Source organism: Falco peregrinus, chromosome W (assembly GCF_023634155.1).
Source record: "Falco peregrinus isolate bFalPer1 chromosome W, bFalPer1.pri, whole genome shotgun sequence".
In the NCBI taxonomy this organism is placed as follows: domain Eukaryota; kingdom Metazoa; phylum Chordata; class Aves; order Falconiformes; family Falconidae; genus Falco; species Falco peregrinus.
The window spans coordinates 2,157,426-2,301,604 of record NC_073743.1 but is presented as its reverse complement, the minus strand read 5'-3'; the positions used below and the strand labels follow the sequence as shown (position 1 = coordinate 2,301,604).

The window sequence follows — 144,179 nt, the reverse complement described above, 5'->3', positions numbered from 1 at the left end:
GCATTGACCAAGGACACCAAAACCAGTAGCAGTGCTAAAAACTTTGGATCCCTCCTTTTCCCTGTAAAAGAATATAAAATCATGCGTTATTATCGCGGTTAAGGTCAGGTTTGATACATTTTTCAGGGACCCACCTAACTTCTGGTTCATCAGGATGAGATACAGCTGCGTATCCCCAACCAAAAACTACCAGTGACCACCCAGGCAACCATGTATCTGTTTCCGGAAAACGCACTAACACTTTTGCTTTTACATCAGTCATGGGAAGATTATAGTGTTTTCTCATGGATGTACAATCTGTGCCATGCCTATCAAATTGATTCCAGAGATACAGCGCTTTCATTAAGACGACATCCTGTTGATCTAAAGGGACATGTGTTTTCTTTTCTATAATGCGATTTAAAGATTCTTTCAATGTACGGTGAGCATGCTCTACAATCGCCTGACCTATTGTGTTATAGGGGATACCATGTGTGATAGTGATATTCCAGCGATCTGCCCATTCTTTTACAGATTGGGCCACAAAATTCGGTCCGTTGTCTGTTTTGATGTTATCTGGTTTTCCTAGCCACGTCATAGCTGTCTGCCAATGTGTTATCGTTTCTTTCGCACAGTCTCTCCTTTTAGCTGTAACAACTAAGACACCACTATAGGTATCAATAGTTACAAACAGATTAGAATTAGGTTTAAAAGGTTCATAGACTGTAACATCTGTTTGCCAAGCTGCTGATGGAGCCAATCCCCGCGGGTTGACTCCCATTTGCCAGAGCGGTGATGTTTGACAGTGTGGACACATTGCCACAATTTCTCAAGCTTTTGAAATTTATATCCCTGTAGTTTTTGCTAAGCTCTTTGAAGTCAACTAACTTGTCTGCAGACCTGCTGCAGACCCCAACAATTCCCCCTTCTTGCTCTTTGAACAGCCAGCACCAGGCCAGCCATGCTCTGCAGGGCCCCCGCAAACATGACGGCAACCAAGGCAACAGCAAACAAACACCACCACCAATTGAGTGAACCAACACCAAAAAGGCTGACATTTTCTCAGATTTTGGTAACATGTTGCTGCAATGGGGCGCCTAAAATCCATGCAGCACATACCATCAAAATCCCCACAGCCATGTTCCCGAGCCAACAACAAAAACCAATAGTTGTTCTGTTTTGTATATAATGGTGGCAAATTTGACTCACATTCTTAACTGCCTAAGAAACAAGGTGATTTAACTCTTCAATGCTTTCCCTGCTGTTACTCCGGATAAGAGAAGAACCACTGTAATACGTTCCCATCAGTTCCATAAACCAACTACATCATTACATGCTTCATCCAAAGCTATGTTGCATTTAAATGCATTATGCTTATCAGCATGTTCATGTGTTGACTTATGTGGGTGTCATGGTCCCATCATAGCTTTCCACTACATTAGCGTCTACATAAAGACAACCATCAACATTCAAAGTGCAAACAGTATCAACTTCTTTAGGGTTAACATTATACAGAGGTAATCAATTATCCCAAATACAAAGACTTTCAGTAAGATTCTTCATTCCCTGCATAGATTCACCTTTTTGCAACAATGTTTGCAAGTCAGTTTCAAGGAAGGGCACACCAAACAAGGACTGGTTCAGTAAGGAGGCCACACATTAGTTTTTGGGTTGACTGGCAGCAGCAGTGCTCCTACGATCCGGCATGCTAAGCTCAGGCCGCACACAGCGAGCAGGTATCCATCATGGACCTTCATCTGTAGAAACACAAGCATAACCTCTCCCCCAAGTTAACAATTCATGCGGTCCCGACCAATGTCCGGTACGAGGGTCTTTCATGTGTACTAAGAAACCTTCATGCTTTTGCTGCTTGTCACCAATTGACACAAAATGTCACACAATGGGAGGCACCGCATGGTTGGCAGAGATTTTCAGAAAGTTCAAAACATAACATGCTTTCTTTAATCGTGCCTCTGGGGTCATTCCCTTCATTCCTTTCCCCCCCCCCCCCCCCCCCCAAGTTAGTGCCACTTTATTAATAGACTCACACCAATTTATACCCCCAGCTAAAAATACACACGCTACGCAGGCTTTGTTATTTAAAAGGTGATAGGTTAAAACTACTCGTTCACACGCTTCTGTCTCCCCTATGATTGGTCCCGGTGTGTTTTGCTGTTGATAAATGCACTTATTGCAAAAATTGAGCTCAAGTTATAGTTCAGTGCTTTTGTTAACAATACTTCCCCAGGTAACATCTGACATAGAGGCACAAGTCTTACCAAAGAGGCATCCTGCTTGGGGAGGAGAGGGGTCTAGGCCCATTGACCTGTCCATAGTTGTAGTTCTCATCCTCAGAACAGAGGATTCTAAATGCCAGATTTATACTCATGGTGAGGTGGGACTAAGTCAATTATTGTGTGCTGATTGGCCCTTAGAAAGAATTGTCAATTCTGGAAGGCCAGTGGAGCCTGACAGTTCAGCATGAGGCAGATTTGGTACAGATGTATGGGGGTCTTTCTGGATTTACTGAAGCAACACTGGGCTGTGAGGCCCCTGCCTCACCTCAGGCATCACTCAGTTGATTTGAGTGTTAGACTGCACCCATTGCGTCTATTTTGTGAGATAAGCATGTTGCTCAAGTCAAACCCTGGTACTCCCTGCTGACTCACAGTGACTTCTGCATTTGGCACCAACAAGTCTGGTGTCCTACATAGGGTGATGGAGTACATGGGCCTCTCCACCTCTGAGCCTACCTGGTGCACATCATGCAGAGGGATTGCGTGGCAGCACATCTCGCTGATGGACATGCTGCAAGTGGTGCCCACGTGGGACTTTGCAGCAATGATGCCAACCCTGGGAACGAAAGAGGACATTTGTGGATAACTGGCTAGCTGAAAAGGGTCACATAGACATAGTCCAGCTGGCTGAACAAAAATGCACATCGCTCTCAGCCTATCTGAAGTAAAGCAAAATACACTGTCCTTGGCTGTTCTTGTTACACAATAACAGGAAGATTTCGGTGGGAAAAGAATGTTGCAGGTGGGAATAGATAACTACAGAAGAGAAACTAGGGGTGGGCTTGGTATTTAGGCAACTAACCAATAATGAGCTTAACTTTTGTAATATGTATGAGCTAATTATAAGAAGGCATAAAAGGTGACTGTAAGGTTCAATAAACGAAGTCTGCTGATCACTCATATTGAGCGACTGTGTCTTCCCTCCGTCGCAACAAATGGCGCCCGAACAGGGACCCTAGAGAGGGCTGAACCTGCGAGCCACGGTTCGACGGAGATTCGGGTACCGGTCCTGAAAGCAGCGCAGGAGGCGGAAGGGCACAGTCCCCGCGCCCGGGAGCACCTACAGAGGGTCCCGCCGGCCACGCGTCGCCGAAGTCTCGCAAAGGCTGCAACAGCGCTGACGACGGTACGGAGAGACAAGCGACGTACGATTCGCTCATATGCTTTTTAGAAAAGCGGAGCGTTCGGGACATAGACTGTAAAAAGGCATTACCCGGGTTATTAGCGTATGGGATAGCATCCGGGTCCCCCGCGGCAGCGGCGAGCGGCGGCGCGCGGCCCGGCAGGCCCCTTCCCGGCCGCGGTTTCTCTCCGAGGCGGCACCCCCCCCCCTCCGATCGGCGCCATGGCGATGCAAGCGGCCAAGCGAGCTGACATCCGGCTGCCCCCAGAGGTCAATCGGGTCCTTTATATTCGGAACCTGCCGTATAAAATCACAGCGGAGGAAATGTATGATATGTTTGGGAAATACGGACCTATTCGACAAATCAGAGTTGGAAACACTCCTGAAACAAGAGGAACAGCTTAAGCTTCTCAAGGAAAAATACGGACTTGATTACAAACCCACCAAAAAAAAAGTGCTTCAGATGTCCCCTACAAGAAATGGGTTTCTGCCTTGAACTAGCAAACATCTCTGTGCTTAAAGAGAAGCCTTTTTGCCTTGATGGAGATAATTTATTCTGTATTCTGTATTTATGCTGTATTCTGAATGTGGAAATTGGTTGGGACTAGGAGGCTGGCTTAAAGGCATTTTGCAAACGGGATTATTATTTTTGATCATTATTGTAATAATAGTTTTTTGATCAAAACCAGCCAAAATTATTTGTAAGCATTAGGCATATCTGAAGAGAATGCCTTTATTTGAATCAGCGGTTAAGGTGTAGTTTAGTCTGAGGCTGTGGTTTTATCTGCTTCTGGTGAATTTTTGAAGTGATGAAATCAGAGATACAAGGTATACTAAGAGTTATGAGGTAATAAGGTAATAATCTAAGTAAGGGTGCTGTCTTTTATATCTACAAGTGCAATATGCTTTTACGTAGCAGAGAGAAACTTTAACAATAATGTTGCTTGAGCGAGATGTGCATGTGACAACTTGGGAAAAGGGATATCACAACTGGAGTGCAACAGTGTTTCTATGTCTGGCAGAGTGAAATCTTTCAAGACCTGAGTTTAGACAGTCTAAAATAAATTGTTAGTATTCAGAAAACCCATCTTAAGCCTCTTTTGCTTACATAGTGTTATGGAAGTCAACTGCTATTGTAGAGAATTAATGATTTTTTAATACATATTAACAAATACTACTATTTTAACTTGAGGCAGTTGAGTGAGAAATACTCACGTGTAGCATTTGAGGGAATGTCAGCATAAATCACAGTAAGACTGCATTTTTAATTACTGTACTCGTTAAGATTCGATGATGCCATAAGGCTAAGGCCTTTTACCACAGATTGGTTCTGAACTAAAAGGTGTGTGCACATGTAGATATGCACATTTGTGTTATTTTCCTTAATTGGCTACAAAATAATATAATTAGGTTGGGGACTAGATCTTGGGAATTTGTCTATTATACATCTGTTTGTTAAGGAACGTGCATAACACACAGCACCCATGTAGGCTTGGCTTGTGGCACAGTTGTCAAATTTAGCATAGACATTCAGACAGATAAGCAACGTACTCTTCTTGTGTGTATCACCTACAAGCCATTATGGCTTAGTGTGTAAATCTGTACGCAACTATTGAAAAATCCACTTATGAATGTATATAGCTTAGAACTAATTTTTTCCCTTTGTTAATTCTTTGATATCAATGAGGTATTCTTCAGAAAATGTATGGACTTGGTTGGTTGCATAAGGGCAGTTGTTATTTGGACAGAAAATTGTTAATGGTCAGGGATTTTCCAATAAAATATTAGCAAATATTCCTAGTCAAACATCAGTTTGGTTTCTTTTTGGGTTTTGAGCTTGCATTAGTCCATGTTCAGAACTTTAAAATTACCTTTGAATTTTTTATACTTTTTATATTACTGGAACAGAAAGAGCATCTAAATTAAAGCTTCAAGCTAACTTTATTTTTCAAGTATTTCAGGGATTATACTTCTGAACTGAGATTTTATAAGTTGGCTGTGTATTTTCCTGTGTTAAAACGCTTTTATTGAAAATGGTCAACCAAGCCTATGTCGCCCAAAATAAAAACGGGGGAATTGTGGATAACTGGCTAGCTGAAAAGGGTCACATAGACAGTTGCAAACAGTAACCATTTTAATACAGAGACCACTTTAAAAAGGGTGTGAAACCAGGTGAAAGCAAATTCACGCTGCTCTACAATCAGGAGATTAGAAGATAACTAGCCAAGAAAATGTAGGAATATTTCACATTTGGCTTCTGGGCTGAGAATTTGCCAGATTTCAAACAATTTTACTGTAGCTACTAAAACAATATACCACTAAGCCACCAAAATAACATTTTTGGAGTGAAATGAACTTTCAGTAAAATTTGATACTTCCAAAGTACTGTCTGCAATCACTTGAGAGAGGTTTGGGGTATTTTTTGCCTTTTTTTAAAATCTTCTTGTGAAGTGAGAGGAATGTGTAAACCAGTATGGGCTAGTAAAGCATATGACACAAAGTTTGGCTCTATTGAAGTCATAACTGGATGAGACTATGATCCACCCAGAGAAATAACACAAATACTTTAACAAGAGACAAGAATAGTTAAAGCCAACATAGCAACAAACTTCCCCTGAAAACACACCTTATCTCAGGAAATGAAAACTATTCACTCCCTAAGTTTCAATTAACTTTGACACACTTTTCAGAACCACAGCAATTGCAAGCTTGATTCATTTTATGATGACAGATAATTGCTTTTACAGGTCTGGCTTGGTGGAACTGTGGAAAAAGGCTTGCCAGACTGGATTACATGAGTGAAAAACATTAAATAGACAGGTAACATCTTATCTCTTCCTCTACCTCTTCTCTTTTTTTCTGTCTTTTGTAACCTCCCATATAGGTTTATGTTTTTGCATCTGTGTGTGTGTTTCTGTCAGTAAAAGCTCAAACATTAGATCACAAATTCTTGTTTATATAAGCTTCAATTTATCCTTCAGGCAGAAACTTAGAGATTTCCAAGCACACAGATGCTTGCCACTATCCAAATAAAATTTTAAATGCTCTGCACACCTCCTTTAACTTAACTAACCTTGTATTGTTCAAATACTTCATAACATGTTTTGATTGCCAATCATTACTAATTTTGCTATTGTTAACAAAGGTAATTGAAACACAAATAAATGGGATGTTACCGAAATCTCTGAATGAAGAACTTATTGACACCAATGTGATGTAGATAAGCAGACACTTCTTTATTGACGGCCAGGTGCATGAGTGAGTCCTCTCACGATCAACGCACACCAAGTCTCAAAATCAGACACCATATATAGAACTTATTCATACATATTCATTAAATATTCATGCATAATCATAATATTTCCCATAAATCATTAACATATTCTCCTCCTATATCCGATTCTGCGCAGTAAAGCTTAGAAAGGTCTAGAAATGGGTCTGGGGTACGATTTGGGTAGGTGGTATATGAGTCGGTGGTCGCGATCTCCCCCTGCCGGAATTACCTTTTACTAAAGTTCACGGTTTCTTGGCAGGTAACCACCAGCTGTTCCAGTCAACTCTCCCTGGTTTCCATTCATCTCATATTCTGACATTTCAATCCACCTTCTACATACAGAAGACTGGTCAAATACAAAGAAACCTTTCAAACCCTAAAGTTATTACCTAAGTTTTAACAATGGTTCTAGCCCCTTCTTCTAGCCGTGGTACGGGATATACAGAGGATCTCATAGCAGCTTTTACTGTGCAACTATAAGTTTCATTAAAATATATTTCTTATCCTTCTATATTTCTATTCTATAAAATAATTTTATAAAATCAAATAATCAATCAAATAAAGTCAATCTTAACTAATTAGCAAATCTATAACAGGATTCCATACAATGTCAAATCTTCAAAAAAAAGGTATTAGTTTTATTAAACACATAAATCTGATTTTAGAAATGCTTATTATGCAAAGTTATCATAGCAAAGCCATCACAAAACAAAAAGGAAATGTTGCTACCTGGTATGATCTAGACCCTGAAAGAGACCTGTGAGTGACAAAGCACTGGAACAGGCTGCCCAGAGAGGTTGTGGAGTCTCCTTCTCTGGAGACATTCAAAACCCGCCTGGATGCAACTCTGTGCAACCTGCTCTAGGTGAACCTGCTTTAGCAGGGGGTTGGACTAGATGATCTTCAGAGATCCCTTCCCACCCTGATCATTCTGTGATTCTGTGACCCTACAGGAATCAGTACAAATGGGCCATCATCTGCCAAGAGTCTCAGGACTATAATGTATTCACACAGAGCAAAACCTAAAGAAGAGGCAGAAAACCCCAGCCACAGCTGCACCTTATCTACATCAGCCAACCCACCACCCCTGAAGCCAGCCCACAGCTGTATGTTATCAATATTAATTAACCCACCTTCATTCCTCTACACATATGATTTCCTTATGCAAAATCATATGCAACATGTATGCTTTCTATTGTCTTAACTGCCAAAATCATTGTCATATGTAATGCTTTAGTTGCCTGGAATAAGCATTAACTGCTGCTGGGCATATTGGTAATTTCCCCCCTGAAAAATCAGTATAAGAACTTTGCAAAGACATAGTATCCCACAAAGTTGGCTTTGACATATTTTCACCATTTCCAGGAAGTTGTGATTGCCTCATTAGAATATTCTGGCCACCAGAAGAACATTTTGTCAAGTTTCTTTATACCTCCCTGTCATGTGTGTAGGTAGGTTGGTATGTCACCTAATCTTACATCACAACCTACACACAGTTGGTGCAGTGCTCACAAGCAATGGAAACAGATTGCTCTAATCCTTTTGTGTTGTGAGATTACTGTCATCTATTTTCCAATGTTACTTGTTAATTGCTTTGCAAAAGTGGCTAGAGCTCCCATCTGTGATCAAGGCCCATTAGGTTAGGCTGTGCTTGAAATCTATTCTTCTGACACCCTGCTCAAGGCCAAAAGATCAGTATTTTTCTTTCTTTTCTGTCATCTGGGTTTCCTTCCTTCCTTCCCCTGGCATGTGTACTGAGATACTCTACTTGCCAGACATTTCTTATACACATAGCTAAATACACTAGTCTTTCAAGAATTTACAGTGAAATATATATGTCTATATAGGGAAGTTTAGCTATAAGGTTTTAAAGCATGTCACTTAAGTTTCTCAGCTCATTTTGGAAAGAAAAATTAGGAATATGGATTTCACTTATCGTTCTTTAAGTCATTGCCATAAAAATATTAAACATACCATAAAAGCCTTCCCACATGATTTTTGGAAGACCTCTTTTTTTCCAAATTGAAAGGATCCATTTTCCTTTTTGGTGATATTAAAAAAAACAAACAAACAAACAAAAAAAGCAACTCAAACAAAAAGCCCACAACTGTTTTTTAGAGCCTTTTGCTTACCTGCTCTCTCCCAGCAACATTTTGCTTCCAAAGAACCTGGCTAAAATAATCTCATCTTTATGGCCAGAGGTTTTATTATGTCTCCCAAAATCTTGATCAAGCATATGCTGTTTAAACTGACTGGGTCCAAAGCTGCAAAGAAGCAATGTGCTAAATGTTTCTCAACAAAGGTTTATCATCCAATGCTAACTCTATTGCTTTGTGAGTCTGTATTTTGTTTGGCAAAGAAGCTGTAATGAAGATCAGAATGATAAATAGAGAGTATTATTAACAATTTCTTAATTTTCCAACTGGGGTCAATGTCTTGGGAAGCACAAATTTGTTCTCGGAAATAACTGTAGGTTATACACTAGATAACTTCATTGATAGTCCAGAACAGATTCCACCTCTAGGCAGACCTCCAGGAACAGATACATCACAAAAAATGTAGGAATTCTTCTGCCTTCAAAGCACGCATTAATACTGTACTTATCTGTACTTTCTTCCAAGTAAAGATTAAAACTCATCCCACAGTCAGTTCTTCTGCCAAAACACTTTCAACACAATGGACTCAAAAGCTGCACAATGTACAATGTTGGAAATCCTTGTTTACCTTCATTAAGTGTGTCCTCCCAGGAGCACATTGGCAACAAGACAACAGATATATTTATTTTCTTTCTCTTTTCCAAGATTTTTCACTTTTCAAATCTAAGGCCTAATCTGTTTTCATTGTAAAGTTTGTCACATAGTCTTTGATGTAGATTATTTTTAAAAAACCTCATAAACTGTCAAAATAGAAACAGCCTACCTTCTTAGAAAGAAAGCAGAAACTGAGGTACACTCCTGTGTACCAGGATGTTATTTTAAGCGAGGAGGAAAATAAGGATATTAACCTGCAAAACTACCACCTTCCTTGTCCTTCTGATCCCTTTCTGTACTCCATGTGTCCCTGTGTTCTGATGAGAGATTACTGGTAAATAATGATAGATTCAAGAAGATGCCTCCCTGCCCTTTTCTTAATGATACTTAATTTTCCCTTACTCTACCTCATTACATGTATGTCTTGATTATGAGTGCCTTGGGGCCAGGTTTGTGTGTGGTTGTATGTTTAGAAAGGCCCAAGCCCACACCAAGTGATACCAGAATCCAACTGTTACAGTCATTTTTATTGTTTGTGATCAGCTTTGTAGGCTGGGAGTGATCAAGCCATTCTATATTTGGCAGGAAGTTCAGGAGGGAATAGGAATAGGTCCCCCAGCCTGACCTTCTCTGAGTCTAAGCCCTCAACCTGGCATCTGTGGGACCAGAACAGTTCTGCTTTGACTGCTGCACTGTTTGAGATACATAGAAAGCTTCTGCTTTAAGCCAAACTAGAGATGAGGGATGTTCAAAAACTGTCATGATATTTCACCTTGAAGTGTGGTATTTTTTTTTTACCCAGTTTTGCAGAACTGTCTTGAGCATTATTGCTGGTATTTTCATCAGTTTAGCTATGATCTTCATTTGCATCCTCCAGGAAAGTCTGGGAGCAGATGTCCTGACAGCCAAATACTCCCAGAAATTTTGCCTGGATATTCATTATTTGATTTTTTTTTTTTTTTGGTGTTTTAACTATTTGGTACTGTATTGCTACTGTACTCTTGAATAATTACCGACTTCTAGTTAAAACACAGATGCATGAAAAGCAATGACAAGTAGAAGAGAAAGCTTTTAGCGTGACCTACATTTCTGTGGGCTCTTGCTTCTTTTTTTTTTTTTTTTAGTACTCCACATGGTTTGGTTTAGTTTAGTGAAACTGACTTTTCAGGAAACAAGTTTTCTATATCCAAGCACAGAGAGCATTGTGAAATGCCATGTTTACCATGTTCAAGGGTACTGGGACTTTCCAGGCTTCAGAAAATATACATTGTAGTTAAAACCAAGGAAATTTATGAAGGCAGAAAAATAATTTCTGAAAGTGTAAGAAAGAAAGACAAGAGGCTGGGGCAGAGAGGACAGGATGAGTGAGGATGAAATGTGTTGTGTGTATGTACAATTCCAAAACCTTCTAAACTAACCATGTCTTGCTGTTTTCAATAACTTTTTGCTTTTTAACACTGCACTCTTTGCAGGTTTGCAATGTTGAAGAGGAAAAGGCAGAAGAAAAATAGTGCATCTACACAAGTTTTGAGAAACTTGCATCAGGCTTCAGTGATTATTTCATGTAATGTACTGGAGCCTTTAATTCTGAATTTATTTTACATCTTCACAGTGATCTTGGGCTCTGGTAAACTTGCTTGAAGTTGGACTATTGTCGTGGTTTAACCCCAGCTGGCAACCAAGCACCACGCAGCTGCTTTCTCACTCCCCCTCACCCAGAGGGATGGGAAGGAGAATCGGAAAGGAATGTAAAACTCAAGGGTTGAGATAAGAACAATTTAATAGGTAAAGTAATTGCCATGCACCCAAGCAAAGCAAAGCAAGGAATTCATTCACTGCTTCCCATGGGCAGGCAGGTGTTCAGCCATCCCCAGGAAAGCAGGGCTCCATAACACATAATGGTTACTCAGGAAGACAAACACCATAATGCCAGATGTCCCCCCCCTTAGTTCTTCTTCCCCCAGTTTATATACTCAGCATGACGTCATATGGTACGGAATACCTCTTTGGCTAGTTTGGGTCACCTGTCCTGGCTGTGTCCCCTCCCAATTTCCAGTGCCCCTCCAGCCCTCTGGCTGGCAAGGCCCAAGGAACTGAAAAGTCCTTGACTTAGTATAAACATCACCCAGCAACAACTAAAACCATCAGTGTGTTATCATCATTGTTCTCACACCAAATCCCAAACACAGCACTGCACCAGCTACTAAGGAGAAAATTAACTCTATCCCAGCTGAAACCAGGATCATATGCACCCCTTATTCCATACCATTTACGTCATGCTACACTTTCCAATACAACCTCATTAACCACCATCACCCTTCCCATCCTTTGATATAATACACAGATATAATTCCCCTTGTCTATGTACCACCCCTGTAAAAATGTCCATAAAATGTCCACACAATGTCCATTGAGTTCATTTAGTCCATGAACACGATCTCTTATGGTGGTCACTCAGGAGAAGAGAGGTTGTGTGTTATATGGGGTTATTGGGCATCAAAGCCAGCTCAGGTCGGGTCACTGCTGCACTTGCACTGCTTCTTGTAAGGCTTGTCCTCTAGTGGTTCAGGTGGTTGCTGCTGTAGTCATTCCTATAACATGAAACTCAAATCATGGGTTACAACAATTTAAAGGTATATCCATTACAATCTCCACCCCTGGTCCCTTTGAATCAGCCCGTAGGGTTTAACGTTGCAGTGAACTCCTCCCCTTGCCATTGCTCCGGCTTGGACTTACCCACAGACTGCAGTCCCTTAGGGTTCTACCTGCTCCAAGTGGAGCCTCAGCTATGAGCCACAGTCTCTCCAGGGGTATCCCTGCTTATCAGAATAATTTAGGTTTGGTTCCATAATAATGTTTACAGTCTCCACATCCTGACTGTGATATAGACCTACCCATAAGTCAAGAAAGATTTATTTTTGACTGCTTGCCTTCTCTCATAACTGAGGAGGACTTTGTGATATCTCTAATCTAACCAGTCTATCTATAATCTAAACAAGTTTCCCCCATCTACCTCAAACAATCTTTAAAAGGAATAAAGTAACATACATGTGAAGGGGAAACACCATCATAATTAAGATTTAGACCAGTGTTTGTTAATATTCAGAGTAGAGATGAAACTTTCTGCTTGTGCTTTAAAACATCCTCCCAAATTTTTCTCAGACCTATCATAACTCATGCTTGGCCTTGAAGCTGCTCAGATTGACAACATGGATCTACCTTTATCTATCTGTGTTCAGGTCTTACTGACCATCTCATACTACAATGGTACTATGGTACCACACCTAGAACATACCATACTACTGTAGCACAGAGCTACTAGGACATTTTCTGATGAAAAGCAAGTATTACGAACTTCATAAATGTTTTCTCCTTTTCTTCTACTATTTGGTACATGAGTAACTGAGTTGACCACTTCTGGTTCCAGATATGCTGAAGTTTTCAGCAAATGGCAGGTTCTTTGCTAATCTTTGCATGGCTTTGATTAATTGGTTTCTTCTTTCAAGTAAATATGGGGGTTTGGCAATAATATTATTCCAGAGCTGGTGCTTTATTGCTTATTGGTTTTTTTCTTGTTGTTACTTATTATACTTATTATAGTATTATTCAAAAATAACACATCAAGGCTAAGACTGAGTCACTGTAAGGAGATGCCCATGGTGGAGATCCCATGTCTAGGTTAGTAGGGAAGTCTCTTTAAAAGTGTTACATCAGTCAGGCAGTGACACTGTGCAGAATCTCCATTCACTTCTTTGAAGCAAGCTGAGTTTGGTTTTATTTTTTGTTAAACAGTGCACTCTAGGCAGGTCAGGCAGGTCTTAGGATAACCATTGCCATTTCTTTGACAGAGGGCTTGAATCAGAGGCCAGTATTCCATTTCTGGAGATTAAGACCCTGGCCTTTGCACAGGTCAGCTAGTGGGTGAGTCAGAAACTCTGTATGAGCACCTAAATCATGTATGGACCCTATTGGAAAGAGATTAGCAAGATTACCCCCTTGACATAGAACTGACTAATAAAGACTTAAGAATGCACTAAATGGGCAGAGTGTTTATAATGTGCACTGGGCACAGCCTACTCCTAAATTCTTTTTGAATTTAACAAATTCACTGAAATATAGCACTCTTCTAAACCAATATGCACTTTTCAATCATTAGTGTAAAAAAGAGATAAAAAAAAGTGCTAGCTTTTCCAGTCATCTTCTCAAACCATTATTAACTGATTTACTTCTTACTGGCACTATGGCAGAAGTTGTTACAGCAGGAGAAACTTAGAAGAACAGATAGTAGTGGCTCTATATATCATTTAGTAACACAAATTCCATTTCCATTTGGTCATATAAACTTTCTGTCAAGGTTTAAATGCCTTTATACTAGTAGTTCCCAAACTGTTTTCCATCATGGCCACAACCATATTAAACAGTAAAAACTATCAGATTAACAATTTTGTCTGGATGCGGCTTGGAAAAGTCAGAATCATTGGGTAAATTTAAGGAAGTCCTTTTTCAGTACTTCCACTAAAAAAAAGATTGTGCTTCACAAGAAATTCTGATTGTGAACCTTTGCCATTAGCCTAAAATATTTGGGAATCTCTGTCCTCTTCTAATGGACCACTAATACTGCTCCTTTTGAAATGCAATATCCATTTCTTTTGCTTTTTAAGGCTCAAATTCTGCAAATACATTAATATATATTGATGTATATTGTTTGTGTTTAATTTTATATATTTCATGTATGCATGTATATATTATATATACATTTTATGATAGTGTGTATATATGTACATATGTATATACAAATATATAGCTATGAATAGCTCCTTAGGAGTCAATAGAAGTCAATAGTCACAAAGTTAAAGACAGTCAAGAGCTAAAGTATTTTGATAAATCAGATCCTTGACCTGATCCAGATGATGAACTATGGGGGCCAGAATTATTTAGAGCTGAAATTTCAACTGGAGCAGAAAGTTTAAATTTTTCAATCCATTTATCTTATATGGGATTTTTTCTGGAGTTTGAACCTTCCAATGAAAGAATAATAATAATAAAGACATACATTTATTGATATTTATATTTCCTAGCAGATCATATGTTCCATATACACATTTCTATTTGCTTAGAAAAATACATGACTATCCGTATATGTGAAACAGAAAATGAGATGACACTGAAACTAAGTATGAGCATGTTTTACAGCAACTTGGATATTGAGTTATCTGGACACATTTTTATGGGAATCAATTTATGCTATCCTCCATCTTTTTTTATTATACTCTGTGTTACCAGAGTAGCAAGTTACCAGTCTTTTATAGTGTACTGAGATAAAATGAATTTATAAGGGTGTTCTGTAGTAAAGTGCCCATAAGCATTTCATAGTCAGTTTAGATGGTCATTCAGCTTCTCTTCACAGGTTATGCTGGAACTATAAACAGAAGGTAGTAGCAATAAATAAAACTGAAAAAAACAGAATGGTGAAAAGCCATGTGTAGGCCCTGTGTAAACAGAATATTATATGCACTTCTGCAGAATTAACAGCATTTAGAAACACTATTTAACAAATGCTGTACCACTACAAAAATACTCTGATCACCAGCCATTTTAGGTGATTCTTATAATGGTGGAGTTTTCAAATCATTGTGCCTGTGACTAGGGCACCTCTATTCACATTGCAACCCTCTTTCTCAAAACTCTTTCTCTCAGGCAGGTGCTTTTATCCATTCTCTGAAGGTACTAGTGATGGCAACCATATTTGCACAATACCTTAGCAGCTAGATCTAAACCACAGATCTCTTAAAGGAAATGGTTGTCTTTACAAAGCTGTTGTTGCTAAGCAGACTTGGAAAGGGTCTAAGACCAAGTCAGCCAAAGAGGCAGAGTACAAGAGAAAGCATGTTTCTGTAGCGCAGTGCCTGGGAGAAAGTCACAAATTTTGACCTCTGCTCCTAGGATTGTTTCTGTACTTGCCATTAAACAGTCATTAGGTTTGGTGCCGATGGGGAAAGAGTTAAGTGCTGAGTGAAAGCAGACGAAACTGACAAGGACAGAAATAGGAAGAACAAAACAAAGTAGGGTGTGCGTATGCATGTGCATGTATGTGTAAGGGGGGTTATTACCTGTGCTGGGACTGGTGTGGTGCTATTGGAAGCCTAATATTGGAAACCAGAGGCAGAATTGAGGGGCTTTGTATCTTTGAACAGGAACTGGGTAGGGAGAGTCAGTTGTGTAATGCAAATTAAACTAAAACATAGATTTATTTGTTTTTTTTCCTACTAATGACTTGGTAAGTTAGGTGGCCACCTAGTGAGGAAGTGGGGGAGAGGGAGGAGGGGTAATGCATGCATATACAGACCTAGAGATATGTCCTGTTGAGTGGAGCTTAATATTGCATATACCTCATACTCAAAATGTAAACTGCAGACCAGATTAGATCAGGGAATGTTAGCCACGTCCAGTGCAAAATATGTTTGGTTTGGTTTGGTTTCTTTTAAAGCAGAGAGGAGGAGCATAAGTTCAGGGAGGTAAGTAAAAGTTCAGTGAGATTTCTCCACATTCATGAAATCTGAGTTGATAGTCGAGTTATTGAGTCACATAAAAATGAGGATCTTGCCTATTCAGTTTAAAAAAAAAAAAAGCAAGCCCAAAAGTAAGTTCCCTGATGTTCAGTAGATGTGGTTGGGTGAAGAAAATCCAGACCAATACCAACAGCTGCATGGAATCTTTCCACAACTGAAAGGTGAATAATTAATTCTCTTATAACTGCAGCCCCTCAGGGGGAGGTGAGTCACTAGCCTGATTTAGAGTCATCTTGTTATCTTCTAATGAACAATAAGAGGGAAATCTATATGTGTTCTGACAGTTCTAGTGAGACATCGGTGATCTGCGCCCCAGAAGCCTCAGGAAGGGAGTTGATCAAAATGCACCTCTAAGAAAAGAACTTATTTTGTACATACAATTCATCAGTGGTTCAAGAAGATCATTTTTTTTCTAGGCACATGAAATTTCCTGAGGATGATTCTGAGGCTTAGACAAGAAGGAAAAGAATGTATCAGTTTTAACTGGCAACATTGTGCCAGTACCTAAAAACATCTATAATCAGGGTGGGAATTAACTTATTTTTCTGCATCCAGTCATGCTCATACTGTTGCCTGTGGACTTTTGGGGTGGAGGGAGAGGTCAATAAAAGGCAAATATGAAAAATGAATCTGCTGTTATGTGACTTAAAAACTTAGTAATCGATTTTTTTTCTAAAGGATTTGAATGTTCACTGGGAAATCTCCAGCAGTCTGCAAATTGGGAAAGCTTAAAGGCTGTTCTAAACTCAACAAACCTTTGCATATATTAACTGTGCCGACATGAGAAATGCAGTATAAATTACTCTTCCTCATATGGAGGGAAAGAAGACTGGAGCCCTTGGGTCCTGCTCCTGCACAAGGCAGTGCCCTCCCTGTTTGTCCTGGGGCTGCAGCCAGTTCGTTAAGATTTTTAGGGCTCTGCAGATGATTCAAGTTCAGAAAGTGGCTGGTAGATAATACCCATGGATCATTCTTTACTAAACCTTGCAAAAGACAAGTAGTTCTGTGCCCACTCCTTCCTCCACCTAAATGTTACCAGCTTGATAGACCTGATATGACTGTTCTCCTTTGTGGGTTTGTGACCATGTATTTTTTGTTTCAGTATAGGGATAGTTACCATCAAACAGTAGTTGTGCAACATTATATTGTTGATTAATAATTAATCAATAATTCCAAGAAGGAACTAAAACAAAAGATCTTCTTGCAAAGCCAGGTCTGAAACCAAACTTGCCAAAAGAAGTTGAACTGTGGACAAGACAAGTCCATATAGAGAAAGGTAACTGAGGTTCATTTCTCAGTCAACTGTAACTAGAGGGTTGACTATTGTTTGAGACCCCCAGAAGTTTTCTAAAATACCTGTAAGGAGCATGTGTGATGCTTAATTAATATAGTACCACCTATTGAATGAATATGTATGATTTTTCCTAGAAATGTAATGCATAAACATATGTATGATCTATATAACCTTGCCTGAATGCAACATACAGCATGCACATTAGTTGGAGCGATCCCCTGGGCATCCAGCGCTGCAATAAAGAATGCCTGCTTCTTAATGCTACATTGGTGTTAAGGAGTTTTCTTATTCCCAGTTTTGGTGACAGGTTCAGTACTAATAGCTCCACAGGATGACAGCCATAGAGAGAAATCAGCCTCATTTGTCATTTCAATATATCATGCAGTCATGTTCTGATGAAAGGAGCACCTTTTGGATTTTTTCTTTCCTCCAGCCAGTTTAGAAGTAGCATTGAGTGACTCAATAGGGTCATGTGTTTGTGTCTTCTCAGCAAGAAATGAAGCCAGCTCCCCATGCAAGGGAAATGAAGGGTCTCTTAGAGTTTTGGGAGGGAGTTAAGACTAAAAATTGCAAAGATTGGTTTAAACTGAAGCTTTTGCTGTTTTTTTTTTTTCTTTTGAGGAGCAGCAAAGGAAGAAAGGAAGGAAATGTGCTGGAAGATCACAGAGACCAGAAAAGCCAAGCCAAGTCCAACCATTGTATAAAATTAACCTCTCAGCCTTGGATATAGATTTGTTCTATTTGATGATAAACACGTAGTGAAAAGCAACACGTCTGAAGGACCTACACAGCAATGAAATAATTATTTCAGCTTGTTCACTCCAAAAATACCTATAAATGGGACAGCCAAGCAAGGTCTTTGTTAAGAATTGTCCCACTTACTTGTCCAAGCTGGAGCGTGACCCCCCAAGGAAGTCCAGCCATGCTGCTTGCAACATGCTCTTACTTTAACTGATATTTCAGTGACTTGTTCAGTCACTACTGTCTGCAGTTCAGACAGTATGTTTTTTTAGCCTTGACAGAATGGCTAGACTAGGTAATCCACACAAACAGCTGCTGCATGCAATGTGATCTTTTCCCCAAACCTTTTTAGCAAAGACTTCTGAACTGTTCCTTAGTTTTGGATATGTTGGAAATATCCAGAAGCTAAAATCTCTCAATATGAATGTAATTAACACGTCAACTGTCTGACCATACTGCTTTTAGCTTGAGAAGCGTCCCAGAATTAACAAGAGCTGCATGTTCACAAAACCACTCCCTACTCAGAAAGCATTTATCAGCAAAATAACTGTTTCAACCCGCTTTCACAGAGTATTTGATTCTTGAATATCAGTGTTCTTGTCTGTAGTGAGAAGAAAGATGCTACTGATTTTTGTAGTGTGCGCTTTGCAAACTTCATCAAAGATAACATAATTGGGATTTTCATTGTGATTAATTTTATAACTTGAAATTATTTTGTTCTTTGTCAGTCATAGGCATTTGTGTCTAACGGAACCCCTATATGAGACCAAGTAATATTAAAGTAAGTGTTGCAAATATTGAAGATATAAAATAACATTAATAGATCAAGGCAGATTTTAAAAAATAACAGAAGAAATTAAATAAAGGGTCAGCCTTTAAAAAGGCCTATGAATATAAGGGAAAACACATTCAGAGGAAGGGAGGAATCTGGGTAACAGTAATTTTAAAGAAATCAAGAGGTGAGAGTGGACAGAAATTTAGACATGCATTGGGAACAGGATATAACATCCAAAAGGGAATGTAGCTGTGAATTGCATAGGCAATGGTAACATTCTCAGTGGGAAGGATGGCAAAAGTCTTTTTCTGAACATTTTGGATATTATTCCATTCACAACACTCCCCTACATTTTAGGAACTTATGTTCTGAAAAAAAAAAGGTGTATTGGAGAGCAGTGAGAGAACAATAAATACAAGGGGTGAAGAGAATTGTTTTTAATAGGTAAGATCAAGTACTAAATCTGTCAAAATTGATTAAGTGGAAAAAAGAAAAGGCCAGATGGATAAATATTTACAAGGTGTCTAATAGGAAAGGAATTATTTTAGGACAACCAAAATGCTAAGAAAAGGAAAGAAGGATGAATGTGAGAATGAGGTTTGTCAGACTATGAAAACCCTGTGGGATGAGAGAAAGATCATTCTCCTAGTAAGAACTTTAAATGAGATTGAATATTATCTTAGTGACCAAAGGGGCAGTCAGGAATATCAACTATTTTTGAGATTTTGTAGGCAAAGATCCAAATAAAATAATTTTATGAAGGCCTTAGTTATTGCTAAGCCACACACCCTTTCTTTTTCTCAAGATCTGTTTGCTAGTGGAGTCTCTTTCAGTGCTCTGCTATTGCTGATCGCACTGTAAGTTAATTAGGAAGGAGGTATACGGCTGAACACTTTATCCCCTAAATCTGTGCCTGCCCAGCATCCCTAAATAAAAGTAATGAGAACTGCTGTTGCATGGCAATAACACTACTTTGCACTATGTATATCTATATCGTGTGCTCTCCCCAGCAGTCTGCCTACTGCAAATACAATCCCTTAAGGAAACTGGACAGTCAGAACCACCTAGATAATGCCAGTAAACTAAACTTTTAGGCATTTTGTTGCTTTGATCCAGAGAAATGCATGTGCTGTGCTGTTTGCACCCTCAGAACAAATGGCAGCCTTGGGAACTAGCATGGATATTTAGACATGGTATTTAAATAACATAGGAAATTCCCACTGCTTAAGAAAAGACCAACTAAAACAAGAGTTTTCTTTCCCAGAAAGCTTACACAGGTATAATGAAGATTAGCAGGCATAACTGATATCATTTCTGTATCCTAGGGGATCATGAGAGTCATCTTTCTAATCACATCCTCCCTGTTCTTAATACTGATGAGAGTGAAAACGTTGCTGTGAAGTGTAAAGAGGCAATATAAACATATAGTGTAATACAAGCAACTGATTACAAACAAATAACTTCATTAAGCCATGTCTATAATAATTCCTCACTTTTATACAGCACTTTTCATCTGCAGATCTCAAAGTGATGTACAGATAGAAAAACACAGCAGGTAAAGTGATTTGTGTGAGGTCATTCAGGTAGACAATGTCAGCTCTGGGAATAAACCATGTTGAAGTTCCTCACTTTGCATTATAAATGCCCCTCCTGTGTAGTTCTGGAAAGGATCAGGCAGCAAGTCTTTGGAGAGGGAGAGTGTGTAGCTGGAGCTGAAATAAGCCTGAGTCATTATCATAAAACTACTGTGAATTAGAAAGGCCAAATTCCACCCTAGCGTGCAATCTCTCTTGCTGGATCTTTATATTTAAGCATTTCCAAGGTTTTCCTTTCCATGATGTCTGAGTACCAGCAAAATTACATCACACTAAAACAATCTCTTAAAATGATTCCTTACTACTTCCTATTAGCCCCAAGAGGCACCACAGACTGTTTTATTTTTATCACTTTTTTTTAATTGCACATAAACACTGGCCCTAATTCACTAATCATGGTGGAAAATGGAGGAAAGGATTATTACTACCTAAAACTACAGTAGTGCAGTGATGCCTCAGGCCTGGTAAGTACAAAAGTCAGCAAGAAAATATTTCAGTCTTGACTATGCATATAATAAAAAAAGTTTGGAAAAAAAAATCTGCAGGCATCCAACATCCCCAGTTCATAATAAGAGAAGCCAGGCAGATAATATCCAAAAACACTTAGTGTGATTAAAAAATAAAGGACAGAATATGAGATGAATCAAAACACAATATATAATAAATTCCAAAATTATAAATCCCATTATGCCTGAAATTTGGGAGGTAGAATACATCCTACAGATTCCTGGAAGGGAAAAAAAGGTGCTGGTCCTGAAGCCACAAGCCTAGAGGTCCTTGCTGGCTCAGCTACAGGCTTCCTCTGTAATCTCGGATATATTGCTTTACTTGTGTTTCCTCTCCCACATTGTGGGTGTGACTACATTGCAGTCAAAATGTGATATTAAAGCTTGTCAGCCCAACTATCTTAAACCAAGTTAACTTATGTACTGTTAGCAATGAAACCATAGTATGGAGTTGGGTACGGACTAAATTCTTAAGGATGGATAATGAAATTTGGGAAGAACAGAATCTGAACACTATCAGAGGAATGCCATTAATCTAGATTTCACATTATTCTTTATTTTCTGAAAGGATACTTTTAAAAAAATATTTTATGATTAATAGTGGGGAGTTGAGTCAGGAAAAAAAAGATTATGGTTGATGTTTTCAGAGTCATTCAAGGGATTTAGCCACATTCTTCACATTAATGTGAGAGCACTGCGCTGGGATACAGATCTTAAGAATGGGAGACCTGTTCCTGAATTCCATTCAAATCTTTGCTTATTGCTTATTGCTTATTGCTTATTGTTATGTCAAAGTCTGGCCAGTTGGTAAATATAATTGTATTAGGCTGTAATAATATATATATTTTAAGAAAACATGAAAAATCTGATCTACTTTTTTTTTTTTTTTTAATGAAAACATAGGAACAATATAACTTAGAGCTATAGATCAGTGTTAAAAGCAGTAACACAATCTGGTATGGCACTTCCCACCCCACCCACCCAGATAAATCACTCTTATGTATTCTTAAAACAGTATGATACTTAAAATACAAATAATGAATATTAGATGGAAATTATAGTTGCAAAGTACAAACTCACATAAGAGAGTTGCTTTATAAAGTATAGTGAGAGACAGGGTAAGAAGAAAAATCTTTATTAATGTAAGAAAGATACAGTGAAATATTTGGCGGACACATGTTTGGGATAAGAGTTGGGATGAGGAGCCAGATGCTCAGGTGGTAAATGTTGATGCAGCTCTGTTTAAATCAGTGAGGTCATCTACAGATTTTGCAGCTGGCTTTGATATGCATACAAAATTTGAAAGTTATCCAGACCTACCTGCCATCTACTCTCTGGAAACAAGGCTGGAAGTCTGGTGGGATAAGGATTCTCAAGGATGTCTCTTGTGTTTCTGTGGGCTAGAAGCATGGTGAAGACAAGTATTATTGTGGTTGGGACAGTATTTCTACATTTTCCTAGCCAAATGGGAAATCAAAATGTACGCTAAAAGCGATTACCTAACTTTGTAAGCTTTCAAGAAGCATTCTTATATGATTCAAGCTGTATTTTATATGAATCAGTGTTCCTCTCCCTACTTAAATGTAGGCATGTTATTTCTGTGGTCTGGAGGCTGAGATCAAATTTCAGCCATAATGAATTCAGCTGCCACATAGCTCATCAAAATTGCAGTTATAAATACCAGTGTTTTTCTTTTTCTGGAATGTAGACTGCATCATAGAAGGTCCTGCCAAAAGATGCAAAATTAGCACTGCAATGTATATACTCGCACAGCCTCCAGGGAAGAACAATTAGGGAATGAGGAATAAGAGGAGAGAGGAAGTTGTCACTGCCCAAATGACCAAAAGTCTAAATCATCTTTATATCCATCTCCTGCACTGAGAGATTTTGATTCTGCTAAGCCTTTGCACAGAGAAACCATGCATCAACCTTAAAGAAGTGCTACCAGTTTACATGTAGCAAGTTTTGAGTTGATTAAAATTTGCCCTGTGATGTTTATTTGTGTAATGAACACAGTGAAAAAAAAGCCAGTTTGCTTCTCTTTTTCTTTCTTCCTTAAAAAGCATATTACTGCTGTGTCTCTACAGAGCTTCTGCACTGAATGGATCAGGCTAGAGTTAGGACAGCTATCCAAATTCACTTGAGGCTGTCAACAAGAAACAGTTGTAATGTTTCTCTCCTGTTTACATTCTACCTGTGCTGGCTTGTATTAGAATTAAATCTCCATTAAATCTATGACAGGTGTAGTAAACATACTGTAAATAATACCAGGCTCAGCACTCGCACTATAGATGGAGGAGAGATAGGGGAAGCATGAGTGGATCAGACAGACATACCTGGAAGTGCAGTGCTATTGATCCTGCCTCCAGCTTAGGACTGGTCCAGGGACGGCTCAGATCTTCATTCCATTCCGTATGGAAATCAAATATACATTTCCTATCTGTAATTTCTGAAGCAGTAGCTTTACTTTGATAGGGATTTGAACTGTCTCCCAATTTGCATGAAAAATTCTGCAGTGTGCTCTGTTTAATCATGCTCAGAGATTTTTGTGAAATAACTGATTAGTTCCAATATCATTAGGAATGGTAGGGCTATGCTTTTACATGTAGAATATATAACTTTTCCAGATGCATAGACTTTTATAAAATGACCATCTACAACATTGATAGGGAAGGCAAGAGAATAGGGAAAAATGTTTATAAAGATTTTAACCTCTAGAAAAATAAAGATGTCTGTGAGTCCTCAACTCGGCTACTCAGTTTCCAGTCCAGATGGGAGACAGACTTACAGGGGACAGTTCCAGAAAGTTAGCACTAGCTGAAAGGCTATGAGGACTTTGATTTACTCACACTGTAGCTAATGGAAATTAGAGGCATGGGACACAATTTGTTGCATTTTAGGAAGAACAAATCTAAACTACAATTTGTCTGAAGATTTCAGATTCTTACTAAAAGTATTTGTGTAATGTCTGACTAGCCAAGTAGTTTCAATGTTAATTGAATTCAGCAGCTCTTAATGCAATCAGAAGGTAAAATAGTACAGATGCAAGGGTTCAAATATATTGTATAATCTCAGTGAATCAGAGGACTCAAGTTATTGAATATGAAGTAAAGTTATGTTTATCTCTACAATTATATTCCTTGCTTTTTCATGACTGTACTGGCCAGACTATGGAAATCCAACAAGCAATTCCATTATCTGGATTTTATCTACACCACAGAGACTTTTGTTTGGTTTTTGTTTTAAATAACTGGATGTTATTAAACTGGTTGAAAAAAATTATAATTTGTCTATTAAAAGTCACTTAATATTTTTTCTCTCCAAATCAAAGTAATTATAGGAAAATGTGAACATTTTGTGTGTCTGCCTGCTTTCCTTTCATAAGCAGTTATTTAAAACATAGAAGCTCTATGTGGTAATCCTGGAAGACATTTGATATGCTGCTACATAAATTTGTGATTGAGAAAACAAATCAGTGTGGCCCACAGTTTAAATTGGTTGACTGATAAGCATTAAACTACAACTGTAATCAGAGAATCACTGCTCCTTCTGAAGTCATTCTACAGTCTGTTCTTTATTCTTCTCTCATTAGACATCTTCTATCATTAACCTGAAGTTAAACATAACATTTCTACTGTTAAAATTTATAGCCCATGCAAATATTGGAGCAGCGATAAATGACAAAAAGAGAAATCATCGATGCAAATAAATTCTAAATTATTTGGTGCTGCATGAACTAGCAAGCCATATGTATACAGCCAAATATAAAATCATGCATGTATGAGAAGAGAACATAAGCCATATTTAAAGGAGATGGGGAGTCCAGTTTGGTAAGCAACTACTTAAAAAAGATACTACATGATCTTGGAAGAAAATCAGCTGTTGGGATAGACAGCAGCATCCAAGTTATCTGCCTGGGTAGACTGCATAACTTTTGTGAATGACAGAAAATAACTGTCTGAGCAGCCTACAGTTTATCTGCCTTTAAAAAGACACACACTGTGTGTAAAGCCAGTAACAGACTTCCAGTCATACTGAGATGCTGAACTGTACTGAATAACATACTGGAAACAGAATATAGTCTGGTAGCTGGAGAACAGCTTATTATCTTCCCCTGTCTCTGTATCAGTGCCAATTCAAAGGCATCTGGGCAGGCTAATAATACATATAGATTGTGTTCAGCTTTATAAAAGGACATTTCTTTCAGAAAACAGCTAGCAGAAGCAGCTAGGTTAATGGTATGGAACTTAGGAAGGTGCACTATTTTCATGGCCTGCATCAAATGTTTTGTTAAATTGTGGGCAAATCCCTGAGATTCATTCACTTTTATCTCATCCAACTCATGGCACTTAACAGAGTCTTCCCTGGAGTCCAGCTGCCCTACACCCCTCAGAGGGGTAGAGAAACAGGCTGTCCTGGATGATGATAAAACCCAGGTACATCTCAAGCACCTTCTGGCAATGCCTGACTTCCCCTCCTGAGGCCATTCTCATAAGGACTGAATTTCTGATGTAAGTGTCATGGCGTAAAAAGAGGGTAAATCTGCCCTGAGTTGCTGGCTGATTTTATTGCTCAGCTGTACAATGGAAATAATTGAATCTGATAAGGCAAATGTGAAGATACAACAGAGAGTGTGCTCAAATGTTGTAATAGATGTTTTACATGACCTTAAAGTATGAAAAAAATCTGAAACAAATTATTTACATATCTTTCATTAGTCCATCACAGAACCATTTGGATTCCAACACAGCTGCAATTTTTTTCAGCTGTTCCCTCTCCTTTTTTTTTCTTTTTATCTTTTGTTTGTATTTAATGCATTTTCAGGGATAACTTTTAGCTAAAGATGTATTATTCAAGAGTAATAAATACAAATTGAATAACCTTTTTTTTCCAATGAACCCCAGGAACTGTTCAGGTTCTCTTGTCTCCATTTTAAAACCTCCACCCTAGGAGTATATGCAGCACATGCGAAGAACATCTGGATTATGGGTAATTCTGAGCCATGTATAAAGCTTCCAGATTTGCACATTTGGCAGCTGGGAGTAGGATTCCCTGTTTGTACTGTGTCCAGTCCTTCAGTTTTTCCTCCTCAGAGGCCTTGAATCTGTAGACACATTTAGCAAGCAGGTCCTTTTGTCTACATGAAGCTTTACTGATTTCAGAGAATCTCACCCAAGAAGCTAGGCAACCTGCTCATCACTGAAGGATAAGAAGCTTTTGCTACCTTCAATATTTCAGCTGCTAAAACACAAACAGATGCCTAAGTGCCTAATTCCTACTGAAACCAAGAGAGAGAGGTGCTTAGGAAAGTAGTTAGGTGCCCAAATGGTGGCAAGAACAAACCCTTTCAATTCCTGAGATGTGGCCCCCTGTACATTACTACACCCCATGAAGGCTGCCTTACACAAGGCTGTCACCTCTGTCTTACACATGCCATGGGGTGCTGACTGCTATGAAGTGTAGGACAAGGCCTCAAGGACAAGAGTCCAAATAATGTTAGCCTTATGAATAGAGACTTGTTAGAACTTGTAGGGCACAAGCCCTGGGAACAAAGGAGCAAGCTAACTGCAGACTCTTGAGCTGTTGCAGTTGAGATGGCAACCAGACGGACAAAGAGGAACAAGTAGCCAGATAAGAGAACGGATAGTGCCGATAAGGAACTTTATTAATCAAGAAAGTCACATAGGAAGAAACCCCCTAATCTTAGAATAGAAATTGTTGCTATGAGAAGGTAAACTAATCATTTCCTATTGTTTAAATGGTGTGTCTTAAATGTCAACCAATGTGGTTCAAGCTCAAGATTTAACCAATCAGTGTGCAATATGTAGAAGGTAGAAATGTATATAAATGTAAGAAAATCATTAATAAATGGACAACTTGCTTGCACCAAGCTGCATCCCATCTCTTCATTCGCTGCAAATTGGTGACCCCGACGTGATCCGGTGAAGGATCTGACGTGAAGGGGATCTCGAATCGCCTATCTGAGCGACATGCAGCGAATCCCACAGAACTTTGAATGATCTGCTGAAAGGAAGCGGGAGCCGGCCGGCCTGAAATCTCTCCGGAGTTGAGAGGTGAGCTGTGGGAAATCCGTAATGGGGAATCAGGCTTCGTCCCCAGAAAGAGACGTTTATGAGCTTATGAAAGGTCTCCTTAATAAACATAAGAAAAGTATTTCTGGACAAGACCTTAAAGCAATGCTCAAATGGGTGCAAGTAAATATGCCCGCAGTGACTGCATCTACAGTTTTTACGCGGGAACTTTGGGACGAAACAGGGGTGAAATTGTAGGATTCTGCGACAAAAGGCAATACTGAGTCCCACTGTCTGCTCTCTTCATGGAGAGTTATTTTTGAGACTATGAAAGCACAGGAAGAAAAGGCAGAGGAAGGAGAGGAGGAGGAATCGCAAGCTCCTATAGCTCTTTCTTTACCAGCCTCTAAGTCACAGTGCTCTAGACCCCTGGGTGTCAATGCAGTGGAGTATCCGCCAGAAGAAGATCCCTTTGACCCAGGACCGATAGACCCTGAACAAGAACCTGATTTATACCCTCCTGATCTACTGATGTGTGGGCAAAAATAAAGAAACAAGCCTTAAAGGAGGGGGTTTTAGAAATGGCTAAAACTATAGTTGCTCCGGTCTTGTATTCTCAGGGTCGGGCAGGGGGAGCACGATGGGAGGCTCTTTCTTTTTCGGTTGTTAAAGAACTGCGCCGCACAGTTACGGAACATGGTATTTCTTGTCCCTACTTTATAAGTCTGTTATCTTCTGTGTTTGATACTTATATCATGACTCCTCATGATTTGAAATCTTTAGCACGATTGTTACTAACCCCGACTCAGTACACGTTATGGGAATCGCATTGGAGAGGGGGACTGCAAGCACTCCTGCTCACGTACGTTAATCATAATGATGCTGCATTAGCTGCACTAACAACAGAACATCCTACAGGCACCGGTGCACATGCTGATCCTGTAGCGCAAGCGCAAAACTGCCCCCATGCGGCTCTCGAGGCAATTAGAGAAGAGGCGAAAAAGGCTTTTTTCCAGGTCCCTGACTTACAAAAACCACAAAAAGCTTTTACTACCATCACTCAGGAGCCTCGAGAACCTTATATGCAGTTTATTGATAGACTAAAACAGGCTTTGGAACGTCAAGTAGATAATGCGGAAGCGCGGGATATATTGCTAACAAAACTAGCTGTTGAAAATGCTAATGTTGATTGTAAAAGGCTACTGAAGTCTCTCCCTAACCCGAACCCCACTCTGGTGGAAATGGTGGAAGCATGTAACCGAACCGGTACAGTTGACCACAAGTTTGAGGCTATGGCTGCTGCTTTTGCAGCGATGCATGGTGTGGGAAATTGCTATGGTTGTGGTAAACCTGGTCATCTGAAGAGAAATTGTCTTGCTCGGGTTGTGGGGAATAAACAACAACCTCCTGGTCCTGGAGTTTGTCTGAAATGTCGGAAAGGGCGTCATTATGCTAATCAATGTCGATCTAAGTATGACTTCCAGGGACAACCGATACAGGGAAACCGACCGCGGAGTGCCGGGCAGCAGCGCGCGCAGACACAAGTGTCACAGCTGACATTTCAACAACCTCGGAGAGAAGTACCAACACCTCGAGTCTCTGTCCAGCAACCTCAGGCAGCACCGGATTGGACCTGGCAACCTCCCACACAGTAACGCTGCTCGATTCCTCGGTTCATTTATTATCAACAAATGTCAAAGGACCATTACCCCCCGATACACAAGCTCTATTAATTGGCAGATCTTCCACAACATTTTCTGGTCTCTTTGTTTTACCAGGTGTTGTTGACTCTGACAGTGTGGACGAAATCAAAATCATGGCATGGACTCCATTTCCGCCTTGTACGATACCTCAGGGTAGTCAAATAGCGCAATTGACTCTGATTCCGGCAAGGGTAAGCTCCCTTATCACTGATCATCCTCCACAGAGGAAAGGAGGTTTTGGATCCACAGGGTTGCCTCACATTTTGTGGGTACAATCCATTTCTCCACAGCGACCTATGTACCCTTATTTACAATGATCAACAAATAGTACTAAATGGAATCATTGACACTGGAGCTGATGTCACAGTAATTTCTCAAGCTAAATGGCCTCCACAATGGCCATTGACTAATGTCTCTCAGACACTGGCTGGGATAGGCGGGACCGGTAACAGTCGTCAGAGTTTGGAACTAATTCAAATTCGGGGACCAGAGGGACATGTGGCTTCTGTTAAACCTTTTGTGCTACCTGTCCCTATGGTTTTGTGGGGACGCGATGTATTGTCACAATGGGGAATGTCTATCCGAACCCATTTTTAGATGGGGCCATTGAAGTGCGCGACACCCTAAAAATAACCTGGAAATCTGATGTTCCTATTTGGGTGGATCAGTGGCCCCTTCCTCTGGAAAAACTTCACGCACTTCAAAATTTAGTCTCAGAACAACTGTCCAAAAGACACACTGTACCTTCTACTAGCCTCTGGAATTCACCTGGTTTTGTTATTAAAAAACAAACTGGCAAGTGGCGCTTGCTCCATGATCTCAGAAAAATTAATGATGCTATGGAAGGTATGGGAGCCCTCCAACCCGGGCTCCCGTCCCCCACTATGATCCCTCAACATTGGCATCTGACTGTCATTGATCTTAAAGATTGCTTTTTCAGTATCCCATTGCATCCAGATGATGCCCCAAAATTTGCTTTCTCAATTCCAAGCGTTGACATGCAAGCCCCGTTGCAGAGATACCAGTAGGTTGTACTGCCACAAGGTATGAAAAATAGTCCTACAATGTGTCAATGGTATGTTGCGAAAATACTTAGTCCTGTCCGAAACACTATGCCTAGTGTGTTGTTGTATCATTATATGGATGACCTTTTGGTGGCAGCACAACATCATGAGGTCATGGAGAAAGCTGTAGGCCTTGTCACAGATGCCGTCTCTGTATAGCACCAGAAAAGGTCCAAAAGTTTACCCCTTGGAAATATCTGGGATGGCGAATAAGGGCACAAACTATTGCTCCTCAACCCTTGCAGATCAATACCAATGTAAGAAACCTGCATGGTGCACAAAAATTACTGGGAACAATAAATTGGGTTCGACCTATTTGGGAATTTCTAATACATACCTGGGTTCTCTGTTTGAACTACTAAAAGGGGACACTAATCTTTGTTCTCCACGTAATCTTAACTCTGAAGTGGTTACACCTTTACAAAAGGTTGCCTCAGCTATTGCTTCTCGACAAGCCCATTGATGGGCTCCTGAACTACCTTTTTACTTGATTATTTTAAACCCTGCTCGACAGCCTCATGCCCTGATATTTCAATGGGACCTTCAGAACTCAGACCCCTTGTTAATTATTGAATGGATCTTTTTACCTAACCAGTCTACAAAAACTATTTTGACACAACATGAAATGTTTGCCTTTCTGATTGTTAAAGCTAGATCACGCCTGTTAACCTTATCAGGGAAGGATTTTGTCTGTATTTGTCTACCAGTAACAACAGAATACTTACAATGGCTTTATCAGCAATCAGACACCTTTGTTATGGCGCTTGCCGACTATACAGGTCAAATAACTACTCATCTGCCTTCACACAAACTGTTTAATATTGACTTTCATCTGATGTTGAAACCCAAAAGAAGCGAACAACCTTTACAGGCACTTACTGTGTTTACAGATGGATCAGACAAATCACATAAATCTGTTCTTTTATGGTGGGATGATCAATGGAGACGATGGGACTCGGACATAGAGACAGTCTCCGGTTCACCTCAGATAGTAGAACTGAATGCAGTTGTTCGCGTTTTCCGAAAATGGAATGTACCACTCAACCTTGTTACTGATTCAGCTTATGTTGCAGGTATTGTTACACGAGCTGAAGCTTCTGTGCTGCGGAGTGTTTCACATTCACAACTTTTTACCCTGTTACAGGAACTTATTTTCCTTTTGGACTCCCGATCTGTGCCTTATTTTGTTATGCATATTAGGTCTCACACCTCATTACCTGGTTTTCTTACAGAAGGTAATCAGCGAGCTGATCTGTTGACTTATCAGTTCAAGTATTGCCAGACCGAATTGCACAAGCTAAACTAAGTCACTCTTTTTTCCATCAAAATGCTGGAGCTCTTAAACGACAGTTTGACCTTACTTCTCAACAAGCGTCAAATATTATTGCTGTCTGTCCTGATTGTCAAAAACATTCTTTCCCATTGATTGCTGCAGGAGTTAATCCCAGAGGATTACAAAGCCTACGGCTAGGCAAACAGATGTTACACATTATTCAGAATTTGGTAACCTTAAATATATCCACTCCTCCACTGATACATTTTCAGGTGCCTTGTTTGCCTCTTGTCACACAGGAGAAAAGGCACGAGATGTTCGTAGACATTTAATGCGTGCTTTTGCTACTTTGGGTATTCCCTCAAAGATAAAGACAGATAATGGCCCAGCTTATGTTTCAACTACTATAAAAACCTTTTTGGCCCTATGGGGTATAACTCATGTTACTGGCATTCCTCATTCCCCCACCGGTCAATCTCTCATTGAACGGCCTCATCGGTCTCTAAAACGTCTATTACAACAACAAAAAGGGGGAATGGGAATGGCTATTCCGGAGGAACGCTTACAGAAAGCATTGTATGTTTTTAATTTTTTAAATTGTTCTTTAGTAGATAACAACCCACCAATAGTTCGACATTTTACTGCAAATACCTCCTTCGAGGCACGGGTTAAAGCCCCAGTATTGGTTCAAGATCCAGAAACAGGTAAAATTATGGGACCATATCCTCTTGTTACATGGGGAAAAGGTTATGCTTGTATCTCCACAGAAAAAGGACCCAGATGGATCCCAGCAAAGAATGTAAGACCTTTCCGTGAACCTTTACCGCAGACAACTGATACCGACACCGACCCTACAGAATGAAATAAAAACTGTGTGAGGATTTTTGTTTTGCATTAATGTCAGATACCCAAATTCAGGATATAGAATCTAGATTTCGCTTTTTACAGCGCTTAGAACGAACACTATCACCCTGGATCAAACCACTTAACAAAGGTGCACTGACGGCACCGCTAGCAGATATTATCTTCCCTTACATCGACTTTCAACGGCACTGCCATGCACCAGATTGGACAGCATCTCGATTTCTACAGTTATGTTGCTATGAACATGGACCATTCTGTCGACCGTGGATCAAGATTCATTGTGAACTCTGTGATCAGGATCGCTGGCGAGTTGTAAGACTAAGGGACAGATGGGGTCATTGGATGTGTTCTGGGTGTAACAATCAAATATTAAGGTTTAATCATATACAGTGGGCTGAACGTTTTATGGGAAAACCTCTTTTGGAAATAGAGGGAGTTATAGGATTAGGTTCTGAGATTTTGCCAAACTTAGTTTTTGCAAATTTTTTATCATTGATTGAAAGCCTAGAAGTACCGGCTATTGCATGGTTGTTGTTTCAATATATTATATTAGCAAGCAGAATTTATATTATTAACAAGAACATTATTGTAGGATTAGAGTGTGGACAATCAATTGCAGTGCCTCGGTTGTGGACAGTACGACCAGAAGAATGGCTGGTTGTAAAACATCGATGGAAAAAGAAAAGGAGAAACAAGCATTGTCATTAATATGGATAATGATGTTCACATCTGGACCTTGGCCTATTGAAGGTAGCTCTTATCCCCCTTTTCTACCAAAGGTAAATGTTTGGGTCACGTTGGCGAACTTGACCGGACAGGATACTCTGTGTCTTGCTATGGCCACTCCAGATCAGCCTTTTTCCACGTCTTGTGGGCTTACCATTAAATGAATGGCCTATACCTAGGGACCTTCAAAGTCTTTTTCCACCCAAAAACGTATCAAAAAATGTGACAGATAATTGGGATGTATGGACACCCCATCTCCCACTGGCCACTTTGGAACCACAGGAAATTGAACTCCTCGGTTCTGTAAAAATGGATTTTTGCATAAAATTTAACTACACGGGAAAGAATCAATCTAGGGCATGGGACGTTTCCCCTATTCATCCTGGTTTTAGAAATGCAAGTATCTGGTGTAATTGCACTCTTAACAACTTGTCTAAATCTAGCAATGCTCCGCTCTCACTACCTGCTGGAATATTTTTTATTTGTGGGGATCGAGCATGGCCTGTCATTCCTTCTCATATAAAAGGAGGTCCGTGTAGTTTAGGGTGACTTTCCGTCCTGACTCCTAACACATCTATGATTTTACAACATCGCTACTCTCGAAGGACAAAGCGTGGCACTCATGCATTTGCCCCCGATTGTGATGATAACATGCAATTTTGGTCCTTTGGCCAGCGCTTTACTGCATCTCTTTTGTTGCCTGGAGCTGCTGCAGGAAATGCTCTGGCAACATTAGATAAGCTTGGCTGTTGGCTTGCCAAACAAACTAATGCCACAAGCAGTGCCCTGTCTGGTCTTTTATTAGATGTTGATAGTGTTCGCCACGCGACATTACAAAATAGAGCTGCAACAGATTTTTTGCTTCTGGCACAAGGTCATGGTTGTGAAGAGTTTGAAGGGATGTGTTGCATGAACCTTTCAGATCATTCGGAATCAATTCATGCTAGCATCCAAAGACTGAAAGATGGAGTTTCTCATCTTCAACAAAGTGATACTTGGGATTGGTTAGATAAACTGTTTAGTGGTTGGGGCATTTCAGGAAGGTTAAGAAGTTTAGTGAAGACAATTATATATGCTTTAGTTGCTTTTTTGTTTGTTCTATTACTTATACCTTGTCTTTTACAATGCTTATGAAAATTAACAACTCGTTCAATTTCAAGAGTTCTTTTTGTGCAACAGGAAGGGGGAGATATAGGACAAGGCCTCAAGGACAAGAGTCCAAGTACTGTTAGCCTGATGAATAGAGACATGTTAGAACCTGTAGGGCACAAGCCCTGGGAACAAAGGAACAAGCTAACTGCAGACTCTTGAGCCATTGCCTTTTAATTTGGTAGATCTTTACTCAGGGAAAGGCAGCTCCACTGTCTTTCAGGGTCACTGTGTATTTGACCTTTGCAAATGGAAAGTTCATAACCTTACAGGTGTGGGCAGTTCTTGCTCCAGGAGAAAAGTTATGAGCTACTCATTGATGCTAAGAGCATATGATCTCCCTCATATGATGTTGTCTTGTTATCTGACAAGACCAATTCCCCCCATTCCCATCTATGTACTGCCTGATGACTCAGGATGCTCTTGCCTGCCACCTCAGCTCCCATGCCTGAAATGCAATGTGGGCAACAGAGCAGGGACCTGATGCTTTCAGTCTCTCCATGCAATGTGCCTAATTCCAACAGGACAGAGACTACAAAAATCCACATAACAAACCTAAAGGAAAACTGAAGCCAAGCAGTGACTGGCTGTTCCTTTGGTCTCCATTTCAATCAACAGTAGGGTAAAAGCATATATAGACTGTGAAAGAAGGATTACTCACTATTAATTTTAATACTATAATTGTACTCCTCTGCTGAAGTAAAATACTTGATTGTTCCTAAGTACTGTCAATCTGGGCAAAATAATCCAGTAAACAGATACACTTTGCCTGTGTTTTAGTTATTCCTTAACTATGTCCCTCTAGACTGAGAACTACAGCATCAATGCAAGGTCAAGTTATAGCTGAGTCAGTCTGTTAGTGTGACATGGCAGCCCACGTATCTGCTAAAGAAAGTAGTGTAATAGTTAAAGCTGAAAATCATTTGGTAAATATGTAGACCTTGCAACTAGTACTTCAACACTTGCAGATAACAGACTGACTAACAAGGACACTGTCTGCACGTGTATATACAGAATGCATAGCTAAGTTGTAAGCAAGAATTTTGTTGTCTGCAAAATATACTACCCGTGAAGAGAACCAGTACAATCTGGCTCTGCGGTTGCTGATATGGACTAAGCATTTTTGTGTCAGATGGAAAAGTACATCTTGAAGAAGACTGTGAGTCTTCCTCCCAGAGACCCTGGCCCACGACCACCACGTGTCAATGGGCCTGCACCAGAGGGAGATTTAGGATAATGAGTTCCTGGAACTAATTGTAATAACTCCACCTTTTCTTGGGAATCTAATTAATATGTATGCTTCTGTGTAATAAATATCTGCTTACTTAACCCCTCGGTGTGCAAATTAGGAGGAGCAATCCCCCTTGCACCCAGCACCGCAATAAACATACCTGCTTTACAACTCTCCGTGAGTTATAGAGTTTGATTCTGCACATCAGTAGCCAGGGAAAAAGGGCTCGGCCTTCATTCTTTACTATCTGCAGGCATTTAAAATATGGAGTACCTGTCTACATCAGGGAGAGCTGCATCATACAGGGTGGACACACGGGAATATTTTGCCTTAATTAAGATATTTTAAGATCCAAATCTGGAAGTTGGATTATCACATCTGGGTATTCTCCATAAGGGAGTTAATATTCTGGGGTGGATCAAAGGCAGCAGATAGTATGACAACATGACACATTGCATGCAGTACAGCACAGGGAAGGGCTCTTGCCATTAGACAACCAGTGGAGGTGTGCCCATCTCTCAGTCACCAACCTTACCTTCAAGAGAGAGGTTGGAAAAGCTGTCATTTGAAGCACATGTACTGTAGCTTTTAAGCTTGTCAGTTCATAAAATGGCACTGCTGAACTCAGCTGAGGGATTTCCACTTCTGTTTTCTTCATTAAGAAAATTAAGCAATAAATAATTAAATATTAATTTTGAAAATTATCATAAATCAGTACTAAAATGGAAAACACATTTTTGAAAGGTACCATTAAAATTTGCCATTTGTGACAGTGATAATGATGCAGTGTGTCACACTGAAATACCACAAAATGTTTGCTCCCAGATCTATTAACGTTAACGCTGGGTGGGATTCAATGAGAAATGCCTGGCTTAGGAATTGCCTGCATCTTAGTCAGTGACTCAGGAGGGGTGATCCTGTCCTTCTAAAATAATTGCCCACATTCCCATAAAATCAGTGGAGAAAGCTGGATTCTTGAAGACATCTTTTGAGATTCAGTCCAACTAAATTAGCTGTTTCTGTCTCCACTGATTATGTAGAGACTATAAGCATGTGGTTTTGTGGGAGCTGTTTCCAGAGAGAGGAAGGGCCATCAGGAAGGTCCTGGGTCCTTGTCTGAGTGGTTTAAGTCACAATTCCCATGGCTCAGGCAAGTCACTTACCTAACAGGTAAGTGCACTCTCCAACTTGCAAAAAATACAAAAGAGAGAGAGCCAAAAGAACAAATGGCTCTCCCCTCAGAAGGGACAGACTAGGGCCTGATCTTCTGGCCCCGTATATGCATTTTCAATTTTGACAGAAGAACATTGCACCCAAATTTCTATGTATTCAAATGGTTCGCATCTTGTCAGGATCAGGAGAGCATAAGAACAATTTCCTAAGCAAGAGGTCACTGTAGAGCAGGGGTCCTCAAACTTTTTAACCAGCATGGATGAAGTGGCAGGCAGTCATCTGCGGCTGCTTGGTTTGGGCGGGGTCTGTAAATACCATGGGGTAGAGTTTTTGGTTAATTTTAGGGTGAATTATTCTTAAATTCTTTTCTAATTTTGGATATTTTATTTACTTATCTTTATACAGATAAGATTTTCAGCATGAGCTGCTTAACTGGGACACACTGGAAGTTTATAATCTTTCATACTTCTTACTTTTTCTTGAATAAATAATTTTTTTCCTCCCCAATGGCATCTAATATTGTGTCCATATATCTTTCGAGTTCCATTAATTAGGTCTGTATTGTATTACAGCTTTCAATGCTCAGAGCTGATTCTTTTGCTATTACTCATGTTAGATGTCACTTTACTCCATGTTCAATAGGAGTGCTTTAGATACTAAATATGACAAATAACAAAATCTTGCCAAATAAAATTTAATTAACATGAAAACTAGACAGTTACCATGAAATGTACTGAGGACCATAAACAGTACAAAGGATAGATCAGACTATGAATATTCAAAGACCTTGACACTTCCTGGTATAACTTATAAACTATGTTTAAAATCATCCCACTAAATAAAGTTGTGCAGTTGTGATTTTCTTGTTAACATCATTGGATCTGTAAAATGTTCACAAAACCTCCAGGCAGCAGGGATATGCTTTTCTGAACTATAAACACAGAATTCAGAGAAGCTCTATGACAAAAAATCAGAAAGTATTTTAGATCAGTTCCCCTGATCACTGCTCTTGATTTTTACCTAGAAACTGTCTTAAAATGATTTGGTTGTATGTATTTTAAGGAATATTAATAAAATTATTTCATTTTGCATTTACTTCACACTAGGCTTTTGCTTTAACTCAGAACTTGTATAATACAAGTAAAAATTTTTAGATCAATCCTTCAAGAAACTGAGAAACTGACAGATTTATCACTGCTCTAACCACAACTCTTGATGAAAGAAGAAATAACAGCTTATTTGTGTCATCACTAAAGTGGCTCTCTAAATTATTGTCCTGGTTTCAGCTGGGATAGAGTTAATTTTCTTCTTAGTAGCTGGTGCAGTGCTGTGTTTGGGATTTGGTGTGAGAACAATGTTGATAACACACTGATATTCTTAGTTGTTGCTGGGTGATGTTTACACTAAATCAAGGACTTTTCAGTTTCTTGGGCCCTGCCAGCCAGAGGGCTGGAGGGGCACAAGAAATTGGGAGGGGACACAGCCAGGACAGGTGACCCAAACTAGACAAAGAGGTATTCCATACCATATGGTGTCATGCTGAGTGTATAAACGGGAGGAAGAAGAAGGAAGGAAAGGGTGGGGGGATATTTGGCATTATGGCATTTGTCTTCCCAAGTAACCATTTCGTGTGATGGAGCCCTGCTTCCCTGGAGATGGCTGAACACCTGCCTGCCCATGGGAAGTAGTAAATCAATTCCTCGTTTTCTTTTACTTGTGTGGGAGGCTTCTGCTTTACCTACTAAATTGTTCTTATCTCAACCCTTCAGTTTTACATTCCTTTCTGATTCTCCTCCCCAGTCCTCTGGATGAGGGGAGAGTGAGCGAGCAGATGCGTGGTGCTTGGTTGCTGGCTGGAATTAAATCACGACAGTCCTTTTTGGCACCCAACATGGGGTTCAGAGTGTTCAAGGTAACAGATTTGACTGAAATGTACTAGTTTGAATTTATAGCTGTTATAGCTGTTAAACTATTAAGGGGCAGGTTTCTGCGCTTGCCATGGGGCTTAGTTGCCTTACTGTGCATTAGAGTCTAGTGCTCGTTAGTGGCTGCTTCTTGCTTTCACTGCTTGCTGTACTGCTTATCATCTCACTGTGCTGTGCCTGGGAGCATTTTGATAACAGCAGTGGTGATGTGCCTGGGCTGGCAGGTGGCCAGGGCATGGCTGCTGTTTCTGTGCTGCTGTACTGGACAGGCTGGAACTCCAGTATGAGATTGAGTCAAAGGGACTGTGACCTGTGGATGAGTCCACGTGGGAGCAGGACACCCCAAAGCCCCCGTGGCCATGAATAAGCCCATGCCTGAGCAAGTGTATCTCAGAGTGTCTGTGACCATGGTTATGTCTGTGCTGCAGCAGGTATGCCTCTGAAGGGATTGTGGCCCAAGGACAGGTCCATGCTGGAGAAGGTACACCTCAAAGCATCTGTGTCTGTGGATAAGTCCATGCTGCAGTAGGTACACCTTGAAGCATCAGTGGCTGTGTGTGAGGTCATGCTGGAGCACCCCAAAGTGTGTGGCCATGGATAAGCCCATGACAGAGCAGGTACGCCCCTGGAGGGACTGCAGCCAGGGGTAAGGCCATGCTGGAGCTGATTCACTTCTGAAGGGACTGTGGCTGTGGGTAAGGCCATGCTGGAGCAGGTCTATGGTCACAGCCCCTGGATGGGGAGGTGAGTGAGCAGCTGCATGGTGCTTGGTTTCTGGCTGGGGTTAAACCACAACAGCAGGATTCAAAAGGCTTAGACTCTGTGACAGGTCAAAACTGCTGTAGTTACATAAGGCAGACAGATTTCCTTTTTTTAAGAGCAAAAGTATAGATGCACATTTCAGATACAGAGCTGACCACTAACTTATGACCACAATGAAGAATCTTCCCTGTGGTTACATTATTCCATGTTTGTCTACCCTGGGGTTTCTTGGACCTTTTCAGAGGCTTCTGGTGGAGTTGATCTCTGTCAAAAATACTCTACTGCACTGAGGCACCAGCCCACTCAGTATCATCATTTCTGTGTCTCAGATAAAGAACTGAAATTTATTTACTTTCCTTTACCCTTTATCTTTGTGTGTGAGAGAGAGAGGAACAAATAAAAGAGAGAAAAAAATCATTATCTTTTATGTTTTTACATTTCAAAACAGAACTGTTACAAGTGAAATATCTGTGATGGGAATCTTAATGGTGGCAGAGATCAAAAATAATCTTCCAGCGGTAGTATTTATGGTTCCAGTTTTAGTTTCAGTAGATAGGAAATTTGTTCCAGCATCATAAGCTTGCTTCCATTTATTGCCTGTTGCAAGCACTGGCACATACTTTTAGTGTGAATATTGTGGATACAGTCTGTGAATACATGTTGGTACTAGTTCCCTTGCAGCCACAGAAACACCTGCCTCCAAGTTAATTTATAATCTGCACCTATTTCCATGGACCACTTTAAAGTTTATTGAAAAAGGTCTTGACAAACCATATAGGAAAGATTCTGTTCATTCTCTTCCTCTTTCACACAACATAAGTTTTGCATTAATAAGTCACATTTTTATATCCAACTTTATAGATGGTTAATAATATGTAAAGATATTTAATATGCAAGATCATGGGTCAAATATTTCTCACTCTACTCATGTGAGTAGTCCCACAAACTTTATTTATACAACTAGTCTAAGGAAGAGAGTCATGCTTTACCTTCTCTAAAATTATTCTGCAGCATTATGAAGCAGCTCTCACCATTACTTATTCTCATTAACTCTGAAGCACAATGTATGTTCTGCTCTTGAGCTCTTCAGACTAAATCCTGTAAGATGGAGAGTTGTCCACATATAAAAAGAAATCTGATAATGCAATAGGATGCCCTGTTTTTTCTCATATGATTCAGTATAGTAAAATATCACATTCCCTTTATGTTTTCTGGGTTTAATGTATTCAATGTCATTCTACCTAGAAATTATTATGAAAATCCATTCAACCACTATTTCCTTAACAATGTTTTTTTTTCTTTTGTTTATAAATGACTGCAAGGAACAGGTCTGTAAATGAGTCATTTCTTTTGACACTAGTGTATCCAGATGGCATACTGTATCTTGGCCCTGAACTAGACCTAGGTAGTTTGCTTTTGTATAATTATCATGTAAGTAATCAGGAAGTGGAATCTCCTGGGATGTTTATAAATATCATGAAGAGTCATTATTAAAAGTACCAGGAGCAATCCTGTAAAAGATATGTCACATGGTCTGGAAAGCACAGAGGAGAAGTTCAGGTTGTACTAGTTTTTCTCCACTAACTTGCATAGGAAAAAAAGCATGCCATAAACTACAGAGCAACATAAACAACTCATTCTGATTCAAATCTGGATCCAAACTGGAAGTGCCTTGGATTTAGCATTTAGCATTGAGCCCATCTCAACACAGAACAGCAGAAAGTTTCCACAGCATTTGCCGTTTTATTGGAAAACAGCAGATGGTGCTTCCATAAGGCCCTTTACAAGTTCTGCTTAATGAAATATATAGGTGGCTAGATCATACTAAAATGTTAATTATCATGCCTGGCTATGTATTGCACCTGTAAGGTCTGCTCATTGACCAAATTTCTTGCATATTTTTAATTGATGACTTACCCATAAAATGGGTAACTGTCAGAAGCTTCACTGTTATGTCTCTACAGATGACAGTAGGTACACAGTCTGTCATTCTACATCCCCCAAAGCTTGAACCAGTGATAAGAACAAACCGTATAGCTACTTTGCAAGATTTCCTTGAAACCTAAAAATACTAACTTACTTAAGTATCCTGGTTTCAGCTGGGATAGAGTTAATTTTCTTCTTAGTAGCTGGTGCAGTGCTGTGTTTTGGATATGGTGTGAGAACAATGTTGATAGGACACTGATGGTTTTAGTTGTTGCTGGGTGATGTTTATACTAAGTGAAGGACTTTTCAGTTCCTTGGGCCCTGCCAGCCAGAGGTCGGGGGGGGGGGGGGGGGGGGGCACAGGAAACTGGGAGGGGACACAGCCAGGACAGGTGACCCAAACTAGCCAAAGAGGTATTCCATACCATATGACGTCATGCTGAGTATATAAACTGGGGGAAGAAGAAGGAGCGGAGTACATTTGGCATTATGGCATTTGTCTTCCCAAGTAACCGTTACATATGATGGAGCCCTGCTTTCCTGGGGATGGCTGAGCACCTGCCTGCCCATGGGAAGTGGTGAATGAATTCCTTGCTTTGCTTTGCTTGCAGCTTTTGCTTTACCTATTAAATTGTTCTTATCTGAACCCTTGAGTTCTACATTCCTTTCTGATTCTTCTCCCCATTCCTCTGGGTGAGGGGGAAGTGAGCGAGCAGCTTTGTGGTACTTAATTACCAGCTGGGGTTAAACCACAACATTAAGTTAGACTGCGGGACAAAGTCCTGTGCAATCCTGGAATAAGTATCCCACCTGAACAGGAAAAAGAGCTGTGGGAATCAAACAGCAGGCTTGGGACAGATAACAACTGGTGCTAGCACTGATGTGTTTAGGAGTAAAAGTATCAAAAGCAGAGGTGCAGCTGTTTGCACAGCCACCATCTATCTTGATTTCAGGGCCAGCAAGGGAAGTTACTCCATGCCTCCACTTACTTGGCTTGTACCCTCACCTACAGATACCTGTCCTTCTCCCTTTTCCTTCTGCCCCACAGTTGGCAGAGGGAAACAGTCACAAGGCAGAAGGCTTTTGTGTCCTCTTTCAGCATGTGCTACCAGAACTGTTAGGATGTGACAGAAGAGATCATATGCTGTAGAGGGACAGTATGTTCCTCCTCTCCCTAGAGGCAGGCTCCCTTTCCACCCCCAGTGCAGCACACAGGTGGGTCCTCCCTCATCTAGTTTATCAGACAGCCAATCCGAGCACTGGTGACTGCATTATCCCTGCAGCTACCTGGTGCATATTCTGTATTTGACAGCAGAGCTTCAAAATAGGCCAGGACCAAATATTTCATTCATAATTGCACTCATATTACAACATGCAGATATATTAGCATTACTGTAAATTTACAGTGACCTAGGACAAAACAAACTAAATTAGTTTCTCAGAATGACACATGAAAGACCAACTGCTATGTTCTAGCAAGTTCCATCTTTCTCCTTTGCAAATTAACCTTACCAGTACAATGTCAGTCCATTTATATCCAATATCTTATTCCTTAGCAGTGGATTCCTGAAGGTATTCTTGCAAAATGCTTAATAGCCTAAGGCCTGGGAGAAATAAAAACTGTTTCTTTTGTTCCCAGATATTTCTGATGGGATGAATAATCCCTTTAAATCTGACAGCAGCTAATATACCCAGTCAGTGGTAACTATTATTTCCTGAAAGCAACTGATCTGTGTACCTCAAATTTTGTCTTACCTTAGAGATACCTAGGGAAAGGAAGCCACTCCATGAACAAAATAAGATGTCATCATAGTTTGAAAAGGTTATCTGGTGAAAATCACGGAGAGTGGAGTCAAAGAAGTAGCTACTGACAAATTGAATTTAAAAGGAATCAGTTTCATGATCCTGAAGATGTCCTTCCACCCATCTCCCTAAAAAAACCTTAGAGTTTCCATTTTCCTTTCACCTTGGGATCTCTGCAGCTGGTTTTTATTTACTTACTTTACAAGAAATTCAGATTAATACAAGTTTGCTATTTTCTGTTTTCTCCACAGGAGAATGGCCACCAAAGCTCAGAAACCATCAGCAAAACAGTTGAGGCTTCATGAAGGAATCTAGAGCAATCATGTGTAATCCTTGTGACATGAATTAACTGTGCAGAGACAGGACATCCAAGAGGGCAGCACATCTTGTAGACCTTAGACCAGGGGTCCTCCAACTATGGCCCACGGGCCGGATACAGCCCCCCAGGGTCCTCAATCCGGCCCCTGGTATTTACAGAACTCCCCTGCTCCCCCGCCCCCCCCCCCCCCGCCGGGGGTTGGGGGGGGAAACCAAGCAGCCGCAGATGACTGCCTGCCACTTCATCCGCAATGGCCCCTGGTTAAAAAGTTTGAGGACCCCTGCCTTAGACTGTGGGGTTCCCATGGACTTGGTGGGATCATTCCCCAAGGAACACAGTAGAAATGCCTCTCTGGACAGCTGGATGCTAAACATCTGTTTTTCATTATGGCCTTTCAGAGCATAGGAGCTTGGGTGCGATCAGAGTGGCCTTGGGGGGAGCATCCCTCGTGGCACGTTGTTTGAAAGACTGGAGACTTTTCCCACATGCGACTGAAATCCCATCCTGTTCCACTAGAGAGTTATGCCTAAAGGATAAGCCTAAGCAGCAGCAGTAACAGGCAGCCCAGCATGCTCTGCCTCAATGTAGTGCTAATTTTCATTTTCCAAATACAGGGGTACGGCTTCTACTTTACACCACTAGTTTTTCTTGCAGGAGCAATTTATGAAGCATAAAAACTCCTAAATGTTGTCCTTTTCCCCAGCTGGTGTCTCTGAGCCTTCAAAGCTCCCCCTACAAACCTTTCTCAGTCTGATTTTACTGCCTATGGAACAAGAAAACTTATCTGATAATAAGACATTAAGACAAAATGCTAAATGCTATGTAAGCTCCGCCATACAAAAGAACTATTTTTTTAATTATAAAGCATGTTTACAGCATAAAAAAGGATTTTTTGCAGAAGAGTTTGGCTGAAATAACAAGCCATGAATAATAACCATGTAACTGAGAAAGTGATGGATCCTGGTCTAATAACAGGCATCAAATCTACTTGTATATCTTGTCTGAACAGGAATGCTCAAAAAAAAGAGAGATCAGATTTGAAGATAATCTTAATTCTGCCCCTAAAAGGATATTGCTGTAATTGAATCACACACATACTATCACTTTAAGCAAAATATTAAAATATTAAAGAAAAAAAGTAATAGCAAATAAACCCCTACTATCTACCTTCTCTCCCCACATCCAGACATACTTTTATCCATGACCATTCATCTTTGTGTCAAGTTGTTACATTTTTAACTTGGGACTGGAACCTGTCCAGGATTTGACCTCCCTTTTCCATGAAAAGAATATGATTTTGTTTTTGAGAAGCTCAAAGTAGATTTTTGGAGGTTTTCTCTTTTTTTAACTAAGATAAATAAAATCAACATGTTGCCTTTGGAGGTGTGGCAACCTGGTTCAGGAACGGCACGGCGACCAACCCCAGGCCGCTCGGGCCATCAGCTCACAGACACCAATGTGGTGGATGGCAAATGGCGTTTATTGATAAGTGGTGCGGCCTTATATAGCTTGGGTTTACAACGTCACTTCCGTCTGCTTACATCATAAGCTAAACACTATTGGCTATCCGGAGAGGGGCCCTATATTTCCGTACAGCGCGACATCTTCCGGCCGCCAAGCCCTAACTTGCCTACATTTCCCCTCTCCCTATGCTTAACTAAACAGGCTAAAATAGTAAAAAATTTTTTCTAAAAAAGAGTACAAATAACGATTTCGCGATAACAAATATAAGGCACACTGGGCAAGTGGTAATTGGTGGGTAACTGGGGGTAACGGAGTGTAACTTGGGATAACTGGGGGTAACTGGGGAAAAAACTGGGGGAAATACTGACCAAGTACATTTTTTAAAGCAGTTGTTGGTGTTCTACAAACATGATGTTGACCTTTTCTAGCCGGCTCTTGACAAAGGACACGAGCCTATTTAATATACAGGGTCCAAAGATCAATGTCATCATGATCATTGCGATCGGTCCTATCAAAGTGGATATCAGGGTGGTTAGCCACGGTGAATAGTTAAACCATGATTCAAACCACCCTTGTTGGGCTTCCCTGTCTCTTTTTCTTTGAGCCAATCTCTCTCTCAATTTGGTCATCGAGTCTCTAACCACTCCGGTGTGGTCAGCATAGAAGCAACATTCCTCTTTCAGGGCAGCACAAAGGCCTCCTTGTTGCATAAACAGGAGGTCTAATCCCCGTCTATTCTGCAAAACAACCTCTGAAAGCGAGGAGAGGGATTGCTCCAAAAAGGTCATGGATTTCTCGATTTTTTGTAGGTCTTCATCGATGGCGGCTTGTAGTTGAGACAGGCCTCGTTGCTGGGTCACCAGGGAGGTCACTCCCATGGCCGTGCCGCTGGTCCCAAACCAAGCAGCGTTGCTATCGTTACAGCTGTCAGTACTTCTCTTTTTTGAAGTCTGCTATTAGCTTCTCCCCAATAATGGTACATTTCTTCTTCTGGATGGTATAGGACTCTAGGAACAATCAGAATTTGTACACAAAAGTCAGCAGAGTCATCAAAAAGTTCAAGGGACACACAGGGGGTTACTCCCGATTGGTGGCAAATCCCCATTCCGGGATCGCCCATTTACGGGTTTTGTCAACAACAACGGTTTTTGCACAAACAGCACTATCCCAGCTTGCTAGGGTGGTATTACCAAAACACATGCCCAGGCCCCTGACTTGGTTCAAGGTGATTCCTTTCCGTGGTGTGTCCCACCTACACTGGGTTGGACTGCTGTCTGATGAATAGTCAAAAGAAGCATTGAGGGCAATGCCCTCATAGAAGGGAGGATACACGTCATAACATAACCAACAAGAACTCGTGAGATCCGGGTTTGACTGATTCAGTGACCGGAAGGTGGCATCTAACACGTTAAAAAATGGCTTGTCGGGCAAATGGTGAGAGTTCACGTTTGGTTGGCTTGAGGGAACTATTTGCTTGGTTGGTAAGGGATCAGTTGGAACGGGGGTGAAAGTCGGCAAGCTTTCTTTTCCTTGATGGTTATCGCTTTTGATTACGACATTGGGGCCAATCGCTGTACCACTTTTTACTTCCTGTTTTTTAATAAAAAACAGTCCCCCCCTATCTGCGCCAGGTAGCCAGTATCTAATGCCCCAAGTTTTGCCGATAGTCCATCCCAGGTCATTTTCATTGGTTACGTTTAAGAAAATATATTGGCAGTCACATATTTTATTGAACCCCCTGCCGTGGCATACTGGCCCTGCCAACCCGTCTACTGTCCAAGGGGTGCAGCCTGTTGGCCCCCAACTGGTCTTAAGAAACAGGTCTGATGTCGCTACCTTCCAGCCAGACGCGATGGTTTCACAGCCCCAGTAGGAACAGTAATACTGATAAGGGACGTTACAATAAGATTTGCCGGGGTTAGAGCTGGGACACATATAATACATTGCAGTATTCAAACAGGGGGTTGAGAGGATTAGGTCACAGAGGTATGCCTGAAAGCTAGGGGGCCCCGGGGTAACAATCTTTTGTAGTATCTTCTGATCCTCCCATCTTGCCAATATCCATTCCCATGGTTGATGTTCATATGAGCCATTAGATGGTGTTATGAACCCCAAAATTAAAATCACACAAAAACATCGCAGCCCATCCTGTGGGGGCTATTTCACCGTTGTCTGGACTCTGCCAGTGCGGAGCTCCCAGATGCGGACAGGATGCTTGCCGAATTGTCGTCCTCTCTTGCTGCCAGGGCGTACGGGTTATGGGGGTGTCCGATGATCCGGTCCTGTGGATAAAAACTCACAGTGTACATTAGCTTTATTCTGGAGGTCCGGTTTAATGGACTTAAGCGGACACCACTTAACTTTACCATCCCTTTTGACAGCGGCATACCCTCGCCCTGTAAGGACTAGCCTCCACCCTTGTTCCCATTCTCCCAGCTCATTTCTGATTATGACCAACGGGCCTTCTTCTAGCGCCTGAGTCGCCCAATGTTTTTGTGTGGGGCTATTCACCTTCTCCCCCCTGGGGAATTGATTTAGTGCTAAAAGAGTGGTCGCTAGTAGGCGTGCTTGGTCTCACGGGGGTATGGCGTTGGTAAAACCTTCTGGTTTTGCTAATACCTCCAATTTAGATTTCAGAGTTTGATTCGCTCGTTCGACTATAGCTTGTCCTGTGCTATTATACGGAATGCCGTGTGTTAGGGTGATACCCCATTTCAAAGCAAATGCCTGGACTGATCTAGAGACGAAGTTCGGACCGTTGTCCGTTTTGATCTGATTAGGGATGCCAAGCCACGCCATGACCGTCAACCAATGTTGGATGGTCGCTTTGGAGCCGGTCCTAAGGTGTTGTGTGGCTACGATCATTCCACTATATGTGTCTATGGTTACCGCTAGACGCTCGAGGTTTCAGCAACTGACAGAGCGTAAAATCCGTCTGCCACACCTCGGAGGCCTTAAGACCTCTGGGGTTGACTCCACTGGACCATAGTGGTGTTTTCTGACAGTGGGGACACGTGGCTACTATGTGTTTCGCGTCAATGACTGAGATCCCGCATTTCTTCACTAGGGCTTTAGCTCTGATGTGGAGAGACTCGTGTAGCTGACGGGCGTCTCTTAGTGTCCACAACCCTTTTGCAGCGGCGTCTGCTTTGTCATTACCGATTTGGAAAAACCCTTTGATCGGGTTGTGGCTGTTGATGTGGATGACCGATATAGTGCCCTTTCGGGAAAAAAGTGCTTCTTCCAGCATTAGAGCTACTGTGGATGTTGACACGCCGGGCCCCGACATGGCTAAGCAAAGCTTGGCCACGAACATCGAATCAGTCACTATGTTGAGGTGTTCCATTGGGAACAGTCCACACGCTAGTACTACGGCCGTCGCTTCTAACTGCTGGACTGAAAGCGCACAATCAGTCATTTTAATGCAGTGCCATTCTCCTCCCGATTGCCATACCGCTGCTGCGGTTGAGGTCACTGAGGATGCATCTGTGAAGACCGTTGGTCCCTGTTGGTGCCGGTCCATGATCTTCTGTGGGAGGTCGATGTCGACAATTGCTAGCATTTGAGTCCACGGGGGCTTTGTAGCATACCAGACTTCTCCACCGAATCCGACAAGGACTATGGCCAGATAATCTGACATCGCCACTGATTGCGCTGGGAGCTGTTTGCAGAAGGGTAGGTATATCCTGGCAGGTTCAATGCCTAGGTGTCTTAAGGCGAGTTTTCTGCCTTTCATGATGAGATTACCAAGGCACTCGACTCCTGGAGAGAATGCACGTGACTGTTTTCCCAGTACTATCCACTGTATTGGTTGAGCTTTTTCAGGGGGGCCCTGTGCTAGTGCCCCTACTCCCCCCCCTTCCATGAAGTGTACATATAGATCAAGTGGTACATCTGGGTTCCACCTGGCAAGTGTGCTTGATGATACCTGTTGCTCGATAAAGTCGAGAGAGTTCATTGCTTCTGTCGTCAGAGTTTTCTGCTCCCATGGGTTCTTTCCTTTTAAAAGATTGTACAGGGGGCCATGGTTTAGGGAGGGATCAAGACAATGTTGCGGAGCCATTGCAAGGACCCCACTAACTGCTGTATATCATGGAGCGTTTTGATGTGCCGACGGATTTTTATTTGGGGGGGGGGGTTAAGTAAGGACTTGTGATCCCCACTCCCAAAAAACTCACACATGGTCCTCTTAATTTTCGTGCTCGCGATTTCGAACCCGTTTGTTTTTAGAATTTCTGAGACCGTTGACACTAGCTGGTCCACCTGACTTCCTGACGGCGCAGCGATTAAGATGTCGTCCATGTATTGAATGATGGTCGCGGTCGGATCATTGCGCCGGACCGGTGCCAGCGCCCGATCTACCGCAATCTGGCAGATAGTAGGCGAGTTGTTCATTCCTTGAGGCAGCACCTTCCACTGGAAGCGTAAGTTGGGGCGTTGACTGTTCGGAAACACAACAGAAAAAGCAAACCACTCCTTGTCTTCCTCACGCAGAGGTACTGAGAAAAAGCAGTCCTTAATATCAAGGACAGCACAAGGTTGTCCTTCTGGTATCATAGAGTTCATGGGCAACAACGTTTGAACAGGACCCATTGGTTGGATTCTCTTGTTTACTTCATGCAGGTCATGGAGGAGGCGAAACCCCTCGCCGGTTTGTTTGGGTATTACAAAAACTGGGGTGTTCCATGGGCTAGTGGAAGGCTCTATATAACCTCGTTGTAGTTCGCGGTCAACTAACTCAAGAAGGGCATCCATTCGAGGCTTTGACAGGGGCCACTGCTCGACCCACACTGAGTCGGATGATTTCCACGTCAGTCTAATCGACGGAAGTGGGTGTATGGCAGTGGCCCTTACTGTAAATTTGTCACCCTGGCTTTTAATAGGGCTAGAGCATCCCTTCCCAACAGGGGTGGGACTCCTGACATAGCATATGGGAAGAGGGTAATAGTCTTCTCCGGTCCTTTTTCAGTGTGAAGCATGATTGCTATCAATTGAGCGCTCTTCCAAGCTCGGGTTAATGCCCTGACTCCGCCTACCATGAGGGCGTCTTCCAATTTCCAACACGGGGGCCAGCTCGTTTCAGGGATAACTGTAACATCTGCTCCGGTATCGATCAAGAAGGGGACACTAATGGTGGTGCCGTTTGAGGTATTATAGAGGGAACAGATCCCCCACACCACTGGCGGGTTATCACACTTTACTGCCAGGGCCACCCTGGGGTCTCGCCCCCAAGGGGTGGTCCTTGCTGTCCCTGAGGTAAGGACAGGTTCGGCTGGACCGTTGATTGAGCCATAAAGTTGGTCGCTTCTCGAGGGGGCAGCGGGTTCGGGAGCGCCTCGCCACATACGGGGTTGGCATAGTTGGGCTGCCTCATATCCCAAGTGGGAGAGGGCTGTGCGCGGCCCGGGCGCCCTCTCCCCCTTCTGTTTCCCTACGTTTTAGATCTGCAGACCTTGGAGAAATGCCCTTTCTTTCCACAGGCCCAACACGGTCCTCTGGGTCGATTTCTTGGGGGGAGTGGGCAGTTTGCCACAACGTGGCCGGCCTGGCCACATTTAAAACATGTCATCATGTTAGCTATTGCAGTGCGAACAGCCACCTGGATTGGGGCTAGATGTTCTTCATTCGCGACATGCTTAATCATACTCGCGATGCTTGACTCTGCTGGCAGTGATAGCAGGATTTCTTTGGTTGCCAAATTACACTGATGATGTAAGCATTCTGCTACAACCGGGCCTTTTGCTTCCGCGGGCAGGGTCGAAGAATCGACCGCTGCCTGGAGTCGATCCACAAATTGTGTAAAGCTCTCACTTTCACTTTGCTTTATTGTGGACCATGGCGATGGTTTGATGACAACTCTAGAGGCTGTGCGAATAGCTTCTCTGGCCGCACGAGTAGTTGCCATAACTTCATGGGCCCGCAGGCCCTGGGCTTGCGCTTGGGGGGTAATCATTGTTGGGTCTGTACCCATTAGCCGCTGTAGGCTGGAGCCGTGTAGTGGATGATCCGCCCCAGTTACTTGGGCCAGTTGCCTCGCACAGTTGTCCTCCCATTCTTGTTTAAAAACAATCATCCCTGCCCCGTCAAAGATCAGTCTACAAGTTTGTTTTATATCGAACAGGAGCATATCGTCTCCCCCGAAGATACCATCTATGAGGGTGGAGACCATGGCAGAATTAAGTCCTTTATCCACAATTGCTTTAACAATCACTTGTACATCCTTAGGGTTTATTGGCGAGTGGACCCTCTGTCCCCCGTCCGTCACCCGGACCGGGAACGCTAGCGCGGCCGATGGGGCCCAGTCGGCACACACGATCTTTATTTTCCTCCAATCCGTGAGAGGGATTCCTTCCCCTCTCGGTTTCTCTTTAATTTGGATGGGGATATTTCTGTTCTTGGCTCTGTTTGCCTTCACTTCCTCCTCTTCTAAGTTTGAATCAGTTGCAAGCCACTCGTCCCAGCTGGTGTCTGATCCGGAGTCGGAACTCGACTGACTGGTCACTTCCGGCTTCCAGTACCTTTTTGTCGGGCTCCGGCCCCGCCCACTCCCCTTGCGGGCGGGCTGTTCCCTCCCTCTTGGCTCGCCCTGCCTTCCGCTTGGCGGGCTGTTTGCCCTATAAGGGCAATTATTGAAACGGGCGTTCTGATTGGTTCTCCGCCCCTCGCTCATGATCTTTTCCCTTTTTTGGTTGTCCCAATCGCTCTTTTCCTTCTCATTCTCCTCCCCCTCCCGTTCGCATGTGCTTGTTAGTTCTAACACTTCCTCCTTTTCCCCGCCTAGGGCATCCTCGCCCTGACCTTCCGCTCTCCGCTCAGCGCCATCTTGGGACGTGTATGGCGGTGGTTTGGCCCAGTCTTTTCCAGACTCTGATTTTCCCGCGGCGCCCCTGGCCTCCTCAACCAACCCACCCCAGAAGGATTTTGCTCGTTTCTGTCCCTCCGTAAGCGGGACGGGGTTCAGGGATTGAGGGGACTTATCGCCCTCTCTCAGATCTTTAGGCTCAGCGGAACTGTCATCGTCCGGGGGGTGCAAAGTCTGTGTGGCTGCCCCGACTCCTACTTTTGGGGTGACCAACAAACAGTCCTTTGCTGCCATCCAGGTCTCCTGCTCTTGTAGAGCCTTCTGCAGGGCCTGTACAACTTTCCCCCACGACTTAAGGTTTTTCCCACAATCCGAGGACATCGTCTCCTCGGCTAACGCTTTAGTACACTTATCCCACACTTCAGGGTGGAGAATATCCACCGGCTGGTCAATGACCCCAATTTCTAAAAGCCTCACAACGGCGAGAGTAAAATCTTTGGGTTTACAATCAATACCCCATTGCTTACGTAATTGTGATACGACCTTCACAAGGGCTTCCATCCTCCTTGTTGGTCCGGGAGCGTCCTCCCCGCCGGGCTGGTCCAGCCACTCCGGCCGCCTATTCACCCGATTCCAGGTGAGTAATTCCCAGGTTTCGGCACCACTTGTTGCCTTCGGAGGCGTGGCGACCTGGTTCAGGAACAGCACGGCGACCAACCCCAGGCCGCTCGGGCCATCAGCTCACAGACACCAATGTGGTGGATGGCAAATGGTGTTTATTGATAAGTGGCGCGGCCTTATATAGCTTGGGTTTATAACGTCACTTCCATCTGCTTACGTCATAAGCTAAACGCTATTGGCTATCCGGAGAGGGGCCCTATATTTCCGTACAGCGCGACATCTTCCGGCCGCCAAGCCCTAACTACCTACATCAACACCCTCATACTGCAATCTTATTAGAATATCCGAGAAAAAGACAATTCTCCTGCTGGAGAATAACAATGTTGAGCATGTGCTGACAAAGTTTTTAGGAGGCTTAAAGAAGATCTTAAAAATTATGTGCATCTTTAAACAAAGCAGGGTAAAAATACTACTTTGTTTTCATTTTTAAGTGGTTCCAGACATTACAAGTTACATTGTTGATATACTGTTGTTGTTCTCAAGTCAGTTACTTCACTTGCAGTATTGAATTTGGGGATACTGCAGTGGGAGCCAAATAACAGAATCTGTTGCTCAATTGTCTCTCTTATTGTCTAGATTTGTTATGCCTTCATCTTTGAGATACTTCAGAACTAATTATTTTAAGGATCTGTGTTTTACTAGGAACAGGTTATTAAAGCTTGCTTAAAAATTTTGTGGATAAAGCATTCACTTGGCTGTAGATGCACTTTCTTTCCACCAAATGGATGTCAAATCAGTTTTGACTTAGGCCTTCCCAGGAATGTTTTCCTTTATTCTGTTTTCCTTTGTTTTACCAATAGGTGAGCAAGTTACACAGACATCAAAGACATTTAAGAACAGAGCTAATGGAATTCATCCTTACTCCTCAAGAGGTCTCTCTTATCTTATGAATTCTTTATAGATATAAGTCAGTTTGGAGTAGTTCACATTATTTTAAATCAATATATTGTCAGATTTTCAAGTTCTTCCTCAAAACCTCCTTTACTATCTGTTTACTGTTAAAATCTCTTTTAAATATTTTTTTTTTCCCTACTGTGAATACCAATGGAAAGCTAATAGCACAAGTTTGTTCTGATTCTCTACTTTACAGTCCTCTCTGGATGTTCTAATTATTCTGTTATTTACATCTACACTCTCCTTTCCCTTCCCTCTCCCCTGCCCCTCCACCAAAAGCTCTTGAATTTCTGTAAATTAATATGAAGAAGTGTCTTTCTCTGACAAACATATTTCCATATAGACCACTTTTGCCATTATGCTTTCACATCTTTCAAGATCAGCACAGCCCTATAACTTGCAGGCGTAAATTTCCTAGTTGGAAATTCTAGTGTTTTTATCAAGGACATACGAAGAGGCTCCCCCGTGGAGAGTCAGCCAAGTCATGACAATCACACCAATACGGCTACATGCCGTGCTCACTTTATTAAACAAACAGGTCATATTTATAACTTAAACCAACTGCTCACACTACTCTACACACAGGTGGTTGGATAAAAATTTCTGATCACGCAGGCGTCCGTGTTGCTGATCGGTGAGCATGCTGCAGGCGCCTGATCAGAGTGTGCCGATGAGAGTGTGCTGATTTCGAGGTTGTCAGAACTTGCTCTGCACCTGGCTTCTTGTTTGTGCATAGCTTGTTTTCTTTCTCCCACTGCTTGTTCCCAGGACAATTTAAAGTTGCTCTGCAGCTTCAACTAACAGGCCTGGGTTGTCCAACCTGGACAATGGTAATATATGTCCTCGGTCCTTTAAAAATCCCTCTACAGACATATTTTATGTTCTTCTTAAAATGCTAGCTACTGGAATCCAGACCACGTATAAGAATCTCAGCTTTCACTTTTAAAAAACAAAATGTCATTGTTTTGCAGAGAGACCTGAAAACATGATTGCCATCTCAGAAACTAGAAAGTAGGAAAGAAAGAGAACTCAATTAAAAACTACTTATTTAAGCTCAGTTGTTTGAGTCAAACCTCACAATTTGCACACATTCAGGACACTTGACCTTGGAAATACTGCAGTTCACTGAGGCAAGCAGCCATTAAAAGCAAAGACTTATGAGAATCTCTGGTGAGAGGAGTGAGACCTAAGGCACCCTCTAGTTAACCATTACTGCTATCGCTATAGAGTAACAGGGGCCTGCCAAGACTCTCAGATTTGCTGATTTTGCTCATACATAGTGGACAGCACTATTACAGCATTCAGTTTAGGAGTTTGAAAGATCAGGTTTGGACTATACTGTGTCTCTTCCCATTTGCAGAGATGGCTTCCTTTATACACAAAGCTGTCTTATCACAGCTGGAAAGGAGACTATACCACCTTCTCACCATCACCACCACAAAATTTCATCTTCCTTTTGACTCCTATGAAAGATGCTCAAAAAGTTCAATGAGCTCAGCAGGATATGGCCAATGAGTGTGATGAGAGACTAGAAACAGATCAAGTTTAGACTTGGAAACAGGGACTTTCAAGTTTGTGTAATTAAGTTGTAACTATGAGGCTAGAATACATGGACCCTGGGCCACACCACTGTTACCTTCTACTTCCTTCCCATAATGGAAGAAAGTGGCACAAACTTGATGAGTGAACCTCATGTAATTCTTTTGGGTCTGCAAGGTTATTTAAGCACTTGCATGCAAGCCTTTTTCAAAAGTGATTCAATAGTAAATGTAATAGATATAGATAAAAGACAGCCACCTAACATAGACCAAATCCTGAATGTCAGGATTTTATGATGCATTCACAGAACAATTTTAATAATCAACTTTTCTTTATTATTTCACATTTTAACGCATGGGGACAATCCAAGGCTTTTTGTATGTGTAAAGGAGATAAAATAACATAGCAGCAAGAAAGAATGGCCAGTGGAGACAGATTTAGTTGGGATTTGGGGTTTCTTCCTGCTGTTCTGCAGCCTATCCATATGTCTTTGGGCACATCACTATGTGCTTGTTTCAGTTCCTAAACAAAGACATTTAATACCATTTGTAACAATCTGGTATACCCAGGTTATTCATACAAGGCTAGCAGATGTGATGCCACACCTGTGCAAGACACACACACTTCTGGAGCAGCAGCTGGAGTCACATTAAGATAGGCATATTGTGTGGGAAAATGTCTAAAGCCTTTTTCCTGCCTCTACCTCAGCCTCTCTCATCTGAGAATCAGATCATCTCCATGCTTACTCTTCCTCTTCTCACAGTGGTCCTGTACAATGAAATCATTAGGGATTAACAGGTTCTCAGAGCTGGAGGCCCCACAGGTATCAGCCATGCTCTGATGACTGGAGGAAACCAAGAACTTGGTTGATCCTTAGAAGAGGTGAGGGCCAGGGCAGAGACAAGAAAGCAGAAGCTCGAACCCATGCGTTCTATACTGTCCTGCAAACTCGTGACTGAACTGGCTGCCCTGTGCACAGAAGATGCACTATCTACTCTTTTTCCAGACATCCAAGGAGGAAGAGAACTTACCATACCCTAAGGACTGGCAGTCTAGATATCAATCCTATTCAGGACTTCTGGTTCCTCAAGTCACTTCTTGATCAAGTGTAGAAGAAAGCATATGTGAACTAACCAAGTTAGCGGACAGAACAGAAACCACAAGGCTCTTCCTAGACCCCCTTCTTGGGAGAATATTAAGAAGACATAAGCCAGTTTTTGTGCTACCAAAGGGAGACAACTCTCACAGCACATACTGTGAAGCCAACAAACTCTCAGCAGTCCATGCATGGCCTCCACTTAAAAAAAAATGTATGCAATAGGTCCCAAAAGAAAGCATAAATGACCCTGGGCTCTTCTTCCTTCCCATACTATTAGCTAATATTTGTAGTCATATTTATTCCATAAAAGCCTGACTTCAAAATAAGACTTTAGGAGGTCCACTGATACCACTATTTTGCACTGCACTAAGAGAAGTCTACAGAGTTACTTGCAGTGCTGTTTACTTAATACTTAGCATAATAACTTTAGTTTTTACTAAAAATTCTTTTTGGAAATTGACTATTGTTTATGTGATAGCAGAAATGTCCTTTTTAATGGACTAAAAAGAAAATTTTGATGACCTCTGAATTTTTCATACATCTGATGCTGTAGCAGATCTTGAAATAAAAATGTTTTAGCACTAAGTGCTTTTTATAAATATATTTTATTACAAAAGAAAAATTTGAAAGAATCAGGATAATAATGAGATACTCCTTTTTTGCTCATAAAAATAAAGCAGCTCATCACAACTGGGAAAAAAGCTTTTCTTTGCTTCCATCATAGCTATGACCTTAACTTCTCCAAAATGTTTTGTCACAATTAGTCTGGTTTAGATCATTATTTTTTTCTGGGGGCTCTAATTCATTTCTTTCCTCACATGCTATATATTCACCAATATGTGCAACACTACTAGAAGATGACATTTGGAGTTTATCACATATGCTGTGTAGGATAATTTTGATAATGTCCCAGTAAGCTGATACTGACTAAACAGCAATCTAAAATCCATTTGGTTCCATTAATATCTAAAAGTAAACAATTACAACTGATCTGCTTCCTTGATGGGCAATAAAGTAAATACAAACCTCACAATAAGAAGTTAATGATCTGTTCCTAACAAGGCTGTAACTTTGACATACTCAAGCACCTACTTTGTCTAGAAACAAGATCCATTATGTCACCAGATACATGCACTGAGCTGGAATTTGTCCATTTGTTACCCTTTTTGCCATGCTATGTTGAGCTTGTCACAGTTGGCTATGGGTATCACTCTTAACATTGATTTTTATTCAATTTAAGCTCCAGTCCAGGATCTACAGTCAAATTAAGCCTTTTTTGAATTAGAAAATTATGTGACTCCACATATCCAATGATTCAGATATGCTCTCTGCATTAACTTTAATAGAATCAAACAAGAAGAAAAATAAAGTAATAGAAAAAATTAATTGATTTTTTTGCAGTAGTTATTTACAGACTACATCCGTCCTCTCTTTAATCTTGGGTTTAGTCTCCAATCCTGTTCTAGCTGCAACTGATTGCCAACTGACACCTTTTGAAGTCTGCCACACAAAATATTCCAGACCTTAAAAGTACAATAACTACACATAACCCCACCATTCCTAAAGCACCATGCTCTTCATCTATAATTTTAATTTAAAAATATGAAATTATATCACCAAGTGTGACATAGCTTCGCTTGGCAGAGTTGTGGAAGTAGAAAAAGCTATTTGCCAGTCAGGGAGCTGGGAAGAGCCATTCTGCACTTAGCACGTGACTTAAGACAGCCAAAGGTTAGCTTAATGCTGCCCAAGCTGAAATGGCCTTCCAGGGGCTGTTCTATCTGACAACTTTGCTCTTTCCATGCTCCCTCCTGCTATACCACTTCTTAAGCCTTCACATGGAAATGGGTTGTCTGGAGCTGGTGGTGCTGCCTTTCTGGCATTTAGACATTCCTTTTAAACAGTAGCATGCTAAATAGATGTTTTGAGCAGGTTTTCAGCAATAAACACATTTTTTTTTCAGTTTTCAAAATTTCATTTAGAATAAATGTCAGAGTTCCTGCTGCTATTGACAACATTGCAGTCCCAATAGGGGGAGAGTCTTTTTTCTGCCCTAGAAATTCCATGGTCTGGCTGTGTTTCTAGTTGTTTTCTGTTTGCTGAAATTATACATAAAAGTATCTGATCAATAGATCAGATCGGTAAAGCAATAGATCAGTATACTTCTTTATCATTTTTTATTTAACTTCCTCAGTTAATGGTTTTAATGTTTTCATTACAATTTTTTCCACTACTATTTTCCACTGGAATTTTTTACCTTTGTCCAGGTTTTAAATAACCTGGAAAGCTTTTGTTTATCAACCTGCTTTTATTCCACTAGGTGCATTAAAATTCGTCTTACCACATCACATCCTGTTTGCAATGGACACTAAATAATAAGGCCTGCTGCACTTCCTCAGTGCTGGTTCTTGGTATTGCCAACACAAGAGAAGAAAATGTCTTTGGACTGTCAAAGACGGCTTGTTAGGTAAAGTATCCACCAAACTGCAGAGCGATACACAATTCTGTTATTACTCCCAGAATCACCAATAAAAGGTAGGAAAGGGGTCAATTTGACTCATACCACATATATGTTGATTTTATCTGATCTAAATTGTGAAGGCCACCTGTCTACATGCCGTTTCTATGGTCTGAACAAAGCCACAAGCACACAGAGTTGCTAAACCTCCATGGGCTACCAGAAACTTTCCATGTTTAAGATCAGAGTACTCACAGTCACGCTGTCCTCCTGTTCTTCCCATGAACCACAATGAATCAGGCTAAACGTTGAGGGTGCCCTCCAGACAGTCTGAGCATCTATCATAGGGTGGATTATTAAAACTGCAAATTGCTCGCCTACAAGAGGACTGCTTGACCATGCTCAATTCCTTCCATCCACCGAACCACAGGGAGAAGTTTCAAATAGTGTACCTGTTTCCAGCTGTTTTGGTCAAAGGTGATGACAGGTTTTCAGATGTAACTTGCCAAATATCTACTGATGATCAAACTCACATTCCCTTTGCAATTTTTTCCAGTGGTATTTAGTAGGTAAAAACCCTACTACCTCTTGATTCAATCCATTGTCCACTACCTGAAAATAAACATCAACTTTTAGGTCAACTTAAAAAAAACCCACAAAACTATTCAATATACTTGTATTCATCTAGTAAGCACAACACTTACCAATAGCATACAATATAAGTTCTATGTTTAACAGTTTCACTTATGTGTAGGAATAATTTCAGTGTAATAGCACACATATACACTACCTGAAGAACATAATATTAGAATCCAGTTAATACATTTTGGAGCTTAGTTTTATCAGGAATTGGTTTTGCTTGTTTTTCATTAAAAATTCTTGGCCAAATCAAGAAATGAACCTTTTTAATCCAAGATTTTATGCTACTCTATGCTGAGAAACAGCACGTGAAATTTCTAAAACAGAAAAGGCTGTTGAAGGCTTGAATTGCCCTATACGGGGGGGGGGGGGGGGGGGGGGGGGGAAGCAAGCTTATAAAATAGAACAATGCAGTGGTGCTCAGAAAAATCCTTAAATCTGATACCTAAGATGTGAAAGAGAGGAACCTCTGTAAAAGTGCGGTTTTCCAGAAACAGGCCCTTCTTTTTGTGATAATCAGGACAATTAGGTGAGCATAAAGGAAGCTCACAATTTTTCTCTACTACCAGAAGAGGACATTCTACCTTTGAGTACTTGCTCTGTGGGAGAAGCCAGTTGTATGAGAAACCACATTGGATGATACATGCAATATTCCCCATATGTATGTTAATAGCACATGTCACACAAAGTTACACTTGGGGATTATTTTTCCTCCTGCTCAGTATTTTGCTGCAATTTTCCTCAGAGACCAGTCACTTAATATTTTGGATTATGGAGCCTGTTGTAGCTAGAGCTATATTAGAGAGAGGACAAAGATGCACATTTTACGTACATTGAGAGCTAAATCTGAACTTTTCTGAAAGTTTGAGATGTTAGTATATATGGTTTTTTTTAAAAGGTTTTAATATTCCAAGATCAGGGCCACCTGCTAACATTGAATTCACATCCAAAAACATATTAAAATGCATATACTTCTTGGCAGAAAGAAGTTTTAAAACCTGTGAGGCTGAGAACACTTTTTGTGTTCTGCCTAACAATCAGTTACAGATCAAGTCTATTGTTTTTGAGGTAATTTAAATGTGATTGTTGGCAAAGCAGAAAGGGGTGGGGGAGTTGTACAGGGAGGCACACAGTGAGAAAGAAGAAAGCATTTTTGATTATACACTATATCCCTGGCATGTTGTTACACACAAACTCAATATTTAGCATTAAAAAAAGAAAAAAAAAACAACAATAAAAGAAACAGCAGCTGTTTCTATGTGATGTCAAGAGAACAGGTGTGATACAAGTCTCCATACCAGTGCAATCATATTGATCTCCTGATGATATACACATGAAGCACACGTGCAAACATTATCAACCCATCTGGTATCTCATTTCTAGGATACGGCCTGAAAATGCTTCTCTATAATTGAAAATATTACCAGGATAAACACCGTATTGGCCAATTATTAAAAAACACAAACAAACGGTGGGGGGAAGAGAGAGAGGGAAAAAAAAAAAAAGAAAAGGTGAGCCTGCCCCTGCAGCACACCCTGGTATCAAGGGTGGATGGTGCCTCCTCGCTCGGGAGCGGCCGGGGCAGCTGCCTGTGCTCCCTCCGCTGCCGCCGGGACCTCTCTGGGCCATCCACGCTTGGGTGAGAAGCGGTTCGGCCCCGGCGCTGTCCCCGGATGAAGGCAAGCTGCTTCAGGAGGTGTGAGGCGGTGGTGCGACGCTGCACACGGCCGTGGTCGGGAGCCCCGCGGGGAGAGTCAGAGGGGGACACGGGAGAGGAGCAGTCAGAGCATCCAGGTCTCTGACCCCCATGCTTCGGAGGATGTCCACGCCGTTTCCTACGCGTCCCGCGACGGGCCAGGCCGAGACGAGCTCGCTGCCCCCATAGCCGGCAGGGGCTCCCCCACGCCTCCTAGCTGATTGGTGTCCGGGGGGAGGGTGAGAGGGAACCGGCCCCTGGGAGCACCTTGCACCTAGGATACGTCCCCTCCAGGAGGAGGGGCAGCTTTTGAAACCGTCCCTTTATTTGCGTTTTGCTATTAATTGCCTATAGAGGGCACTAAGCAACCCTGCATTAATGCTGCTCTGTCGAGCGCGGAGGGAGAGGCAAGGGAAGACATCCATTTGGGAAAAGATTAAAACGGATGTGGAGTCTCGGAGCTTCTGAAGTGCTCAAAATGCCCGGGCGCTGCTCAGGACGATGATCATAATAATAACAAAACAAAACAAATGCAGCGAGGTCAATAATTTACCAGTCTGCTCCTTAATGCGTGTGACCGCAGGTGGTACCGAGGGACATTGTGGTTCATGCCCACTTTCAAAGCAGGACCAGGGCCCGGTCTGAGGCACCCAAACAACTGTCTTCTAATATTATCACGGCTGTATTTCTGGATCTATTATAGTCTGTCCAGACAGAACCCATTGTAATGGGATCTTTTATTAAAAGATTAACACTATCTCCTGCAGTTGGTGGAAAAATATCTGTTATCACTAAGTTATTTGCAGTTGTGGGGAGGAGGTGGGCAGGAGGAGTAGCCGGAGGGCGGGAGCAGGGAGGAGGGGTGTGGAGAGGGCCGGGCGGAAGGCGCAAGCGGCCGCGGCGCACCGGTCCCTGACACGGCACTGTCCGGGCATTCCTGTCTGCATACTTCGCAGTCTGTTCTGCTTTGGTGGCTCAAAAAAGCGAAAGAATCTAAGTTTAAAAGGCAGCTTTTCAATAAAGAATACAATTTTCGTTTAAGGAAATTGTTTTGTATAAAAGGAAATATCACCTACTCAGTTTCATTTACCAGTGCCAAAAAAGACACCGCCAACTTTTCTAAGGGGAGAATAATGCCAGACTGTGCTTAATAAACTAGTACTCTAGAAGTTCATTATCGATGTTGCAATCTTTTCTATTTCTGAAAGACCGCCTACGTCGCCCCCAGTCCCATCTCATCCTCCCGGGCTCCCAGTGAAAAGGCTGTCACTTGGACACAGCCCTAGGTATTAAACTTTTATTTGGTTCTTTGTTTGTTTGGGGTTGGTCGGTTGGGGTTTGGAGTTTTTTTGGGCCGAGTGAGCTGTGTGCGCTCCAGCCGCCTCCTGCCCATCGGACGCGCGAGGAGTGGGATTTATTATTAGCAGCGACTTCTCGCGGGGACGGCAGCACCCCGCGGCCGCGGAGCCGACCCTGGGCGGGCAGACGCAGCTCCGCGCCCCAGCAGCCTCCGCACCTCCGCGCACTCGCCCGCGCCGTAGGGGTACAGGGGCACCCCTCGCGCGGCGGCGACCCCCGCGAATAGCCTGGCCTCGCGGCGCAGTCGCGGCCCGCCGCGCGCTTCCCAGCTTGCGCGGGCGCGGCCAGCTCTGCGGCCGCCGCGTTTTGCGGCTGCTTCCCGCTGCTGCACCAATAGCTCCGGCGTCTCCGCCGCGCAGGGCTGGCGTGGGGCTGCGCGAGTGCGCGCCTGTGAGTGCGTGCACTTAGAACAGATAATTGGAGAGGGTTTCCAGAAGGTGGAAAATGTCACCTGATTCACACTGAACTTTTTAAATCTCCCCACCCCCGAGCAGACACACACACACATTAGGAGACCGCCCACCGCAGACAGCTAAAACACCCGTATAGATTTAAAGAGAGACTGCATTCACAGCCTGACGTTCATTCAATAGAGCGATCATAAGGAGGCTGGCTAGTGCTCGCTCCCTCTCCCTACTCCCCCTCACGCTGTTTCTGTGTCTCTCTCACTCCCTGCTATACTGAGGATGTTAAATCAGAGAATCCACCCGGGCATGCTCTTACTCCTGATGTTTCTGTGCCACTTCATGGAAGATCACACAGTGCGGGGTAAGACCAGACTGTTTATTCGCAGATATTTTTCTTTATTATTACTATTGTTCTGTCTTTCGGGCACGGTTTAGTTTGCTTGCAGTGTTAAACGCTTCTCTTCAAGGTCCAACAGGACAGAAGTTAATGTGGGCATGGGATTGCTCTGTACCGAGGTACAGAGGTGTCATTTAGATTCCTTTTTGATCGGATCTTTGCACTGTTCTGCATAGGCACAGAGGACAGATGAGGATGTTTCTTGTTATTTATTGTTATTATGCAGCATGAATGAAGAGCAGCACTGCGAGGGAACTTTCCCAGTCTCGGCTCCCGAACGAGTGCTCAAAGTCTGTTGGTATTTTAGCTCAGATTATCTCACCTGCCTGACCGAAGGAAGGAGAGGTGATGATGGGGAGCCCCACAATTACAACTGGCATCTTTAGAAACCAATAAGTGGTCATTTTCCAAACATTCCTTTAATATTGGGATTTCCACCCCACCCCTTTTTTTTTTTTGTGAATAAATATTACTGTGTTGTAAACTCTCCTGCATTGAAGAATGTGCTTAAATAAGTTGGGTGTTTTTTTCCATGGGAAAAAACCAAACTCGAATCTGATATTGACAACTCTTAAGAGCCCTCTTTTGACACAAGGAAATATTGATTTTTAGGTTTGGGGCTTTTTTCCCTTATCCTGACGATGTTCCAACCACAACCTGGATGTCTTACCATTGCTTGTTCTATCATTGTTTTTTCTTTTTTTTTTTTTTTTTCATTCCCTCCCCCCAGAGTTAGAGCATAAGTTAAGCTAATGTAGCTAACTGTAAGATGCAATTATTTTTTTTTAAGGGCGTTTGTTCACTTATTTCTAAGGAGGGGGGCAATCTTCCCCCGTGCCCAGCGACATCTTGGCTGGCCGATCCTGACCCCTCACTGCAGTACATTCCTATCGGAGTAAGGATCAAGCCCTGGCTGGATTAGCACCAGAATCAATTGGTATTGAGTTGCTGGAGAAGCTACATTGGTTATTCACGAGAGACTCATCCCAACCAGAACTATCCAGCTAAAAAGGGAGGAAGGGGTTGCTTGGACTAATGTTCTTGGCTTGACTCCACAAATAACAGGGATACTAGTTAAAAAAAAAAAAAAAAAAAAGGCAAAAAAACCCCAAACAACCTCAGTCTATCCGGTTTAAAGGACAGTGTACTTTCCTCTGAAATGCTTTTAGGAGAGACGGAAACTATAACTTTTCCAGCTTGATCGATTTTAAAACTCTGTAGCGACCTCCTACTCTATGTGCCCTTGTATTTTGTGCACTTTAATCACTTTTTTTTTTTTTTGAGCTCTGCTAACATATTAGTAAAGGAATGACATTTGTTAATAGAAGCAGCAAAATGTGGAGATTTCAAAAGACTTCGCTAACAGCAAATGTTCCCAATTCGTGCAGATTGCAAAATGGGTTGGGACTGATACTGTGCGGCACTAAAACAATGCTGCTGTGCAGCCTCAGTGAGGAGGAGAGGGCAGGGGGAGGAGGAAGGAATTTGTAAGCGCGAGTTTCTTTTTATTCCCTTTTAAACGCACATCCTTTCCAAGCCTTTGTTATGTGCTGGCAGTGCTCTTTCTGCTCTACATATGGAATAAATACCTCCGAAAACCTCCTCGTCCTGTTTTGATCGGGTGTTTTCTTTCTTTCTGTTTTTTTGGGGGGGGGGCTTTGGGTTTAGTTGTTTGGGATTTTTTTTTTAACTGCGTTCCCAAATGGGCTGGAGTAACTGCGGGTTATGAAATGGGACAAATAAAAGTAAACAGTCTAGTAAAAGTCATTGCACGGCGCACGTGTTGTGTCTGGGTCACTGGTGTCTGGCTGCCGCTGATCCGGCTGGGTGTCGTCTCCCCCTCCCCCCTCCCCCCGCAGCTGGGAACTGCTGGCTCCGGCAGGCGCGAGACGGCCGCTGCCAGGTCCTCTACAAAACCGACCTCAGCAAGGAGGAGTGCTGCAAGACCGGCCGCCTGACAACTTCGTGGACGGAAGAGGACGTCAACGACAATACGCTTTTTAAGTGGATGATTTTTAATGGGGGAGCCCCAAACTGCATCCCGTGCAAAGGTGAGAGGGATGCTGGTGAGCTGTTTCTTGCTGAGGAGCGGTTCAGACAGGGACTGGGCTGAGGGAGGAGGAGCGGGGAAGGAGCTAGAGGGGGGCAGAGGGGTCTTCCTGCATCCTTCCTCGGTGGGGCTTTGAGGGGCATCTCGTAGCAGCCCCGGGATCAGTGAGGGGACCCCCATTTCTTCTCGGCCACCATGCACATTGCGGGGAGGAAGGGAGCGACCTCCTTTCCCACTGGCGGGGGAAATTTCCTTCGAGTGGTGTTTCCTGGAGGAGGGGGAAAGGTCTTTTCTCTTTATGCCCAGGGGTCATGCTGCAGTGTCTTTCTTTAAGCAGTTTTGACACCAGTTCTGTTCTGCACACTCGGTGCTAAAGTGGTGCCTCTTTCCTTCCACCAGAAACGTGTGAGAACGTGGACTGTGGACCCGGGAAGAAATGTAAAATGAACAAGAAGAACAAACCTCGGTGTGTTTGTGCTCCGGATTGCTCTAATATCACTTGGAAGGGCCCCGTGTGTGGCTTAGATGGGAAAACCTACAGGAACGAGTGTGCCCTTCTCAAAGCCAGATGTAAAGAACAGCCCGAACTTGAAGTCCAGTATCAGGGCAAATGCAAAAGTAGGTTTGCAAATCTAATCCAATCTCCCTCAAATGCCAAAGGGTGTGTGAGTGAAGGGAGGAGGAGCTGTTGGACATACTTCCCCACAGGAACCAGAGTGACATTCCAAATGCTGGGAGACAGTAACTAAACCACACTCAACAAGCAAGGACATGGCTGGATTGAGAGTTCCCCATAGTCTAGCAGCACTTGTGTCCTACCAGCTACCCTGAGATGGGAAGGTTTCCTCCAGTGGCCCTTAAATGAGGAGAGCTGCTGAAAGCTTTTATCCAATCATTTGTTTCATTGTGTCACCCATTCACTCCTTGCTGGAGCTCTGGGATCTCCTATTAACCATTGTGTGTTTCTGTCTTTATTTCAGAGACCTGTAGGGATGTTTTATGCCCAGGAAGCTCCACATGTGTGGTTGATCAAACTAATAATGCCTACTGCGTGACATGTAATCGAATTTGCCCAGAGTCCACCTCCCCTGAACAGTATCTCTGCGGGAATGATGGCATAACTTACTCCAGCGCCTGCCACCTGAGGAAAGCTACCTGCCTACTGGGCAGATCCATTGGATTAGCCTATGAAGGAAAATGCATCAGTAGGTATCTTGGTCAGAGGGGTAAGTGTGGGGGGAGCTTCCTTGATCAGCTGTTTCAGAATATTGTGTGTGGAATTGTATGGATGTAATGAGCATTGGGGAGGAGGACAAACTTCCACTAGCCTGGATTTGTGCTCCCCTCCAGGAAAAGGAGAGCCAGGGTGAGCTTTGCCTCAGAAAAGATTGCAAAAGGGGTGAGGGAGTAGAGGGCCTGATCCTGCTTCTCTTGCAGACATTAGTATCCAAGGGGAAGTACCCACCATTAAATAGATGATGACATGGTTTCAGCGTAACAAGGTCTCAATATTCAGTGGATCTGGATTCCTGGAAACAATTGTCTTCAAGTGGTCTTGGCAAAGCTTGCATTAACTCAATTGGAAACATCTGATAATTTTTTTCTCTTTAAAAATATTGCAGAGTTTGGAGGCAGTTTGTGGGTGAAGATAGGAAAATAATCTCTGTGCATCCTGACATTTTGTATCGTGATTTCCAGAAATGAGTGATAGTGAAGCATGTTACCAAGAAAGCACCTTCAGGGCAGCCTCTGCTCCCCAAAACTACTGGGGGGATTCAGGGGAGTCCCAGGCTGCTTTTAGTTGGCATAGGTTGAGGTAAATTCCCTTTCCAGTCTTGCAGACAACTACTTTATGTGGGTTAGTTTAAAAATAATTTATTTAGAAATGCTGAATGTGTTGGCAAATTCTGCACTTGCTGCTAATTTGGGGAGTGGAATTTCCACTGACATCAAACAGAGCAGGAAGGTCATGTACAATTGGCAAATGTAATTCTGTATTCCCAGGGCCAGGCTCTGCTGGCACAGCTGTCTTTCCTCCCCCACATATAGACAGGCAATGGTGTCCAAGGGACTAATTGCTTTAGTAAAATCAGCAAGTATCATCACATCTACTGCATCTGAGTTTTGTCTATTCACACAGTTCATTGGGGGAAAGGGAGTTTGGGGTTGTTTGTTGCTTTTCTTTTCCCTTACCTCTAGTATCCTGTGTACATTTTTAGAAGCCAAATCCTGTGAAGACATTCAGTGCAGTGCTGGGAAGAAATGCTTGTGGGATTTTAAGATTGGCAGAGGTCGGTGTGCCCTCTGTGATGAGCCATGCCCTGAAAGCAAGTCAGATGAGGCAGTCTGTGCCAGTGATAACACAACTTATCCAAGCGAGTGTGCCATGAAAAAGGCAGCCTGTTACATGGGTGTGCTTCTAGAAGTAAAGCACTCTGGATCTTGCAACTGTAAGTGAGATTTTTAACTCTGAAGGCAATCCCTAGGTAATGAAGACATACCTTTAAACATAAGATTGATTTAGAGATTTGAGATACGGTACAGGTGCCATATAAGTATGTATCTATCATGCACACACTGGTTACTGATCAGATGCAATAGATCTCCAACAACCAGCTGGCTTTTAAGTTGGGATTTTGGGGCTATTCTGAGGACAAGTCATTTTGTCAGAAAAGGGTTGCCCTAGGAGTGTAATTCTAGAGATTTTTTTCCTAATTTTTCTGCTCTTGTGTGCTTTGCTGATTGCTTTATTAGCAACCGGATAAACTCTAACTGTGTCCAAAAGAACAAGCTTAATGGTAGCACATGGGCATCTGGTTTAGCACAGTTGCCTCTACTAACTCTGAATGAAGGACACAAAGGAGTTAAACCTAGAACACAAGAGCACTTTTTATTTGATTTCAGGAATCTGCCAATAAAACCTGAGCCATTGATTCTTCAGAACTTTCTGCAGTTATGACTTCATAGATTATGTATAAAAACCCTTATTGCATAACAGCAGATACCAAAGAGCATCTCACTACAAGTCGCATAAAATGCAACGCTGTATTATGGCTATTCAGAGGGCTTTGAAAACATGCACTGAGCTGCTTCTGAGCTGTTGTTGTCCTTATTTAAACAACAGCTCCCCTGTATTCCCCCATCTAGCCATTAATGAAGACCCAGAGGAAGAAGAGGAAGATGAAGACCAGGACTACAGCTTTCCTATATCTTCCATTCTAGAGTGGTAAAACCTCTGTCACTATTGGAACAGCCATTGGGCGCAAAATCAATGTCCATACTGTAAATGTGTATGCTTATTTATTTTGGGGAGAAAAAAGTATACATATAGTTGAATCTGGTAGGCATTTATTTATACTGTGTCATGTTTTATAATTTATACATAAAATGTCTGGTTGACTGTACACCTTGTTTTTTTGAATAAAATTATTCGTTTAGGGGAAGAGCAGTGTTATTTATTGTGAGGTCTTTTGCTTGTAAAACTAAGCTTTTCTTTTTTCTTGAAAACTATAAAGGTCCATTCCTTAGAGCTTACCCACATGATCTCATTTCTTTGTTTCACTGATGTTAACTCTCTTCCATTTTAACAAACTTGCATGTCAGTTTCTGTTAAGTTTATTTATTGGATTTTCTGATTGCAGGGGTGCAAAAAAGATCCCTCTGGGTTTTGTTTACAAGGAATCTTGACTGACCAAAAGGTGTTGTAACTGACTTAAATGTACTTCCCCAGGGTGCAGTGAGGTAATCTTTAAGGAAACTTCTCCCACTTCACTTTTCTCTACTTTTGATCACATCGTGTACTGAAGCAATCTCAACGTGCTGTTCATATATACTGTACTATAGACATTCCAGGCTCAAAGAAACCAGATTATGATGGTTGTTAATAGCTACAGGGATAACTGTAATAAGAATAAAGGGTTTATTTTATTTTTATTGTGTGGTTGTTGGGGTTTTTTTGTAACCTGCGTAAATGTTTTGTCAGGTGTTTCCTTTAAGATGGTCTTGCAGTACCACTTTCAAAGTTTTATTTTCCCAATCAGTGTGTTACTAAAAGTTATATCAAAGCTTTATCAGTTCAAGCTTCTTGCTTTTCATAATTCTTTTTTTCTGATGTAATTTTATATTTTCAAACATGGTGAGTTAAATATAAATTAATTTAGATATATAGTTTTGTACTTTTCTACCATGTAAATGTGCAATGTATATAAAAAGTTATAATGTGTATTTGTAAATAAATAATGAGTGAAAAAATAAAAAATGGAGTTTTCCCTAGAAGCAGTCCTCAGGTTTTGGTTCTAAAGGGTTCTGGCCCTCTGGTGCAGAGAATACATACTGGTGGTTATGGGAAAGGAGGCTTGTGCATGATGTAACAGCAAAACACACTGGTTAAAGCCAAGGCTTTCAGCTGACATTGATTCAAGAACCCCTTTTTTTTCAGACAGGAGCAATGTCTCCAGTTCATTGGTTATTATTTAATTTTAAAACCTAGTACAGTGGTAGAGGAGAAGAGATTTGGTATTTTTGTTTCCCTCCCTATCCTCTAAATAAAAAGTCTGTAATTTCTTGGACATACTTAATTTTCATATTTTTAGGAGGTTTTGAACATGCATTTGAATTTTTGCTAAGCTTCAGATCCATGTTACTGGGGTTGAAGTTGTATCACCATCTTAGATGACCGATAGAAAAAGCAAATCATGTCCTAGTTGCCTAAATGCATGATGTGTAGCAATTAGCACAAAACACCAAAAAAAAGCCCAAACAAAACCCCAAACCATCAAAGAATACATTATCACTTGGAATTATTTGCCCCCAAAAGGAAGGTTAATTCAGAAATTCTTTTTGATGCACCAATATTCAGACTGGATGCACTTTTAAGAATGGATACTAATACAGTGAACTGAGGGAAGTTAACAGCTATAAGCACATCAAGGACCAAAATGCTATGTGGGTTATGCTCTTCTCCCAAAAAAGCACATGGCACTTGTTTTGGCGGGTGTCGTGGTTTAACTCCGGACAGCAAGGAAGCACCACGCAGCTGCTTGCTCACTCCCCCCCCTCACCCAGTGGGATGGGAAGGACAATCAGAAAGGAATGCAAAAGTCAGGGGTTCAGATAAGAACAATTCAATAGGTAAAACAAAAGCCAGGCATGCAAGCAAAGCAAAGCAAGGAATTCATTCACTGCTTCCCATCAGTAGGCAGGTGTTCAGCCATCCCCAGGAAAGCAGGGCTCCATCACGCATAACAGTTACTTGGGAAGACAAATGCCATAATGCCAGATGTCCCCCCTTCCTTCTTCTTCCCCCAGTTTATATACTCAGCATGACGTCACATGGTATGGAATACTCTCCTGGCCAGTTCAGCTCACTTGTCCTGGCCGTGCTCCCTCCCAACTTCCCGTGCCCCTCCAGCCCTCTTGCTGGCAGGGCCCATGAAACTGAAAAGTCCTTGACTTAGTAAAAACACCACCCAGATACAACCAAAACCATCAGTGTGCTATCAACATTGTTCTCACACCAAATCTAAAGCACAGCACTGCACCAGCTACTAAGAAGAAAATTAACTCTATCCCAGCTGAAAACAGGACAGCAGGTTTGTGGCAGTTTGATATAATCAATCTGCAAGGCCTCCCCATATTTATATTTAGATATCATCCTCCATACCACAGAGGCTTTAAGTGCTTTTCTCGCTTAATTGTAGCACGTGTTTCACATTCATGGATTACCTATGTAACAGTGTCCATGGTCAAGTCCACGCCTTAATCAAAAGCCTATCTATATGTTGCATCTCTTCCTTGATGACCTGAGGTGTCATGGGTCCATCGAGCTATAAATAATTCACTTCTATGTTGCCATTCCAAATCTACTTAAGCCACATCAATCTGGGCTGTTTAATCCACCTGATGGTTGATTAAATGTTCCCCAGTGTCCCGACTCTTGGGTACTTGAGCATCTATGTGACATACCTTCACGACCAGGTTCTCCAACTGAGCAGCGATATCTTGCCATAATTCAGCAGCCCAGATGGGTTTACCTCTGCATTGCCAATTGCTTTGCTTCCATTGCCGTAACCACCCCCATAGAGCATTTCCCACCATCCATGAGTCAGTATAGAGGTAAGGTATCAGCCATCTTTCTCGTTCAGCAACATCTAAAGCCAGCTGGATAGTTGTCACCTCTGCAAACTGGCTCGATTCACCTTGTCCTTCAGCAGTTTCTGCAACTTGTCGCAGGGGACTCCATACAGCCGCATGCCACCTCTGATGCTTTCCTACAATACGACAGGACCCATCAGTAAACAAGGCATATTGCTTCTCATGTTCTGGCAGTTCATTATACAAAGGGGCTTCTTCAGCACATGTCACCTCTTCCTCTGGTGACATCCCAAAATCTTCATCTTCTGGCCAATCCATAATAATTTCAAAAATTCCTGGATGATTGGGATTTCCTATCCGAGCTTGTTGTGTAATCAGTGCAATCCACTTACTCCATGTAGCATCAGTTGCGTGGTGTGTAGAAGAGACCTTCCCTTTGAACATCTAGCCCAGCACTGGTAACCGGGGCGCCAGGAGAAGCTGTGCTTCAGTACCAATCACTTCTGAAGCAGCTCAAACCCCTTCATAAGCTGCCATTATCTCTTTTTCAGTTGGAGTACAGCGGGCCTCTGATCCTCTATATCCCTGGCTCCAAAAACCCAAATGTTGTCCTTGAGTTTCCCCTGGTGCTTTCTGCCAGAGGATCCAGGTAGGGGCATTCTCCCCAGCTGCGGTGTAGAGCACATTCTTTACATCTTGCCCAGTCTGAACTGGCCCAAGGGCTACTGCTTGAACTATCTCCCATTTGATTTGTTCAAAGGCTTGTTGTTGCTCAGGGCCCCATTTAAAACCATTCTTCTTTCGGATCACATGATAAAGAGGGCTTGCAATCAGACTGTAGTTTGGAATATTCTTTCTCCAAAATCCGACAACACCTAAGAAAGCCTGAGTTTCTTTTTTATTAGTTGGTGGAGACATAGCTGTTATTTTATTGATCACATCCATTGGGATTTCATGACGTCCATCTTGCCATTTTATTCCCAAAAACTAGTTCTCCCATGTGGACCCCTTGACCCTATTTTGTTTTATGGCATAACCGGCTTTCAGGAAAATTTGGATAATTTTCTCCCCTTTCTCAAAAACTTCTGCTCTATTGCCCCATGTGATGATATCATCAATGTATTGCAGATGTTCTGGAGCTCCACCCTGTTCTAGTGCAGCCTGGATCAGTCCATGGCAGATGGCAGGGCTGTGTTTCCACCCCTGGGGCAGTCAATTCCAGGTGTATTGGACACCCCTCCAAGTGAAGGCAAACTGTGGCCTGCACTCCACAGCCAAAGGGATCGAAAAAAACACATTTGCACTATCAGTAGTGGCATACCACTTGGCTGCCTGTGACTCCAGTTCATATTGAAGTTCTAGCATGTCTGGTACGGCAGCACTCAATGGCAGCATGACTTCATTCAGGCCACGATAGTCCACTGTTAGTCTCCACTCTCCATTAGACTTTTGTTCTGGACATATGGGGCTATTAAAGGGTGAGCGGGTTCTGCTGATCACTCCTTGGCTCTCTAATCAACGAATCAGTTTATGGATGGGAAGCAGGGAATCTATTGGCGCTATATTGCTGCTGGTGCACTGTTGTGGCAGCAATCAGCACCTGTTGTTCTTTGACCTTCAGTAACCCCACAGCAGAAGGGTCCTCTGAGAGACCGGGCAAAGTAGACAGCTGCTTGATTTCCTCTGTTTCCAGGGCAGCTATACCAAAACCCCACCAATATCCTTTCAGATCCTTGAAAGACCCTCTCCTAAGATAGTCTATGCCAAGGATACATGGAGCTTCTGGGCCAGTCACAATGGGATGTTTTTGCCACTCATTCCCAGTCAGGCTTATTTCAGGCTCCAATACAGTTAGCTGTTGGGATCCTCCTGTCACTCCAGAAATACTAATGGGTTCTGCCCCTTCATACCTTGATGGCATTAGGGTACACTGTGCACCTGTATCCACTAGAGCTTTATATTCCTGTGGGTCTGATGTGCCAGGTCATCAGATGTACACAGTCCAGTAAACCCGGTTATCCCTGTCCTCCACCTGGCTGGAGGCAGGGCCCCTCTAGGACTGGTTATAGGATTCTCCACTTACTTTTTTGTAATAACAGATTATAATTCACTTCCCTAGAATCAGGAGTAAGATAATCCCTTCCATTCTTTCTGGGAAACTGCCCACTGGAGAGTGGAGTAGCAGCCTTCCTGAAAAAAAAGCCCTATTTGTTATTGTCTTTCCTTGCAATTCACGAACCTGTGCCTCCAGGTTTGAGGTAGGTTTTCCATCCCACTTCCTCATGTCTTGTCCATGCTACCGCAGGTAAAACTGCATGGTACTCTGTGGTGTGTACCTCCTATATCCCCCCTTTTGAGCAAAAGGATGCTTACTGTTAATAGCTGAGATGTGGGTCCATACAGGTGGGGAGCAGGATCTATCCTTGTTGAGTCACTCCACAGACAAGATGAGGGAGGAAGAGATGTTATCTTTGTATTCTCATACTTCATTCACTGTCGGTGCCACTTTGTCTCTCTAGCTCATTACTGCCAATGAGTTGACATACAACAATGGTGCACTCTGTACAAATTTCCGCTACATGTGTCCTGTGCAATGGACTTCATTAGGTTCTGTGGGTAACTGCACGTAATAATAAATCATCTCTTTCACAGCTAATTCCCTCAGGTACAGATACCTCTCTGTATTGCAGTCCACTTGCCTGGGTGGCATGTAATATCCTCCTTGAAGGGATACCTTTCCTTCATGCTTGACAAGAGTTGTCTTCAGATGCTGAGGACTTGTGTCCCTCTTCCAATTGCCTTGTCAATGCCCCCTTCCCTAGAAAGTGATCCCAGCTGTTTGGTTTCCCTATCCTCTAATTCCAAACTATTAGCCCCATTATCCCAGCATCGAAGTAGCCAGGTGATAATGTGCTCACCTGGATGACAAGTGAAATCCTTTTGCATATCCTGTAGCTTATTCAGGGAGAGAGATCAAGTGGTTACCTCTTGTTTTGCCTCTTCCTCCTGTTCCTGTGATGGCCCTGCTTCATCCTCCTTTACTAAATGAGCTGACTTCTGTGTCTATTTCTTCTTGTGTATAGGGTTGACTGATACCAGCACAGGTTGGTTCTCTGGTTCACCTGCAGTGCCTATTGCTGATGTTGGAGTAGCTGCAGTGTCTCTTGCTTTGCTGTCAGATCCAGAGACCTTCTCTTCCCCTTGAGTATACAGAATCATGTTGAACTGGGTTCAGTAGGCATGGGCCAGGCCCCAGCATGTTGCAGTAATTTGTGCCTCTCTGGAATTGCCAGGGTGACAGCATACTTTTCCCAAATACTTTCCTAGTTTTTCTGGATTCTGCACTTGTTCAGGGGTGAAGTTCCAAAACACTGGAGGTGTCCACTGTCCTAGGCACTTGCACATACTATCCCACATACCCTGACACTCATAACTATCCGACTTCAGGGCAGACCTCTGGGTGGTATTCTTAAACAGTTGTTTAATCTTAAACAAGACCTGGAACACACTCAGCATTCCTAGCAATAGGATCATGCTGGTTTCAATATCCCAAGGATATTCAAAATTTTCAAAGTTCTCGAATGCTACTGTAATTAATCTGGAAGGGAAGGGCAAGATGTGGAAGAATGTCTCCTCAGTAGATTGGTTCTCCAAGGAGAAAAGGCAAAAGGTGTAATTATTAATAGTTCCCATTCGATGACTCCCAGAGTATAGAGGTGACAGAAATGCTGAGTACACAGACCAGATTAGTTTCATGACCAGCAAGTCTATCATATCATAAACCAGTAAAGTACAACACAATGATAACTTTAGCCCAGGTCCCAAGGACAATAAACAGTGCAACAGGGAACACATACTGCAAGTAAAATACATAACACAACCCTGAGATCATGGACAGCAACTTAAAGAGCAAAGAAATCAACATTGTGGCCAGTGATTATTAAACCAGTACAATGAATATTTATCACAAATTTGTTTTAATACACTCTAGTCGGATCTGTCATTATCTCAACCCTTTGAGCCCCATGTTGGGTATCCCATACAAGCTAATATGGAAAAAAATAACTCTGTCCCAGTCAAAACCAGCTCAACTGTGCATTAAGAAAGAAAGCAAAACAAAACAAAACCAAAACAAAAAACACAGAAAAAAAGAGGAAGTAGAAAAAACAGATTCAGCACTTTCTTTAGACTGAGAGAATTAAGTTTGCATTTCCACTTCCCAGGAAGTTCCCCATGTAAAAGCCTAGAAGAGAGGGAAGAAAAAAGTAAAGCCTCTCCTGTTGTAACTATGATTCAGTGTAGAAAGAGATGTGAGCTTTGTAATCTTGATTTAAACAGGGGGTTAAACATGATTTCATAGCTTAAGGATGGAGGCACTTACCTACTGGGGGAAGAAGAAGGGGAGGCAACCTGGATTCTGGCCCCTGCTTCAAGCACTATTTATGTATGTTACTCAATTACAAATGCAAAATGTGTAGGCAGCCCCTGGGGCAAGTACGCAGGACTTCCTCTTTAAAAGGAGTACATATTAAGGTTGCAAATTATCCTTTCTCAATGAATCTTGCTTCCTTCCCAATACAGAAATATGCCTTCAGCAGGCATAACAGACAGTTCTCCAGATTGAGCTTCACCTTGAGCTGGTGGTGGATGCACTCTTGGGAGATATGGGAATGATCTCAGGAAGAGACTGGCAATGAACCTGCATCTCCCACTTCATGAGCAAGTGTCTTATCTACAAGTATGATATTATGTAAAATGTTGGCAGTAATGCTGACACAACCTCTGGACATGTTTCTGTGAGAAAGTCTTTGGGACTGTTGTGCTTCATGACAGGGCTAGTGCATGTCAAGCATCCTCAGAAGATTCCTATCTCATGAAGTCACTCAGGAGATGCTTCACCTGTGCATCACAGGCAGGTGCAAGGTAAGTTTCAAGATTTTCATTAGTACAGAAATAGCAGTAGCTATGGGAAATGCAGTAGCAGAACTTTTAGATAAAATTTTTTCAGCAGAAATCTGATGTAGATTTTTGTGGATGTTTTGTGTACATGTACATGCATAAATATAGTTTCCTGGCATTTTTGTTGCTTTTTTGAATTTGGCTGTCAGTGACTTTCTCAAAGTTATTTTGTGAACTCACATAAAAATAGAACCCAGAAATCCTGCTCTGCTACAGTCTCTCTGTAAGACATGTATATACAATTACAGTCTTTTAATGCCATTGCTTTGCTGGAAATGAAGAAGCTGGCACCTGTCTGATTTTGAGAAGAATCTTCTTTGATACTCTCCACATCTATTAAACATTTTGTATCTATGTCATTGACATGTATTTATTAGTTCCTCAAGAGATTTTCCAATAGGTTCTTTTTCCATCCCTCTGTTTTCCCAGCCCCTATTCTTTTTTATTCTGGGTTCTGTTGCCCTCAGGAGACTAAAATCCTGCACCCTTTGCTCTTCTCATCATGCACTTCCTTCCAAAGAGACTACATCTCTGAACAAAGCAACAGGAGGAGGAATGGCAAGAGTTTTTTGTATTATTTTGAAAATAATATTATAAATGCACACCTGTAGTTTTTATGTATTCATAGAAGAATAAATTATATTTGCTTTGGATAATGCTAAAAAATCCATAACAAATTAGAGTTTGCTCTATAGCAGGAACAGCCTTAATATATGATCGTTATTTAAATATGTCCTCATTTCAGCTGGGATAGAGTGAATTCTCTTAGTAGCTGGTACAATGCTTCTGTTTTGGTTTTAGTATGAGAATAATGCTGATAACACACTGATGTTTTAGTTGTTACTAAGTAGTGCTTACTCTAAATCAAAAACTTTTCAAGTTTCTCATGCTCTGCCAGTGAGGAGGAGCACAAGAAGATAGGGAGGGCACACTGCCAGGACAGCTGACCTGAACTAGCCAAAGGGATATTCCATACCATAGAACATTATGCTGAGTGGAGGGTATGGGGATGGTTGGCTTGGGCCTGCCAATCACTGCTCAGGGACTGGCTGGGCATCAGTCAGCAGGTGGTAACTGTATTGTGCATCACTTGTTGTGCTTTTCCTCTTAGATTTTATTCCTCTCTCCCACTCTCTCCTTTATTATTATTATTATTGTTGTTGTTGTTGCTATTGTTATTACTTATTTTAATTATTAAATTGTTCTTATCTCAACCCACAAGTTTTACCTTTTTCCTGATTCTTCCCCCCATCCCTCAGGGAAGAGGGGAGTGAGCGAGTGGCTGCGTGGTACTTAGTTGCCAGCTGGGGTTAAACCATGACAGTCCTTTTTGGTGCCTCATTAACCACCACCCTTCTTCCCATCCTTTGATATAATACACAGATATTATTCCCTTACTCCATGGACCACCCCTGTAAAAATGTCTATAAATGTCCACAAATGTCCACAAAATGTCCATTGAGTTCATTTAGTCCATGAACACGATCTCTTTTGGTGGTCACTCAGGAGAAGAGAGGTTGTGTGTTGTATGGGGTTATTGGACATCAAAGCCAGCTCAGGTCGGGTCACTGCTGCACTTGCACTGCTTCTTGTAAGGCTTGTCCTCCAATGGTTCAGGTGGTTGTTGCTATAGTCATTCCTATAACATGAAACTCAAATCATGGGTTACAACAATTTAAAAGTATATCCACTATAATCTCCACCCCTGGTCCCTTCGGACCAGCCCGTAGGGTTTAACATTCCAATGAACTCCCCTTGCCCCTGCTCTGGCTTGGACTTATCCACAGACTGCAGTCCCTTAGGGTTGTACCTGCTCCAAGTGGAGCCTCAGCTATGAACCACAGTCTCTCCAGGGGTATCCCTGCTGCGGCATAGACTCATCCACAGCCACAGTCACTTTGAGGTGCACCTGTTCCAACATGGCCTTATCCATGCATGGGACATGACTGTAGACCTGCTCCAGCATGGCCTTACCCACAGCCACAGTCTCTTCAGAACTGAATCAGCTCCAGCATGGCCTTATCCCTGGCTGCAGTCCCTTCAGGGGCGTACCTGCTCTGTCATGGGCTTATCCATGGCCACACACTTTGGGGTGCTCCAGCATGACCTCACACACAGCCACTGATGCTTCAAGGTGTACCTACCGCAGCATGGACCTGTCCTTGGGCCACAATCCCTTCAGAGGCATACCTGCTGCAGCACAGACATAACCATGGTCACAGACACTCCGAGATACACCTGCTCAGGCATGGGCTTATTCATGGCCACAGGGACTTTGGGGTGTCCTGCTCCCACGTGGACTCATCCACAGGTCACAGTCCCTTTGACTCAAGCTCACACTGGAGTTCCAGCCTGTCCAGTACAGCAGCACAGAAACAGCAGCCATGCCCTGGCCACCTGCCAGCCCAGGCACATCACCACTGCTGTTATCAAAATGCTCCCAGGCACAGCACAGTGAGATGATAAGCAGTACAGCAAGCAGTGAAAGCAAAAAGTAGTCACTAACGAGCACTAGACTAATGTACAGTAAGGCAAGCAAGCCCCATGGCAAGCACAGAAACCTGCCCCTTAATAGCTAAACAGCTATAACAGCTATAAATTGGATCTAGCACATTCTAATCATATCTGTTGTTATCTGGAACCCTTCGAGCCTCATGTTTGGCACCAAAAAGGACTGTCGTGATTTAACCCCAGCCAGCAACTAAGCACCATGCATCTGCTCGCTCACTCCCCCCACAGTGGGATAGGGAAGAGAATCAGAAAAGTGAGAAAACTCAAGGTTTGAGATAAGAACAATTTAGTCAGTAAAGCAAAAGCCTCACACACAAGCAAAGCAAAATGAGGAATTAATTCACTGCTTTCCATCGGCAGGCAGGTGTTCAGCCATCTCCAGGGAAGCAGGGCTCCATCATGCATAATAGTTACTTGGAAAGACAAACGCCATCACTCCAAATGTCCCCTCTTCCTTCTTCTTCCCCCAGTTTTTTATTGCTGAGCATGACATATGGTCTCGAATATCCCTTTGGCCAGTTGGGGTCAGCTGTCCTGGCTGTGTCCCCTCCAAGTTCTTGTCTACCCCCTACTTGCTCATGGGGTGGTGTGAGAAGCAGAAAAGGCCTTGACTCTGTGTAAAGTACTACTCAATAATAACAAAAACATCCCTGTATTATCATCAGTGTTTTCAGCACAAATTCGAAAGCTAGTCCCATACAAGCTAATATAGAAAAAATTAACTCTATCCCGATCAAAACCAGCACAACAGGCTGTCCTGGCTGTTTTTTAAATGAAGAAACAGAAACCTCTGGATGCCTAAGTACAGGAAGGTGGTTTACAACTCTGAAACCATCTTGCACAAACTTCTAAAACCAGAAGATAAATACATTTTCTGAAATATCTTTCTTTTCTGTGTTTTCTATCATCTGGCATACATATTCCCCTTTAAATCATATTTCTGAAACTCCTAGTTCTCTGTAGTGTGTACTGAATCCCAGGCCTGTGAGCTCCATTCACAAATGCAGGCATTTAAAAGTCAGGCACAGTAACACAGAGTGGAGCAACTATGCTTGAACACAGAAACCTGTATTCTGGCACATAAGTAAAATCAGATTAATTCCAAGGAATCCAGCTTGAGGCATTTGAACAATAAGACAAAATGTCCTGGTTCCCAAATGTATTTATCTGTGCAATAAATGCAAGTGAGTATATATAATTTTGATCACACTCGAATGCATTCGTGATATCTGTTCATATGACAGACTTAAAAACAATATAAGGGACCTCTTTTGCACCTTTGACCTCTTTGTTTGCTTTCTGCCTGCTAATATACCTCAGCTAAAGCTACATTCCAAGCCCCTCAGTAAATTTCAAACAGCTGCCATTTCTTTTTTTTTTTATGACATAAAATTTTTTCCTTCTTTCCCTCCAAATGGGAATCAGGTGAAATTAAATTTCAGTATGCAGTGCTGTTCTCTAGGCAGTGACATTTTACTATACAATGAATCACCAGCACAGAAACATCTGTATCATCCCTTTGAAGAACTAGGTTTGCATGCTTTCTGGTGAAGCATAACATTTGTACATACGCCAAGGGGTTCACAAGGTATCAGATTTTAAATTCATAACTCCCTAAAGATAAAGCAATTACATTTTTTGTTTATTATTTCTTTAATTCCAAGCCTGCCTGACCCATATGAAAAATAGTACCCACATGTTAACTCTCCAAAATACATTTTTTTCTGATAGACATGAATACATAATGGACCTTAGTGGCTGGATTTTGCTGACACTCACTTGGGATTACCTGTATAATTCACAGCTTCATTACTCCTAAACAACATGGCCAATGAAATTATCACACAGTAGAGAAATATGGCATGAAAACAAGGTAAGAGCCATAATGTTCAGCTCACAGACTGATTTGGAGTTAAAACCATACATATGGCTTATTTTCCTGAATTTTATAGGCACATTCTTTTGATCTCTTAATCTTTAAATGGATTTGTTCAAATTCACCATGGGATTGAAGAGCACTAATGTGTCAGAAAACTGAGAAGGAAGGAACTTTGGACTTTGATAACAGCTAATCAGACCTACTAGATGCAGTTAGAGGATAATGAGTTTACTTTCCAGATCTTGCTTCTGACACACAATAACTGTGAACTCTATTATGTGCAAATAATAAATCTAAGCAGCACCTCCAATATATGAATGAGAAAAAAAAGAGGCTCATATTTTCAGAAGTGTTAGCATATATTTGTCAACACCAGACATAGCTAAATAGTACAAAGACAGACTACAAGACAATGGTAACACATACCCAAAGCAGTATGTGAGTTTGCAAGTAGATACATGGTTTTGAGAATCTGACTCATGTTTAATAGGTAAGACTTTCAGGGATGACAGACTGCGCAAGGTCTTGGGTAGACTGGATGGGTTTGTTTTGCTGATAACATACTGGCTGGTATGTTAATTTTTTCAATGTGTTATAGAGCAGTTCCCAAGTTAGGGTCATGACCCCACTTGGGGCCACAAGCCTGGAAGTGAAAATGAAAGTGGGGTTCTGACCCTGGAAGTAGGGTTGCTAAGGGAAAACTTTGGGAAGCACTGATGTTGTGCTACTGGGTGAGACACCTACATGGATGGTGAGTTTAATCACTGCCAAGGGATAAAGTTTTTAACAGTGCCTGTATTTCTCAGAGACTGAAGTCTCATTTCTGACTGATTTACTGTCAGATATCAAAGATATCAAGGTCTCTGGTACATAAAGAGAGATTTGAGGTTTAAATTCAGGATTGCGCATACTACATATTGAAAAGTTGGCCATTTCAGCGAAGTCTCCGAGGTGTGCTACTCTGGCAGAGGTGCTCCGGAGTGGAGGATTATTGCGCCAAGGGACCGCGGGGAGCTTTCTGTGAACTGAACTGAGGGCAGAGAGAGAGAGAAGGTGCCTCTGCCTCTGCCTCTGCCCCCCTCCCCACCCCACCCCCCCGCCCCCGCCCCAAGAGGAAAGCATTGAGACCCTGAGCGGCAGCTCTGACTCAGCATAGGTGGGCCAGGAGTGAAGGCAGCCAAACCCCCACAAATACAAAAGCAGCCCCCAGGGAGCCAGAACGACCAGGAGTGTGGTACAGCAGTTCGTTCAGGGAGGGTGCCGCCCCCCTAAGGGCTTAAAGAGGCAAGCTCCAGTAATGGTCATCGCCCTCCCTCGTTAGCTTGTCCAGTACTGGTTAATAACCTTGGTGCACAATGGGAGCCGCATGATTGGAAAATATTGCAACAGGCAAAGCAAACGATCACTACTCATGGTCTGCGTTCAGAGGCTGCATGACAGATCATCCAGTTTATTTTCACAGCAGACGTTCTTTCACCTGCTGATTGTGCTGGACTTGCTTCCCTGTTATTGACTCCTTCTCAATATCTATTGTTTGAGAGGGAGTGGAAGAGACTAGCCGTAGAGGAAGCAAACAGACATCACGATCCAAATATAGGAGATCCACTTTATGGTGTACAGGCAGATATGTTAACTGGGCAGGGACTTTACTACACAGGTTCAATTGCAGTATCCTATACAAATGCATCAACTTGCTCAAACTCTAGCACATCGAGCCCTTTTGTCTGTGCCAGACAAGAAGAAACCTGCTTCCTATACCACTGTTCGTCAGGGGACAACGGAGCCCTATGGACAATTTGTAGACAGTTTGTCTGCAGCATTAAGGACAATTCTGATTTACCTTTGGACCTGCAGGAACATTTGTTCCGCACCCTCGCCTTTGAAGCGGCTAACCCAAGAACAAGGGCGGTCTTAGCAACACTACCCCAAGGAAGTCCCGTAGATGAAATGTTACTTAGAGCTACTCGAGCCGAACAAAATAACCAAGCGGCTGCCTTTACTGCTGCGATGAGGGAGCAAGGGCATATAATCGCAGCAGCCTTAACAAATCATATAGGTGGACATCGAAGGGGGAACAATGGTATATCAGGATTTGGTATTTGTTATCGATGTGGTGAACCTGGACACATGAGGTGTACTCGTTCAAAGACTGTTTGGTGTCACAAATGTAACTTAGATACACATGCTACTGTTGCTTGTAGATATAACAGGTCAGGAAACATGCAGCACAGCATGGCGGGTCTACGCACAAAGACGCAAGCACAGGCCCCAACAACGCAGATGAGAAATGTGGATTTTTATACCAGCGCGTCCCACCCACCCGGGTAAGTCTCAGAGTGGATGTGGCAACCGCAGTAGAAGTAGCTTTGAATAATAAAGAAGTGACTTTAATTCCAACTGAAGTAAAAGGACCTTTGTGTAACGTGAATTCTCCAGTTGGAGGACTTTTATTAGGGAGATCTTCAACAGGAAAGCAAGGAGTAATTGTTTTACCTGGGATAATTGATGCAGATTTTACGGGACACGTACAAGTTATGGCCTATGCATTACAACCTCCTGATACTATTCCAAAAGGAAGTAAAATTGCTCAAATACTTCCCTATGACAGCCTTGTTGCGCATTGACAATCATATGAGCAACTCGGACAACAATGACAGCCATCTAAGATGGGAGGAGAAGACGATTTTGGATTTACCAGACCTGAGGTGTGTTTCACATTAGACCTCAATCACAGACCATATCAGAAGATTCAATTGAAGAAAGGCAGTCAACAAATTACTCTGGAACCTCTATTAGACTCTGGGGCAGATGTCACCATCATTAATCAACATCTATGGCCCCAGAATTGGGAACTGCAAGCTCCAATCACCCAAGTGGTAGGAGTAGGAGGTGCGAAAGTCCCAAAACAGAGTAAAGACTTGATTACATTGCAGTTTGAAGACAGCCGGGCTATTGTAATTCAGCCATACGTTATGAACTCCCACCCACATTATCTGGGTTGATTGGACAGGATGTTTTGTCGCAATTGGGACTAGTTGTGACAACTGACCAGCATTTTGCTGGTCATATTCGACCTTCTACAAGTCCATGGAATATTCCTATTTTTGTGATAACAAAGAAAACTGGGAAATGGTGACTCTTACATGATTTACGTGAAGTTAATGATCAGATTTTAGCAATGGGAGCATTGCAACCTGGTCTTCCAACTCCTATGATGATCCCTCAGAATTGGCAAATTGTCGTGGTAGATTTGAAAGACTGTTTCTTCACAATTCCCTTACATCCTGACGACACACAAATATTTGCATTCACTCTGCCATCAATAAACTGTGCCGCTCCAGCCAAAGGTATGAATGGGTTGTCTTACCACAAGGAATGAAGAGCTCTGACACATTGTAGGAGACTTTTGTAGATTGGGCACTTGTTCCGGTACGACAACGTTGGCCTCACATTCTGATCTATCATTATATGGATGATATTTTATTGCCTTCTGAACAAGGGATTTCAGATGATCAGCAGAAATGGCTTGGTGACCACCTTCTATCATGTGGTTTGATTGTGGCGCCTGAGAAGGTTCAACATTCGGCCCCATGGAAATATTTGGGCTGGCTCATCTCGGATGCTCAAATACAACCACAGAAGGTGACCCTTACTACACAAATAACTAATCTGCATGATGCTCAAAGGCTTCTAGGAGACCTACAGTGGGTTCGTAACATAGTTGGCCTCACTAACGATGATTTGCAACCGTTCCGATCCTGGTTGCATGGCACCAAAGCCAACAGTCCTTGAACTTGTTCACCAGAGCAGCGGGCTGCCCTAGAAGTTGTGTCCCGCAAGATTCGGACTGGCTGGTGTGGTCGCCGAATGGCGAATCATCCGTTATCTTATTTGGTTTGTAATGTTGCCACTTCACCTTTTGCCCTTATTTTGCAATGGCAAAAGAAAAAGGGGGAAAATACGGCGATCATTTTAGAGTGGTTGTTTTTGCCATTGCAACCCAGACATTGTATTTTAAGTCGTCCTGAAGCAGTAGCGGCCTTGGTGAGAAAAGGAAGAGACAGGATTGTTGAAATTGATGGGACTGAACCGGCAGATATCAGTATTCCAGTCTGTGGTGATGATTATGAGTGGCTCCTGAGACATTTAACAGTCATACAGGAAGCCTTGATGGGCTATACAGGTGTTGTACACAACAACCGGCCAAAAGGACCTCTCTGGAAGATGTTAGAACATTACCAGTGGATTGCGAGACCGTTATGCTCAAAAAGACCAGTTGAAGGGCCAACGGTGTTCACGGATGCAGGACGAAAGATTAAGAAGGCTGCGTGTGTTTCGCAATCCGATAATCAGTGGCAGAAACATGTGATAACTGGTGAACGACAGGACAGCCTTCAAACCTTAGAACTGAAAGCAGCGTGTTGGGCATTGGGAAGCTGGAACGACACCCCTGTAAACATAGTATCAGACTCATTGTACGTAGTTGGTGTAGTACAGCGCATTGAAGATGCCTTGCTGAGAGAGACAAAGAACCAACATCTTGGTGAAATGTTTCTACAGCTGCGTAGTACTCTTTGACAGAGAAAACATGAATTTTGTATTATGCATATTAGAAGTCATCAGTGGACCATTGGGTTGGGCAAAGGTAATGCTAGAGCTGATGAAGCAGTCAGCTGTCCAGTAATAACTCCTCCAACAAATAAGTTTGAAGAAGCTCACAACAGCCACGAGATGTTTCATCAGAATGCAAAGTCTTTACATTGACAGTATCAAATACCCATAGCAGATGCAAAGGGTATTGTCCACTCCTGTCCTCAGTGTAGTCATCATGGACCTGGTTTAGGGGTGGGCACTAACCCAAAAGGTCTGAAGGCACTTCAGGTTTGGCAAATGGATGTAACACATGTACCTGACTTTGGAAAGCTTAAGTATGTGCGTGCATGTCACAATTGACACCTATTCTCATTTTATATGGGCCACTGCACAAATCGGTGAAAAGGCATTACATGTGGAGAGATACTCAATGTCTTGTTTTGCTGTCATGGGAGTACCTGTAGAAATAAAGACAGACAATGGTCCAGAGTATAGTAGTCAACGAGTCTCTAGGTTTATGACAACTTGGGGAATTAAACACGTTAAAGGGATTCCTCACTCCCCAACGGGGCAAGCAGTTGTTGAAAGGGCAAACCGTACCCTGAAGGATTATCTTCAGAGACAGAAAGTATCGCAGGACATAGACGTAACTAAACGGTTGACTAAGGTGTTGTTTACCTTAAACTATCTCTCCCTTAGGGAGGGTAGAGAGGGACCACCTGTTGTTATACATCACCAAACAGCGCGAGGGAACCAAACAACTACAGTTCCTGGTTTGAATGTTCTGTATAAAAATATGGCTTCAGGTGTATGGGAAGGACGTAATCCCGTGTTATTTAATGGTAGAGGTTATTTTTGTATCTCCACAGATAAAGGACCGATATGGGTCCCTAGTAAGTTTGTGCGACCTGTATGTCAAGATCAGAAGACGGAAGAGAAGACTCAGAGAGAGAGCAGACAGAATAAACTGTCTATCTTGTAAGGGATGTAACCCACGGGTATTATGCCAATGTATGCTATTTGGGGTAAAGCGGTTCTGTAAGCCAAAGCTTAAATGTAAATGGTGTAAAGAGTGCACGTGTTTGATTAGTAACCAGGCATGAAGCAAGAGAAAACATATGACTAGTGTAATACCATGCTGACTGGAGACAGTACACATCATCAGAATCTGTGAAAGCACAGATTTGTGGGATGGAATGTAAAAAAAAAAAAAAAAAAAAAAAAAAAAGAGAAAAAAATAATTGTGGAAATTGTAGGACTAAACATGTTTGAGTGGTGGACTTGGTTTACGGTCTTGATGAATTTTTTACCCATGGGCCAAAGTATTTTTGACATCTTGCCTAGGACAAACATGTGGGTGACAAGGGCAAATATCAAGGGAGTAACAGACTTTTTTTTAAGTCTGCAACAGGCAGACAACCTCTTTAGAACCTGTTTAATTGGTATTCCCCTGCAAGGGAATGAAACAAATTTTGATGGTTTTTTGGAATGTTAAAACAGTGGATCTGACTTCCAATCAGAATGGTACATGTATGAGTCCAAATGGGCAATATGTTTGGTCTTCTATGTGTAATGCAGCGTGGCAGAAGACGGTTATTGAGCATTTAAATCGGCCACATCATTTATCTTTGCAGGAGTTAGACCTATTGGCTAGCGTTGTACCTGTTGTATATGTTAATGTTACTGCGACTGATATGGCAGACTGTACCCACATGTCATCACCACTTCAACCCGTGAATGGCACTGGAGTAATTTGGTTTGGTGACCCGTGGCGGTTATGGCTAACACGTCAAGGTGAACGGGGGTTTTATACAGGGTTTCAAAATCTAACCGGCTCACCTATTTGGGGTGAACTGAAAGCTGGGGGTTTCCATATAGATGTATCAGGGGGTTATCAGTTGCCACCGGGAATCTTTCTAATATGTGGGGACAGAGCGTGGCCAGGGATTCCTTTGTATCCTGTCGGTGGACCATGTTATTTAGGGCGTTTGACTTTGTTTGCTCCACATATGAAAGACTTATTGAAAATGACTCAACAATGTCATAGATCACGGAGGGCACTGCGCACCTTTGATGAAACATGTAATGACCGAGTCGATCTGCAGTCTGTAACAACAAATGTCCTAGCCTCCATATTTATGCCGGGGACAATGGCTGCATTAAATGCTAAGAATATACGAAGGTTAGCGTGCTGGGGAGAGAAACAATTGAATCTTACGTCACAGATTTTAAGTTCGCTATTGCTTGATGTAGATAGTGTTAGGCATGCTACGTTACAAAATAGAGCTGCAATAGATTTTTTGGTATTAGCAGATGGACACGGTTGTGAGGATTTTGAAGGGATGTGTTGTATGAACCTTTCCGATCATTCCATATCGATGCACAAGAAGTTCACATATTTCTTTCTTCCTTTCCCTCTGGATCTTATTCTCCCCCTTCCCCCCTCCCCCCCCTTTTTTTCATTATAACTGTTATTGTCATCATTGTTGTTACTGTTCTTTCATTCTTATTCTATTTCAATTATTAAATTGTTCTTATCTCTGCCCTCAGGTTTTACATTCCTTTCCAATTCTCCTCCTCATCCCTCTGGGTGAGGAGGGAGTGAGTGAGCAGCTGTGTGGTACTTAATTGCCAGATAGGGTTAAACCACGACAAACCAAGATGTAGTTTTCCAGTAACACTTTAAAGGATTCTTTTTTGTATTATAGTTCAATAGTTTACAGTTGAAATATTTGAGGGTATTAAATAAGAAAGAACTTGCTTTAATTTATATGTCATGTTTTATAGACCTTGATATTAGCTTAATTATTAGAATTAGTATTACTTAAATCCGTAAGACCAGTCAAATAGAAAGGCTAAATCAAGAGGAAAGGACCATACTATGCCATAAAACAGTTTGCAAGCACAGAGGAATCTTTAGTCTTTTGATTTGTTTTGTTTAATTTTACATGATTCAAAGGCTCTTGTTCAAAATGTGTAGACTTCCTAAGACAGAGGTGGGTTGTGGAACGTTAGTTTCATTCCTCACAGTTTTGGAATTAAACCTTTGACTTTTGTTTTTATTAATATAAAGAGAGTACAGTTTTTAGTTATTGACTGGTTATATGAATGTCTGAATGTGTATATGTGGGGAGCAATTTGACATTTAGAAAGCACAAAAAGAGCAAATATGTCACCTGTGTATTTTGTCTTTATTCCCTACATAACTTCCCTCTTCCTTTTTAGCATTATTAGGCTTTTTAACTAGATAATATAAATTCAACTGATAGTTGATATGGGCTGTGCAGCAATTCTAATGTTATTTGCCTTTTGGCTAACTTGCCTACAAGAGGTTTCCACTGGTCCACGGGGAATCTGCCATTCTCAGATTGTGATTTGAGGTTAATTTCTAAAATTAGGTCTTCTGGTTTGGAAAGTAGCATGTAATGAAAGTGCTGATCAGCAACTGTAGACGTGGCAGTAATTCAGAGCTCCTCTGTCACCTGACAGCAGCATATTATAAATTATATATTCTATTACTGTAAAAGTAATACACTAGATCTCTTCATGAGTTTTATGATTCCTACTACAAAAATATTTAAGTAATTTAGGGTAATTTTATTCTTAACGTGTTAAGCTGCTCTCTCAAAAGGGTTTCTAGTCTGTTCACTGCTATCTGGGATAGGCCAGTGGCATACTTTGAGTCACATGCATATGGGGGTCTAGAAGCACTGACATGACTTTGTTCAGATGTTTAGTTGCAAATAATGAATGGGTTTATGCCCAAGTTGATCGAGAAACAGTCTGGTATCAGCCTGGGCCTTGCTCAGAACTTTTCCAGGATGTGCAACCCTCACTTGCCACTGTGCTGACTTGAACCTAAGCTAATTCTGTGGATTTTTGCCCAAACTATTCCTCAGCTCAAGCTGTTTTCATTGTGTGTATGCTTGTACCATGCATTTACCCACCTGATAAATGCTCCTACAAGGCATAGCACTCAAAGCATGGTGGAGACACCTGCATAGCTCTGCAGGAATAGGTTGAGCCTCGCCTATGCTTACTGTCTGGCCATCATGGAGCCTTCTGAAGGTCTGTGCTGCTCTTCGTTGTGTGCCTGGTGGCATTAGCTCAAATAAATGGCCAGAGGGCAGCTCAAATGGGCCCTGTTTGGGTCAGGGGCAGTGCAGGCCTGGCACTAAGTCAGAGCTAACCTTCCTCATTACTTGTTGACCCTGTGAAAGCTGTTTTAATGAGGGAAACTGATGGTGGGCAACTACAACTGCATGTTAACAGGGCTGACTTTTGTCCTGGGGACTTAACTGGGGTGCCAGGAGTGGCTATAGTGCTCTGGTCCTACAGTAGTTCTGGAAGGACTACAGCTATGTTTGCATAGTGATATGGTTCAGCTTATAGCATGGCTGTCTGTAGATATGTCAATAGCATTTCCTTATCTATAGGATAATTAAAGTAGAACCTAAAGCAGGGGTCCTCAAACTTTTTAACCAGGGGGCCAGCACGGATGAAGGGGCAGGCAGTCATCTGCGGCTGCTTGGTTTCCCCCCCCAACCCCCGGCAGGGGGGTTCTGTAAATACCGGGGGCTGGATTGAGGACCCTGGGGGGCCGTAGTTTGAGGACCCCTGACCTAAAGTAACTAAAATTCAACTGTTTCCTACTTAACAAAGTATTTACTACTTGGAAATTTAACTAATTGAATATTTTTAAAGGCAGCTGAACTTAATATTTAGCTTTGAAGATACACACTGTTACAAGCCACAAGTCAAATGCTAAAAGTTATTTTCTTGTTTATTCAGTGCATTTAGATGACCAGTGCTTCTTTTTATAATGCAGATTTGCCTAACAAAATCACAATCAGTTCCTGCCCTGTTTTCCAAACCCACACCTGGAATATATATATATATATATTTAAATATGAACCTTTTAGCAAGCAGAATAAGTGTTTATATATTTCTATTTCAATTTTGATCTTTTTTGCCACTTAATACAGAAATTTCAGTAGTTTAGATTAAATAAATTAGTATTCCTTTCATCTATTCAGAAACATAATTTAATGTGTTTATAATTTAACATAATTTTGTAGGCAAAGGAAAAATTATGATGTGCCAGTATTGTCTGAGAATGTAATTATTTATAAATGAGCAACTTGCTTCTCCTCCAAACCACAAAGTTACTAATGCAGTTTATCCTACAAAATAGAACTACATGGTCTCCATAGGCAGTGTTTGGCATTATATTCCATATTTTGTTTATGTTGGGATGTTGTAAGAATAGTAAATGTATCCTGGTAAAAATAAAATACCATTGACTCTGATAAGTCATTGTCACTTTAATTACAATAGTAAGTCTACTACCAAGGAAGTACTATCCCACTGTATTTAAGTTCATCTCACAAGTTCAACTTTACAAGCTGTCTTTATAAAAATACATAATATTGTGGCTGAATACTGTAATAATCTGTACTGTATGTGACGTGATATAACAGGCAGTCATTAATGTCTGTGTTTTATATGAAAGCACATTATACTAATTTGGTTTTAGCCTACTTAATTGTAGCATGTGGCTAGGTTGGATGCTGTGGAAGTTCTAAGCTGGCAGTTTTTCCATGTTCTTTTTGATCAGAAAGTCAATGTTTTTATGGTGGCTGTACACTGTGAAGCTTATATTATTCCTGATAAATGCCAACATATTAAAAAAAGTTGGGTTTCTAAGAATGAATGTCTATTCAATGTATTGAAATGTTCAGTAAAGCTTCTGCATATATGTATATGCACACTTACTTGTGCTCTGGTTATTCAGTATCAGAATACTTAAAACTCCATTTAGACTTCTTAATAAGTGCCTTCATTTTTCATGAGGCTCATGAGATTTTCTTCAAGACTTTGTTTCATCTCTATGTTGTGATCCAATTACCTGTGCTGATATCTGTTTTTTAACATATCTCCAACAGTTGACCAAAAGGGGGTGCTAATAGATCAAAGTCAGATGTGTTGCATAAAGAGGTTAAGAAGCCTTTTTTTGTGCAATGAATTATTAAAAAAATCTCATTACTAAATTAGATCAGGTAAATACACAACACTCAGGTGTGAAAACCTGTAATATGCCAATAACAGCATTGCTCTTTATGGAAGGCAAGTTCATGCCTTGTAAATATGGCTGCTTTTCACCTTCCACTAAGCTTGTGGGGGATTCTTTGTAACATTTCCAGAGGCTCTGTAGCAGGCATTCTTTTCTGTAAGACTTCAATGTATTTTCCCAATTATGCGGTTAAACAAAAAAAAAAACCATATAGGTGTTAAGCATAGGTTGAATTTTAGAGATTGAATACAGATATCCAAAATTGCTAAGATAAATGTTTACATCAGATACCTTCATTTCTTCATCCAGACTACTACTACTACAACTACATACAAACTACTCTAGCAGAAAAATTTTGCCATTTCAAATAGGAACAGATGTGTCTGTCCGCATCGCAAAGTTGGGTCATTCTATAAACTTTGTGCTTCAAGTTTGTTTTTCTTTATGGGGAGATTTTTTTGTAGTTATTGGCAAATGGAAAGTAATCCAGTAGAGTGTCATCTGCGTTATAGATTTGTGGGAATCTGCATTTGAAATATTACTGAACTGAACTTTGTTCCAGTTGCTTAGTTTTATAAGATTCTTGTGGCTTGCTTTATAGTCAATAATTTCAAATTCCTTTCTAGTATAGGTTTTAACTCCTAAAAGCTTTACCGTGCTAATATTGTTTGAAAATTGAATGCTTGTTTAGTTAATGTGTTGAATCCAGTGCAACTAATCTGATCTTAATTAGAATTATGAGTTACTATGTTTCCAAATGATCAAGTTAATATCTTCAAATGCATTCTCACCAGAATCTGCAAAAATTGGAGAGGGATTTAAAATTAGAAGACACAGGTAGATGCATGTGTGTGTTACAGGGACTGTTCCCCCAATTATGTCTTCCATGTTCTCATGGCTCAGTAGAATACAATATAAGGTACACTGGTTTAATTCTACAGGTTTTGAATGTGTGTGTGCAAGTTATCTGGTCCTGATACACCGTTCTCATTGACTATTTAACAGTTATAGTTTATTTGGAGAGGGGTTAGTTTAGATAGCATTGCAGATTTTCTAAAAGCCTTGCTTTAAAAGCTGTGGTGCTTTTTGAAGGCACTTATGGTTTCCTCAAAAATTAGGTAAATGTTACCAATAGCATTAAATTACTAGAAGTATGGTTGTAAGCATCCCATAGGAAAAATCTCAAAGTTCGTTTGCTTCTGCAAGTATGTGTGACTTCCCAGATTAGGTAATCTTCCAAAGAACAGTTAAAACAAAAGTGACTTAGTTCCTCTTACTGTTTTGTTGTGTATATCCTTGCACTTTTGAACCTCATTTGTTTAAAATTACCTTAATTAAACATGAAGCGCACTATTAGTTCAGAGAATTGGGCTTTTGGGCTTGTTTCACTTGCTGTTGTGGGGTTTTTGCCAAAGGATTATTTGCACTCAAAGGGCCCAACCCTGACATTGGTGACAATGCAAATTAAGGGCAAATTTTACTTCTCAGTTCAGTGATGTGGGATTGGGTTCCATGTTTCCATCTGTACCTTACAGGTTTAGTAACTATGCAAGAAGATTAATTGTATTTCTTGGAAGCTAATAAGCTGACCCGTATTGATTTAGAAATGAAGAAAAATAGTTGTGAGCTTTGTCCACTCAAAGACAAAATATTGTTTGAATTGTCAGCTTAGGGTTTGCTTTGTTTGTTGTTTGGGTTATTTTTTAACTTGTTAATATTCTGTTGTTAAAGTGTAAACTGGAACTTTACCATTACAAATAGATTTAGATTTTTTTTTCCTCTGATGCCATCATTTTAAGTTCCAGAATGAGTTCCAGAATGCTTGCAGCAGCCTGGTGTTTTTCTGTCTGTTCATGACAAACCAGCTACTGTACATTCATATAAAGCAGTACAGTCCTTGCCACTGGCAGTCTCTCTATGACAGAGAGCCTGTAGGCTGACATAAAGTGCAGCCTGTTATGAACTGCTAAGTGGGAGCCTGCCAAAAACTCAGCAGACAGAACTAATTGGGGAGAAAAAGGATTTTTGTGCCCTCATCTCTCCCTCTTCAATTTTTTTGCAAGATGGATATTGTTAAAGTAACTTGTTTATGTAAGATTTGTCTGACTATTTTTTCATTGCATGAATCGTTTTTTAACTTCATGTCTTGCACTGCAGGTCACTGAGCTGGCACAGGACCAAACTCAAGACACACAACTCATTGCAGCTGATGAAAAATTGGTAAGAGTTTTCTACTGCATACTGTTATGATACAGTTTTCAGGGTTATTTCTGCACAGTAGGCATTCAGTATGGTATTCTGTGTTCTTCTAGGAAAGCCATGTAAATATGAACTACAAAGCAACAATCCTTCATATGTTTTTAAAAGGGGAACATTAGTAAAACATAAGTATGTGAAGGAAATATGGCATTCAAAGTATTAAGTGATATAAAATGATGAGTACCTTGTTTATTATTATTATATTGTGGTCAAGGACCAATATGAGCTGTAATTTATAACAAGTTTGTACTTTTTTAAATCTGGGTATATTTCTGTGTAGTGAAATTATACAGAATTTGCCAGCTTCCTGAAGTTATCTTCATTAGGACTCATATTATTAAAGAACGTGTGTAAAGAAGCATCATGCAAGGTTATTGTTACTATGCACATATACTCTAGTTTTTGAATATGCATGAAGGTTAGTTACAACTAGGAACAAATGCATAACGTTCTTCCGCTAATCAGTAGCAGATCAGAAATTTGGCAGTCTTTTCTTGTAAGTTCTTCCATAATGTGTGGTCTGTTACTCTAGATGCAACCTGACACTTATGTTTGCATTATTCAATAGTATAATTTTTGTAAGACTTCTTGGGGGAATGCATCACAGCAGAAGCATGCTTTTTGTTGGTTTTCATATCACTTTTGAATATTCAGGGAAAAAATTTCCCATCATATGTACCAGACAGTTTATATTACATGTACTTTCTTGTATCCCTGAAGCTATATTAACTACTTAAGAAATATTTAGAAATTATATTTATAAATTGAGTATTTGTAGTGATAACTACAAGTTGAGACAGCTGAAGTTTAACAGGCTATTGGAAAAAAGCACATGTACTTTAACAACTAACGAGTTTTTATTTCTCATGCTTTGTAATATAGATGTAGCAATAATATTTTTTTTTATCTGTCAGCAGATTCAGATGTTTTGTAAACTTTTTTCTGAATTTAAAAAGTAATACCATAATTCTAGGTTTAAAAATTAGATTAAAAAAATAATACTGCATTTTAGCGAACATGATTATCTTACTAATCTAATTGCATAACTTCAGATTCATGAAATTTCATTTAACGTACAAGAGTTCATGAGTGACTAGGTAAATAAGATTCACCAAGTCAATAGACCTACATTTCCCTAAACATATTATGAATTGCATTTGAATATTGTATCACTGTTCTTTAACATTAAAAAAAAATTGTCATGGTTTAACCCCAGCTGGTAATTAAGTGCCACGCAGCTGCTTGCTCACTCCCCCCTCACCCAGGTGGGTGGGGAGGAGAATTGGAAAGGAAGAATTGAAATATAATAAAAGCAAAAAAACAATAATAATAACAACAGCTATAATGAAAAGGAGGGAGAAGGGGAGAGGAATGAAACCCAAAGGGAAAGGAGAAAAGAAAACTAGTGATGCACAATACAACTGCTCACCACCTGCTGACCAATGCCCAGCCACTCCCCGAGCAATGGTTGGCAGACTCCGGCAGATTCCGGCAGATTCCAGCCACCCCCACCCCCACAGTTTATATACTCAGCATGATGTCCCATGGTATGGAATACCTCTTTGGCTAGTTCGGGTCAGCTGACCTGGCTATGTCCCCTCCCAGCTTCCCGTGACCCTCCAGCTCTCTCGCTAGCTGGCAAGACTGGAGAAACTAAAAAGTCCTTGACCTAGTACAAACACCACCCAGCAACAACCAAAAACATCAGTGTGCCATCAACATTGTTTTCACACCAAATCCAAAACACAGCACTGTACTAACTACTAAGAAGAAAATTAACTCTATCCCAGCTGAAACCAGGACAATCATCTAAATAGAGTTTTTATGATGCCTGAATTTACAGTATCACATTTCCCTGTTGTGACCTCAGATGATGTATACATAGATCTGAAAGAGACTGCAGTGCAAAGACAGACCCACAAAATAAATACTGTTCTATCTTCCATTTTGTATTTAAATGTACATTATCCTAAGTTAGGGGTTTACATTACCCTGTCTAGCTATGAGAGTTTATACTTACAGTTAAGTTAAAGTGATACTAATTTAAAATACAACTGTTCTGTTCTCTTGGTATTAGTGTAAATGAATTATAAGTGAAGTGGTTATTTCTAATGTTATTATGTGTTCTCTTCAAGTTGAAGATGCTCATATCATAGTTGGTTTTTTTGAGATCTGATGCTAGCAACCATTGAATCGTTTTGTTTAATTCCATTATTTGCTTCTCAGCTTTTGATAAATGTAAACTAAATGATTACTTTATCCTCAGTTCTTTCAAGTATTACGTTAAATGTCAGACTGAATAGTATTTTCCTGCAATATTGTGCATCTAGATGGAACTCAAAATATGGTATACAAACAAGTGAAAAATAGCCTGGAATGATGAACCTTCTTCAGATCTCAGTCTGATAGTCTGCAGTGCTGTGAAACAAAGGACAGCAAATCAAGCTTTAATATGCTTTTCAAAGTGTGATCATTGCTAGCAGCCTTTCCCAAGAACCAAGAGTATATAATATACCTTACTCTGAAAAACAAAGCAGTAGTATGTCATAAAATTATGCGTGAGACAGTGTGACATTGCATTTGAAGACTGCATATAGGAGCTGTTTTTGCAGCTTGGTGAAGACAAACTTGGCAATGTATGCATTTATTAAAGACAGGCTTACTAGATTTCCTTTTCTTGAAACTACTATTCATTCAGCTAAGAATTCTCAAAGCATTACCACTGTGTTAGATAATAAGGATATAGTGGATCATCTATGTTTTGTTTTTTCAAAATGCTGCTAACCCCTTGTTGGTTATTCCTTGAGGGTGAGTTCAAGCTGTTCCTAAAGTAACTAAATAGGATAAAGGAATTTAGAATATTTTCTTTGTTTAATCCACTCTAGTTGCAGTATTTATTCAACTGGTTACCATAAAGATTTCAGTTAAGGACAGCATTCCTCTTTAAATAAGGAATGTAACTTACAAATTTTTGTGTGCCTTATAGGTATGGCTCTGTGATAGGGAGTTGTCATATTCTGAGGGTACAAGGTTCCAGGGTGGAAATCTGCTTGGGGGTTCAGATAGTTGCCACCACTACCTGTTCCCTCCCCCTAGACCCAAACTTCTCTCTTGTAGGTTGTATTCTTTCTATTTATTTTTTTTTCTCAATTAGATCAGCAGCTTGCATTTTACTTCAGAATAATGAAAAATTAATTAAAATCTATGGTGAAACCTGTTATATAAAATGAGGTTAATAAAAGTGGTTTTTCCACCCTTTTCTTTGCAGATATGTTTTGAGAAACAGCTTCTAGCTTTGGCCAAAATAGCCTTTTATATGAAGCCTGTGGCTTTGGAGAAGTACTTTCTTCCATCACAGTCGTGTCAAGTAAGCAGGTGGCCAGGTTATTTGAACTGTGTTGTACTCTGGCTTCAAGATAAATTAAAAGTTGTTTGCTGGTGGTTTATAAAATTTTTAATACAGTGTGTTGTGTTTTCAGTACTTAAGTGTTTAGTTTGCATTTGGTCATCTGCAGTTGTGATGTTTGACACTCGAATGGTATTAGTTTCCAGTGTAGAAGGTGTTTAAGGTATAAAAATCACATTCTTAAATTATTTCCAAATTAAATGCATTCTTTCAATAAAAGTTAAATATTCAAAACAGAAAGCTGTTTGCAAGTAAAAATGCATATACATCTACTTTAATTGTAAGTAAATAATGTAAGTGTGGACATGCATAGAGTTAAATACTTAAAGGCCTTTACTCTTTTTATGGTCACTGATAATTTATTTGTGTATCTGCATTTTTTGCTGCAAACCATAATCTATTAAAAAGTTCTGCCCTGCTGCCGCTGCTGCCCCCCCCCCCAGTGAAGCCTAATAAATATTGCTCTGGGGAGGAAAAAACTGTCTTGGGTAACTGTGTCAAGCAGCTTATGTGAAATTTAATATTTAAAGATTTTAAAGTTTGGGGGAGCAGTGATAATTCTCACTTCATGTACACCACACTGGTCTGCCAGACCATGTATTTATTTCTAAACAGAGATTTTTGTTTTAAATAATGTGGCAGTTATTTTTTTTGTAGTTTTGGCTGGTAGTTGCATTTGGTCTTAGAAACAGTACAAGCTCGGGTATGGGGTGGGGTGTAGTTAAAATTATCTAGCTACATACACATTTTCAGCACTGCAAATTCACTATATTTTGCTGTTTGGCAATTAAATCCCTCTGTAATTGGAATATACTAGCTCAATTCAGCCTATACTACTTGCTACAACTTGTTTTTGTAAGCAATTGTAGTTTGATGAAGATTGCATTGGTTTAGAAAACCCAATTGGCTGGATACTGATAAAGAGCTTTCTATAAGAATGTCTGTGGGCAACAAGTTACTTCCCAAGATAAAGAAGCTTTCTATAACTCTGATAGTCCAAGTAAAGAAATTGCCATCACCTTTAGCTGCAATAAATATTGCTATGTGACTAATTGCAGCTTGAGATAATTTTGTTTTTCATTTTAGAAAACTGCACATTTTGCAAGTAACCCAGAACCTAGTATAAAGTGATACATAGTTGTATCAATGAGCTGCAGTTGTGCACTCATCCCTATGTAGGTTTATTTGCTTTTAGGGATAGGGTAAAGGATTTGGATTTCTTCATCTGAGAGCCTTTTCTTTTGGTGCATGGTAGTGCTATCTCTGCTGGGTATTTGAAGGAGTGTCTGAGATTGAGGTTGCACAACCTTCTAATCTCAAATGTCTGTTTTGTCTGGGCTTCCTTCGTGCAGCATTCTTGTGCAAAGATTTCAAGGCTTTAATCTGGAGCACTGGATCAATGAATATGTCTCTGAAGGGTATGCAGGTGATATTTTTGTTTTGTTACATAGTATTTCATTTTCTATCAAAGAATACCATTTTTTAAGAGCTTGCTATGATGGCTGATCAGAACAAATTAAAGGAGTATCATTGTCCCATGTTTAGTTTGTCTGGTTTCCAAAGGGTTATTCAACATGCAAATACTTGTTTGGTTTTGTAAGTCTAAATATGCAAGCAGTGTTTCTAATCTGCTAAAAAGAATAAAAGTAAAACCATTGATATAGTCTAGTAATCAACAGGAGTAAGAAGTAACTTCATTTTTGGAGCTGTTTTATTTAGTAGCTTTGCTTTTTAAAGACTAGATAGTATTTTCATGTTTTCATAAAATATTACCGTTACCTGATCTTTTTTCTAGAACACCTAAGTTAGTAACCCCTGTTATGAAATATTTCTGTAGATATTTTGAATTCTTCTTGTCCTGTCAGGAATAGTGAATAAACAATTCCTTGTAGAGCCCTTGCTTTTCTGTTTAATAAAATGCCTCTTTCTGCATCTATATATTAAATCCAAGTTGTAGAGTGAAGACACAAATCCTAGCCGAACTGCTTACTGTCTGAGAAAGTTCAGTGTACAGACTTGAAATCTGTTTCTAGTCATGAAGTTCTAGCTGAATCATTTTACTGTCAGAAAAGAAAAGCTTTCCTTGTCTGGAAGGGAAAGCTGCAGCTCAATAGTCCTATGGGAATCCTTGAGCATCTTGGTCGTGCTGCAAGAGAGCTTGGTGCTTCTTCAGCACTATCTGTTTCTTTTCTACTCAGAAGATCAATGATGAAATGGAACCGGATACTCTTCCAGTTATTGATGGCTTGTTTGTTAGGTATCTTTGAAGTACTTTCATGGCTGCTTTCTCAAATCAGGAATGTTAACCTGTGTTAAGTGAGGGTGTGGACTATGAAGAGAGCATCTGATGTTCAGATCCACAGAGTTTTAATAATGCAGTCTTGTTCTTGTGTTGTGAAATATGCACAGTTCTATTCACTCCATAAAGCCCATTGGCTTACAAATATTTTCACAAAAGAAAATATTTGTGTGATGGGGAAATAACTTTTATCCTATCACATGTTAGCCTGAAAACTGGGTTAACAAGTGAGAAGAAGCTGAGCTATAAGGAATTTCTACAAAGTGCTGATAAGAAATAATGAATACTGTGTTTCTGAAAAGATGTTATAATTGTGTTGCAAATGTTTTTTAAAAAACATTAAGAATATGATGAATAATTCTGATTATAACATCTGAAGAGGTGGATAGTTTTTCCTTACAGACTCATTTTATGTATGTGCTGATATATGCATGTGTAAAAATAAATAACAGTATTTTTCTATATAGGCCAACATCATCATCATCAAATCATATATTTTAAAGATTTCACTGAGTAGCATGTTAACCAGGCAGAAGCTTTTTATAAGATTAAAAATATAGTAGGAACTAGTATTTTATTCTTTATTCTTTTATTTACAAATTATTTTTTTAGGTGACCATGTTTTTGCTGCCATGCCTGCTACATTTGAAAGCATTCTTGGGTGTCCTGCTTTCAGCTGGGATGGAGATAATTTTCTTCTTAGTAGCTGGTGCAGTGCTGTGTTTTGGCTCTGATGTGAGAACAATGTTGATAGGACACTGATGGTTTTAGTTGTTGCTGGGTGATGTTTATACTAAATCAAGGACTTTTCAGTTCCTTGGGCCCTGACAGCCAGAGGGCTGGAGGGGCACTGGAAATTGTGAGGGGACACATCCAGGACAGGTGACCCAAGCTAGCCAAAGAGGTATTCCATACCATATGATGTCATGCTGAGTATATAAACAGGGGGAAGAAGAACTAAGGGGGGGGATATCTGGCATTATGGCATTTGTCTTCCCGAGTAACCGTTACGCGTGATGTAGCCCTGCTTTCCTGGGGATGGCTGAGCACCTGCCTGCCCATGGGAAGCAGTGAATGAATTCCTTGTTTTACTTTGCTTGCATGCCTGGCTTTTGCTTTACCTATTGAATTGTTCTTATCTCAACCCTTGAGTTTTACATTCCTTTCTGATTCTCCTTCCCATCCCTCTGCGTGAGGGGGAGTGAGCAATAGGCTGTGTGATGCTTGGTTGCTGTCCAGGGCTAAACTATTACATTGGGTCAACTAATTCTGTTTCTCTAAGTCAGAAGTTGAATATCTTCTTCTGTAATGTCTGTTTCCAAAACAAATTCTTACTATTTTATCACTATTTAGTAAACATAATTGTACATTGTAGTACCCTTTTGATCCACCACCCCCAGTAACAGAAAATTGAAAGGAAAGATGTAGAGTATCAAGTTGAATTACCGAATTTAAATACCAAGTTGTTTATCAGAAGTATAAGATCATGATTTCTGTATTAAAAATAACCTTAAAGGACAAGCATATAAAGGCTAAAGCATAAATTACAAAGACAGACTTCCAGATAGAGGAAGCTAAAAATTTATGATTCAGCTTTTTAGAGAGAGATTGTAGAAAGCTTCAATTTTAACTAAATATATATAAATTTAAAGAAACAGCTTATGTCCAATGGTATTTAACCATGTATTTTATTGATTATGATTAAACAGTTGAAGCCTAATCAACCCTTCCCATCCCCACCAAAGAATAACTGTGTTACTATTAGAAAATATAATCTAAAACACATTTAAGGTTTAAAGCTGTATGTGCTAATTAACAAAATACAGCGAACATTTTAATCTGTTAATAGCCACAACATCCCTGATGCATAGACCTTCACTATGCTAACACTGCATTACAGTTCTCTATTGTGCATCTGTTTAAGGAGGGTAACTGTCAGTTCTTTTCTTGCTTAAATACCTGCTATGTATGGAAATTGTGTACACTAGCACTTGCTTTCAACTTTAAAGACCATGCATATTACATAGAAGTATTACTTCTTGCATTAGGGTAAGGGACAGCTTTTAACATATCTGGCTTCCTTGTAATTTGTTAAATGCAACTTTTCTTCTAAAAAGCATGCAGCAACAGAGATTTTGCTCTAAATTTGCATTTCTTAATTGGGGATTTGCTTCTGGTTTTCTCCCCTATGTCTCAAACCACTTGTTACTTTATGGCAAAAATCTGTTACAGAAATCACTTTCTTTATAAAGGAGATGTAAAGAATAGAAAACATCCATCACAATGAAGGCAGACATTGGTTTACATGAACTCAGAATTTTGCAATATTGTTCTTAGTAGCAGACTGATGTGTGGAATCGAACTCTACAGCTTGAGGAGAGTTATAAAGCAGGTGTATTTATTACGGCACCAGGTGCAAGGGAGATCACCCCTCCTCACTTGCACACCGTTTCAACAAGCAGTCCGATATTTATTATACAAAGTCATGCATATACATAAGGTTTCCGAAAATTCAGAATCTCCTCCCTCTGGCGCCTCTTAAGGATGTACTTTTCATCTCCTTGGGCAGTTGCCTAAAGTTCTTGTTTATCTTTGCATACATTAGCAGTCTTTGTTGTTTAGTTTCTGTTATCTACTAGAGTTCTTTATACATCATCCATTATCTAACTTCTGTTCAAGTGTTTAACATCTGCTAGCTAACGATGAGCCCTTCCTTATTGTCCACTCTAAACATGTCAAGCTAATACATGCCCACTGGGTTGGTTTTAATCTATATCAGCATGATCATGAAGCAGGGGATCCACCTTCTTTGGGGTGGGGGCCATTTGAGTAGGAGGTCGCTGATCTCCTACTACCACTATTATTTTACCCTAGTTTGTTTTCTTTTAGTAGTTAGCATGTCCTGGTCAGAAGGCTCCTTATTTACGTTCTTGTTGAGCTCATCTACATCGGTACTAAATGTCCCTTCTCAAGTGCCAAGTGCTAAACTCCCACCCTTCCTTCTTTCTCCGGTGTTAACCTTTCTGTTTATCTATGCAGCTTCTGTCTGCAGCAGGGTTTTAGGTTTTTCACTATATCAAGACCATGCACTAATGTGACAGTATTGTCAAGTGAAACTTAAAAACACTTCTTGCTTTTTTTCACCCCCAACTTTGATGATTATGTTGTTTTAATAAACAAAAGCCTAGTTTGTTGAATTTTAACCCTTAAAGTTAAACGGTATTCCACAGCTTCCATTAAATAGGGAATTATAATAATTTAGTATTGTGCTCTAGCTACCAGCCCAAGGATATTGCTAGCTAATTAAGACTGAATCCACAATATGTTTGATATACAGTAGTGATAACCTTTCTCATGACTTCATCATAGGAAATCTTACTAGAGTTATCAAGTATTAAGACTGCCTTGCATCCAAATTTGAACTTGACAGATTAGACCTTGATAATGGGTTTCCAGATTAGAGTATGAATTGGCCCAGGTGTTCTTGCATCATAGCAGCAATTGCACTGCTTATGTTATTGAAAATCATAACCAGGAAAACTCTCTAAACCAAATGATAATTTAGAAATCCTACATTGGTTTATTGCAGCGCTGGGTGGATGGGGGATCTTCCTCATAACATGCACACCAACATACTCGAGGGTACACATTATTTAGAGTACTTGCATATTCATAGTACATTAATTTTCACTCACTCACAGGATTGGTTTATCTCTTCTAGTGCAAATTAGTGATTGCAACGCCTTATCAGCTTGTCTCCTCTTGCAGCCAGAAGTTTTTGACTTGGAGACTTCTTTCTGCATAATTTACATAATGGTGTTCTTATCATTATCTGTTCTTTGTTTCCCAAGATTGACTCCCTTGATTAGAAGTCCTTTCAGTCCTCAGTTTTGAGGACTTGAGATGGTGGTTACTTGAGAATTAACGACTTGAGGGGGTGGGTCAGTGATTTAAAGAATCAGTCACCAATATTCGAGTGAGGGGAGGTTATATTTATTCGGCAGCGCTGGGTGCATGGGGGATCACTCCACCAAAGTCATGCACACCGAGGGAACCTTTCAGCCCCCCTTTTATACAGGCTACTCATACCTATTCATTAGTGTAGAGGAATTTTTAAAGGACCGAGGACATATGTTACCATTGTCCGGGTTGTACAACCCAGGCCTGTTAGTTGAAGCTGCAGAGCAACTTTAAATTGTCCTGGGAACAAGCAGTGTGAGAAAGAAAACAAGCTCTGCACAAACAAGAAGCCAGGTGCAGAGCAAGTCCTGGGAACCGCGAAATCAGCACACTCTCATCGGCACACTCTGATCAGGCGCCTGCAGCATGCTCACCGATCAGCGACACGGACGCCCGCGTGACCAGAGACTTTTATCCAATCACCTGTGTGTAAAGTCGTGTGAGCGGTCGGTTTAAGTTATAAATATGACCTGTTTGTTTAATAAAGTGAGCACGGCATGTAGCCATATTGGTGTGATTGTCGTGACTTGGCCGACTCTCCACAGGGGACCCTCTTCGTCTGGCGCCCGAACAGGGACCCATTAAGTCGCTTAAATGCTGTTCGCTTAAATGCGGAAGTCCCCGTGCATCGGACCCGAAGGGAAGTTGTCCGATTAGGGAGCTATAGTTCGGAGGTGGGCGGAACCTGGAAGGTGAAAAGCGGAGTCCAGAGTTCGGTGTAGAGCTGCAGATCGCACCCCGCCAGAGGTAAGACCACGTAGAATAAATCGCGGCAGGACTCTCCGCTAAATTCCTCTCGGGGGGGGGGGGGGGGGGGGCACTACGGAAGACCGCAACGAGTGTGGCGGCGCTTCTCCGCTGATACCCTTTCTGTGAGAGGGGGGAGCTCTGAGAAGACGGTGATGGAATTAGACGCGGCAATTAAACTGTTAACTGGCATCCTCCTTAGGAGAGGGGAGGGCGTTAAAGAGACAGAAGTGGAGACCTTAGTTCGCTGGGCACGAAAAAAGAGTAAGATCCCCGAGCCCGTGTTACTGTTTAATATTGCGAAATGGAGAGAAGTGGGAAATTGCCTCTGGGATACTACGATCGAGGGAGGCAAAGAAGGAAAAGAAGCTCAAGCGTTAGGAGCTACGTGGTGGTCTATAATTAACACTCTGGAAACTATGACGGTGGGAAAATAAAGTAGCGGCAGCAGCTATAGAAGCGTTGGGGGGAGATGTGGTAGAAAAGCCGGTGGAGCAGAAGGGTGATTCACCTAAGCCTTCTCTCTTGGCTACACTTTTCGGAGTTGAGCATACTCGTCCTAGGAAGGGTATGTCAGCCCCTGCGTGTTCAAAAGTGCAGGAGCTTTTAGATAAGACAGCAGACATACCGGAAGTTACTCCTCGGGGGTCTGTTGTACCTGAGCCGAACCCGGAAGAGGCGGCTGAGCCTCCCCAAGAAGGAGGAGCAGCGAGTCCTGCTGCACCAATCGGAGCTGTGGGTGGAGCAAGACCAAAACGGAGGGTGGCTACAGCTCGTTGGTCAAATCAGGGGGGGCAAAAGCGCCGTCCGATGTGTATTCTCCTCTTCCTGAAACATCATTGGACGAATTTGAGGAGGAAGGCGGGGAGAAACCTCGTGATAACAATACAGATAAATCCTTACAGGAGGTAATAGATAAATTAAGCAAACTGGAAAAGCAAGTTAAAATGAACCTGCCTACTACTTCAATATCTGTAATTCCTCCAGTTAGCCCAACTACCCCACTGATGCTGAACTCGAGAAAAGATCCAATTCTACAGCGTTGGTCTGGTGTTATTGGTGATGCTATTTTGGAGGGTGATTGGCAGGTGACCAGCTCGTTAGCTTGTCCAGTACTGGTTAATAACCTTGGTGCACAATGGGAGCCGCATGATTGGAAAATATTGCAACAGGCAAAGCAAACGATCACTACTCATGGTCTGCGTTCAGAGGCTGCATGACAGATCATCCAGTTTATTTTCACAGCAGACGTTCTTTCACCTGCTGATTGTGCTGGACTTGCTTCCCTGTTATTGACTCCTTCTCAATATCTATTGTTTGAGAGGGAGTGGAAGAGACTAGCCGTAGAGGAAGCAAACAGACATCACGATCCAAATATAGGAGATCCACTTTATGGTGTACAGGCAGATATGTTAACTGGGCAGGGACTTTACTACACAGGTTCAATTGCAGTATCCTATACAAATGCATCAACTTGCTCAAACTCTAGCACATCGAGCCCTTTTGTCTGTGCCAGACAAGAAGAAACCTGCTTCCTATACCACTGTTCGTCAGGGGACAACGGAGCCCTATGGACAATTTGTAGACAGTTTGTCTGCAGCATTAAGGACAATTCTGATTTACCTTTGGACCTGCAGGAACATTTGTTCCGCACCCTCGCCTTTGAAGCGGCTAACCCAAGAACAAGGGCGGTCTTAGCAACACTACCCCAAGGAAGTCCCGTAGATGAAATGTTACTTAGAGCTACTCGAGCCGAACAAAATAACCAAGCGGCTGCCTTTACTGCTGCGATGAGGGAGCAAGGGCATATAATCGCAGCAGCCTTAACAAATCATATAGGTGGACATCGAAGGGGGAACAATGGTATATCAGGATTTGGTATTTGTTATCGATGTGGTGAACCTGGACACATGAGGTGTACTCGTTCAAAGACTGTTTGGTGTCACAAATGTAACTTAGATACACATGCTACTGTTGCTTGTAGATATAACAGGTCAGGAAACATGCAGCACAGCATGGCGGGTCTACGCACAAAGACGCAAGCACAGGCCCCAACAACGCAGATGAGAAATGTGGATTTTTATACCAGCGCGTCCCACCCACCCGGGTAAGTCTCAGAGTGGATGTGGCAACCGCAGTAGAAGTAGCTTTGAATAATAAAGAAGTGACTTTAATTCCAACTGAAGTAAAAGGACCTTTGTGTAACGTGAATTCTCCAGTTGGAGGACTTTTATTAGGGAGATCTTCAACAGGAAAGCAAGGAGTAATTGTTTTACCTGGGATAATTGATGCAGATTTTACGGGACACGTACAAGTTATGGCCTATGCATTACAACCTCCTGATACTATTCCAAAAGGAAGTAAAATTGCTCAAATACTTCCCTATGACAGCCTTGTTGCGCATTGACAATCATATGAGCAACTCGGACAACAATGACAGCCATCTAAGATGGGAGGAGAAGACGATTTTGGATTTACCAGACCTGAGGTGTGTTTCACATTAGACCTCAATCACAGACCATATCAGAAGATTCAATTGAAGAAAGGCAGTCAACAAATTACTCTGGAACCTCTATTAGACTCTGGGGCAGATGTCACCATCATTAATCAACATCTATGGCCCCAGAATTGGGAACTGTAAGCTCCAATCACCCAAGTGGTAGGAGTAGGAGGTGCGAAAGTCCCAAAACAGAGTAAAGACTTGATTACATTGCAGTTTGAAGACAGCCGGGCTATTGTAATTCAGCCATACGTTATGAACTCCCACCCACATTATCTGGGTTGATTGGACAGGATGTTTTGTCGCAATTGGGACTAGTTGTGACAACTGACCAGCATTTTGCTGGTCATATTCGACCTTCTACAAGTCCATGGAATATTCCTATTTTTGTGATAACAAAGAAAACTGGGAAATGGTGACTCTTACATGATTTACGTGAAGTTAATGATCAGATTTTAGCAATGGGAGCATTGCAACCTGGTCTTCCAACTCCTATGATGATCCCTCAGAATTGGCAAATTGTCGTGGTAGATTTGAAAGACTGTTTCTTCACAATTCCCTTACATCCTGACGACACACAAATATTTGCATTCACTCTGCCATCAATAAACTGTGCCGCTCCAGCCAAAGGTATGAATGGGTTGTCTTACCACAAGGAATGAAGAGCTCTGACACATTGTAGGAGACTTTTGTAGATTGGGCACTTGTTCCGGTACGACAACGTTGGCCTCACATTCTGATCTATCATTATATGGATGATATTTTATTGCCTTCTGAACAAGGGATTTCAGATGATCAGCAGAAATGGCTTGGTGACCACCTTCTATCATGTGGTTTGATTGTGGCGCCTGAGAAGGTTCAACATTCGGCCCCATGGAAATATTTGGGCTGGCTCATCTCGGATGCTCAAATACAACCACAGAAGGTGACCCTTACTACACAAATAACTAATCTGCATGATGCTCAAAGGCTTCTAGGAGACCTACAGTGGGTTCGTAACATAGTTGGCCTCACTAACGATGATTTGCAACCGTTCCGATCCTGGTTGCATGGCACCAAAGCCAACAGTCCTTGAACTTGTTCACCAGAGCAGCGGGCTGCCCTAGAAGTTGTGTCCCGCAAGATTCGGACTGGCTGGTGTGGTCGCCGAATGGCGAATCATCCGTTATCTTATTTGGTTTGTAATGTTGCCACTTCACCTTTTGCCCTTATTTTGCAATGGCAAAAGAAAAAGGGGGAAAATACGGCGATCATTTTAGAGTGGTTGTTTTTGCCATTGCAACCCAGACATTGTATTTTAAGTCGTCCTGAAGCAGTAGCGGCCTTGGTGAGAAAAGGAAGAGACAGGATTGTTGAAATTGATGGGACTGAACCGGCAGATATCAGTATTCCAGTCTGTGGTGATGATTATGAGTGGCTCCTGAGACATTTAACAGTCATACAGGAAGCCTTGATGGGCTATACAGGTGTTGTACACAACAACCGGCCAAAAGGACCTCTCTGGAAGATGTTAGAACATTACCAGTGGATTGCGAGACCGTTATGCTCAAAAAGACCAGTTGAAGGGCCAACGGTGTTCACGGATGCAGGACGAAAGATTAAGAAGGCTGCGTGTGTTTCGCAATCCGATAATCAGTGGCAGAAACATGTGATAACTGGTGAACGACAGGACAGCCTTCAAACCTTAGAACTGAAAGCAGCGTGTTGGGCATTGGGAAGCTGGAACGACACCCCTGTAAACATAGTATCAGACTCATTGTACGTAGTTGGTGTAGTACAGCGCATTGAAGATGCCTTGCTGAGAGAGACAAAGAACCAACATCTTGGTGAAATGTTTCTACAGCTGCGTAGTACTCTTTGACAGAGAAAACATGAATTTTGTATTATGCATATTAGAAGTCATCAGTGGACCATTGGGTTGGGCAAAGGTAATGCTAGAGCTGATGAAGCAGTCAGCTGTCCAGTAATAACTCCTCCAACAAATAAGTTTGAAGAAGCTCACAACAGCCACGAGATGTTTCATCAGAATGCAAAGTCTTTACATTGACAGTATCAAATACCCATAGCAGATGCAAAGGGTATTGTCCACTCCTGTCCTCAGTGTAGTCATCATGGACCTGGTTTAGGGGTGGGCACTAACCCAAAAGGTCTGAAGGCACTTCAGGTTTGGCAAATGGATGTAACACATGTACCTGACTTTGGAAAGCTTAAGTATGTGCGTGCATGTCACAATTGACACCTATTCTCATTTTATATGGGCCACTGCACAAATCGGTGAAAAGGCATTACATGTGGAGAGATACTCAATGTCTTGTTTTGCTGTCATGGGAGTACCTGTAGAAATAAAGACAGACAATGGTCCAGAGTATAGTAGTCAACGAGTCTCTAGGTTTATGACAACTTGGGGAATTAAACACGTTAAAGGGATTCCTCACTCCCCAACGGGGCAAGCAGTTGTTGAAAGGGCAAACCGTACCCTGAAGGATTATCTTCAGAGACAGAAAGTATCGCAGGACATAGACGTAACTAAACGGTTGACTAAGGTGTTGTTTACCTTAAACTATCTCTCCCTTAGGGAGGGTAGAGAGGGACCACCTGTTGTTATACATCACCAAACAGCGCGAGGGAACCAAACAACTACAGTTCCTGGTTTGAATGTTCTGTATAAAAATATGGCTTCAGGTGTATGGGAAGGACGTAATCCCGTGTTATTTAATGGTAGAGGTTATTTTTGTATCTCCACAGATAAAGGACCGATATGGGTCCCTAGTAAGTTTGTGCGACCTGTATGTCAAGATCAGAAGACGGAAGAGAAGACTCAGAGAGAGAGCAGACAGAATAAACTGTCTATCTTGTAAGGGATGTAACCCACGGGTATTATGCCAATGTATGCTATTTGGGGTAAAGCGGTTCTGTAAGCCAAAGCTTAAATGTAAATGGTGTAAAGAGTGCACGTGTTTGATTAGTAACCAGGCATGAAGCAAGAGAAAACATATGACTAGTGTAATACCATGCTGACTGGAGACAGTACACATCATCAGAATCTGTGAAAGCACAGATTTGTGGGATGGAATGTAAAAAAAAAAAAAAAAAAAAAAAAAGAGAGAAAAAAATAATTGTGGAAATTGTAGGACTAAACATGTTTGAGTGGTGGACTTGGTTTACGGTCTTGATGAATTTTTTACCCATGGGCCAAAGTATTTTTGACATCTTGCCTAGGACAAACATGTGGGTGACAAGGGCAAATATCAAGGGAGTAACAGACTTTTTTTTAAGTCTGCAACAGGCAGACAACCTCTTTAGAACCTGTTTAATTGGTATTCCCCTGCAAGGGAATGAAACAAATTTTGATGGTTTTTTGGAATGTTAAAACAGTGGATCTGACTTCCAATCAGAATGGTACATGTATGAGTCCAAATGGGCAATATGTTTGGTCTTCTATGTGTAATGCAGCGTGGCAGAAGACGGTTATTGAGCATTTAAATCGGCCACATCATTTATCTTTGCAGGAGTTAGACCTATTGGCTAGCGTTGTACCTGTTGTATATGTTAATGTTACTGCGACTGATATGGCAGACTGTACCCACATGTCATCACCACTTCAACCCGTGAATGGCACTGGAGTAATTTGGTTTGGTGACCCGTGGCGGTTATGGCTAACACGTCAAGGTGAACGGGGGTTTTATACAGGGTTTCAAAATCTAACCAGCTCACCTATTTGGGGTGAACTGAAAGCTGGGGGTTTCCATATAGATGTATCAGGGGGTTATCAGTTGCCACCGGGAATCTTTCTAATATGTGGGGACAGAGCGTGGCCAGGGATTCCTTTGTATCCTGTCGGTGGACCATGTTATTTAGGGCGTTTGACTTTGTTTGCTCCACATATGAAAGACTTATTGAAAATGACTCAACAATGTCATAGATCACGGAGGGCACTGCGCACCTTTGATGAAACATGTAATGACCGAGTCGATCTGCAGTCTGTAACAACAAATGTCCTAGCCTCCATATTTATGCCGGGGACAATGGCTGCATTAAATGCTAAGAATATACGAAGGTTAGCGTGCTGGGGAGAGAAACAATTGAATCTTACGTCACAGATTTTAAGTTCGCTATTGCTTGATGTAGATAGTGTTAGGCATGCTACGTTACAAAATAGAGCTGCAATAGATTTTTTGGTATTAGCAGATGGACACGGTTGTGAGGATTTTGAAGGGATGTGTTGTATGAACCTTTCCGATCATTCCATATCGATGCACAAGAAGTTCACATATTTCTTTCTTCCTTTCCCTCTGGATCTTATTCTCCCCCTTCCCCCCTCCCCCCCCCTTTTTTTCATTATAACTGTTATTGTCATCATTGTTGTTACTGTTCTTTCATTCTTATTCTATTTCAATTATTAAATTGTTCTTATCTCTGCCCTCAGGTTTTACATTCCTTTCCAATTCTCCTCCTCATCCCTCTGGGTGAGGAGGGAGTGAGTGAGCAGCTGTGTGGTACTTAATTGCCAGATAGGGTTAAACCACGACAAACCAAGATGTAGTTTTCCAGTAACACTTTAAAGGATTCTTTTTTGTATTATAGTTCAATAGTTTACAGTTGAAATATTTGAGGGTATTAAATAAGAAAGAACTTGCTTTAATTTATATGTCATGTTTTATAGACCTTGATATTAGCTTAATTATTAGAATTAGTATTACTTAAATCCGTAAGACCAGTCAAATAGAAAGGCTAAATCAAGAGGAAAGGACCATACTATGCCATAAAACAGTTTGCAAGCTCCCTTACCAGTTCAAGCTGCAAAAGACCCAAGCGAGCACAACATTCAGAGCCTGGCAGTGAACTGGGACACTACTTACACATAAGTGTTTGCCTAAATTCCCCAATTACCAAACTGATTTAGTTGAACAAGTATGCACACAAAGTTTAGGTCAGGCTGATGAATAGTGAATGCTGTACCACTTATGTAAAGGATGACGCACCTATGTTTATTTAAAAGTCAGGAAATGTCCAAGGACCCTTATTGCCACATGACGGATGCACAGACTGCTAAGTCCTTGGGTTGGTTATCTTTAGAAGGGACATTTTGTCTTAGATTCCTGTTGTACATGCAACGTGGCGAAGATGGAGACTTTAAACATGGCCGCTAAGGAATAGAGCCTGCGCAGAGACAACTCCTCAAGGACATTGCACAGGCACGAGATATGTAAATGAATTCTCAGAATTGTAATGAATTTGTAAACGATTTCTTGGAAAACTACTGAATAGGTATGAGTAGCCTGTATAAAAGGGGGACTGAAAAGTCCCCTCGGTGTGCATGACTGGTGGAGTGATCCCCTATGCACCTAGTGCTGCCGAATAAAGATAACCTCCGCTCGCCTGCATATTGCTGACTGATTCTTCAAATCACAACTATAGACCCAGCGTTCCAGGCACATAATTATACTGGTCTACCGGTTCCGGTAGGAACAGGGTGGTATTGGTTGTGTGGCACAGCAGCTTGGAAAACTTTGCCTCTGGGGTGGTGAGGAGCGTGTACCTTAGGCGCTCTGGTTCCTAAAATCACTATTATTGATAAAACAACACTGGACCCTGTGAGAAGAGGATGGAGGAGTATTTTGGTCAGAAACTGAAGGACAGATAACCCTTTAATTGAAAGACCAACAGGCTATCATAGCTTCATGTGATGGCTAATCCCATCATTGGGAGATAGGGAGTTAGAGAAAGCTATAGTGAACATCTCAGCTGTAATAGAAATGATTGAAAACAAAATTATAAATGCAATCAGAGCCCTCCAGGAAGAAATTATGAGCCTGTCAAAAGTAGTAGCACAAATCATATGGCTTTAGATCTTTTATTAGCCTCACAAGGAGGGGTATGTACAATAATCAATGTCAGCTGTTGTATGTACATAGACCATAGTGGCCGAATCACTGCTGACTTACAGGAAATCAGTAAACAGGCAAAGATCTTACATGAAGTAACTAAAGATGACATCTCTTGGGGTTTTTCCAAGCTGTGGGAAAAACTGACCTCCTGGTTACCAAATTTAACATGGTTAAAATAATTGTTTGTTATAGTAATAATAATCATCCTTTTGTCCATAATTTTTTGCATAGCAGTTTGATGCGGTTTGTGGCGTTTCCAAAACACAGGAGATTCCTATAGTGAATGGAAGAAGAATCAATTAAGACAAACTATAGTCCAACAAATATTTTTAAAAATTCTTAGACAAAGAAACAATGTATTAGATTGGGTACAGTAAAGGAATTTACTAATTTTCTAGAAAAGGGGGGACTGAGGGAAGGGGTTAAGGAAATTTTAGTAGATCTAATTGCTTAAAAATTACCTAAATTGTTGTTGATAAATAATGCTTTGTTTTACTAACCATTGTGTAAATTAACTGAAGCAAGGAGTCTACAATTCCTCCTGAAGGACAGTTCGTGGTGATAACTAGCTAAAACCAACTCTATAGTTTGGACAAAGACCAAGGAACAACTGAGTCTGCGCGAAGAGGGAAGGTAAAAAGTTCAGAGCAAGGGAGACTACCAAGCCTTCATCCCCATGACCCCCACCAAGAGGCACCACGCAAGAGCAGTTGGGAATGACTTATGGAAATGACTTCTTGGAACTAATTTTAATATGAAGCGGGTATAGGTTGTGAATATGTATAGGCGTATTTGGAAATCTTATGTATATGCAACATTTGATTGTATAAATTGAGGCAAGTTGTTGCCCCTGGCGCGCAAGGCTTTGGTGGGACTACCCCACCCACCCCTACTCCCACCCTGTGCTGCCCACGGCTAAATAAACATACCTACTTTACAATCTGATAAGATTGTGGAGTCTGATTCCGCGTGTTAAATGTGCAAGAGTAGTCTGAATTTTGATTCTCACTTAAGATATGGAAGACCCCATCCTAAGCTGCTGGTTGGCACTTTGGGTGTCCATGATGGTTACCGAAATCTCGGAATGAAGAACTTATCGACACAAATGTGATGTAGATAAGCAGACACTTCTTTATTGACGGCCGGGTGCGTGAGCGAGTCCTCTCACGATCAACGCACACCAGGTCCCAAAATCAGATTCCATATATAGAACTTATTCATACATATTCATTAAATATTCATGCATAATCATAATATTTCCCATAAATCATTAACATACTCTCCTATATCCGATTCTGCGCAGTAAAGCTTAGAAAGGTCTAGAAATGAGTCTGGGATACGATTTGGGTAGGTGGTATATGAGTCGGTGGTCGCGATCTCCCCCTGCTGGAATTACCTTTTACTAAAGTTCACGATTTCTTGGCAGGTAACCACAAGCTGTTCCAGTCGACTCTCCCCAGTTTCCATTCATCTCATATTCTGACATTTCAATACACCTTCTACATACAGAAGACTGGTCAAATACAAAGAAACCTTTCAAACCCTGAAGTTATTACCTAAGTTTTAACAATGGTTTGTCGCGACGGAGGGAAGACACAGTCACTCAATAAGAGTGATCAGCAGACTTCGTTTATTGTACCTTACAGTCACCTTTTATGCCTTGTTATAATTAGCTCATACATATTACAAAAGTTAAGCTCATTATTGGTTAGTTGCCTAAATACCAAGCCCACCCCTAGTTTCTCTTCTGTAGTTATCTGTTCCCACCTGTAACATTCTTTTCCCACCACAATCTTCCTGATATTGTGTAACAAGGACAGCCAAAGGCAGTGTATTTTTGCTTTACTTCAGATAAGCTGAGAGCGATGTGCATTTTTGTCCAGCCAGCTGGACTATGTCTATGTGACCCTTTTCAGCTAGTCAGTTATCCACAATTGCCCCGTTTTTATTTTGGGCGACATAGGCCTGGTTGACCATTTTCAATAACAGCGTTTTAACACAGGAAAATACACAGCCAACTTATAAAATCTCAGTTCAGAAGTATAATCCCTGAAATACTTGAAAAATAAAGTTAGCTTGAAGCTTTAATTTAGATGCTCTTTCTGTTCCAGTAATATAAAAAGTTTAAAAAATTTAAAGGTAATTTTAAAGTTCTGAACATGGACTAATGCAAGCTCAAAACCCAAAAAGAAACCAAACTGATGCTTGACTAGGAATATTTGCAAATATTTTAGTGGAAAATCCCTGACCATTAACAATTTTCTGTCCAAATAACAACTGCCCTTATGCAACCAACCAGTCCATACATTTTCTGAAGAATACCTCATTGATATCAAAGAATTAACAAAGGGAAAAAAATTAGTTCTAAACTATATACATTCATAAGTGGATTTTTCAATAGTTACATACAGATTTACACACTAAGCCATAATGGCTTGTAGGTGATACACACAAGAAGAGTATGTTGCTTATCTGTCTGAATGTCTATGCTAAATTTGACAACTATGCCACAAGCCAAGCCTACATGGGTGCTGTGTGTTATGCACGTTCCTTAACAAACAGATGTATAATAGACAAATTCCCAAGATCTAGTCCCCAACCTAATTATATTATTTTGTAGCCAATTAAGGAAAATAACACAAATGTGCATATCTACATGTGCACACACCTTTTAGTTCAGAACCAATCTGTGATAAAAGGCCTTAGCCTTATGGCATCATCGAATCTTAACGAGTACAGTAATTAAAAATGCAGTCTTAATGTAAGTGCGATTTATGCTGACATTCCCTCAAATGCTACACGTGAGTATTTCTCACTCAACTGCCTCAAGTTAAAATAGTAGTATTTGTTAATATGTATTAAAAAATCATTAATTCTCTACAATAGCAGTTGACTTCCATAACACTATGTAAGCAAAAGAGGCTTAAGATGGGTTTTCTGAATACTAACAATTTATTTTAGACTGTCTAAACTCAGGTCTTGAAAGATTTCACTCTGCTAGACATAGAAACACTGTTGCACTCCAGTTGTGATATCCCTTTTCCCAAGTTGTCACATGCACATCTCGCTCAAGCAACATTATTGTTAAAGTTTCTCTCTGCTACATAAAAGCATATTGCACTTGTAGATATAAAAGACAGCACCCTTACTTAGATTATTACCTTATTACCTCATAACTCTTAGTATACCTTGTATCTCTGATTTCATCACTTCAAAAATTCACCAGAAGCAGATAAAACCACAGCATCAGACTAAACTACACCTTAACCGCTGATTCAAATAAAGGCATTCTCTTCAGATATGCCTAATGCTTACAAATAATTTTGGCTGGTTTTGATCAAAAAACTATTATTACAATAATGATCAAAAATAATAATCCTGTTTGCAAAATGCCTTTAAGCCAGCCTCCTAGTCCCAACCAATTTCCACATTCAGAATACAGCATAAATACAGAATACAGAATAAATTATCTCCATCAAGGCAAAAAGGCTTCTCTTTAAGCACAGAGATGTTTGCTAGTTCAAGGCAGAAACCCATTTCTTGTAGGGGACATCTGAAGCACTTTTTTTTTGGTGGGTTTGTAATCAAGTCCGTATTTTTCCTTGAGAAGCTTAAGCTGTTCCTCTTGTTTCAGGAGTGTTTCCAACTCTGATTTGTCGAATAGGTCCGTATTTCCCAAACATATCATACATTTCCTCCGCTGTGATTTTATACGGCAGGTTCCGAATATAAAGGACCCGATTGACCTCTGGGGGCAGCCGGATGTCAGCTCGCTTGGCCGCTTGCATCGCCATGGCGCCGATCGGAGGGGGGGGGGTGCCGCCTCGGAGAGAAACCGCGGCCGGGAAGGGGCCTGCCGGGCCGCGCGCCGCCGCTCGCCGCTGCCGCGGGGGACCCGGATGCTATCCCATACGCTAATAACCCGGGTAATGCCTTTTTACAGTCTATGTCCCGAACGCTCCGCTTTTCTAAAAAGCATATGAGCGAATCGTACGTCGCTTGTCTCTCCGTACCGTCGTCAGCGCTGTTGCAGCCTTTGCGAGACTTCGGCGACGCGTGGCCGGCGGGACCCTCTGTAGGTGCTCCCGGGCGCGGGGACTGTGCCCTTCCGCCTCCTGCGCTGCTTTCAGGACCGGTACCCGAATCTCCGTCGAACCGTGGCTCGCAGGTTCAGCCCTCTCTAGGGTCCCTGTTAGGGTGCCATTTGTTGCGACGGAGGGAAGACACAGTCACTCAATAAGAGTGATCAGCAGACTTCATTTATTGTACCTTACAGTCACCTTTTATGCCTTGTTATAATTAGCTCATACATATTACAAAAGTTAAGCTTAGTTGCCTAAATACCAAGCCCGCCCCTAGTTTCTCTTCTGTAGTTATCTGTTCCCACCTGTAACATTCTTTTCCCACCACAATCTTCCTGATATTGTGTAACAAGAACAGCCAAGGACAGTGTATTTTTGCTTTACTTCAGATAAGCTGAGAGCGATGTGCATTTTTGTCCAGCCAGCTGGACTATGTCTATGTGACCCTTTTCAGCTAGCCAGTTATCCACAATGGTTCTAGCCCATTCTTCTAGCTGTGGTACGGGATATACAGAGGATTTCATAGCAGCTTTTACTGTGCAACTATAAGTTTCATTAAAATATATTTCTTATCCTTCTATATTTCTATTTTATAAAATAATTTTTATAAAATCAAATAATCAATCAAATAAAGTCAATCAATCTTAACTTATATAGCAAAACTATAACATGATCAAAACTACGTTTTATACACTGGAAGCCCAAGAATCATCTTCAGTGAAAACCTCACAAGATATTGAAATATTATATATAGCTTTGTTGTCAGTAAGCAGGTTCCTTACACAGTGCGCAGTGCCAATTCACACACCAAGTTGAGGTATTCCTTATTTCTTTATTCTAGTTTGCGCAAAGTAGGGAGCTAGGTGGTAACCCTCAAATGCCTAGCTCTCCGATTGTCAAAACTTTACACTATTTATACAGTTGAGTATACAACTGACGTGAGGAATTAGACTCTATAACTCGGAAGTTATAAAGTAGGTATGTTTATTGTGCGCAGTTGCACGGGGGATCGCTCCTCCACAAGCGTGCATGCCCGAAGTGACGAACCATCTCACATTTATACAATGAAACAAATGAATATTCAATTAACGCCTATACATATTCGTTACCTAAACCCCGCTTCGTATGTTAATTAGCTTATCAGTCCTTTGCCTGGAATGTGGTGGTCTTGCAGGTTTGTAGGTGATTCATGTCCTTGTGACCATCCGATCTTCTCCAGCAAGGAGACTTAGCACTCCCTTCCTCTAGATAGCCTTGGAATGTCTCTCATCCTTTTCTCATTCTTTTTTAAATAGCCCCTTTGTTAGAGGAAGAAGGGCAGGCATCTCCTCAAAACTGTAGGTGTCTCCTCAAAGCTGTGTGCCTATGTGACCAGACATCGCACCCATGACCCGTCACCATACCCACATTCCTGGGCAGACATATACAATCACAGTCCATGTCCATTGTCCCCATTTCACACTATTTCTCCATAGCAATCCCCCCTTTTCTATCAAACTAAGTAAATTCTTTTACTTAAGCAGCCTTCCCGAATGATATAAAGCATCATACATAAGTGTTACCCTTTTAAACATTCTCCAAACCCACAAATATAACACAATGGTTAGTATTAAGGAAATTCCTAAACTGATCAATAAGATCACAATGGGGTGTACCAGAGTGTTAAGAATTCCTGTTGCAGAAGGTGACCAGCCAAAGAGAGTATCCCACCAATTATGGTTTCCATCCTGTTCTACCTTTTTAAAACTTTCTTGATCCCCTCTACATCATGATGGATCATAAGAAGAGTTTCGTGTCCCTTTTCTTTGGTTTCTTCCAGTATACGTTGTAAATCTGCATGTTTTAATAGTTCTTTTATACTGCTTATATTTAGTCCTATGGGGGTAGGAATTATCATCTGTGATGGGGTAAAGTTGGATTTTAAGAATTGATGAGACACTACTGCGGCTGAGTAACTAAAATCGCATCCTGTGATAGTAGTAAAATTACAAATACAATAATTTGAATACTGTGCAGTCTCCTTTACCTCCCCATCTACGGTTATTGTGTTACACTTAGTTCTCAAACACGCACATCCCTTCCCTGCATATATAATTACTGTTTTCAAGTTTGCATTTGGTCGGGCCTCGAAATGACATATTTTCTGATCTGTATCTAAACAAGTATCCTGAGCCATTATAGTATTGCTTTCACAGAGGAAGCCCTGCTGCTCTCGCATAATACAAGATTCTAAATCTACTGTTTGCCACTTGTCGCCTGTCTTTCTGGCCCATGTTCTATGTTCAAAAGGGTATAGGAGCACCCCATTATGGTTAATTCCAAGGGCTACAATGGGGTGTATGGTAATTATTACTGCATTACGTATGGTTAATACAAAACCTGTGATTGTGTGTGTGTTGGGGTCGTAGGTAAAGTTCACCATTTTCCACCATGACTGGAGTTTTCTTTCTACCTCCGTAGCATTGTCCCAAACCATCTTTCGAATTTCCGTAGGAAATATGCCTTCCTCTCCTTCTCTTATTATGGATGCAGCTATTGATTGCATCCACATTTGGGCTTGGATACAACTTAGAGCCAGGGCGACGTCGTCCTGTAAACCACCTAACGCCTTAGTGATGAGTTGATGATCTTCCATGTTTATTTGTTCCCACCTGGGGAGTACCTTCGATATCAACCATTGATGCGCCCCTAATGCCAATAATGAAGATTTTAGTGGTTGTTGTAGTTTTGATAGATCGGCTGTGGTGGCGGCTAGTTTATTCATTATCACTTCTGAATCTATGGAATTTAATACTCCGAGTCCTGTTCCCAACATTCCAGTTACATCTCTCACTATTCTGTTTCGATAGATATTTCCCCTTTGTCTTAACCAAGTTGTCCATCCCTCATAAGAGGTCCGTAAGAAGGGGGAACAGGATGGCTTAACATCAGAAACATTGACTTGTATTTGTAACTCTATTCTTTTAAGAGACCATTCTGGGTTAAACAACATTTGTTGCTGACCTGTATTTCTGATTACATATGGTCCAATTGTATAAATTTTTGGATTTGGTTTAGTTAATTTAAGATCAAGCGTTAATGGGGTTGTTGTAACTTGTTGCAGAATGGATGAAAGAGAACGGCCACGGTTCCATAGAAGGACTGTGTGATACAGCTTTTGACACAAGTCTGGAGTGAACCAAGCTAGGCCGCAGTGGGAAGTTACCAGGCTTGCTAAAAATGGAAAATTACCAGGACTGCTAAAAAGGGAAAAGAGATAAGGTCATGCTGACCTTGTGCCTAATGTTGTAAATAACTTTGAGGAATTCGCGTAGACAAGAGAGGAAAAAAAAATATATGTAGCTAGCTATCCGCCGAAACCGCAAGTAGGAGGACGTATGAAAGTGTAACCCTTTAGAGCTTAGCCAATCAGCAGATGATTTGTAGGCATAATTAACTGGAACTGTATATAAGACATAATCGCGCCGTAATAAATCGAAGCTTGCTTTATCACTCATATTGAGTCGGCTGCTTGCTTTCCCTCGCTCGTTGCAGTAACTGTGGTGGTGGTAGGAACAGTGGTTAGCAGGATTGTTATTTTGATCTTATAAGTCAGAGCTGTTCTTGGGGATTCCTTTCCTAGGCATATTATAAAGATGGGCTCAGTTAAGGTAAAATTGTGCCAACATTCCCGTGAATTAAAGCACATGGTTGTATTTAGAAGGGTAAATTCCTTATCTACCTTTCTGACATTAATCAGGGTGTCTCCCGAAATCTTGGTGTTATCCTTTTCATTATATGTTTGACACCCTACTTCGGTCGACTTTGTGTACATCCTCCCGATCCCATTGATTCCTTTGGTACACCTCATCTTCAGAAAAAAACACCATAGCTAGTTTCGTCTTTGAGTCCACCTTTCCCATTATTCCAGTGTGTTTTTTCTGGGCATGATTCCAAGGTCAGTTATCAGGCTCTTGGTTGTAGGCAAGAGAGAGGGTACAAAAAACCACAAATGGTTTAAACCCACTATTGATCATTTTAACAATTTAAACGTTTCTCATATATACATATAAAATCTGTTTTGATCAAAATATCTTTTTTTGAGTTGGGGCTTACTGATAACAAGTTGGGCAAGACTGGCCACTGGCTCAGTCCCAGACTCTTTTGTTCTATATTGTTTGTTGTGGTGCCCTTCCCATATGGTGGATCCGCAACCGCTCAGGTTCACTTACTTGCCACCAATATTGTTCCCATTTGTCCGAGTAAATTTGAGTTTCAGTTCTTTTTTATCTGGGGTTACTTTCCACGAAGTTGCAGGGGCTTTCTTAATTCAGGTATGGTGAATCCAAGAATTCTGTCCCTCAACCTTGATTGCAGTGTAGGTGGTGAGTAGGACTTGAAAAGGTCCGGTCCACTGTGGTTCCAGGGTTTTATCTGTAAAACACTTAACATATACATAGTCCCCTGGTTGTATATCGTGAACAGGTCCATCCAGACCCCTACTACGTGTTCCCATCACATGCTTTTCAATTCTTATTAATTGTTTGTTTAGTGCCACCATATAGGAAGTCATTGTTTCTTCACCAATCTGTGAAGACGTCCCCTTGTTACCGATTAGTTAATAAGTTAAAATCGATTGATTCTATTTGATTAATTAATTGATTTTATAAAATCATTTAATAGAATTAAAATGTAGAAGGCTAAGGAAAAAAAAAATTATAGGAAACTTGCATCTACGCAATAAGAGACGTTATGGAATCTTTTGTACGTCTTGTACCAAGGCTAGAAGAAGGGCCTGGAAATATTGTAATAACTCTAGGGTTGGAAGGTTCCCATTGTATTTAACCAGTCTTCTGTATGTAGAAGGTGTATTGAAATGTCAGAATATGAGATTAATGGAAACCAGGGAGAGTTGACTGGAACAGCTGGTGGTTACCTGCCAAGAAACTGTGAACTTTAGTAAAAGTTAATTCCGGCAGGGGGAGATCGCGACCACCGACTCATATACCACCTACCCAAATCGTACCCCAGACCCATTTCTAGACCTTTCTAAGCTTTGCTGCGCATAATCGGATATAGGAGGAGAGTATGTAAATGATTTAAGGGAAATGTTATGATTATGTATGAATAATTAATGAATATGTATGAATAAGTTCTATATATGGAATATGATTTTGGGACCTAGTGTGCGTTGATCATGAGAGGACTCGCTCACGCACCCGGCCGTCAATAAAGAAGTGTCTGCTTATCTACATCACATTGGTGTCGATAAGTTCTTCAGTCCGAGATTTCGGTAACACCCTTTTGTACCACATAGGGTCATCCATATAAAATTTCAAATGGGCTAAGCCCCTCTTTTGCTCTTGGTCTAGTTCAAATTCGTGTAAGAGCTAATGGCAAAGACTGGGGCCAAGTTAGATTTGTTTCTTGACCTAACTTGACAGTCTGTTGTTTGATTAGATGATTCATCTTTTCCACCTGGCCACTCGATTGTGGTCGGTATGGGGTGTGTAATTGCCAATCTATTCCTAGATGGTGGCTGATCTGTTGCACTATTCTGGACACAAAATGTGAACCTCTATCCGAGGACATTACCGCTGGGACTCCAAACCTAGGTATTATCTCTTGGAGTAGTATTTTGGTCACTTCCCGGGCTTTAGCAGTTCTGCACGGGAAGGCTTCTGGCCAACCTGAAAAGGTATCTGTTAGTACCAATAAATATCGATACCCCCCTTTTCTAGGAAGTTCCCAGAAATCGATCTGCCAATGTTGCCCTGGATAATTTCCTCTACTAATGTTCCCTAGTTTTATTTTATTTGCTGTATTGGGATTATTGCATAAACACATTTCACATTGCTGAGTCACCTGTTTTATTACAGTATACAAGTTTCACCCTATCAATTTCTGATTTAGACTTTTATATAAAGTATCAGCTCCCCAATGCGTCTTATTAATAATAGGGCTGTGGTCCATATTAAATTGGATGGTACCACTATACGACCATCCCTTAAATAAGTCCACTTATTTATTTTATTTTATCATTCATGTCCTGAATTACTTTTAAGTTTTCTTTAGAATAGTTTGGCTCTTGATCTGTACTTACAGTTTGGATTTTATCGTCTGGTATTAAGGATAATTCCTCCTTTCCTACCTCCTCTGTTACTCGTCTGGCCTCATGGTCGGCCAGGCAGTTTCCAATTTCCAAATCGGTGCCTCAGAGTGGGCCATTCCTCACATCAAGGTCTGGCATGGCATATGTTCCCACTGCTCAACACCTACTGGGTTGCAGCCAACAGCGGAGCTCAAGATTCTTCTTGGTGGCAAACACAGAGGCCACCCCAGTCTTGCCCTTGACTATGGTAGGAGGCACCTGACCAACCTTATTCCTTGTACTTCGTTGTCAATGCAGAGTTTCATCTGCACATCCCATAACTAGTCATTGTCATGGCAAAACACACAGATTTACATTAGTAGATCTACTACAGAGTGTATTTTATTTCAGTTTCTCTGCCAATATCCCCACAGCCTTGCTGACCAAGGGATATTGTTTTTATCTGAACTGGGCAAGCCTCCCCCTTATCATTTTTACTGTAACAGGTAAAGCATTTTTCACCTTTCCCGGAAGTTATTTTCAGATACACCTGGTTAAAAATTTCTTTTACTTCAGGGAGGTCCTCTTTTCCTCTTTTCTGTTGAATTAAAGATAAGCTCAATATTTCAATTACTTGATCATATTTAACTTTTAATTTCATTTCCCCTTCTTTAAACGTCTAGATGTTCTAATAAATCTCATCCCAACAAAGATTTTGGTGAATTTGGCATTCTTATTTGTCTTCTTAGTTTGTACTTTAAAGGTTTCAGGATGTTTTCCTGGTGGCCACCAGCTCCCACAACTGTAACAATTTATTTTTTTTTTTTACTGAAGTTTAACAAATAAGTTGGTTTTGTATTCACTAAAATTCCACCTCATACCCATTCCCTGCCCTAAAAGGGGCCGTTGTAGGACAAGGCCTCAAGGACAAGAGTCCAAGTACTGATAGCCTGATGAATAGAGACTTGTTAGAACTTGTAGGGCACAAGCCCTGGGAGCAAAGGAACAAGCTAACTGCAGAACCCTGAGCCGTCACAGTTGAGGAGGCAACCAGACGGACAGAGAAACAAGTAGCCAGATAAGGGAACAGATGGCACCAATATGTAATCAAGAAAGCCGCATAGAAAGAAACTCCCTAACCTTGGAATAGAAATTATTGCTAGGTCAAGATAAACTAGTAAGTTCCTATTGTTCTAACGGTGTGCCTTAAATATCAACCAATCAGTGTTTTTTACGCTTAAGATTTAACCAATCAGTGTGTAATATGTAGAAGGTAGAAACGTATATATTTGTAAGAAAATCACTAATAAATGGACATTTGCTTGCATCAAGCTGTGTCCCGTCTCTTCATTCGCCGCAGGCCGTTACCGGTCCTGTTGTACTGCAAATGCTGCAGCAATTGGGGTGACATTGTCAGGTCCTTCTGCTCAATTGTCAGCAACAGCAACCCCCTCCTCCTCACCAGCAGAAGGGTTCGGGGCAGGAGATGCTCTTCCTGCTCTGCAGGTTACACAAGCCTGCCTCTGCAGCAGCACTTCTGTTTTAACTCTTTCTGACCCTGAATGCAAATCTGCTACTTGTTGCTTTAAGTCTGTGTTATTACATATCAGGCCTTTGCAGGCAAACAGAAAACATCCTGCCATGCATCCCAGCATGATTCAGTCGCACCTTCGAGGGGGTACGGGGGTTTGTACAAACTCACCCCAATACTTCAACACTTTCACAAGGTCTTTGATTCTCCACCCACCCCCGTCTCAGGTTTTACATACATCAGTACAAGTTTTTATCTTACAACGTGTTTCATTCTGGTTGCTCCACAGAAGGAACCGCAACCTGAGCTTTTAAACACAAAAATTTCAACAAGAACATCTTTCTAGTTTAGGTCTTGGGGTTTTTTTCCTATCCTTTTCTAGAGCCATAATCAAAGATCAGGTGATGTTAATCCCGCACTCTTTCTAGTGTTAGTACCATAGGATCCCGAGGGGGTACTAATCCACAGTCCTTTTGCCACTCAGGTTTGTCCTGGAGGACGAAGAACATGTCTGCATATGATACTTCGTCCCATTTTCCTTCTCTTCTCAGAAACATTAATTGCAGGAGAGTGTTATAATCAAACATTCCTCCCTCCTGAGGCCATTTCGCATCACTCTAATTTATACAAAGGCCACCACTGATTACAATATTTAATCCATTTCCTTCTATTTTCGGTACCACCCTGTCCTGCGATATCACTCCAATGTTTTAATATACAACCCAAGGGCGATTTTTCACAGGGCTTACTCCTTCCATTTCCCATTTTGCAATTTGAATTACTTTGTTTTTCTCCGGCCGCCTTAGCCACCCAAGGTCGGAAACGTGGATAGAGCTCCTTACTCGTTTTGCACTCAAACGCCTGTCTCAAGCACTCTTGCACTCACACTCAGTCAAAATAATTAAGCTATACACGGAAAATCAAAATGCGCATCTCAATTACACCATTCACACTCTCCGGGCAGCCCGCAGTCACACAAGCAGTATGTTATAAGGTACCGTGCACTTATGTACAACTTTTAGGAGCACTAACAGTTCACAAAGTATGCATTTCAATGAACAATTGCCAAAAAACAAACAACAAACAAAAAACCAATTTTTCCTGGTCTTAAGCAGAGTGTTAAGTTTTCCGCTATTTGCCACGAATTACCAGAATATTATTACTTTTCAACATACATTTCATAACTCCGAGTTTTGAACATGTAACAAGACAACACATAGAACAAACAAGACACAGAGCGCTATTTCAGTTGTTACATTCTAGGAATTCCCCAATTCTTAAGACAACCTAAAGGAAGTTTTTAGCTTCCTCTTTTTCCTACGCAAAAGTTTCCCTTTTACTTTTGCTGTGAGGTCCCTCTTGTTCCTGTGAGATTCCGCCTTATTCCGTCCCGCCCCCCGCTTTCCGTCACGAGGCCTCCGGGCTTTTAGGAATGGCAGTAACCTCGGGTTTGCTCGATCTGCCCTCAAGATCGCTAGCGGCCACCCCTTGGTCAGCAAACCCCCTCCCAAGGTACCTTTCCTCCTGGGGACTACGCTGCGCGCCGGACGTCTCCGTGCGTCTCACCAGCCGCCCCGTTACTAAACATACCGTTTTATCCGCGGATCCAGGGGTTTCTCTTCTGCTCCCGGGTGAACAGCTGAGAAGAGGAGGCTCCTCCGAGGAAATCTCCCGGGGCGCGCCTAGGAGCGTCCGCTCCGCAGCTGGTCCCTCAGCCGAGCAGAAATCCTCCTGCCTGGCTCGCCAAAATGACGTGAGGAATTAGACTCTATAACTCGAAAGTTATAAAGTAGGTATGTTTATTGCGCGCAGATGCACGGGGGATCGCTCCTCCACAAGCGTGCATGCCCGAAGTGACGAACCATCTCACATTTATACAATAAAACAAATGAATATTCAATTAACGCCTATACATATTCATTACCTAAACCCCGCTTCGTATGTTAATTAGCTTATCAGTCCGTTTCCTGGAATGTGGTGGTCTTGCAGGTTTGTAGGTGATTCATTTCCTTGTGACCATCCGATCTTCTCCAGCAAGAAGCCTTAGCACTCCCTCCCTCTAGATAGCATTGGAATATCTCATCCTTTTCTCATTCTTTTTTAAATAGCCCCTTTGTTAGAGGAAGAAGGGCAGGCGTCTCCTCAAAACTGTAGTTGTCTCCTCAAAGCTGTGTGCCTATGTGACCAGACACCGCACCCATGACTAGTCACCATACCCACATTCCCGAGCAGACGTATACAATCACAGTCTGTGTCCATTGTCCCCATTTCACACTATTTCTCCATATCACAAAGACATCAGCCTTCATTGGTACAAGTTACTCCGTTTCCCATTTCTCATGTAATTCCCTCGCTTCTCATGTTAAGTCTCAATTTCTTTTGGGTCTGGGGGATTTCTTGAGTCGGTGGTTGCGATTTCTCCCTGCCGGAATTCCCTTTCCCTTAATTTTGCTGAGCTCATTGCTTGTGATGAGCTTCCTATCAGCTCACCTATCTTGTGGAGGTGCTTCCTTTGTGAAGCTCCTTTTCTGAACAAAAGGATTTGCCTGTGCTTAAGGAAGCCCTTAGCAGGGTATACAATGAGCTTGTAACCTGAATTAACCCTTAACAACTCATTCGCTCCAACTGTCTCAAAGTCAGACCAACAACAACACATTCAATTCCATCAACCACCCGATATCAGTTTTGCAAGCAAACCTGCTTATTGTGATTTATGCTGGTAATATAACATAATCAGAACTGCAAACTGAACATTTTGTCTGAAAAACCATACCATCACTGAACTACAAGGTTTTATTTAATACTGTATACAAAACAGCTAATCAGGGTAATCAGGACAATGACGTTTATTGTAGGCAGGCTCTAGCTACGATTACTTCTGTCTTCTTTCCTTTAAAGCCCCTTCCTGTCTGAGTTTATTTTTTGTTTTCCAACTAAGAAATAGTACCTGTAAGAAGAGTAGCTTATGGTAGTAAAGCAGTAGAGTAAATTATTCTAAGAGGAATCACATTATTTTGATTGCTCAGTTATCCTTTCTTTTTCTAAATGCAGGTAAACTAAGACTGCCTCTCCTTTTATTTGAAAGTTTACAGTCTAAACATTTTGCTGTTATCTTATTCTTAACTACTTGATTTTTTGTACTTTTTTTTAATCTGAGGATTGTGAAGTTCTTGCAGAATAACTAAAAATTGTGTGGTGTAGAAAACAACATTTTTAAATGCCTTGCAGGTAATAAAAAATCCCCAGCCACTTCTGTGTGTGGAAGCAAAAGATTTGCTTACGTATTCTTTGAATGAGTTCTAAAAATATTTTATATCTAAATCTTGCTGTGTTAGAAAAAGTAGTTTACAAGATCTGTTATTAATAATTCAGAATTTTTTCCAACCTTGTTTGTGATAAGTACACTGTTTATAATTTCCTCAGTCTAAAGAATGTTATGACCACTGAGTTGAAGAATCAGTCACCAATATTTGAGTGAGCGGAGGTTATCTTTATTCGGCAGCGCTGGGTGCATGAGGGATCGCTCCACCAAAGTCATGCACACCGAGGGGACTTTTCAGTCCCCTCTTTATACAAGCAACTCATACCTATTCATTAACTTTTCGGGAAATCATTTACATATTCATCACAATTCCGGAAACTAATTTACATATCACACTAAACTTGTGACCATGATTTAAGTCTTTGTCTTTGCCACACGTTGCATAAAGAACAGGAACTTAGGACCAGATCGCCTTTTTAAAGATGACAAATCCAAGGACTTAGCAATTAGTACATCCGTCATGTTAGCAATAAGGGTCCTTGGACGTTTCCCAATTTTTAGATAAACATAAGTACATTTCCTATAGATAAGTGGTACATCATTCATCATTCACCTGCTCGGGGAGCATGCATAGTGAATTAAAAAGGAGCTGTACTTTTAAACAAAGCGGGAAAGAAACTGACCAATAATTAGTTAGGAGATGTAGACTTTGGACACAACAAACCAACTTAACTATAAATGTGCACTGTGAGTTGAACTAGGTGTGCAGGTTAGGAGGAATGATGCCCCTTGCACCTATGACATGTGGAATCGAACTCTACAGCTTGAGGAGAGTTATAAAGCAGGTGTATTTATTACAGCACCAGGTGCAAGGGGGATCACCCCTCCTCACTTGCACACCGTTTCAACAAGCAGTCCGATATTTATTATACAAAGTCATGCATATACATAAGGTTTCCAAAAATTCAGAATCTCCTCCCTCTGGCGCCTCTCAAGATGTACTTTTCATCTCCTTGGGCAGTTACCTGAAGTTCCTGTTTACCTTTGCATACATTAGCAGTCTTTGTTGTTTAGTTTCTGTTATCTTAAAACATCTGCTAGCTAACGATGAGCCCTTCCTTATTGTCCACTCTAAACATGTCAAGCTAATACATGCTCACTGGCTGGTTTTAATCTATATCAGCATGATCCTGGGGCGGGAGGATCCACCTTCTTTGGGGTGGGGGCCATTTGGGTAGGAGGTCGCTGATCTCCAACTACCAGAACTATTTTACCTTGGTTTGTTTTCTTTTAGCAGTTAGCATGTCCTGGTCAGAAGGCTTCTTATTTAGGTTCTTGTTGAGCTCATCTACATCGGTACTAAATGTCCCTTCTCAAGTGCCAAGTGCTAAGCTCCCGCCCTTCGCTCTTTCTCGGGTGTTAATGTTTCTGTTATCTATGCAGCTTCTGTCTGCAGCAGTTTTAGGTTTTTCACTATATCACCTAGCTCTGTAATAAACATACCTACTTTATAACCTTCCACAGGTTGTGAAGTTTGTTTTCGCAAGTCAATATTTACAAAACTAAAATAAATTGTTACACAGTAAAATAAATTTTTAATAATTAAATAATATTTTTTGTCTTGGTCTTTGATTCTTTCTTGGCAGAAAAACTATACTGAGCATGAAATATCCATCTGTGCTGAAAGTGAGACTTACATGCTTCAAATGCTTAATTTTTAAGTTTCTAAAATGTTCTTTACCTGTCTATCACGAATGCAGGCTGAATGATAGGTATTTTTTGCATGTTTGTCATGCATTATGATTTGTCAAGAAAATGTTTTGAGGCTTATCGGGGCACTGATAGGTGCAAAATCTTAGATTTTTGTTTTATTTTTAGTATTATAGTTTAACAAAAGGACAACTTAGCAGCTTTTGCCATAAACGTTACCATTACTTATTTATAATCTTTCTATGACTTTTGCATGAGACATGAATACATATTGGGAATGTAACGCAGAGTATAAATAGTGTTTTAAGATCAGAAAGAAGGGTTGGTGAGGGGGAAGTTTTCTACTTATTAGTGTAAAGTCATGTTCCAATTTGTACAGAGCACCTGGGATTTTTAGAAATCAAATCAATTATTCCTGTTTACTCTTTCATCATGTTCTGTCTGAACAAATCCAAGTGATATTGGTTCCATGGTGTGTGGGATGTGTTATGCTGTTATGTTTGTAGTATCTCATTCAAGTAGCATGAAATAATATCGGGCATGCAAAATATTGGGAAAGTGGAGTGAGCCTTTGTTAAAGTGGGATGACAGGGAAGTTGTCAAGGATGTTTTGTGATAACTGTGAATACTTAGCCATCATGGCTGTTAGAGTAGTATCTCCTCAGTTGTGAAATGCAAACTGTTGAGTAGAGTTTGCTGAAGCTAACAGCACTTTCATATGTTGGACTACTTTGGATGCTGACAACTCCTTTGCATAATGGCAGTCAGTAGACTAAAAAGTATTATAATGGACTTATGTTGATTCCAGTAATGTGACAATTTCTGCTTCTGTTAGACCCACTTTTCAGCATATCCTTTTCTCCATATCCAGTTTCTCCTTAGTGTTTTCTGCTAATTGCTTATGTAAATAAATTTTGTTTAAATAGAAGCTTTCTTGCAATCATTATTATTATTGAATACTGTTTCCTGTTTACAGTGTTTAGTTTTATTTTTTTAAATATGGTTCTTTCACTGCTTTTCTCAACTTTTTTATTAATTGTTCTGCAGAATGGTTAGATGGGAGGACACAGTATGGATAACACATGTTGTTCATAGATTACTGTGATAATGCAAAAAGATTGTGAAGCCTGAAAGAAAACTGTATTCTGTCAGGGCAAATATGCTTTTTTCCCCTTCTTATATCTGTAGTTGTTAGGTAAATGTTGTCTGACCATGTTTAGTTCATTCTGCTCCATTTTTTCACTTACAATTTGCATAGTAGTGTCTGTTCTCTTACATTTGTCTCAAAAATACCATATTGAAGTGCAGAAATGTAAATGTTCTCATCCAGACATACAGTCTAAGCAGTTGAGCACACTAAATAAAAAGCTCCTTTCACAGCAGCTATGTTCTGCGCTTTGATATAACAGCTCCTAAAGACAGTGTATTGCAACATGAATTTATAGCAAAACTTTATGCACTTAATCTGGTAAAACATGTTGGGGGTGGGGAAGAGAGCAAGCTTTTGTAAACTATAAAGTACAGAAAATTTCCACTTTCACTCCTTTCTAACAAGTGTCAACTACTGAGGTTAAGTAGGTGGGGCAACTGGAAGTAGTTACTAAGACCAGTGGCATTTTTGTGGTTTAATAAATGCAGAAGCTAATTATTCAGTTTTTATTGAAGTGAAATGATGCCAAAAAGGAGGTTCCTGCAGAGCAGCTGCACTTTTTCAGTGTTACCCTAATTTACCACAGACACAACTGTCACAAACAGAACTTTTAAACTTGATATATAGCATGAAAGTAAAGAACCCTTTGTCTGGAGTGCATGCAGAAGAACTTTCTACAAATCAACCAACAGATGAAGGACAATGATGAAAATTTGATTCTTTGAAGTCATAATGGTCATTGAAATGTGTGAAATTCTGGTATTGAAAAGAGAGCGGCTAGCAAGACTCTAAATCCTGGGTGGTTGCTGGAAGCTTGCTGGGAAGTTTTTCTGTGTTTTGACATCAACTTCCCATTGCTTGTTCCCTGTTTCCTTTATTAAAAAAACAGAAAGAAAAAAAAGGAGGGAATGCTAAACAGTAGATAGTTGATAGCGGTTATGTACAGTTTTTGTCTATGCATGGAAAGAAATGCAATAGGAGAAACATGACACCTTTTTGCACAGTTTACCCATTATTCAAAAAGAGTTGTTTTCAGAGATATTTTCAATTGATTTGTCTCTTTCTCTTGAATTTTAGAGTTCAATTTCTTGTCTCCTTTGGAATTTGTGCTATTAGTGGGGTACTTCAAAGAAGAAAATTGTCGTTTCTTTTAAAAGTCATCTTCATGTTGAATCCCACTTTCATTGGTGCTGCATCTGTGAACCAATTTTCTCCCTGCTGTATAGCATGCCTATAATTTCTTATTACTCTTTCCAGAACAACTTTACCAGGCTTTCCACAATGACAAATGCTCTTAAATAGTGTAAGTTATAATAAAGACAAAAACTCCTCTTGATTTGATCTGATGTGATTTCTGATGTTTAAAAAAAGTGAGTGTTGGTTTGTCCCTCTCAGCTTATTCCAGGAAAAGCCAAAATGCCTCAAAATTAATATTTTTTTTTTAATTATAAAAAAATTCAGAGGTTACTATTAAAAAGCCATACCCCTCTCTACATATTAAGAAAACAGAATGGCAGAATGCATCTTTTGGGTGATAGCCTCTGTTAAAAATGTGAATCAGGGTTGTTAATGTTAATTTTTAGTAAAGCAAATCGATACAGTTCAAATCTCAAGTCTTTTATGTTGTCACTGTATTATTTAGAATTTTGAATGATGAACATCTCACAAATATTTTAATATGTTAATATAGCAAAATTCAGTAAGGAACAAAAAATACATAGTAATGAGAAACTAGCTGTTCAAAACCATCTTTGTTTTGGAAAGTTGATTCACAGGTATTTTCAATAACTTGAACTCAGAACAAAGCACTGACGACACAGTAGAGAGTTCAACCCAGTGCTGCACAGTTCTTTGCAAGTATTATATTGTTTTAATGGTGTCGTGGTGTGGGAGCTTTAGACCATTGTGGGAAAATTACTTGAGGTGGGTGGGATTAGAAGAAACTGGGTCCTAACAGAAGTGTAGTATTACAGAAAGCTTTTTAGGGTAAAATACAGCTATGGCCTTCAGGATGGTTGGCATGCATGGAATCTACATCACCACAGTTCCCTAAGCAACACATCCTGCCAGCTCAGCACATGCTGATAGGAGTGACCAGGATGGAGCGAAGTGGAGACCCTGCAGCCACGCTCTGTCATGCTCCCTGCAGGAACAGGAACTTGATGGTACCACACAGCTGATAAGCTGCATACCAGCTGTCATGCGAAGAATCCATGAGATGTCCATGGCTGAGCCAACCATTGTGGTGAAATGACTTTCCTCAGGTGAAATACTCTCATTGTAATACTAACACACACCTCCCTCCCGAAGTTACCTGCCTCCAAGGTACTACTACACCTCGCTGGGCACACAATACTAGTTAGTAACAACAATATGTATTGTAGGACAAGGCCTCAAGGACAAGAGTCCAAGTACTGATAGCCTGATGAATAGAGACTTGTTAGAACTTGTAGGGCACAAGCCCTGGGAGCAAAGGAACAAGCTAACTGCAGACCCCTGAGCCAGCACAGTTAAGGAGGCAACCAGACGGACAGAGAAACAAGTAGCCAGATAAGGGAACGGATGGCGCCAATATGTAATCAAGAAAGCCGCATAGAAAGAAACTCCCTAACCTTGGAATAGAAATTATTGCTATGTCAAGATAAACTAGTAAGTTCCTATTGTTCTAACGGTGTGCCTTAAATATTAACCAATCAGTGTTTTTTACGCTTAAGATTTAACCAATCAGTGTGTAATATGTAGAAGGTAGAAACATATATAATTGTAAGAAAATCACTAATAAATGGACAACTTGCTTGCATCAAGCTGTGTCCCGTCTCTTCATTCGCCGCAAATTGGTGACCCCGACGTGATCCGTTTAAGGATCTAACGTGAAGGGCTCTCGAATCGCCTATCTGAGCGACATGCAGCGAATCCCACAGAACTTTGAATGATCTGCTGAAAGGAAGCAGGAGCCGGCCTGAAATCCCTCCGGAGTTGAGAGGTGAGCTGTGGGAAATCTGTAACGGGGAATCAGGCTTCGTCCCCAGAAAGAGACGTATATGGACTCATGAAGGGTCTTCTAGTCAGATCAGGGAGTCCGTGCCTCAGTCTCCTCAAATGGTGACCCCTATGGTGGTGTTCCGAAGCCTTGGAAGAATAAGGACGGAAAAAAGACAGCTCGTGGAAGAGGGCTGCGTTCCGGAGGAGACGGCTTGGCTGAACGATCGTCTTGCTGTCTGGACCAGGCGGACAACCTAAACCCCGAGGATAACACCTGTATGCATCGAGACAGGTGAGCAGCCAAGAAACCTTAGAGATTTTAAATATTTGAAGAAATTTTAAGAAGCTTTAGAAACCTGTACTCATTGAGACAGGCGAGCAGTCAAGAAACTTTAGAGACTTTGAAAGAAATTAAAGCAGTCAGCAGACAATTGTATGATGCTGCTGCAGAGGGGAACTCTGTGTCGGGAATGCATTTAGCACCTTGGTGGCAAATTCTGACTACTCTTTGCCAAGTGTGGACTAATTCTACTAACGGTGCTAAACCAGAGGAAGCTGTAAATTCCACCGACAGCGCGACTCTTCTCAAGACACCGTCAGCGATGGCGATTCTGTCCACACCTCCTCTGCCCCCAAAGCTTCTGTCACTGATTGCAGCGACCCTCACAACACAGGACCAAGCACGGGAACAGGACAACTCGGACAATGATTACATTGACACTGATAAACCTTTTGATCCAGGTCCTATAGATCTGGAAAAGGAGCTAGACCTTTTCCCCCATCCCCTTGTCTCTCCTGATGCATTGATTGTATTTTTGGGGAGGGTGAAAGGGAGTCTGAGGGATTGGTGGCAGGAATGCAAGTGGGAAACACTTCAGTGATGGGTTTTGGGAGTCGCTAGGGCATGTTCAGTATTTTGTCAGACAAATCAACCTGCAGAGTGGCAGCCTGTGCAATACGAGGCTGTTAAAGGGTTAAGCAAAGCAGTGCGGGAAGGGAGGATTCATAATACATTTGCTATGTCCCTTCTTGAAGTGATGGCAGAGCCTTATACACTCACACTGCGTGATTGGAAGTCATTGCTTTGTATGGTACTAACTGATACAGTATATGATGTGGTTATCTGATTTTTGTGAGCTATGTGTAGTGGCCTTGACTGAAAACCTTAATCGGGGAATCACTGTTAACTATGAGCAGTTGGCTGGAGCAATTAACTGTGCCGATTCTGTGACTCAGGCAAGGTATCCCAGGGACAACTGTTTGCAAATGAAGGAGATGGCTATTAAGGCAGTCAGGATGCGGGAGTCTTGCCACAGTCTTGCAGGGTCCTAGAGAGTCACTAACTTTAATACTAACTTGATTGATTGGCTTCAGAATATTTTGCAACAAGTCGAACATCAGGAAGCTCAAGGGTTGCTTTTAAAACAACTAGCTGTGATAATGCCAATGAAAATTGTAAACGGGCAACTTTCACAATCGCAACCCCAACATGTGTCAAATGATTGTAACGCAGAACTCACAGCAGACTGTAATTCTCAGGCTGAGTTCTGGAATGCAGCATAACACATTTTTGCTTCTCTAATCTCTTCTGTAAGAATAGTACACGCTCTTAACTTGCTTAGTAAATTAGGCTGCTAGCTTGCTAAACAAAGTAATACTACAAATACTATTTTTTTTCTGGCTTATTAACAGATGTTGATTCTGTCCATCATATGTTGCTACAGAACCGAGTTGCTATTGATTTTTATTATTAGCACAGGGACACAAGTGTGAAGGCTTTGATAGGATGTGTTACGTGAATCTGAGTGACCACTGTGAATTAATTTACAAAAGTATACAAAACTCAAAAGCCTTAAAACAAAGATCTGCAACAGAGCCAGGGGCGGGATGCCTTTGGTCTCTTCTCACGGCTGGGAAACTTTGGGCCATGACTCAAAAGTATTACAGGATTTATTATAATTATCTTTAACCACCTTATTGATGTTTGCCTTATGTCTCCCATACCTTTTTTCCTGTATTCAGTGTTTAGTTGATTGTAACATAAATCGGGTCATGGTCACCCAGCTACACACAACCTTTGCCTTGTCGCAATTAACAAGCAAAAAAGAGGAGGACAGAGAATGTCTGAAGAGAGATACAGGAGAGGAAGCTGGAGAATATTTGACCTAACAAGAGATGAGAGAACAGCTGGGCATTGTGAAGGAGACTAGGAAAGATAAACATGGTTATCTAGTGTTTAATAGGTGTCTGCATACTTGTAGAGATATATAGCTATGTAACTGCATGAATGATTTCTGCCCTGAGCCTGGTGGCGCATACAGCTGCGGTTTGTGTCCGGGCTCAGAGATGTAAATAGGGGCTTCTCTGTTATGGTAAAAGTGTTTCTCTTTGCATAAAAAAGAGAAGGAATGAAGGGAATGACCCCAGAGGTATGTTCAGAGAAGGCATGCGATGGTTCGAACTTTTTGACTGAACCAGTTCTTGTTTGGTGTGCCCTTCCACCTATGTATAATGTTAATCCAAAAGAAGCTGATATTGTTTACACTTTGTCGATAATTGTCTTTCTGTAGATGCTAATGTAGTAGGAGGCTGTGATGGGAACGTGTCGCAGCGGTTCTTCTCTTATCCAGAGTAACAGCAGGGAAAGCATTAAAGAGTTAAATCACCTTGTTTGGTAGGCAGTTCAGAATGTGAGTCAAAATTGCCACTGCTTTTTGTTGTTGGCTCAAGGACATGGCTGTGAGGATTTTGATGGTATGTGCTGCGTGGATTTTAGGCGCCTCACTGCAGCAACATGTTATCAAAATCTGAGAAAATTTCAGCCTTTTTGGCATTCATTCACTCAATTGGCAGTATTGTTTGTTTGCTATTGCCTTGGTTGCTGTCATGTTTGCAAGGGCCCTGCAGAACATGGCAAACCTGGTACTAGCTGTTCAAAAATAAAAAGGGGAAATTGTAAAATTGTACAGAAAAAAGACAGTGGGTTATTTTGACATTGATAATATGTCTTAGTTGGTTTTTTATTTGTTCTATTACTTGTACCTTGTTTTTGCTCGATTTCAGGGGTTCTTTTTGTGCAACAGGAAGGGGGAGATGTAGGACAAGGCCTCAAGGACAAGAGTCCAAGTACTGATAGCCTGATGAATAGAGACTTGTTAGAACTTGTAGGGCACAAGCCCTGGGAGCAAAGGAACAAGCTAACTGCAGACCCCTGAGCCGTCACAGTTGAGGAGGCAACCAGACGGACAGAGAAACAAGTAGCCAGATAAGGGAACGGATGGCGCCAATATGTAATCAAGAAAGCTGCGTTGAAAGAAACTCCCTAACCTTGGAATAGAAATTATTGCTATGTCAAGATAAACTAGTAAGTTCCTATTGTTCTAACGGTGTGCCTTAAATAACAACCAATCAGTTGTTTTTACGCTTAAGATTTAACCAACCAGTGTGTAATATGTAGAAGGTAGAAATGTATATATTTGTAAGAAAATCACTAATAAATGGACAACTTGCTTGCATCAAGCTGCGTCCCGTCTCTTCATTCGCTGCAATGTATGACTAGAATCACTCAAGCTCTACCTAAATGTGATGGAAATGGACTAGTCCTGGACTGAAATAAGTCCAGAGGGGGAGAATTGTCTAAACTCCTGGATTACCCAACTCTGCTTTAGTGTTGTTCACTAGGTTAGGTCAAGCTGTCCCACTCTCTAAATTGTTTATGAATGAAGGGACTTCTAATCAAGGGAGTCAGCCTTGGGGAGGATGAGAAACAAAGAGCAGACAGGGAAAAGAACATCGTTATCTAAGTTACGCAGAAAGAAGCCTTCAAGTGAGGGAAGTTCTAGCTACAAGAGGAAACAGTCTGACAAGGTGTTACAATCCACTGACATCAACAGAAAATTAGTTGAGAATAGGATAAAGGTAATTGTGGTAGTGGGAGAACTCAAATACCCACCCACCCCTCCAAAAGAGGGCAAAACCCTGCTTGAGGAGCATGCGTAGTTAGTAGAAAGCTTCAGTAGTGCTGAGGATGCGTACTAATTTGCACTAGAATTGAGAAACTTGTAACCAATCCTGTGTATGATGAATGAATATGCAATGTACTATGAAGTATAAAAAGTGGACAAATGAAGGGAGAAGTTAGGGAAGTCTCCATCGTAACTTCTGGGATCAGTCGATGGGCTGAACCTGTCTTCTCCCCCATAGGGATGCCTATTGGGTAAGAACTTTATCTTATGCACATTAAATAACTAACTCACACTAACTGTTGTTAGTGATTATAGTTTGATTGTATATCACTTGAAGCTTGTTTTTGTAGACAGTCTCTATCGCTGGCAATCACGAACCTTAATTTGTCATGATTTTATATTAATAGAGAGTGTTATTCCGTAAACTGTTAGTGTTAGTCCTTTGAGGGCCCTAAGAGTCAACGGCAGCAGGTACCATATTTAAATAAAGTGGGAAGACCCACTGAGGGGTCCCCCTTATGCTGTTGGTGCATTTCCCTGAACAACTCAGTCGAATCGCCCTCTGATACAGCAGGACTGTTCAGTGAAGGGTCCCTATAACATGATGCTGACCGACTGGTTGGGCACAAGGGCCTAGGTTTTCCTGGGGTGCTGATAGACAGATCAAACGCTAGGGGTTGAGAAAATAGTGTGAAATGGGGACAATGGAAATCGGCTGTGATTGTATATGTCTGCCCAGGAATGTGGGTATGGTGACTAGTCATGGGTGCGATGTCTGGTCACATAGGCACACAGCTTTGAGGAGACAACTACAGTTTTGAGGAGATGCCTGCCCTTCTTTCTCTAACAAAGGGGCTATTTAAAAAAGAATGAGAAAAGGATGAGAGACATTCCAAGGCTATCTAGAGGGAGGGAGTGCTAAGTCTCCTTGCTGGAGAAGATCGGATGGTCACAAGGAAATGAATCACCTACAAACCTGCAAGACCACCACATTCCAGGAATAGGACTGATAAGCTAATTAACATAGGAAGGGAGAGTAAGCGGGTTTAGGTAACGAATATGTATAGGCGTTAATTGAATATTCATTTGTTTTATTGTATAAATGTGAGATGGTTCATCACTTCAGGCATGCACGCTTGTGGAGGAGCGATCCCCCGTGCATCTGCGCGCAATAAACATACCTACTTTATAACTTTCGAGTTATAGAGTCTAATTCCGTATGTCACCACCAAGAAGAATCTTGAGCTCCTCTGTTGGCTGCAACCCAGTAGGCGTTGAGCGGTGGGAACATATGCCATGCCAGACCTTGATGTGAGGAATGGCCCCCTCTTTTATAAGAGGGTCATCCAGGAAGGAAGAACATAATAAGACCCATTTGGGGCACTGACTTGTAGTATAAATATTTAGACTGACAAAATTGTAGGGAGAACATGAATCAAACTGGGACAACTGGAAAAGGATATTGTTGCCCTGGACAGTGACAAACTGATTTCTCAGAACTCCCAAGAAAAGGGGGGGTTTCAATACATGCTTGTCATGACAGATGCCTTTTCAGGGTGGCCTGAAGCACTCCCTTGCCAAACCAATAAAGCTAATGAAGTAACCAAAGTACTATTATAAGAAATAGTACCGAGATTTGGGGTTCCAGCAGTAATCTCTTCAGACAGGGGCTCACACTTTTGTGCACAAGTCATACAAGCAATAAGGAAAGCATTAAGAATCAATTGTCAGCTGCATACACCCTACAGATTCCAAGCAAGTGGTGAAGTAGAGAAAAATGAGCCATCTTATTAAACAAAAATTTGCCAAAATATGCCAAGAAACAAATTTATATTGGTATCAAGCTTTACCTATTGCTCTAATCAGACTGAGGGTTAAACCAAGATCAAAAGAGAAGCTGATCCCATTTGAAATCTTGTATGGCAGACCCTATGTGATACAAGTTATAAATAGCGAAGCTCTAGATCAAATAGGTAACCAGTATGTATATGATTATGTTGTAACTGTAGGAAAACAAATAAAAATGCTACAGTAGTAGTAGAACAGCAGCCTAAGCAACCTGACTATAAACTACATCTGTTTAGTCCTGGTGATTTGGTATATGTTAAGAATTTTTCAGGAATCCCTCTGCAAGAAAAGTGAGATGGATCCTTCCAGGTGTTACTGACTACTTTTACAGCAGTACGGATAAAAGAGATATCCACTTGGGTTCGCTACTCCCAAGTCAAGAAAACTCCTGAGAAAACTCTGAGAAACCATGGACTTCCGAATGAGGAGGAGCACCTGCTCTCAAGCCTTCCCAATGCTGATTCTTGGACTTTTGATAAGTATAACTTCATCTCAAGCTCCCATTTTAGAATGGCCATGGTCTGATGCACAAATTATCAAATCACTTCCATGGGTTGGCACACCGCTCTCAATGAACCTAGAGCCTAACCCAGGTCTAGCCATTAAAGTTTTATCTAACAACAAATCATATACACAACAAGACTGGAATAAGACTCAGAATTCATTAAAGGTGTTAATATAATAGGACAAGAGACAAAACAAGTCAAGCTAATAATGTCATATGGAAGATATAGACAATAATGTTTGGCTAAAAAAAGGAAGGACCAGTGTCTTGACTGTGGGATAGTGTTAAAAAGGATAAAAGAAACAAAGCCCAGTGGGAGATTAAACTATTGTTAGATCAATCAGTTTCAATTGTGTGTTTATGGGCTAGCAAAGACAGAGGTGCTTCTGAAATGTTTATCATTAAGCTTGAAGAAAGTCCTACTACTAAGCCACCTATTAAAACAACTGTCAAACCATTTATTGGGACAACTGGTGCACCTACAACTCCTTATGCGAGATGTGAAAGTATCCATAATCTAACCTTCATTGGATCTTATGTAATTAGACAGTCAAATGAGCAAAAGCTACTGTTAGATCCTACATATTCACTAAAAAGAGTTCAGATAAATATCCAGACAAATATAGCTCACATACAAAAGGGTTGCCAACCCTATATACAACAAAGTCTTAAAGGATGGAATGCCTGGCTGGCAACTAGGTCTCACCACACTAGAACTCGAAGAGATATACCAGGATGGATTGGCACAGGATTAGGTGTTTTAAATACCATAGACCAAGAAGTACTAGCCAACAAACTCAGTGCTGTCACTTCTGACCTGGGAAAGCTTAAAAGTTCCCTTGAGATCATCTATGCTCACATTAGCAGAAACTCAATCATTGGCAGTCAGATTATTAACATTAGTAGCTAATCACACAGCTGAAGATCTCACCAATATTATCAACTATACTGGGGGCATTAGCAAAGAGGTTGCACTTGCCATCCAATATATCCAAACTCAGCAGTGGGTACAATCCACATTTAAAGCAATGCTCAGACACCCCAACATAGAAAAACTGGTCCAAGAAGTAAACAGAACAGCCCAACGCATGCTTTGGCAGATAAAACATGATTCTGAAAATATAAAATCTATCTTAGCCAATGCAGAACAAGTAGGAGAACATTATTGGTGGGACATCTTTGCAGGACGTTCCCCTAAAGCAACACAAGTATTCCACTATTTAATACATCTCATACTAATCACGCTTGGAGGAATCATCCTGTTATCCCTCTTGAACATCTGTAACTAAATGCCATAGTTAAAAGAAAGCAAATAATATGGGCAATGATAAATGTCTACCAAAGCCCTTTGTCTTTGGAACTTGATGAAAGAATTCACAAGTCTTAAGAAAAGGGGAGAATGAAACAGAGCAAGGTCTTAAAAAGATTAGTCAGGATGAGTTTGGCACAATGCTCTGGGTGATTCTCTGTGTTGAGAAAGGAATGTATTCTGAATAATTAGAAAAGTTAAGGTGGCCACCTGAAGGAGATAAGGAGACCATGAGTCAGGAAATCCTTGAACAAAGAAAGTTGAAAAGTTTACTCCACCTAGATCCCACCTATTGTGAATGGAATGATTGGGTGTCAACATCAAATGAGTATCTATGTAAAGATGTTGTGTAACCTCTCATGAAAACTGTATAAAATATCTAACTTTTCACTGAAAAATTGGGAGCTAGTTTGTCCGGTGCAAATCGGCTAGCTCCCAAACGTGGCACGAAATAAATAACTTTGCTGCTTAAAGACAAAATTCGTCTCTGAGCAGTTACTCTGTGCCGTTTTGGCATCAGGGGAAGGAGGGAGACCAAGGAGCTCCCACTGGCCTTTTAAGTATGTAAGGAACAGGAGTAGTTTAGCATCCTTAGAGAAGGATTTGATGTTTGATTTCACTCTACTGTACTAGGATGCACTGACAGGTTAATTTTATGTAATTGTTTAGTTTTTAGAGAGAAAGTTCAACTTAATTATATCAGATGCTGCTTAGAGTAATTTTTCATAGCAATTTTTGTGAGGTTTTTCCCTATCTTATTCCTCGTTCAAATCAGCTAATACTCTTAGGCTGTTTTTGTGAACCTTCACTTTTTATCTTTTTTAGGTTTATTTGTTGAAGGGCTCACAAACCAAGCCTTAGTAGAGGAGGGTATCCTACTACTGACTATATAAAATGTTATAAACCTTTTATTTTTTTTCAGGTTGAAATCTCCTAAATCTTTATGTCCTTCACAAAAAACCCTGAAGATGTTACCAATGTCAAATGTTCCTCTCTTGATCTTGAACATCAAAAGAAGAAATTACTCTCAAAAGCTGATATTCATAGCTTGAAACACTCCTGGCCTTATAATTTAAAGGTGAGGGGCTCAATTTTATGTAATAACTAAGGATTAGAGAAATGAGAACTGAATTCTAGTACCTGCTCTGCAGTCTCAAATAGTCAATTACTGTGGGAAAGAGAACCTCCTTCCTCTTTCTTGTTAAGCATAGCTTCTTGACTCAGTGTAGTTATTGAAGTGAAAACACTTACACTGCAGCACATAGCTGGCTGGCTAGGATTTTGGTGAACAGTTCTGTTCATATGAAGTTTAGACTCCTAATGGTAATGTAAAATTTTAGGATTTGATGATGTTTCAGTCTGTGCTCTAATATTTTCTTTAAGGGAGAAAGAAGAGCTTATGATACATTTCCACAGCTGCTTTAGCTGGTGTAAGTTTGAGTAGTCCTGACTTTGCAGCTATGGTCAGAGGATGGAAGGGAGTGTCCTGTCCCTCCTATGGCACCAGCAGTTGTGTAGCTGGGAGATGAGCAGGTTCAGGTAACTGATCCATGCAAAATCTAATTCAGCCAGGGGAAGCAGGATGATAGCAGCCCCAATGTGAATAAATTTCAGTTTTATAAAACTGGACTCTTTTTTTTTCTTTTATTGTAATTTAAAAAATAAAAATCAAGTATGAAATTGTATAAAAAGTGTAAGCACTGTTATTTACAAGCCTTTTATGTGAATTCTGTTTTAAAAAGTTCCACTGTATTTTTCATAGGATATCACTGCTTTAACCAGTTGTGCTGGTTTTGGCTGGGATAGAGTTAATTTTCTTCATAGTAGCTAGTATGAGGGTATGTTTTGGATTTGTGCTGGAAAAAGTGTTGATAATATAGGGATGTTATAGTTATTAATGAGCAGTGTTTATTATAAAAAGTGTAAACTTTCATTGAAAGCATATTCCCTTAATCATGCAGTGTCATGGTTTAACCCTGGCCAGCAACCAAGCACCATGCAGCCACTTGCTCACTCCCCCTCACCCAGAGGGAAGGAGGATCGTAAAGGAATGTAAAACTCAAGGGTTGAGATAAGAACAATTCAATAGGTAAAGCAAAAGCCAGGCATGCAAGCAAAGCAAAGGAAAGAATTCATTCAGCACTTCCCATGGGCAGGCAGGTGTTCAGCCATCCCCAGGAAAGCAGGGCTCTGTCACACGTAACAGTTACTCGGGAAGACAAACACCATAATGCCAGATATCCCCACCTTCTTTCTTCTTCCCCCAGTTTATATACTCAGCATGACGTCCCATGGTATGGAATATCCCTTTGGCTAGTTTGGGTCACTTGTCCTGGCTGTGTCCCCTCCCGATTTCTTGTGCCCCCCCAGCCCTCTGGCTGTCAGGGCCCTGGGAACTGAAAAGTCCTTGACTTAGTATAAACATCACCCAGCAACAACTAAAACCATCAGTGTCCTATCAACATTGTTCTCACATCAGAGCCAAAACACAGCACTGTACTAGCTACTAAGAAGAAAATTAACTATCCCAGCTGAAACCAGGACATGCAGCCAAATGAAATATAATTTAACCTTAGAGCTAAAAAGAAATCCATAGCTAAGTTTGTAGGTTTGGATGAAATTTATATTAATAAATCAGTTATATTATCAAACTACCTGTTTCTAGTGGATGAAGACTTTAGATTTGTTATTTTTCAAGACAGTAGTCATTACTGTACTTTGGGTACCATCTCATGGAGACAAATAACAATTGTACTTCTTCTGAGAGGTCTTTTGTGGAGGAAATACAGAATGGGAACTTTGCTACCTTCTGTGATGTTTTCTCCCTCGTTACAATAACTTTTCAGTATCTCGAACATCCTTGGGTAGTTAAAATACTTCTATTGGTACTTCTTAGGAATATTGCTTCAGTTTTGTCTAAGGTTAACAAGCAATTTAGGAATATGACCCAGGCTTCATGACAGTATGGTCATGGGTGGCACAGCATGTAGGAGAATATGGGCAGGTATCTAGAACACTTCTCACCTCCAATGGTCTGGAATTCACTCCTGCACAACTACAGGATCTTGATGAAGTGATAGAATGCTTGAAAAAAAGATGCTGTGGCTATTCCAAAGAGGCACAACTTATCATGCTGTGCTGGGCCCTGGCCAGCATCTACCAAACACTGCTTGATATTATGCAGCATCCTCAGGAAGAAGAGAGGAAAAACGTACCAACAGACACTATGGCTAAACCAGACACTATCAGTCGCCCCTATAACTAAAAAGAAACAGTGGAAACAGAAGTCAACTCATTTAGTAAGGGATGAAGAAGCTTCTCCTAAGAGGGAGCAGGAGAAGGAATCAGAAGAGGCAGCCTGTTCTGCAGCAGAGCAGTCACAAGAACAAGAGGAAGAAGAGACTGAAATCATAAATGAGACAGAAACCACCCAATCTCTATCCCTAAGTGAGCTGGGAGATATGCAAAATTATTTTAGCTGTCAACAAGGTGAGCTAATTCTCAGCTGGTTACTCTGATGCTGGGATATTGGGGCAGTAGTCAGGAATTAGAGGGTAAGGAAGCCCAGCAGCTGGGATCCCTTGCTAAGGATAAGGCCATTGACAAAGGGATTGGAAAAAGGGCAGGAGTCCTCAGTCTTTGGTGGCAACTTCTGTCAAGTGTGAAGGACAGGTGTCCCTTCAAGGAAGAACTTGCAAATGGTCCACGATTGAGGGAGGTATCCAGTATCTGAGGGAACTGGCTGTGGTGGAGGTGATCTATAATAACCTGGATGATAACCAGTTCCATATTCTAAGGGAATGATATCTGTGTATGATACCAAAGGATGGGAAGGGGTTGGGTGGTTAATGAGGATGTATTGCATAGTGTGGGACCTGAGCATGACAGAAATGGTATGGAAAAAAGGGTGGAAAATGTGCTGGTTTTGGCTGGGATAGAATTAATTTTCTTCATAGTAGCTAGTATGAGGCTATGTTTTGGATTTGTGCTGGAAACTGTTGATAATTCAGAGATGTTTTAATTATTCCCAATCAGTGCTTACACAGTCAAGGCCTTTTCTGCTTGTCACACCAGCCCACCAGCAAGTAGGCACAAGAAGTTAGGAGGAGATGCAGCCAGGACAGCTGACCCCAACTGACTAAAGGGATATTCCATACCATATGATGTCATGCTCAGCAATAAAACTGGGGGATGTTGGCAGGGGGAACTGCTGCTTGGGGACTGGCTGGGCATTCAGTAGGTTGATGGTAAGCAATTATT

General features: G+C 41.2%; 2 protein-coding genes and 2 long non-coding RNA genes across 5 annotated transcripts; 2 read left to right on the top strand and 2 right to left on the bottom strand.

Moving 5' to 3' along the window:
- Window positions 1-62,030: 62,030 nt before the first annotated feature.
- Window positions 62,031-68,503, top strand: LOC129783097 (follistatin-like). 2 transcript variants are annotated; one of them, XM_055792786.1, is made up of 6 exons: window positions 62,031-62,252; window positions 64,148-64,339; window positions 64,738-64,956; window positions 65,319-65,543; window positions 66,558-66,788; window positions 67,243-68,503. In XM_055792786.1, coding segments are annotated over exons 1-6 (951 nt in total). In that variant the 5' UTR covers window positions 62,031-62,170; the 3' UTR covers window positions 67,245-68,503. The 2 variants fall into 2 exon arrangements, with proteins under 2 accessions (XP_055648761.1, XP_055648762.1); XM_055792787.1 differs by having other exon boundaries at window positions 62,113-62,252; window positions 67,486-68,498.
- A 9,962-nt stretch (window positions 68,504-78,465) lies between these two features.
- Window positions 78,466-112,435, top strand: LOC129783103 (uncharacterized). The gene is made up of 3 exons (XR_008745085.1): window positions 78,466-78,518; window positions 79,633-79,774; window positions 112,027-112,435. It is a non-coding gene; the product is annotated as an uncharacterized LOC129783103 (long non-coding RNA).
- A 3,310-nt stretch (window positions 112,436-115,745) lies between these two features.
- On the bottom strand, window positions 115,746-125,106 carry LOC129783095 (uncharacterized). The gene is made up of 2 exons (XM_055792784.1): window positions 121,625-125,106; window positions 115,746-121,528 (listed from the first exon to the last, which is right to left on the bottom strand). Exon 2 carries the CDS (start codon window positions 118,577-118,579, stop codon window positions 117,320-117,322), a length of 1,260 nt encoding a protein of 419 aa, XP_055648759.1. The 5' UTR covers window positions 118,580-121,528; window positions 121,625-125,106; the 3' UTR covers window positions 115,746-117,319.
- Window positions 115,746-125,184, bottom strand: LOC129783104 (uncharacterized). The gene is made up of 2 exons (XR_008745086.1): window positions 125,113-125,184; window positions 115,746-116,706 (listed from the first exon to the last, which is right to left on the bottom strand). It is a non-coding gene; the product is annotated as an uncharacterized LOC129783104 (long non-coding RNA).
- Window positions 125,185-144,179: the final 18,995 nt, after the last annotated feature.

Excerpts from the sequence above, each read along its gene's own strand:
- LOC129783097 (XM_055792787.1), top strand. The coding sequence starts at position 62,171 with ATGTTAAATCAGAGAATCCACCCGGGCATGCTCTTACTCCTGATGTTT. Across the intron at positions 64,340-64,737 it reads AAACTGCATCCCGTGCAAAG|AAACGTGTGAGAACGTGGAC; the intron begins GTGAGAGGGATG and ends TCCTTCCACCAG. Across the intron at positions 65,544-66,557 it reads CTATGAAGGAAAATGCATCA|AAGCCAAATCCTGTGAAGAC; the intron begins GTAGGTATCTTG and ends GTACATTTTTAG.
- LOC129783095 (XM_055792784.1), bottom strand. The coding sequence starts at position 118,579 with ATGTTGTTTAACCCAGAATGGTCTCTTAAAAGAATAGAGTTACAAATA.